The following is a 136,350-nucleotide window of genomic DNA, read 5'->3' as shown; positions in this document are numbered from 1 at the left end:
AGGGCTTTCTGTCTAGTTTTCATTTTAGCAACCTTTGTCAGCTTGTCACACCTGTACATTTTGAATTGAACTGCAAGATAGAGAGAGGAGTTTCTTCTCAAATCTTGGAGAGATAACTTGTGCATCAAGTATTTTAAGAGCTGATAAGGCAGCTACAGCATTCCTGGAAACTTTGGGATATTATAGTAAAATAAAAGTCAAGAGCTAGAATATGCATTTGGTGCATACACATACATGAAACAGTTTGCTGGCACCTACCAATCTGTACAGAGTAACCGCCTGCAGAAGGATAATCCAAGTTAGTCACTGATTTCTGAAATAAAACATGCATTTCTAGAGACAACTTTTCTCTATCTTCTTTTGCTTTAGTCAAACTTCCATTGAGGAATTCTGAACAATTTTAATCCTTTTGGAAATGGCCTCACAGCATCTGTGCTTTCTTGCACCTATCACATAGGCTGGAAGCTCAAACACCTGAAGCCGTTGCAACATACTCAAGGAATCACCTACAGCTGACTAGCTCCCATAACTGTAGAGAGGAGAGTGGGACTCTGTCTTTTGTTATATGTTGCTGTTCTTACAATCAGATTTCTGTCTAAGCAGTTTTCACTTGACTTAAAAAAAATAATAAATCCCACAAACAGTTTAAGTTTCAAGAGATCTGACAGATTCCTGGAATTCTACTGCTTAGCATTATTGTCTAGAGTTAAAGGAAACGCATGCTCAACCCATGTTCTAAATTTAAGCAATGTTACGTGTTCAGAGAAGTTAAAACTTGGCTCAACACTGTTTGCCTCTGTAAATGGCTTCACTAGAATTGCATGGAGCAGAAAAACAGTCATCTAAGACTGTTTTCTCCCCTGATCTTAGTTGCCTTCAAATTTCTACAGTGAGATGATAGAGTACAAGACAAAACAACATGCAAATATATAAATCTGTTCACCTATGTAGAGGTAAAAACAGTGGATTCTTAAAAAATTACAGATTGCAATAGAGAAATTAGCACACACAATTGATTCTCTATGTGTATTAAATAGGAGATGTTTCCATTGCTATCATTAGCATAACTGAATGTAATTTTTGCATGTTCAAGTCATCTTTAAACTATGTAGATCAGGTTTTGTAGCTCGTTCAACTAAGGCAATGCAAAGCATCAGGCAGGCTGCAAAACTTGATGGGGCAGCAGGGCCAATACTTCAACATACAGAAGACCACAATGAGTTCCAGACTACTGTTAAAATGGGACTGATAAATTTAATTTAGATGGTTATAGTTGAGACCAAATTTTCAGTTTGGTGATTTAAATCCTTATTCAGTAAAGAACTCATCAAAATGTCAAAAGCAATAACCCTAAACTTTAAGTACCAATTTAATTTTTCGATTCATTTTTCCTGAAATTATAGACAGTAACTATGTATCACATTTTTGACAGGTTTCCCCCATAGACCATTTCACCTTTCCACATATCCCTTCTTCAAGGGATCAGAAGAACTGTAGGGTTTATCCTTTGTCCATGTTGTTGCTCTTTATATGCTTTTGGCTCCAAAATCAATTGTTCTTCCTTCTTTAGTGTCTATAAAAGGTGGTGTGGTATTGGGTTTTTTCCCCACCTCTAGTGAAATTTATTGAAGTGTGTCTTGGGTCATGAACCACATCATGAAAAAAAGAGGAAACTTTACAACAGTGATCTATTTACAACAGACTACTATCTACGACAGTATTGCCAACACAGAATATCTTCCCAAGTGTACGTTAGATAACGTCTAACATTAGATGTCAGATAATTTGCCCTAAGGAAACAATACAAAAGCATATAAGAGCCCTCTGAAATTACATTATACACAGAATTTGCCCAACTGTTGAAAAGAAGGATGAAGAGGTGGCAGAATACAAGATGAACAGTTACAGATGACATTAACATGGAAAAGAATATGAAAATCTTTCCCTCAACTAATTTCCAGACTTTCAGGGAGTAACTTACTGCAGTCTTATTTGTCACAAAACAATTTTTTGAGTGTTTGCTCATGCTTCTTCCTCCCTGGATGTATCAGCAAAATCTAGGAAATCACTGGCAGTCCTAGAATTGGAATACATTTATTTTATACGTACTGGACAAACATAACAGCAAAGATTATACAGACAAACCAGCTCATGCAGACATCAAAAAGCTTTCTTACCTACTAAATATTCCACTAGCGGAAAAGGCAACTTGGTTTGTGACTAAAGCACTAGCCTGAAAATCAGACTTTGTTCCATCTCTGGTCTGCTCTGTGATCTAAAAGCAGGTTATTTCAATAACTCGTTTGTCTCAGTTTTTCCTCCTGAGGGAGATAACAAAAATCAAGTCTCCCTTGCAAATGTTTGTATTTAAAGGTGAAAAGTACCATGCAGGTGTTATTATTATAATAAACTGATGAACTAAGAATGGTCAAATGATTTTAAAAAGTCAATGAACATTCATAGTTACTATAATACATTCTTGTCATACACAAGAGTAGCATTTACAAACAGCTTATATCCAAGGAATCAACAAAAGAAAGAATTAAAGGAAAGAACATAGAATGGGTGGACTTTTCTTCACAGAAACTTGGAGGGCATAAAGCAACTAATAAATGCTTTTTCCATGCAGCAAGTATCATAGACACTATAACTACATTTTAACATTATAACATATTTTAAAATAAGTATAATTTATAACTCCTGTGCCATTTGCCATAAAGTTTTTATGAACCAGACACCTAGAGAAGTTATTTTTCCTAATGTAATTACAGATGAGATTCAAATAAAATATTAAAATAAATCCTTTACCTGATAGAAAATATATTTTAATAGTGAATTAAAAATAAAAAATTTGTCTCTTCCTACTGCCAGGAAATACATCAAGAAACAGTATCTTCTTTGAAGTTGTAAAACTTGCCTAAAAATCAATGAAAAAAGTAACTTACTAGAGAATAACAACACTTCCTTCAAAGCTTAGTTGTGACTGAAATGGAATATATTTTTTTATTCATTTCCTTGCACACATCTTACAACACCAGAGTAGCTGAATTGTTTATTTCAGAAGAACTCATACATATAAGCATGATTTTAGGAAGTTCACATGCAATAGATTGTGACAAAAGTTTGTATATTTTAGTATCACTTACACTTTCACCCAACTGCACACAAGAAATTATTCAAATTAGAAAAAAGCTTATTGGAATGTTGATTTTAGCAATTTTTTTCTAAATTCCACTTTGTAAAACTAACAATAAATCTTTAAAAATTTTAACCCAAAATACTGATTTTTAAAAGGTATATTTGTGGAAATTAAAAATAAAACATTATTATTTTCATAAAATACAAAATGCTTGAACATTTTTAAAATACTCAATGTTTCTAAAGTGTTATGGAGTTAATAAATTGCCATAAATTTAACACAGGTTCCCTCTAATTAAAAAAAGTGGTTCTCAAAATAAATCAACAATTCCCTAGTGCACTTATAAAGAGAAAAGATCAAAAGCAGTAACTGGTATCTTTCCTTCCAGTGTTAATTAGTAATTAAAAATCTTAGCTTCATTAGTGCCTACTCTGAAATAGTTTTTTTTTTTTTTTTTTGGTGGGGGAAGAGGATGTTGCACAGACAAATCCTGCAACAAAAGTAATGAAAATTAACCAGCTTTGAAACTGCTTGCCTTCATCACAGTTAAAAAAGGATATGAGACTCCATTATTTTCTTTTAAATAAGCATCTTCCTTGAAGACCTCAGCTTTCATTTGCTCTTGAGTTGCATGTAGTTGCATGTATTGCATAATTCTACTGGCCAAGTAACATCCTTTCTCTATGACAGTTCAAATATGTCTGATAATTTTAAGTAGAAACAAAAATATTATAATCGGTTCTTTGGCATAGTACAGAAGTTGACAGCTCCTACTATTTGGATTGACTGCAAGTCCTAAAGAAGAATTTCCTGTATGTGGAGTAAGGGGAACAGGACGGGACTTGTCACCATTTCAAAACCAAGTAGATTAAGTGAATGTCCCTTTATGGATTTCAAGTGTCTTCCATTTGTAATTTACTTGATGTCTTCAGTACTGATTCCGTTTGCACTTGCATTATCACAGCTGAATATTTCCTGCATACAAGGTAATCATCAGTATAGCAGTAAACCCCGTTAATAAACCAGCATTCTGAATAAGGAAGAATGTGAGGTCCATCTTTCTTCCTGTCACTTTCTCTCGCAGCATATCATTCATCTCTGGGAACTGAAAGAAGGGATATTTTTAGGTAAGTATTGCCATCTCGTGGTAGCGTGCATAACTTAAGGCATTAAGAACTGAACCATATTGCTACTTTGGACTGAATATTAGAACTAACAGAGGCTGAAGGCAGTCACAGGAACAAGTCAGCCTAATGACCCTGAAAAACCACTTCACCAAGGATGGTAAAATGCAATAATGTTTTGTTCCTTTCTACTCTGATTTCAGCTGGTGGTCTCTCATGCAAATTCCCTCTTTTTGATTCCAGCAGTCTCCTAGGGTCCAATTTTTGGTCCATATGTTGCTAGGAGCAGCTGCCCTTCAATTGCTAAATGTTGTGTTTCTTCCTTCACTGGTATAAACAGAGAAATCCTTGTTCAGGAAATGGAAGATTAGGATTCTCCTGCTTTATCTATAAGCAAATGAAGTGAAGCTGAAAACCCAGGCAACCCCTCACAAGTAAGAAACTTGTTACAAACAGGAGATCTGGTGGGCTGATGAGGTAGTGGTAAGCAAGGAAGAAAGAAGAAGAATGTTGTGAAACTGGTGGTAACACATGCAATATTACGTTACAGTGCAATGAAGGGATTCTTCATTCCGTAACACGTATCTTAATGGCAACATAATAGCAAAGGATGACTGATCTGCTGTTAACTGCAGAAACAAAGATATTTCCTTGGAGAGCCAATGGAGGTGATGGCAGATGAGCACTGGCGACAAAGTCCCCTGTACGGGATGATTCAGGGCACGTGTTTGCTGCAGATAAAGTCAACTGCAGTGGGTTTTGACAAACATACTCAAATAATCTTTAAACTCTTCTCTTGTTGTGCTGAGAGTAGTGTAGCCCGAATGCAATGAAGACTGTGTATTTCAGTGGTAGTTTAGAAACCTTCAGGCAGAGTGACTCAGAAGCTGTATCTTTCTTTGATCTCACAAGGCAAAGACAGCCATTGAAGGTAATGCAATTCTTGAAGAACAGAGTAAGGTTAGTGGGAAGTGGCCAAACCTTCCCAGAAATCATTCCAGAGCTCCGTAATCCTCTTGCACAAGAGGCAAAGACAACAAACCAGATCAGCTGCATGCCATACAGCAAGGCTCATTTGTGCACACACCTCAGTGTACACATTCTCACACACCCACAGCCTCACCACACAGTGATCTTACTGGCAGAGGCTGGACTATGCCAACACTGGAGGAAAAAAAAAAGAACAGCAAAAAGAAAAGGAGGAAGGAATGACATTGTAGTTAATCCTACCTGCTTCTGGACAAGCAAACCAGAAGTGTGTGAAAACTGTAACAGAAAGCGGAAAGCCAGATCTCTGTACAGAGCACTTGAATACCCTACTTCAGACTTTTCAGGGGGAAGAAAAATTCAGATAGGTAACAGATACAATCCAAAAACCTATAAAAAGAGAGAGAGATTAGGGGGAAGGGGGGCAGGAGAGAGACAGAAAGAGAGAAACAGAGAGAACAGAACAACAGATACAAAGAAAAGAATGTTACCTACTTTGATGGATTTAATAACAAATGTAAGTTGAGCCACTCTAAATTTATGCCATGAGTTTTACACATCATAGTTGAGTACGCTACTATTCATTATATAGGACTGAAACTAAATGAAAAGCATTAGCAATTAAGGTACTGCAAACTTGGAAAATAAACTATTTATATTGTTCATTTAACTCTTTCTTACTTAATAAATCCTATGTTATTACATAAACTATAATAGTATTTAATGAAATAGTCACTAGATATGACAGCTCTTAAACGCATATAGAACCAAACTGGGCTCTCAAATCTTTTCAAATTCAGGCCTCACTCTTCCGTTTCTACACTCAAATGGATTATCATGTGGCAGATGTAAACACCTTTGCAGATACATCTGTTCTTACAACACTGAATTAAACATAATAAAACTTAAAATTTTTGAAAGATCTCTCTCATTTTCAGATAAAACATCATCATAAGAGTAAATTATGGAATATTGCTGACTGCCTGTGAAGCCAGATTTTATTTCCCAGTGTCTAAATCCGATCTGGATCTTAGCACAACTTCTTTGGCTTATATCTTCTAGCACACTTTAAAAAATAAATGATAGACAGACTGTTTTGAATAGAGTTCAGCAAATTTTTTAGTCTGAACCAAGAAACTGGGGCTGGCACTGTTTAATTTAAACCAGAATAGAATTTAAGTCAGGTTTTTCACCTAAAAATCCCCCAAATTATCACTGTGGTTATACAACACCTTTCATTCAACTCAAAACTAAATATTTAGTTTCATTTTGTTTACCTTATTTTTTGCTTTTCTTTCAAAATATGGTTTAAATAGACAAATGAACCTTTTAAAAATAGTAAGGCAAAATACTTTGCCACTTTAAAATGCTGAAATAAAGTATTTATACACTTTTTACTCTTTGATGAAACCAGCCCAAATTCATGAAAAGCGTGTCTCTCTCTCAAACTCCTTTTCAGCAATCATCTGATCAGCTACATTTGTGAAGTGAAAGGCTTTCATGTTGCATGAATAAGCATAACTATTTGTGCACCTCCATTAAGGGTATAATTGATGATTTAACATCTAATAATAAGTAGATGAGACTAGCAGGAAAGGGACAAAATACTAAATTCTGCTGGAGAGACTTAGTGCAGTCTTTGTTTTCTTGCAGAAAAATAAATAACTGAAAACGAAATTGTATCTCACCATATCTGCCAGAGAGATGTACAGGAACATTCCACCAGCTACGGCAAAGATGATGTTAGGAGCAAAGTTGTTGCCTACTAATATACCAAAAGCCATCCCAATGTAACAGGAACACGCAGACAGAAAGTTGAAAAGCAGAGCCTGCCGAGTACTCATTCCTGCATTAAGCAAGATGACAAAATCCCCTAAAAGAAAAGAAAGAAAGAAAAAAAAAATCTTCAGAAAACGATACTGTGATTATTTTCTGATTTCAAAGAAAGCCTGAAGAAAAGACATGATTTGTACACAAATTATAACCCCCTGCTGTTTTTCTTCATTCAAGTAAATGATGAGGATTTCCCTTTAATACTAAAGTAACTGAAATATTCTAAAGCAAGTAGGTGACACACAATTGAGCTAAGAGCACAGGAACACAGAACTACCTTTAACGATTAAAAAAAAAAAAAAATTAGTATGCAGCATATATGAACAGGGTAATTAATATCTCTCCAATATACATTCCCAGCTTCCACCCACCTGCACTTGGGAACTTCCTGTGCTAGATGTGTATTTGGGTGCCTGGGAAGCTTTGGATGAATATTTTGTCCATTAATTTGTCTAAACTTTCTTTCAATCCATGCCAGCTTTTGGGCAGCACAACCTCCTACAACAGTGATTTCCACAGTAAACAACATGTTGAATGAAGTTCCTTACCCAGTTCATGAGGAAACTCTTCACACAAGATGGCAATGGAGGTACTAAGCCCTTGAAACAGAGACAAAGTGAAAGAAGCACCAATAGCCAAACCATCTATGAAATTATGTACGGCATCACTCAGTGTTACCATCCAAGCAATGGTTCCAATCTTTGACAGTGGACGCCCGTTAAGACACTTGCATAAGCTGCCTTGGGTGGCTTCTTCCTGGAAAAAAATAACACAATAAAGCAATTACATAAAATACCGAATAAAGCAGCCAACAAATCACACTTCTGGCTTTAAATGAATGCCAAGTATAAAATAAAGCACTACTGCATATGGAGACCAAAATGCTTGGTCCAAGAAGCAAAAGGCACAGGTAGCAGCAGCACATGTTTTCTGCTTCAACAAGTGAACATGCAGGGCCCAATCACCCTTCTGACTACACAGCTTTATCCGAATGCCCTTCAGCTGAGACAGAAAGCAGTTTGGACCATAGCGGTCTGAATGTCTCTCTGGAGTCTCTGTCAGGTTAAGGGAGTTGCCAAGGCTCCTCACAGCCTCCTCAGCCACCTCTATTAAGCATGTACAGCGAGAAGGATTTGATCACCGTGCCTGACAGCATCTGTATTTCCTACCTAAAACACATCTGGACCAGTTACATACTGCCAGTACATCATGCTCTCAGAGACACACTTAGCCACCACAGTAACAGCCACGTACATGTGAATATTGACACACATCCAGATACTCCATAAACTTTATTTCTAATTTGGGCAATGACAGTCAAGTCCAGCTATTCAAATTAGTTTCTACAAAGTGCATGTTTAATAAAAACAGCAGTGGGTAATTCTGACTGTGCAAGTTGAAGGCTCAGAGCATGAAAACAACAGGCTAATATAAAACTGCAATGCACATACGCACCAGGGATCTCAACAATTCCTCCCGGAAGTGGAAGTAATTTATACATGCGGTGCCATGAAATAATGAAAAACTTGAAGCAGATAAAAGGAACTGCCATTTTAGCTGGGAGCACAAACTAACCTCCCCTAAAAAATTCCTGATGATCCATTCTGATACATTTCTGTACCCGCATATATTGTAGTTACATAATATTTGCGAGCATTATAGTATTTCCCCCCTAAAAAAAAAAGGATTTGCATACAAGGCATTAACTAGTGCTTACTTACTGGAATACATAAGTGGTAATACATACATCCGTGTGCTTGTAGGCATATTTATGCACCTCTCCTTCTCTTGTAGGAGAAGGATGTAGAGGAACACCTCTTCCTCCTTATGAAAAGGTCACAGATTATTCCAAGAAATTTTCCTTAGTTATTAAAAAGAACACTGAAAATTGTTTTAGTTTTGCCATATCAAATGCAAACACCACCAGGTAACTGAATTTTGAACTTCACGGAAATCTAATGATTAATAAATTCTTACAAAATCTTTAATGGCAGAGCAGTAAGGTCTGTCTCATGATTTGCTCACCAGACTCTTATCTGACATAGTACATCCTTGTATGCAGGAGCTGCCTTGGGACAGGACAAAAGTTCAGGTCAGGGATTTCCGAGTCAGATGTCTACTGCGCTACTTGGAACTCCAAACCCTTGGTTGAGTAGTGCCACACTGCCATAAAGCACACTTACAGCTCCTACTCAGTGCATAGGAAGTCCTGAAATTACACTTTTGTCATGTGAAAATGAGCAATGGTATCCAAAAATTGGGAGTTTCCCTGCCGACTCAAACACATAGGTTTTGACTTGTACTACATGCTTACCTTCAGTTTTTGGAGGTTTTCCTCTCAACACTTCATCTAACACACAAGCAATGACAATCATATTTTTGGGAAGATTAATTTGTACCTGTACTAATTCTGTTTGAGATAGGATCACTCATGAGTAATAGACCTCTCTCTTAATCCATAGAGGCAACTTGAACTTCACTTTAAGAAAGAAGTATTACAAAGCAAGCCACATAAAATGCATATATTAGCTAACTGGAAGTAAAAATAAAATGAGTTTGAGAAAATCCAAACACACTTAGCGAAGCTCTTCCACCTATTCATCCAGCTCCTTGAGCTGAAGTTCTGTTCCCTTATGTTTTTTTCTGTTCCCTGGTGACCATCCTTCAAGATAGCTAAGAACTGATGGAGGCATTGTTTTGTACATCGTCCTGATTTCTGCCAAAAGCACATCCTCTTTCTTGGGCATGTTTCTAGCTTCTCTGAGGAAAGGGAGTTTGGAGACAATACACAGATTTTGAATAATTCCTTCATTTTTCTACTAAAAAAGAACATTGTTCTTTTGGAAGCCACACACACACAAAAACCCCAACAACAGCAGCAAGTATTTTCTGATAAAGCAACAATATTAATCTCAGGAGACTGTATTTTGAAAAGGTATATTAGCAATTTCTATTATAACATGAGAAAGAGAGATGGTGGTGGTTTTTGTTCCGTAAAAACTTTCTATTACCAAAAAATTCTCACACCAAACATCAAGCATCTCCATAAAATAAATGGTTTTATGAAAAGAGTTTATTAGGACGAAAATTCCTAAAAAAGCAATTAAAACAGTGACCAAATAATACAAATGTGCAAAAATGTCACTTGTACATACTTATGTATGTTTGTTCCCATGAAAACACATTTGTTTTTTTGTGGGAACCATGTGTGCATCTACAGTTTTCTGAGGGCTGTGGGGGCATAACTGGCTTAGCCATAGAACAAAGTAAAGGACCCATTTTCTAGTACCAGTTGCACAGCTGGGAATTCCAATGACAGTCCCAAGCATTGCACATGTATGACAAACCTAAAATTCTGAATTGACGGGCTTTTTTGTTGAAACAAATAATTTACAAATATACGTGCTGAACTTTCTATGTGTGTATGAAGAAAACGAACATTGAGTAAGAATTAGCTGTTGAACTCATCAAGAATGCAACTGACTCTGGAAGTGCGCTGAGGTTTGGGTTGTTTTATTTATGTACTTTTTTTTAAGTAATTGCAATTAATTTAGGAGAACAGTATTGATTTACTTCTAAAAATTACTTTCTTGATTCAATCTTTCAAAATGCAGAAACAATTGTAGTTTAAAAACTAGGAATCGGTTTCTGAGAGGCTTCTGTAATATATATACAGCTATCTGCCGTTTACTGTGTAGCTTTGAGGTATCATAATTCTTGCCTGTAATCTATTTTAGATAATGTCTTGACTTCTGTAAATTATATAAAGTACAATGACATCGCTTGAATGGGTTTACATTCTGAACTTTACTAGACTGTGTGTCTGATAGAAGTAGATGAATGACTAATACATATTCTTAATGCTTAAGATAAGGCAGACTATTGACAAGTTTACCCTACAAATATATAGGATTCCAAGGCAAAAACGAACAATGCCTGTCCCTGCTGGACTGTTCCCACTTTGTCATGGCAGTTTACCAGATGTCGCAGAAGAGATGCCAGCTAAGGAGCTCTGTAATAACCAGCTGGATTATCGGGTCTGACTTTTATTAATTATTAGTGCAGTTCTGTATTATTTGTATCTGCACAGTTTATGGGAAACCAAAGACATTCTTGGTATTTTTGCTCTTCTGAACACAGTTTTTTCTTTAAAAGTAATAGCCTCCCCTTTGTTCCCAAACTTAAGAAATTATACAGAGACTCTCTTATCCTACGATATCTCATCAGATTACTATTGCTATTTCTAATGCATGTCTGACTCCCTCAGACATGAACCAGACATGTCCTTTAGTGTCCTCTGAAAGTGCCCACAGGACCAAGAAGAAATCCTGACACTGCCTCCAGGGCATAAATAAAGGCCACAGTAAAGTTCTGTTATACAACTCCCATGTTGTGCACTCAAGGATATAGACATTTCAGCAATTTGAAACAACTTTTCTTCAAAAAGTTACTGTTGTCAAGTCATATAATTTTAATGCATAGTAGATACGAATTTTGTGTAAGCACAAAAGGGGTTTCCAAGGTTGCAATTACTGCTGCAAGTGAAATCTTTAAGTACATGACTAATTAAACATTTAGATTTACTCTGGCAGTCAGTCTGTTCTGGCATTAAGAGAGAGAATATGGCTGGATCCCCGTGGCCGAAAACAGCTACCACACTTTGGCACAACTGGACTTCAAACTCCCTCCTTAAAGCCTACATGATGATTTCTGGCTACGCTGTGTTTGCCCTCTCTAATAAGCTTTAGATTACAAGGACACATTAAAATTCTATTAGGTATGTGTTGGCTTATGTCAAATGGTTCCTTCATAAATACCAAATGCCTGTAAAGTTGAATGCATACCTACCCTGGTGGCACTACCCTAGCTTCCCCAAAACGCCTCAGACACATCGGCCCTCCCCTGCCCCCTAATGACTCTGAAAGCTACCTGGCCCCTTCGAACCTGCCTGGAGGAGGAAAAGAGTAATGATGGCTTTTTTGTTGCTACCTCCAGTATCAGCAGCGGCCTATCTGCCACTGGGATTTCCTTGCAGCCAGCCTTGGCTCCAGAGTGAATTTTATGCTGTTACTTTCAGGAGGTTTTAACACAACATATTCTCTTCCTGGCTTTGGAGAAATGGAGAGGAAGAAAGAATGGAAAGCATGATTTTTTTTTTTTTTTTTTTTTTTAAGAACAGTAGGTAGAGGACAAGAACCTTTGCGAAATTTTAAGTTCTTAAAGTCAAGACTGCATGTAAAAGCAGATGTATGCGTATTCCACAAAGGACCTTGGGGTGACCTACAATACTTTATGATCACAAGCACTGCAGCTAAACTAGTTGCTAGAAATAAATGCTATATAGTTACGTTTTATTATTATAACATATGATATGATTTTGTTATGTGTATGTTATGCGCAAGCAGATGGCTAGCCAAAATGTAATAATGGAATAGGTCCAGATAAAACTTCTGGTAAACAGGGCAGAAAAACAACACCCATACCACTGGAGATGACTGTCTCCACAGAGGGTGAAGGGTTCTTTTGTTTGTTTTATAAATCTACAAAATACAGTTTAGGGACACTCATAATACTAATTCCCTCTTGGTGCCCATGCAATTTTAATCATTACGCATGTTTCTCCTAGTTTTTAAAATGCCCAGTATCCACCACACGTCATGACATTTCTACAGTAAGGACAAGTACAATTTTGGTACTTTAAACTGTGTGCATCAAATGTCCTGTGAGCTTGCAGGGTCAATGCAGAACTCTCAGATTCTCTCCCGGCTGTTAGAGCCTGCCTCTGGCTTCCTCTCCTCCTCACTGCTCCCCACAAACAACTTACTGGCTAAAGAACATGGGTGGTAAAACAGAAATCTCTACTATGAAAATATCTGCCTTACCCATCAGAAAACAGTTTCTATGTGTTTTTATTTTTTTTAAGTAAGGGACAGTACCGCTCCTCCCTGTACGGGGAAAAGAGTAAAGAAGCACACCAACTTTCTCTTCCTGCTTCCATTTTCTTCTCAGACAGAAGGAAGTCGTATTTGTAGTATGAAAACAAACACAGAGAAATATAGAGAATAAATCTGAAAGAGAATAGTACTTAAACCAGGAGGAATGGCTTCTGTCTCAATATATTACCTCCATAAATCCTACAGTATCCAAATATACTGGACTAACACAACCAGTGCTCACAAGATACTGCACAAAAGTTACTCTATTAGTTTTCCTCATTAATCATTGATTCAGAGGAATCGGGTTCTCACGGCTTTACGTAGTCAGGAACACAATATGGATCAAGCAACACTAAAACACACTATCACTCTTTAAGCAAGACAATAACAACAACAACAAAATCAAAATTAACTGAATTATCTTATTAAATATATATCTCTGTCCTACCATCCCGACACTGATATCAATTAGCTCTTTTTGTTGGCTACAAATTGAATGCATCATTCAGCTTTTGTAAGCTTGCCCCAAACCCCCACATTTTCTTCATAGGGCTCAAGCAAGTTATAAGCTATCAGTTTACAAAAACTTGACAAAAGTAATAAAAATTTGTATTAACTCTCCCCTCAGATATGCTTACATAATTGGCAGGGATAAAATAAATAAATAGACACAATTTTCATACCTGTGCTGAGACCACACTGATGCTGTCAAAACCAAGATTTCCATTGCTCTCTATGACGGCTGAATTTGCATAACAAGTCCCCCCATTGCTGGATGGTAGTGGTTTGGGGGGGTAAGTCTTATCCTGAGAACGATTATGTTCGCCATTTTCAGAGTCATTATGGCCAGTCTAGGTGACAAATAAATAAGAAGGTAGCTAATTAAAACAAAAGCAAAATAACAAACATAAGAAAACAGAGACCAAAAAAGAAAAGGTGGGAGCATCATATTCCTGATGCCTTGCTTTCAACACCAAGTAAATGTTTAAATGGGCAGCAGTAAATATTTAAATGTTTAAATGAACTCCAAACGTATCTAAGTTCCTAACTTATCTCATACTTTTAGCTAATCAGAATACATGTGGGGATCTTTCATTTTTATAATTTTATATAGATCCTCCCAAGCTGAACACCTGACCATAAGTGATCAACATTTGCTAGTTATTCACGGCTGTTTGTCAAATAGAGCTTATTAGCCTTTGTCAACTCTTCCCAAAAATAAAGGGCAACAAATTCATTTTTGGGGTTTTTTTTTTGGTGCAGTTATTACAAACGAAGGACAGTTGATCTTCATAATCTTCAATATCAGCAACAGTTTGGGAGGGGGGACCTTAAGTGAGGTAAGAGTAGGAAGACAGGACAGATTCCTTCGCAAGACATGAACAGAGAGGACCACAAATTTTCAGAGGCCCTTGTCTGAGAGAAATTCAGCCTCACTCATGTGAATACACCGAAAACAAGTACTCTGACGTATGGATAGAAAGGTGAGCCCTGTGCAATACGGATAACTGCAGTGTCACTAAAGCAGGTCTGCATACCAGAGCATGGGGAAACACAGAGCTGAAGTTACTGAAGGTGAGATTCAGGCACTGTCAGCACAGTTAGACTTTACAGATGACTAAGAAGGTATGTGTGTCACATTGATTTCTCCTGCCCAAAGGGGAGCACCAGGGACAGACTCCATTCTCTCCAGCTCTTACATATTTCCACTTTTTTCTGATGTGTTTAGCTAGCACGGCAATGGCTTGGCTGTTGAAAGCAACTATGGCCTATGCCAGTGACAGCGGACCTCACTCACATCTGGATTCTATTCCCAGCTTTGCTTATAACTCCCTCAAAAAAATGAGATTGCTTCCCCTATCCATATGGATTTTAAACAGATATATCAGAACACGGGGTAAGGCTGAATTCCTCAGACAAAATGGAAAAAACCCCACATTTTATTAAACTATCAAGTATCTCATAAAATATAACAGATATTTTAAGGCAAGGCTTGTTCAGTCAGTTTCATTACCTCGTTATAGATCTTCAATATCACTTTAAGAATCCTTTCCACAAAGAAGAGAATATAGAATCCACCAAACACAGCAACTGCTTTCTCAACATAGTTATCTACTTTGGGGTCAAACCCAAATGCCTAACAGTGAAGAAAAAAGCAATGCAAATTAGTCTGTAATCTTAGCACATTTCCAGAAAAACAAACAAACAAACGCCCCTCACATACAGATACTCCTCTAAAATACAGACTGTCTCTCTACCGACCATGAGTTTCCATGAGGCTGAAATCATGAAAGATCCTAATCTTTTTAAATTTTTTTAAAGTTGGATTAAATGTTAACAGTGTTTTAATTCTGTAGAACTTTACATGCAGACTGTAGTAGTAAAGTGCAAGACGAGGAGAGTCTAAACTGTAGCCCATTAAAGTTCACTAGAATTTTATCCAATTAATTTCTCTTTCTGTCTAGAGGCAGAATAGCCCGTGGTCTTTCCCGTGGCACAACTAGACATAGATCTTGATGGCTCTGCCCACCCAGCCAGAAAGAGACGGTAGCTAATGGCACTGAAGCCCACCCGCAACTCTAGAGATTGCAACCCACATGCAGAGCCCCACTTCAGCATGCTTCTAAAATTAATACACTTTAGAAACTAGCATGCAAACGAAATAATTACTCCCCTTGCTTACCTCTGGAATGAGCTGGAAAATTGCATTAGAAAAGAGAGTACCAATGGCCAAGCCCACAAAGTAGGTTAAAACCTTGGGGAAATATGACTTCTTGAAGAGGGGAGTTAAAATCAATCCCAGAAGTGATGCCAAGTTAATGATAGTCACAGCCAGGAACCCAAATCCCCAAACTGTGGATAAACAAGCAGAAATATAAAATATTTTAGTATAACACCCACTTCAGGCTGTTTGTGATTTTTCTAACAGCTAAATTGGCATAGAATTGGTAAAAAGAATGGTTCCCTGGTTGAAATTATACTTCAGAAATATTAAAATCTTAAAATGCATAGATACTTAAGATGCATACCTGCAGGAAGGAAATCTCTGGAAACATTGTCTGGGACTACCATATTAAAAATGGAAACTGTGCAAGTATAAGATCTGGGATAGCCTATCTGCTGCTAGTATAAATCAGGTCTCTCTACAGTCAGTGAAGAGTAACAATTAAGGCTTAGGCCAACAGTCAAAGTAGCTATAGCATAGACAAAAGACAAAACTTATTACTAGTTCCAGAGCTAGAACCAATTGTCATTTACTCCTAAGGAACTCCAAGACAGAGTGTCTGCTGTTTTGGCTGTACTAGATCCAAAAATCCTTCCTGATAAAGGACGACTCCTTCAAATCATCCTGAGGTGGTAACTTTCTGTTCCTAACCTTCCTCCTCCTCCTCTAATTCAAAGTAGTTCTGCTGGCTGAAAACACTGCCCATCACTGCTTATCAAACAGGTGAGGTGGCAGATAGCCGATAGTAGAGATAATTATAATAGAGAAACAAAAGCATATAAAAAAAAGAGGTCCTAGGTTCAAAAAGATGGACATGTTATTTAGGTACGTAATGGGGAAAACCTTTCCTAAGAAGTGGCAAATGCACCAGGGTTCACCATAACTCAGCTTCCTTCACCATAAGCATAGTCTCAGATTTTTAGAGTTCAGACACCAGGCCTTGTACAAAGCCATACCATAATTATTCTGGAGTCTGAATTATAGGTTGGGGGCAGGGGTGTGTGGCTGCTGTTTTTTGATCATAAGCATCACAAAGCTGTGCCTCTCTGCATGACTACTGTTTTTCCCAGTGACATCTTAAGTCCCTGTGAGTACAGAGAAAAGCTTTAAAGGTTGCACTGAAGAGGTCTACAACGCTGCCTCAAGTGATGCCACAGAACCACGAAGTTATCCATATAGACAATGGGTTTGTCTATAAAAATTAACCACAAATAATAATCACAGCCAACGCAATGTTGGCTATCTGAGAACGGTTTGGTATAATCCAGAAATCACCACTATATCCAGAAATGCATCACAATAAGCTTTGCAATATGTATGCAGAGATGTTACCATAAATTCCTTTCTGCATAGCAGAAACTAAGAGAGCAGATTATGATCTGCAGCCTAACTTTCCTGCAACACAATCAGCAAAAAAACTAAGCTAGATTCCCCACCTGCAACTGGGATGGCGCTACTTTGTTTGCACAGTGTCACAATTTTTATATGTAATGAATTTTATATTATGTCAAGAACAGAAAGCATTAGAAACATTTAACGCATTTGCAGAAGGTAAATCAATGCCAATTAGAACATTCATTTGCCATTTTTGAGAGAGACAGAGAGAGGGAAAAACACACAACTAGATATGGGTAGATTCACTAAGCTATACAGGAGATTAATTTTCATTAAAATAAATGACAATTAAGCTTGTAAATGTCTTTTTGAAATCAAATCTATAATAAACAAATGGGCTTCCAATGCCATCATGAGTCACAAACCACTGTTTACAGTTTGGGATTACTATAGAAGCATAAGTCTCTTTCAGTTTAGTATACGGACAACTCCTACACATTATTCTGTGCAAAACATACATTTTAAACTGAGTTAACAAATTAAAAACCCCGTTTATCAGATATGAAGCATTTAGTGTACTTGCCCAAATTACTTCATCAGACACAGGAAATTAGAGCAAGTTTCAAAAATTACAATTAAAAAAGCCAGTACTAATTACTTTTTACAACAAAAGACAAAGAGGATAAATTTAAAAATTGTGTGTGCAGATCAGTGGATGACAAAAATGATAGGAGAATGGAGCTTAAAACCAAGCACAGAAAAAGAGGTTATTGCCAAATTGTGAGAGAAGTTCTCACGACACTATATGCTTCGCTAACAAATGGTCTAACTTTCATGCTGGTACTCTTTGTTCAGAACAGCAAAATAGGCAGGGACACTTAACTCGAAGTACATGTTATAAATGATAGAACTGTCACCATTTTGTATGCTTAATGCAATGGAAGATGTCTCATAATGTACTAAAGGACCTGTGCTCACAAGCAGGGACATATTCAGTAGGGTATGTAGTATTCCCTTTTGTCACAAAAAAAAATGTAAAAGGAAAAGCCTTTCTTCTTGCTGATTTACCAGAGATTAGGGGTGCCAGAAGATAGATGTGGTTTTACTTTTATAATTCTGTCCTAGATCTGGATGGCTCAAAGAACTTGGGATTTTATATATATTTTGTTTCTGATTTACTCACCCAAAGTAGAAGAATAAGGAAGAATTAAAATAAGCGATTAAATAACCTCAGACAATGAAAGAATAAATTAAGTATTATCCATCCCAGGCATTCCACAGATCCTGCAATGAGCTTCAGTAGTATGGGGACTAGTTTAAACTAATGAAATTGTTAAAGGAATACAATAAATCTAAGATCTTTCTTACACATTCTCCAGGAAGGTGCTCCTGGGCCTTGTGGCAAGCTTTTCTTTGAGTTCAGAAAGACCTGAAGTGTAACTGGAAAGGGCGGGGGGGTGGGTGGGTAGATTACCCCATAATTACACAATTACAGGAACTGGTACTTCAAGAAAAATACCACACTGGACAAACAAAAAAGTGAGAAATTTCCAAGACAACCTGTGCTGCCAAAGTTGGTGCATTATGAACTGTATTTCACAATATCATGTATGCACTGCTGTCTTAAAATTGGTTTTATTCACTAGGACTCCACCTACACTAAGCTTTTCAGGAGTTCATGCATCTCAGAAAGCTGGCTAGTCTGACCTTACGTGTCAGAGCAGAGCATTCTGCTTAGGACGCACACTCTCTCTTGCCCTGAGACTGGTGGCGTGGTCAGCTTTTGCCAACTACCGTTACTCTTTCTTTCTCTAGAACTCTGGCCCCAACAAAGAGGCAGCCAAGATACCCAAAGCCACAAGAAACCCAAAAAATAAAATGGTAGGAGTGCAAGTAAGATGCCCTCCTTAGAACACCATTGCTCAGCATTGATCCTTCTAAGAAGTGGGGATGACTGCTCTGGGCCTTCCGGAGGCAGGCTCAGGCTCTTCCTTAGTCCTGTCCTGGGATGAAGAGGAAATAAGGGTATGAATATCTTGGAAGAAGCCAAGCAGAGAGCATAGAACCTGTTCGCCTTGTACAGAAGAAATGGCACTGGGCATTTCCAGCTATTTCATGCAGCTCCATACACCTCCCTATTACCTTTCAGAGAAGCAAGAAAGGGAAAAACACGACTGTGACCCTAAGGTCAGCTAGGTTAGATATGAGATATACAAACCCCAAGGAAAAAGGACATGCTATATGCTGCCTTTTAACTTTTACTCTGCTTCAGCAGTGCTTTTTTTTTTTTTATTGCAAGTAGCTGTCCTGTAAAGCTCATTGTGCTAATTTCTTCTGTATGTCTTGTCTGCTTGTATTTTGGAAGACAGAATATTGTTAAGTGTGTGGTAGTCCCTAGGCAGAAAATTCACATAAGCACAGCTGGAAACATGCATAGAGGATTTTGCTTCATGGGCAGTAACTGAAATCAGCTGGTCTCAACGCTGCCACAATACAGATTCACTTTGTGACGGGGTGGGTGTGTGCATATATCAATACCTGCATTTGGCAGCAGGCCTTTCTGTGAATCTCCCTTCAAAACAGGTACCACTATGTGTCACAGCCTCCTACACTTGTCATTTTAAAATACCCTAACCACGGGCCTTGCAGATTTCCTGCGCTGTAGCCAAGGGAGGGGCAGGAAGAAGGCTGCCTTGCTTATCTGGCTACTGGACATTGCTTCTGAGCTGGCAGGATAAAAGAAAAACAAGAGGGATGGTCTAAATAGCTTAGGAGGTTAACTATGGGTCAGGCTTTCCCCCCACAACCTACTTAAACAGCCCCAAACAAAAAAAGAGAAAGACAGATCCTACCCTCCAGTACAGATATTATGGACTTCTTGACAATATGTGCCCTGATATGGTATCAGCAATCTAGAATAACCATGGTAAATTGATGCCATGGTTTCAGTGATTAATCAAATATAATTCTAATTATTCACTGACACAGCTAAGTTTTAGGAATGATCTATAATTCTTAATAAATATCATCACTTATATTAGTCAGAATGTATTAATACTAATATTTCAAACGTTATGAAAAACACTGCTGTATCTCTGCTCATAAATACTGCCATTAGGCACCTGCTCATCCAACATCCTAACTTTTCACTTTAATTCAGTTGACTCCCTTGGAACAATAAATTTATTTAGAATACTGAGTCAAATAAACAGGCCATTACGTATTTGATCCTTATCAGTGCAACAAGTGACTTCATTGACCAGCTGAATCTTCCTTGTCCTACTTTTTACTGCACAGTACAGTTCTGTGCACAATAAATACGGAAATAAAAGTGAGAAAAATAGGAGGAAGGAAGATTAAGGCTACTCAGCCATGTGATGATATTCCATGTGGAGGGGGCAGCACAGAAGACGACATGAAAGCAGGAGTCGGAGTTCGGAAAGAATGTGAGTGTTTTTCCTCAGTAAAACAGTCACTGGCTCCCCTGATGTCATCACTCCCACCTGCAATTAATTCCACTCAAATGCAGTCCCCTAATAATTTTACCTTGATACATGCACATCCCACTAAGTCTGATTTCCCACTGCAAATCACTTGCACAAACTTCCCTTCTGTAATCCCATCTTCTCTCCTATTAATCAGCTATTAGCGAGTCCTTATGCTTCAGGGCACAAACCATTATCCAAATAAAACAGGTCAGAAAGACTCTTCCTTTAATGGGTAAATTATTCCATAACTACTTACTCGGTTCTTTCACCTTTCTCTAAAACATTTTGAATAGACAACTGTTAAGAGATAGGATATTTGTTTAGATAGTGCACTGACCTGAAACAGCACTTTATGTTCCCATTTTACAACTATATCCTCCTAAACAAGGCACTCCTGTTATGTATAGATAAATGCTTACTATTCTGCTAAGAAAACCCCACTCCAGTCGCAGTATTAATGCAATTAATATTAACTAACCTTGTAAAGGATGTGGTTTAGACGTATCCACAAAGTTTTCCTGATGATCACACGGGTGAAAAATTAACTGTTGCAAAACAGCAGGACATATCGTAGAAAAGTTTGAATTTGATACGTGACTGTTGTTCGGTATCCCATGTAAAGAAAAAATTTCCTCACCAGTCAAGCACTGGAACAAAAAGGGATTTCGCCAACTTAATACATTAATGCAAAACCAAAAAATAAGTCATACACTGAGAAACCCAAGAATTACAACATGAAAATACTGTAATGCATTTTCAAGGAAGCGTACACAGCATTTGTACGCTGTGCACGAAAATACTGTGATTGCTTAATGTGAAGCAGAAGTGATTCAAAGTATTTTAAGTAAGATAAATCACAAATCAATGAAACATGTTTTAAATACACATTTGCAAATCTTATGCCCTATGAACCAGTACAGTTAAACCTTACAATATATTTGGAAAAATAGCTTCAAAGTAATCAAAATCTCATGTAATTACAAAATAATTGAATTCAAGAGCAGACCAGACACAGTTAAAAATCTCAGTGACAGAGTATGTCAGAAAATGACTGGTAATTCAGTGACTGCTTATTCATGTAAGTGACCACTTCTACATTCCAACAATGCTTCTTATTTACCTCCCCAAATTAGCTCTTTAAAAATGGTCTAAACGTTAGCAGCACTCAACACTTTTCATTCATTTTATAGCAGTAATTGTTAACAGCAAACGTTGTGTTGTAAAACCATCCTGTACTCCAATGAGATAAATTCTTACTTGGGATCTTCACTTTGCCTTTGGCTCAGGACATAGCGGTATCTAATGAGTCAAGGATAAATGTACTTAGCAGTGCTAAACCAGGCCAGGGGCAGGGCTGGTTGCTCTGTTCGTTAATTTTCAACCAAAAAGATAACAGACAAATCATGAAATGTCTTAAAATCTGTATCTACAGAAAAATTGTGTATTTTTGTATGAAGTTTTCTATACCGCCGAAGTCTTTCATCTAACACTTTCCATTTATTCACATTCATTATTTCCTACAACGATCAATAAGGAAAGAGTGTTCTTTTTTGGGTGTAAACAAAAGTGATTTGGCTTATTGCTGTACGACAAACATATACTAAGGTTGAGTCTGAAGACAAAAAAAAAAGTCAAACGATTTCCTTCTATATGAGATATCAAGTTAGAGCATAACTCTCCCTGTAGCAAATCTCAGAGTGGTTGCAAAAGTAGAGCACTGGAAGCGTTAGCAAAATAAAAACAAATGGTCACTCCCTGCTCTTTTCAGTTTTGCTAGCCTTCAGATTCCACAGCACTTCTCCAATAATTCAAGATTATTATTTAAAAAGCAAATTCCTTCTAGAGATAAGCCAAAGCAAATGCAAGTCGTTTAATTCAAGAGAGCTGCTTCCGCTTCCATTAATAAATATTTTTCTAATACTGTCCAAAAGGTGAAAGGCATGCACGCATCATTTGAATGTGACTATTTCTGGTTTAGCTTGGAGGAAGAGAACATGCAGGCCAATTCAAGTGACTTCAGCTAAATTACATCCAGGCTGTTTCTGTCCTTCCTCTTTAATGACCCGGTATAACAGAGCGCTCAAGTACGTGCTTGAACCTAAACATAAGTATAAATTTTTTTAAGGCCATGAGACCTTGAAGACTCAAATATATACAAGCAATGTGCATATACTTTCATCTTTCAATGTCAATGCTAATGTCAAAGTATCACATACAAAATAAATATAGCTTGATAACAGAATTTTTTTTTTTTGTTTTAAAGCATGTTGCTCCATTTAATCTCAATGGAAGTAGTGCACAGAGAAGTCATCGCTGAAGATAAGTTTTTAACAGCCCAATACATGAACCTCTGGAGCTTTCCAAACTGGTTATGTGCCTAATCATTTTACCATTAACTCTGCATTATGGAATAATGCAAATTACATGGCTAATAAGTCCAGTGTGAAACAAAGAGAGGATAGCTGTGGTCTATTAGGAATAGTTCCTATATGGTGCTTCTTGTATTAGTGGCTCATAGAGCCATTTCTGGAAGTCTACTGTGAAAAGCCCTTAGACAAACAAGCCAGTAGGAGCCGAGAAGTCAAAACATAACTATCTCGAAATCATCTTTAACTATCTCGTTCCTAGAAATACAGAATGGATTACTAGTATTTTAAAAAACAAATATCAGTATTAATATTTGTTCACAAAAATGCAAACCATGTTGTAGGCAGAACAGATTATGGAAAGAAAATAAATCAGACACAGCACGAATCAGTAAACTTGAGACCTGTAACTTTGGCTACATACAAACAAATAAGCAAGGAATACCATCGGACAAGAGCTCTTTTATGCAAGGATGAGAAACAGCATTTTATTTAATTACTATTATTATTTTGATGAGGGACAATCCCAGAGTATAATGATTCCTATAAATGATTAATTGTTATACGTCACCTCATCGTCTCAGTAAACTCCTACATGCATCCAAGAGCTAAAAAGCAAGCTTGCATGAGTTCACTGGCACAATTAACTATTAATTAAAAGATTAAATCTATTAGAAGCCTTGGATTGGAGCAACTCATGTTTGCACACTGCAAAACTCTGCATTTATCTTTGAAGGATAAATACATTAAGACAGCCACGCTGCTGTAAAAACATAAGCTATTTATTTTGTAAGACTGACGCATGATTTCAGCAGAAAGGAAATTCAGCCTCCTGGAACAGGGGACTGAGAATGACGTCCTGGCTCACCAAGTCTACTGCCATGTCTGTCCCCTGCTATTCAGTAAGCCTTGTCATAGCAATCAGGTGAGGGGACTGGCTGTAATGTGACTGTCACCCAGTGTTTAATAAACAATTGTAAAAAAGATATGACATAACCGATCATGTCCCTGAACTGTTAAAAAAATCATTTAAAAAAATGCTTTCATCAAAATTAGGGAGGACTTAAATCAGTAGAATTTACACCATTACAAAGTATTCAGACTTCCAAAAAATTAAACCATCAACTGGGTTATTCAAACAGATGTTTACTTTTCTGCTGGTAAGGCTCTCCCAAAAATGATTGACCAACGGGATTTTTTTTCAAGATGGTAAATGAAATAGAGTGATGCCCAACTACCCAGAATCTCTTTACACCAGTATCTTTATAAATGAAAACTGGATGCCAGCTCCCCACATCCTTTGAAGGAAAGGATGGGATAATTGCTCAGACAAAAATAATGCAGAGAGGACCTCTAACTGGAAAATTAACAAAAAATGCTACAGCACCAACCATCTTGTAAATGTTTCAGTCCCTTTTCTGATCTTCTTTGCTCTAGCTTTGTTTTATCTGTAGCATTCCACATGTGAAGTACTAAGATACCCAACAGCAACCTGGACTGCAGTTTCTAGATGCTTCCAGATTAAATACTAGCCTAGCCCACACCAGGGCTGAGCAGCAGGTCACACAGTAGCAACAGCAAAGAGAGAAGGCAGTGAATACCTATGTGACTAGCATTTGGTTTTTTTACTTAGCCTGAGCCTGGATAAGGCAAAATAGAGACACATGACTATGTCTTCCTCAACCTACTTGTAATAAATGAAAGCATCTAATGCTGATGCCGTGACACGTTTTTGTCACTCAGCACAGGTAAGAACTGGATGCTAGGAGACAACCATGCCTTCAATAAGGAGTACTCCACGAGAAAGAGTCAAACCAGATGAAGCTGCTTGAATGTGCTTGTGTGCTTTAGGGATTTCACACACACATCGACATGTCCAAGGCAGCTGTTGATGTTGGGAGCTGAAAACTGTCCGTGAATGCTGAAATTTGCTGAAGATATTGTAAAAATAAGACACTTAGAGGGTAGAACAAATAAGCCTATTTATCTTCTCACTGGCCAGGCAACATCAAATCATAGTGTTGGATCAAGCCCGTAAGCCACACTCTGTCAGGCCGTTCCCCCTTCTTTTAAAAAGCACAAGTTCTAACTAGTGAAACACCACAAAAAAACCCAAAATCAAAGTAGATACTAGCCTGGTTCTAGTCTATCTGAAACACCAAAGTTACTGGGTTTTGACTCCTCTTGAGGTGAAAATTAATTCTATCTTACTATGAATAGTAATAAAGATTTTAACTTCATTTTGTCCAAATGTTTTGTTTAAAAATTAAAATGCATTACATTAAGACACAGTATTCAGGCATAATATGCAGACTGGCATATATATAGATTTAGAAAAGTCAAAGAAGGAAATTGGAGCATGATTGATTACGGCAAAGCACAAACTAAAGGTAATGTTAACATGCCCATTCTTTCCAATGCCCATTTACCTTCCATGTATTTTTTGACCAAACTTTTGAGCATGTAATTTAATCCTCCAGCACACACATGTATGGCTACCATACTACAATGAACCCAATGACAGAAGATCAAGTATAGTTTCACGTTTTTACATCTTGCTAATAATGTAAAATACAGAGTGAGTAAACATGCCATCATCTATTATACTGAAATTGGTAATTTCATCCCTATCAGTAAGACTAAAATGTGTTGGAATTCCATAGTAAAATGTGAAAAACCAGCAGTGACCAGTATTTGAGTTTGCTCAGTTACTACTTATTTCTCTGACAGGAAGTCTTAGCTTATATATTAAGGAAAGGTGATAACAGAAAAATTGAAGACCAAAGAAAATATAAACACGAAATAAAGAGAATTATAAAAGTGCATGATGAAAGAAAAAAGAGACCAAAAGCATAAGGAAATGGAGACAGTTCAATCAAAAATTCTAAAACAATACTCAAAAAATCTGTTTTCTTTTTTGTGTTTTACAGGAAAAAAATTAGCATCTTCATGGACATCATAGGATGTAAGTTACCATAAATGCCTACATGACTATACATTCAAACACCATCAACAAATTAAATAATTTTTTCTTCTCCCTTATCTTTTCAAGTCAACCTGCTATCAAAGGAAAACAGGAATCGAGCATCTATCTTCTTCTGGCTTATACATCCAAACACTTTCATTCCTTAAGAAAATGGATCAGCTTCTGGTGGATCTTCTCTTGTGAGATTAATAGGCTTACCAAAATTGCTATGAATGAAACATTAAAACTAAATACTAATACTGGGATAAAACTAAGAGAGACTGTTCCGTCCTACCAGTTTTTGAAGTGCTGTATCACCTGTCCCTTACAGATCAGTTCTCCACTAAAAATTACTTCAGGCTTGGATGAGGGACACTCTGATAGAGCAGGGGTGTGTTCTCTTGATTGGACGAAAGGCCTGGGAGTCATCCCACTAGCCCTGGACACTGAAGTTAAGAACTGAAAGTCTAAGATAAACCTCGTTTCCTCCTACAGTCAGATATTTATGCAGCCTGAATGGATTCAGCCTATCTGAGAAAGACCTGAATCACTCTCCAGATGTATTTATCAGCAGAGCTTAGGCCTTTGATGCCTTCCAACACACAAAGTTAGATTAGGCCACTTTGTGTCTTCTGTCATAACCAGTAGATATTCTAAATTATCAACTTGTAAGCACAAAGAGTCACAGTGTTTGAAAATGATCACGTATGAGTTACTTGGTATGAGTACGCATTTGCATGCCCCACCTGCCCAAAGTCATTGATAGATCTAACATCTATGAGGGATGGTAAAAATGCACTAGCTGATGGAGCAGCCATAAGGCCAATTTTAAGAAAGAATACAAGTAACTCAGCAAAAAAAGTCTACGCATTTCAGTATGGTACTCTAGATACTATTCAAAATGGTCACAACTAGAATAAGCCTGTAAAAAAATTTGTTTCAGTTAAACTTCAAATGACTTACGAGGAACATGCATTTACAGTAATGAGAAAGAGCTTTACTTTTTTTTTTTCTTTTTCCCTCTGTAGCCTGTGCCAAAGCCTGTGTACGAGGGCTACGTGCTTTTGCAGAGGGAAAACCTGAAGGACTGAAGAATCTACTCATTTCTATTCCCTTTTAAAGAAAGCTCCTTTTCATAGCCATATTCAACACTGCAAACTTGTATTTAGCACATGTGGCTGGGAATGTTTATGTTTTTAATACACTGTGTTGGAACAGTGTTCAATTTGTAAGATTTGAAAGCAGTGACTCTGGCAAATATTGCCATGCTTACACTGAATACTACATTGATTTCAGTGGCATTAACTCCCCATTAAACCTTTGGTAAGGGTAAAGACATCAGAATTGCACTCTTTCTAAAACAAAGGGAGCTTATCCAAGGTTTGTCTCCTTCACAGAATGAGCGAAAGAGCTACTACTCCAAATGTAGAAAAAATTTCTCAAGGTCCCTAGAACCATGCCTCTTCTGTTTCTTAGGGAGATGAACCAAAGCAGAGCAACAGTCACCCTTGCTTTCCTTTCATTTTCATGACTGATTTGGTGTCCCTGATTCCTGAGCATAAGGAAATCTCCACCAGCTGCAAGATTCCCCTTCAAGGAAACAAGCTTAGTCTAGGACACTACAGAAATATGAAATTACATAAAAAGTAGCAATGAGGTCTGAGTTTTGTATGGATACATTAAACAGAGTAAAATATTTTCATGGTTCAAAGCTGCGCCACGGGAGGTTTAGACTGGACATTAGGAAGCATTTTACTGAGAGCATAGTCAAACACTGGAATGGGCTTCCTAGGGAGGGGGTCGATGCCCCAAGCCTGTCAGTGTTTGAGACATTTGACGATGCCCTTAACAAGATGCTTTAACTTTTGGTCAGCCCTGAGTTAGCCAGGCAGTTGGACTAGATGATCATTGTAGGTCCCTTCCAACTGAAAGAGTCTAGTGTCTTCTATTCTATGAAAAGTGGTATTCCAATGATATTTAGTCAGTAAATTAAACATAATTTTAAACAGTTTTTAGTAGATGAATTGATGAGTGTACATTTTGCACTCAACTTAGATGAAAGATGTGAAAATTTCTGAAAAAGTTTCTTTACACAAGTGGACGTGTCTATAACCAAGTTTGTGCTATCACATGAGAAGCATATTTTAACAAGTCCTGAAGATTTGCTTATACAGCTCTCGGAGGGAAACACTAGCTGATTCTCATACACTTTTTGCTGTTGTCCAGATGCTATTTACCCAGGAACAGCGCCAGTTTAAGCGCTGAGCAATGAGGAGGTAGAGCTAATCCCGCGGGCAGCCCCGCACGGCAGCACGCAGCAGCTCGCTGATGGATGGCAGTTTCTCCCCTGCCGCAAGCTGGCCTCACCAGCGGACCGGTACCTTTGCCCGAAACCCGGGACCAGAGCCGCAGGAGACCTTTGCTCCCTCCCTCCCTGCTTCAACGTAAGGAAACATGACGGCGACGAGGTTTAAGAAACTCCGGAGCTGCCCACCCGGCTCGGCGCCCTCGTCTCGGGACGTGCGTTTCCAGCCCAGCCCTCACCGCCGCCGCGGAGCCAAAGCGGCGCCCGGCCGAAGCCGGCTCCCGCCGCCACCGCGCCGGGGGCACCCCGCGGTACCTGGTTGTGGTGCAGGTGGGTGAGCGGCAGCACGGCGCCCAGGGCCGGCGCGGCGCCCAGCTGGTGCAGCAGCGCCGAGAGCTGCCCGGCCGACAGGCTGTGGTTGGCCCCGAAGACGCGCAGCACATCGTCGGCGAAGGTCACCGCCGCCGCCGCGCTTGGGAGCATCTCCAGCACCGCGGGACGCGACCGGTGTCGCCGAGCGCCCGGGGCTCTGCGGGGCGGGAGCGGCGCCCGCCCGGCTCGGCCCCTCCCCGGGGGGCGTAGTGGGGAGGGAGACGGGGCGGGCGGCAGCGCGGCGGTGCCCCCGCGGCTGCGGGCGGGGCCGGTGCCCTGCCCCTGCGGCAGCCCCGGCCGGGAGCCGTCCCGCTTTTCGGTCCGCGCCGCGGCGCCGGGCTGCTTACCGAGCGTCGGGCTGGCCCCGTCGGCCCGGGGCTGGGGGCAGCCGCAGGGCCTCCCCGGAACCCTGTGTCACGACAGAAGGGTGGCCCCACGCGCGGGCAGAGGCGGGGGGCTGCAAAATTCCTGGTTGCTGCCAGCCCTGGCCCAGGGGCCGAGGGCCACAAAACCACCAGACATCCGTGGAGGAACACGGTCTTTCCTGAACTGCCCCCGGTGCTGCTTCCAGACGCACGCCTGCCGAGCCCTCCGCCCGCCTTCCCCTGTCTGCCGTGCAGCCCCCTGCCCCGGCCTGCGCCCCACAGGCAGGCCCCGCACCCGCCTGCCGCGACCCACGAAACGCCAGGCAGGACAGCCGAGGCCAAGGTCCAGGCCCCGGCCCAGGCCAGATGCACAGGCAGGTACGGCCCCGCCGGACACACCTCGCCGACAGTATCTCCACAGTCGAGGCACCTGGACCTTGGAATGAGCCGTTTGGTTGGCAGCTAGTTAGGCAACTTTCTTTTCTCAGGTTGAGACACGGATTCGTGTCTAGCCTACCTTTTCAGGAAGGTTTAATGCACACAAAAAAGCATGTGATTTCATGCATCCTTTGTAACAAACAGAAAATTGTGACTGGTCACAGGTCTGCTCCTGGGGCCTGTCACTCAAGTGGTTTAGATAAAAATCCTCATGTTTCAGGACAGCAGCCATGTAGTAGCAGCTCCGGCTCAGGAGAGGTTTGTATTATAAACAAGTTCTCTAACTGCCTGTTACAAAATTTCTTATGTATCCCTGTAGTGGGCAGAGGTAGCATATTTTTTAAATTATGTATTTTTTAAACAGATTCTCATTTAGACCTCTGTGGAACTGTGCTGAATTAAATGAGCTCAGACACTGTCCCTGATTCCAAATTTTCTGGAACCAGAATTTTGCACCGTGTGTGCCAAGCAGTCTGGGTAACAGCACTACGGAGGAGTGATGGTTAAAGACACTTCACAAGCAGCGAAACTCATTTGGATAAATTCTTCATAAACAACTTCCATACCATAATGCACAAGGCATCTAGCAGAAAAAAAAAAAATGCCAGCACCATAACCCACTACAAGGGGGGAAAAAAAAATTCTAGAGCACGCTACAATCATATAAATTCTACTATTGGAAAACCTAAATGTTACTCTTTCTGAATTAGAGCCTGAATAGCTAAGATACTTTCATGCTTCCCTCATACTTGGCTGGTGGCAGTTAAAACAGCCCTGGCACAATTTAGTTGCAGGTTGTTCCAAATGACAGTCCCCATCTGCACTGTTCATACCAGCAGCCGAGGCTGAAGATGCTCCACCCTACCTACCTCTCCATTTACGTGTGCATTTTGGGTCTCTTCCACAGAAATCAACACAAGATTTCCTTTGCTGCTAAGAGAATCACAACATTCTGCTTTAGGCAGCAGCTATGTCAGTAGCAGGACTGGCACCTCTTATACTTTCTAAACACAGCTCTAGTAACAGTTGACTATTGAAGGCATTCTGAAATTTTAAAAAGTCTGTATCTGAAAAGTGCCTTATGACCAGTAGGTAAATTGGAAATGCCTGCAAACTGGTTAGAACAGGTAAATCAAAACAGGTTGCTGGTTGCATCAAAAAGATTTGTCAGTGCAGGGCCAAAGGGTTAATCTCAAAACTGATTATTTTAAGACTTCCTTTTTATCAGTAACAGAAATAGAAAGGATTATTTAAATTAGTGTAATTAAACAAACTCGTATTTGCATTAGTTCTTAGGCCCATATTTGCATAATGCTGAAAAGTTCAAGGAATTCCTGGATAATTGCATTAAGAATTATTGTCTGTTGCCAGTCCTCTGCAGAGTGAAAATCCTGCTCTATTTCTGAGAGACAGCCAAAATTTTTCCTCAAGGAGTGATGCATTCATACTGCTCTAGTTTAAAAGAAATAAAAAGTTTCTAAACTGAGTGTTACCGAAAAAGACCGCAAGAGCCAGAAGGGCATACTAAGAGTAAGACCAGAGGTCATGTACCTTTCAAACTGTATATATAGGACTTGAAGGACTACTCCAGATTTTGTGTATACTCTTGTGATGTACAGACCCAATCAGAAAGTCTGATCTTTGTTCATGTCAAGTCTGATAAAGCTTAGCCAAATACTAACAGAGCCAAATTCTCTTTCTCAAACTGAAAGAACAATCTGTTTGTACACCGTAAACCAAGTATTTCCCACCAGTACTTCACGGTCCTGATTCACTATTGTTTTTTCCCCAGCTTTTCTTACACCTGTGCAATGTTACTGTCACATTTAAACCACCACAAGGTGCCAGCGCACCAGATGGTGACTGGCAGTGGGCAAGACGACACATAATCAGCTTCTCCAATCTTCGAAAGGGCCAAATCCTCTCTGAAGTGGGTTTCCCTTAGGAAATTCACAGTGAAACTGTAGCTAATTACATCAAAGCTAGCATGATTTGTAATTGTGTGTGTTATTTACTTATCTCCTAGTCAGAAGAATGCTGTTTATTGTCATTCAAGCCAATTGAAATAAACCGATTTGAAAATAGCAGTCATAATTCTGTCATTTGGCAGGTAACATAGACACATATTAACATTTGCACCCTTTTTTTTCTCAACTTCTAGTGGCATTAACTACTTAAATAGGATTAAAAAATGATATCCTGTAACTAAACACCCTTGAATGAAATGACACATAGCAATGGATATTTCTAGGGGAAGTACCTAGGTAGATATGTAAAAACATTGGATTGACACCTTTTATCACGTATTTTCCGTAAGTAATTCTATTCACTGTGGTAAGTTAATTCCTAGCAGTGCTATTTGTTCATTTTTAACTTGGCCAGGTAGACTCAAACACTCACAGCCACTATATTTTAGACTTCCAGAGCCTCACAGTCAAATAAATTACAGATTAATAGCATGCTAAGATAGATACTCGGTTTTCAATATTGCCAGCTCAGGAATCTTGCAGTTCTCCTCAATTCTGTGCTCTTGCAAATACTGAAAGGGAATTCAGGGATTAGAGCTCTAGGAACACAGGCAAAGGGTACTGTGAAGACTGAAAACCACAGAAGCCAAATAAAAAGCATACTGTCTGCCTTAAAAATCTTAAGATAAAAAAGCCTGAATCTTATCCATCTGCAGATCTTGACTCATTTTCAAAAGCTTGGGTTCATAGAACAGCACTAGAAATATATCCTTATATATCATAGTAGAAAAGTTTCTGAAATTACAGAATTAAAAGGAATCTTTCCTTTAAGGCACATTGGTCCAGCAAAACATTCAAAAGGAAAAGTGGGATCTCAAGTTTTACAAAACAGTTTGACTCTATAAAGTGCTAGGGGCATGACATGGACCTCAAAGTAAGAGATGTATAATGGCATTGCTATGGTAAATCAATCATAACTTGCTTCTTTTCTGAGGCTGCATTACTGGTACCATTTGTGTGTTGTTTACTATCCTGAGGAGCTTGGCTCATGCAAAAGGTTAACATTATGCAATAGATTTCACCCAGCAAGAGGTATTACTTGTTCTACAACCCTCCACCAGCCAATTCATTAGCTCTCTCTCTCTGAAACTGTAAAATACCTTGTTTCTGATAAGAAATGTGATCCATTTGCTCCTTAGGACTAAATATTGTTTGAGCAAGTATCTTTAAAAACAAAATCTCTATAATAAAATAATCAGATTAAAATATTCACTGCTTACATTTTCAAGTACTAATATATAGAGATATTTAAGGATCTTCAACCACAACAAGAATAAGAGTTCTCTTTAATGGAGATAAGCAGATGAAATTATCTTCAGTTCATAGCCACTCATTAGAAAACTAAACTTAATAAAATTCCACTGACACTTTAGAAAGATTATCTGTCCCTACCTTGTTAGCGTAGGGTCAAGACTACTTAGGTCATGTTTCTAGTGTCAAAGCTTAAAGTTGTTTTGAATCTGAAGTTTTGGCCTAGGGGTATCTCTAATTTTCAGTTGGTAAACAGGCTTCTAACTTACAAATCCAGTAGCTGTTGGGCTACAGCTTTGGATGGTATGAAGTGAGCTAGTGCCTGGAGAGCTGAGCCAGGCTATAGCAGCTGTCGGTAATGACTCAAAGTACCCAAGAAAGGTGTGCAGAGAGATAGGAAGTAATAAACTTTCTTAAGAGAGAGCGGTATTCACCATGAAGACAAATACTGCCCACGTTGCCTCGCATTGCTCAAATAATCTTTACCAGAAGAGTCATCTTCTGGAAAACATGCAGGTCTTTTGCAATTTTGAAAAAAACTGGTTTTTAAAAAAAGCAAAAAGACACTACACGTTCTTGTCAGTAAAACTTCATTTTGTAAGAAAAGTGAAGTTCACAAGTTTGGAGTTCTTTTTCAAGGTAGCCTTATTTTGAACTGCATTATAAAAAAATAATTTTTACATTCACAAATTAAAAGTGAAACATTTCAGCTATTCTCCCCAAGTCTTGCAAACACACTTTGAAATTTAAACCTTCTATTGTTCTAAAATTAGATCAAAACCAACCTTAAAGTCTCAAAATCATTGATGAAACAATTAATGTTTTGTAGGAACATGCCTAGTAGTGACCTCTTACCTGGTGATGACCTTTAAATCCACCAGAGGATCCCAGGGGAGGGTCAGTACATGACTGAAAGCTACAAGCCCAGATTATATTGACATACATACAATTCAGTGCAGATATCTGAAGAACAAGGGTTACCACAGAATAAAGCAGCAGCAGTCATATGTCAATATTAGTATGATTAGATAAGCAGAGTAGTGTCAGCAGGATGTCTGAGACACATGCTGGTGCTCTACTTTACAGGCCGGGTTCTGCAGGGATCAAGACGAACCCTGTGACAGAGCAATGCTAAACCAGCTGCAGGAGTCATGTAGGGTTTTTTTCTCATAATCCAGTAGGGTGAAAAAGTAAGTAGAGTATCTGGGGAGGGACCAGAACAGCCTTACCAGCTCCCATTACAGGACCCAGGAAGAAAACAATTGTTCTGGACACTTTTCTAGATCAGTGGCCTTCAATACATCAGTCCCTTTGTTTCTTGGAAATACAGCTGCTAAACATGCTTGAATAAGCGAATTAATTTTGAAAACTCAGCTCAGAGTTTGCAAATCATGTCAGTCTGCTTAGCACATCTCCAAAATAGGTGCTGTACAGGCCACTGAGATTGGCAAATGTGCATTGAACCCAGCTTAATTTTTCAATGACTACTAATACGAAAGAGGAGAGAAAAGGTTCTATAAGATAGAAGATATCTTACTTCAGAGGAAAACCACAGCTGCAGCTAACAATTTCCTAGTTTGGGATGCAGTGAGTTACCGTACAAAATCAGGCCCTATCTGCCTTCAGTCACTTCTCTTCCACACGCTGGCTCACCACTTAAAATTTAAAAGTTATAATTAACAGACAGTACTCTAAGCCTGCATGAATTCTTAAGTACTGTCACCATGCTAAGTTTAAATTCAGGATATACTTAAAACTGTAGTACTTTAATCTATTAAAATAACATCCCCCAAATGACAAAGTTTTTAAATTTGAGACATGGCTCTCAGTCAAATATTAGTTCAGTCATTTGGGGGATATTACTCGAACACAGAAAGCATCTCAGTTTTTACTCCATCCTGAATGTATTTTCCTGTCTAACTGCAGATATCTGCAAGCCACAAAGTGTGTTAACATGATTTCAAAGATATTTTGTATCATTCTGTTGCAAGACCAGCAGCATTATCACAATGCAGCACCTGCATTGCCTGCAGATCATGACAGCTTTTGAACTCTTTGTGCTTTCATGAACTGGTTACAAATATTTATAGCCTAGATTAATATTCAAAATTTGCCTGGCATGAAAACAGGTTTTGTTTTGTTGAAAAGTATTAGAAAATAGGTTTTCTAAAACTATCACAACTCATAATTACACTGTAGAATACAGCCACAGGATGCCTTTGAGGCTAGATAAGAACTAAACAGGATTGAAATAGGATTGAATATTCATATTGATAATCAAAACATTCAGGTACATCAGGCAGGACTTGATAAAATAAAAGAGGAAAGGGTAGGAACCCTTACATATAGGTAAAACAGTTAGGTATGAGGTTGCCTACAGACAACCTTACCAAGTTTGGATTTCATACACGCCAAGGTGAAGCCTCTAATACCATACAGAGCAGCAGCACAGTAGATCAACCAAAGGCAATTCCTATTTCACCTTGAGGTTATTCGAACCAGAAGCATTCATGTATGAACTGTTACGGACTTAGTTCACACAACAGTGGAATCCATTTCCATGCTTATTTCACTAAATATGAGTGCGCATAAACACAAACAAGAGAGGGGTTCAGAGTATTCTACCACTAAATAATTTATACGAAAATCTTTAACATATGCAGCCAGAGGTACAAGGACACGCATAGGCTATGCACAGCACTTGAAACCTAGTGTCCAAAGTATCTAGTAAAGAAAGAAGAAAAGATTGTATTCAGTGTTATTGTAAATAGAATCTGCAAATTTTTTAAAAGTTATCTTAGGAATCTGAAAGCTATTAGTAACTTACATACTTGTCCCTTAAAGGAAAGAATGCTTGTCCCTTAAAGGAAAATATACACAATTCAGTGAAACAGAGAACTCTTACTGTTTTCGATGTTCTGTACATTTTCACAAAGGGCATGGATGCATCGGACTTCAGGGACTTAATTGAGCTGATGCTTGTGTGCTAAAAGTCAGTGGAGTGGAATAAGCACTGCCAAAGGGTAATGCTGACACTAGGTCTTCCTTCAGCAATTAGAACAGAAGCACCAAACAAATACCTGTTTCACTTACACATGTAAATCAGTAAATAGATTTCACTTATGCAACATCGTGGTCTAGAGCTCACTAGAATTTATGGGAAAAAAAGCCCCTCTGTGAGGGTTCCTCACATGCAGAAGGAAACGATACCTCCAGTAGCAAGCAGTTGTTCATCGGTGCTCATTCACTGGTTTCTCCTTTCTCTCCCCAACAAATTTTCTAGTCAAGCAGAATATTTCAGCATCCACCCTTCCCACAGTGCCCTCTTTTCCAAGATATGTCACTCCGCTGAGCAAAGTATGATAGGATATACAAAATTCATATATTCCCTTGGCATTCTCACTTATCACTAGAAGAAAGTTCTGTATACGCAGTGGCATTTCAGTATTATTTGACTAACATATCTGCAACAGCCTTTAGCAGTATGAAGTATAAGTTTGAACCTTCTCTCACTGGTACTCAATGTGCCAAAATGTTAATGGAACGGTTACTTCTGACAAGCAAGTATTTAATGTATATCTATCTAGGTGCTGGTGGCGATTTTCAGATTTGAATGCTTACTGTTTATTTAAGAATTTCTAATGCCATTTGTAACTTCACCATGGCACACCTGCTTTAAGAGTTTTATTTAGTGCTGGAGTTGGAAGTTACAACATGTATGTGTGTTTGGGTTGGGGGGCGGGGGGCACGAGGAAAACCATTTGTAAGTGACAGAAGATGCTTTTCATATTCAACGATTTTTGCTTTAAAATCTCGCACTCTCATTTACGCCTAACACCATTAAGCCTACTTACTGAGGTAGGAGTACTGCCAGCTCTGCTGAGTAGTCTTTATGCACAAAGGCTGAAGTCATGAATGTACCAGAGCATTAATTTTAAAGGAGTAATGAATTTACAGAACCAGAAAGGTTCTATGACTTAAAAAAAAAATTGCTTTTAAAAAAAAAAAAGGTTTTGGAAGCTGTATGTTATCATCAGGTCAGAATACTAAAAAACCTCCACAGAACCATTGCCTTTGTTTACTGTAACTCAAACATGGAATTGAGTGACTCAAACCTTAAAAAGTAAAAAAAAAAAAAAAAAAAAGTGAGAAAAAAAAAAAAACCACACCAAACAAAAACCACCACAACCTTCCAAAATATTTACTGTCAGTTGTGGAATAGAAAGGGTTAAAATGGCTAAAGGATAACACAGCAGAAACATTCGGCAGAGGATACTTTCTGAACAAGTTACAGGTTAAACAAAAAAAGGCTCAGGGATTTGCAACTGTGGGTCACATGAAAAAATTCACAAAAAAAAAAAAATCAGACAACTAGTTCAATATCACTAACTTAAGGAAGCTGGCTGCAGAAGGGTTCCATAATTTTACAGCTCAATTCACACATTGGTTTCTTACCATCCTAACCCTAAAATGCTGTAGAGGATTTATAGTCCATTAACACTTTTAAAGGTCTTTGAAGACTAAATACATTATGTTAAGTCCTTTGAGTCAATTTATGCTCTTCTGGTATAAATCAGAGTAGAATCTCTCTGGCAAAGCAGAACAGAGGATGAAGTAGAATCACGATTTACAAGTCAAAAACTAAGAGAGTCCCACAGTCTCTATTTGCTTGGCCTACAAAAGCTGTCCTCTCAAGCAAGCCTAGCAGGGAGAAAAGAAACGTAAGAGTTCAGGTCAGCTTGTTCCCCATTTTTGTGAGCTTGTGAGGCAAATGCGTGGACACAGCATGTTTCCAAGCTCTAGGCTGCAGAAGCAGATAATAAATTGCTATAGATGAGGAAATGGCCTCTCTATATCCACCTGCATAGCTGTCAAAGTATACCAACATGAACAGATTATAAAATTATTCAAAATTATTAAAAAATCATTTTTATTTTTAGCACACAAATATGGGAAGGGCTAAAAAACTTTGTGAGCAAATGCTAATAACTGTGAGAGAACCAATTAAAAAACACAAATGGCCTTAAGCAACTGCCCTAGAAATAGTTCATTTTGCGGGTGGGTATAGACCATCACACGACAGAAGAGCACAGCACAACCAGTGAGGAAGCTTCATAAGTAAACGATTATCAGTCTACTGTTCAACACCACATAGTTGTTGAGATTCCTAACATAGTAGCTAGTGGTTAATTATGATTCTTTAGGAAAGAAAGATTCACCATCTAATCCCTGTAAGTAAATACAGTTTCAGTCCTCACTAAAGGGCAACCAAAGCAATAGTTTAAGAGCAATAGGCACCTCAAGTGTGACCTTCATCTGAGAATCTCAAGAACACTGAGTTTAACGAGCTCATCCTCCTAAAACCTGCAGGTGAAGGAAACACTACATTAGCTTTTACAGATTGGGAAACTTAAAAATAGTAAAGTTCAATGATTTAAATGCAAACAAGTGCATGGAATCCACTTTTTTAACTCCTACTGCACACCACCCCCTCCTGCTCTATAGAGAAGGTCTTGCACAAACACTATTCAACAAGGGCAAGGCTGTGTATAGGATTAAATTTCTAAACAAGAGAAGCAGAAGGGGTGAGCTCAAAATTTGTGAGGCATGTTAAGTACTTTACCAAGACTTTTTTTTTTTTTAAATAAATGCACCTCAGGACACAGAAGACCCTGTTATTTAAGGACATGCTGTAATTTTGTTGCTTGTGAGCAAGGAAGCAAAGTTAAAACATTGGTTCACGATAACGTGGGAGAAGCACTAGTATCTCCTATTTCTAGCAACACATTACTTAACTGTGGTAAGAGATGACCCTCCCTAACTGTTCCAAACTTGTAGCTGATCTCTTTTGTAGGGAAGGCATTCATCACTGAGATAAATGAGAAGCAAAGGATTTCATGTGTGGCAAAGCTGCCACGTCACTGAAATGTCTGTCATCAGGTCAACTGGCAACTGCCCAGAGGCCAGACAAGTTCTCTTCCAAAGACCAGCTGAAGCGGAGCATTAAAACATGATGTTTGGATTTCACAGCACAGAAGGAATAGGAAGGGCAGGATTTGGAAAACATCAAATAATGATTTGCGGGGCAGGGAAGGGGGTGTTGAATCTGTAACTACATTGCAAGAGGAATCCAAAATTAAATAACGGATCTCAAATGTGGCCCTGCATTTTATTTTTTTCATGCTTTTGTAATTTCCAACATACTTATCACAGTAAGAAACATAATGACACCAAGTCCTGACTTAACCACTCAGATGATGTTTGAGAAATCTGAAATGATCTCACACAGACTGGTAACATCAGAAGCTGTCAGAAACAGAAGTGTTTAAGAGAGCAAAACCAGCCAGCTTATTCCTACAGTGCCCATTACAGATATCAGCTCAGGGCTAGTAAGCTCAGCATCATGTACTACCTTATTCTACCCAGATGTATAGAAAACATTATTAAGAACAGATCCATTTCTTTGTGTTGGTATATCTTTAGCACTTTCCTATTCTAAATTTTTAGAGACTTTGAACAGTATTACTAAAGTATCCCACATTACATCATGAAAGACCCAAGAGCACACACAAGTTTTGCATTGTAAAATTACCAATTTTGTGACATTTTAGGAATTTCCAAGGCCTAAACCCTTGAAGTGCCATGCAACATCATATATACATCACTTTTAGAGTATTTTATTGGCATTTTAGCATCCTAGGTTTTTTTCACTAAGAAGTGTTTAAAATTTTTGTTGTGATGAAAAATAATAGATCAGTTATTAAACGTACAACACATTCAAAATGGATTTGCTTATACCTATCTAGGTGACTGAAAGTAACATAAATAAAATTCAGATAATTTAGCGATGAGTATACATACCTTTGTTTATGGAGAAGAGATTCTGTCACAGTGTCAGCTAATAAATATTGTGGCTATGTACTTAAATACTTGCATCTCAGTACTTCCATCTTCTCAGACACACTATTTTCCTTACTGTTTATAAAGCAAACCTTTCCTCCCTCTCTGACTACTTGACTTGGTAGTAAGTAATATGAGAGTGTTTGAAATTCCAACAAAACCTCCTTGTCCTGAGAGTACAAGGGGCGGAGGAAGATGCAGCTAGAGCAATAGGTTGTTCTTAGTGCCTTACACCACCCCCTTTGGCAGAAGCCAAAGGACAGGACACTAAAGAGCCCATTCAAGGGCAGCTATTCCTGGGTCACTTGTGTCCAGCTCCTTCTCCATACTTTGTTATGGAGTTTTCTGGCAAGTGGACTGAAAATTGAAAGTTATTTACAAAAAATACAAACAATGAAATAAGATTAGACTTCTCTGAAACATTTTGATGGCTGTTACAAATATAGGAAAGAGGTGTTAGCCTTATGATGGAAAAATGCAATGATTAACACTTGCCCTAGTACTATTGACATGCAATGGTGACTTTAATGTTGCCAGGCAAAGGCTGTACAGATACACAACTTCTCTTTTGGTCTTTTTAATGAAGCGATAGGATTTGACTCCTTGATTATGAAATATCCAGCAAGGATATGGTCCTCATACACAAATTGGAAGCAGACAGGGGTTGATCATAATGCTAAATTGAAGGAGAAAATCTTCATCTCCTGCTGCAATGTTCAAGGAATAAATAACTTAATATTAACTGTGAAGTTATTCCCATATTCCAGTATGTGAAAACAACTGTCAACACTCAAGAAAGATTGTGTTAAACAACTTAAACACTTCCAAATGACTTTTCCAAAATAAACTCCCATCAGAAAACTACCAGAGACACTTACTCATCTTAGCTCTTAAAAATGAGCAATTGCTCTGGTTTTAAAGCCATTTCACATTCTTGAATTAAAACTTCAGATTTTACATTATTTTCATTTAATATCACTAACTACCGCTGTGTTTAATACTGAACTGACTAAGGCTTTGCCTCACTGAAACCAAAGAAAAACTCTGCCCACCTTAAGAATAGCCAGGATTTTGTAGCTTATCTTATAGGGAAAGGGCTGGACAAGGATGGGGCACTTTCTCTCTCCTCTTTAATTTGTAAGGAGAAATGAAATTGTTCAGAAAACAAAGCAACAGAGCTGCAGTGTCAGGCCTAAATCAGTTTCATCATTTCTAGGAGATGCACAGAGATTGCAGACAGGCATGGATATGGACAACAGAGCAGTCATAGATGGCTGTTAGAAGACAAAGGGACATAGAGGAAAGTCAGGGACGTACACCCACAAAAGATCTGATAAACAAGCGTGCTGCTGAGCAGGGAACTGGAATCACCCTGAGAAAGTCAATTTGGTGTTACCTTAAATAGTGTTCTCACTTGCTCCCTAGCAAGTTGTACAAAATCAAACACATTTCATGCAGTAACGGCTCATGACTATATTGCAATTTTTATTTTAATCTATATGACACTTACTTGCTTTTTTAGGGCATTACCTTTTAGTCCTGTTACAGCAAACCCACACTATCAGAGAATACACGGCACAGCTCCTGCCAAGAGGAGGATATTCACAGCTGTCCTCTTGGCCTGCCCCCACCCTTGAATCCCAGCACCCTGCTGATCAACAGCGAGGGTTGCGCCTGTGCAGTTTGTTCTGCTCTGACAGGTGCTGGCATTTGGCAGCATTCCCAGCAAGCAGACAGTTGCAGAGATACAAAGACTTGGCTGCAAGTCAGAAAGCCAAGCTCACGGAAAGCATGGAAGGATCCGGAGGATGCAAAGGTGTTAAACCCCTTCTGTCCTGGAACAGCCAAAGGCTGCTCTAAACTATGCCGGCTGCCAGCAGTTGCAGTCACTTTTACAGGAGGTAGAACACCAACAAGAAAAAATAATTTGAAATGAAGCATAGCCAAATATTTATCAGAAAACCTAGAGGATGCCCCTTAGCTCTTCATCATCTTCCAGTTCATGACACACGACATTATTCGAGCTCCACAAATAATGCTGTCTGGATTAGTTGCAGCTCCAGATGTGGCTTGAAGTAATACACCTACAGTCTTTCCTCTAAATAAGTCTAGCCTCTCCATCCTCCAACATCATACACCAGCCCTCCACTTTCTTCTGGAATTGCAAGGGTTGTTTTACTTCTAACATTTAACACCTGTGACCCTACAGCTTTAGTGCTACACCAACAGGTAGGACTCCCTTGAAGCTGCTGGCAACACTAAAGACAATCCACTTGCAAGACTGAGCTCTCTTTCAATTCATTGTGTTTAAATGCTGAGGATCCCACGTGTAAGCAGCACACAGAGAAGCAGAGCAAGTTATTTCTCCTTCTCTCTCCCTCTACCTGCTCACACATTTCCAGAATATCAGCATAAGAGCAGTCCTCAGTTAGTGGGTTTGGGCTAAACTTAAGCAAGAAAGGATAGTTATCAATTTAAATCTCTTTATACCTTAGCTTCCTAAACTAATGTTCTTGATTATACATAAGCAGTGATGCTCCAAGTGTGGTTACCATAATCAGGGAGAGAAGCTGTGAGAACTTACTTCATGTCTTTTCAGCCAACTTTATCTACTTCTAGCACATCACCTTCCCCTGGACTGATGCTATTCCTGCTTATTTACCTTATACTAAACAGAGAGTTATATTATCAGGAGACCTATGCATGTAGCCTACCAAACCATAGACAGATTGATTCTGCATAAAAATTTGTTTAAACTTCCATTTTAAAAAATCACGATGCTGTCATCCTACCCCAAGCTGCAGTTTTGTCTGTTTGGGCAGGGCTTTGCCGTAGAAAATGGGCATCATAGAGAAGCAGCACATTATTGTCAGGAAAAGCACTGTATGCTTCTTTGGTCAGAACAATACTAGATTATTTGCAGCGACTTGAATATTCCAAGAAGATTCATCAAAGCAGAAAGATTTTGCCCTTCTAACTAAGACATACAGATCAACATGGATACTTTTATTCCAAAATTGTACATGCAACTTGCACTAATGTAAAAACTACACGAGGTTTAGGGCAGTATAAACATGGGACTTGTTGACAAGGAAAACCTGAGACTCCATATGGAAGTTTTAAGTTATATTAGAGCCATAGAACTGCATGTGGGACAGAACTGTAAAAGAAATCAGGGTAAATATGGACAGACTAGTAGGATTTGTAATATTTATCCTTAGCTATGCAAAGTAAAGTCGCAACTTATAACAATCATGTAGGCCTTTTATCAATGGAGATAAAATTTGATGTATCTTCAAGTCAGAGTTTGTCAAACACTGATAGACTCATTCATAAAATTCAATATTTCTTATGGAAGTAAATGAAGAAAGTCTGTCACTACAGTGAAAAGATGAAGTACATCCTGGCAAAGCTGTTCTTTTTTATAGTCTAGACACCAAATGCTAGTTCACCTTTTTTTTTTTTTTTAATACACTAAAACCAGTTATTCAACACTTGCTGGGCAAAGGGCTAATATATCTCATTTACATTGGGGTTAGACATGGCACAGTTTCTAATCCACAGAAAGCTGCCCTCAATTAGAGAGTAACCATGCTGTAAAGTTAGGTTAGAATCCAGGTTTGAAAGCCTCCAAATGTGAGCGGAGTGTTGGTTTACTTTTAGCACAGTCTATAGGGCTAATTTTAAGAAGTTAATCCCAACCCAGACTCTAAAAGCGTATGTGCAGCACACAACTAGCTACTCACACCAGTGGGTTAGTGAGAAAATCTGTACTTCTAAAATCCCATGGGGAGGGACAGGTAGGGTAGACAAGGCCTTTGCATTACCATTTTATCCCCATGTTAGACACAGTTAACAATGCACACAAATACTAGCATTAAAGTAGAGGCACAGAGGCAACTACACTTGCTAAGGAACTAAGGACCTAATGAAAGAATTCAGCTATGAACCCAGATCTGAGTTTCTGCCACACCAACAATACGTCTTTCAGTCACCTACTGGGAACACCCAGTACGTCAGCCTTTCACCAAGTACTTATTAAGGAGCCATTAATTACCATGTATCCAAGTGCTAGAGTATTTCAGCTCCCTCTGCTCTGATACTAGTATTGTTGTTCTTGATAAACCAGAACTGTAGCTAATCCTCTGGCTTTATGCCTGACCGTATATTTGGTTTTAGTGATATAATCTGACTGCACTGGATGTTTTATAAGAAACATGCTGTTAAAAGGACAATTTGAAACTTTTTTATTTGTTTGGACAACTGTAAACTTGGCTGTCCCTGTTGTGGCCTTCTCTCTGCACAAACACAGCAACTCTGAGGGAGCAGAAAATTATTTTGACACTATAAAGCAGGCATTTTAGTTTTGTTGTGAAGATTTACTTGAGACATTAGGCAGTGTTCTGTGCTTCCTCTTGTCCAGTTCCCCAGCACCCTTTTCTTCAGCCTACCTCCTTTCCCTTTCTGACTCCTCTTCCACATCCTTTTCCAACCCAAACAGGGCTTCTGCTTCACACCATCACCATCTCCTCTCTTCTGCTGCTGTTTCAGTCCTCCAGCTCCAACTGTGAGCACTGAAACCAAACTGACAACCCAAGCTGACTCAGTCTACCGCTTCTCAGGTGTCCTTAAGCTATGCTCCTAGTTCCAGCAAAGGTATGCCAGGATTTGTGCACGTGGGCTCCAAGCCACAACTGCCTCACCTGTGACATGATTATGTCTCAATCGTTGGGAGGTATTTTACAGCTTGCATAAACATAACAACTTTCAGGCACATTGTATGGATGCCTAAGTTTAGAAAGCATTCCTCCCAGGTTAAGGTAAATAAACCTGACATTTTGCTTCTGGATTTTCAAGCAGAGATACCTACTGTGGTGTACAGCTTTGCTAGCTTAAGCAAGAATTCAGCAGTTCATACTTATGCTCTCATCAGCCATTCTGTCACTACAACTGCACTCAAACTAAACCTTGGCGAAAGTTTAGCTTCAGAGCAGTACCATTCTGAGGTGGTGGTGTTTTCAGGTTTTTTGTAAGTGATGATGATAATGCTAGATTTACATGTTATATACACTATCTCCAGGAAACAGTACTTTTCTGTATGTTATATTATTGGCAAAGTAGACAGCTACCTACAAAACACATGGGAGAGCAGGCAGCAGGGACCAAATGAGCAAGTTGGGTTTCAGATCTTTCTTCTTCTCTACATTGACAGCAAGAGAGAGAAATCCATACACTTCACACCTCAGCACTGTCTTCCTACACTGTGCTCCTGATTTTATACCACAGGGTCACAACGGACTTGTTTACAATAAAACTTTATTGTTTCCCCTCTTCCCTATATAGATATTGCAAACAATATTGTCCTTAACTACAGAATGGCTACTTAAAAATGATCAGATCAACTGCTAGACACCAGTAAAGGAAAGACTTAAGGGGACAGACAGAATGAAGCAGTTCATTTGTGCAGTCAACAGAACAGCTGCAATTACTGGTAAGAGGCTTTCCAAACAATTTCAATGCTTTACTTAAAAGAGTCTCCATTACCTGACAACTTAGAGACCTGGCTTCTCTTTCTTACCTACCTCCCCAAGTTCAAGGATTGAGCCTTAAATCATCGTGCTAAAGCCACTGCCCTAGATTTAGAATATTGGATCCCAATTTCTGATTTTCCTCCAGTCCTGCTATAAACGACCAGACAGCTTTCCAGTTTCATATTGCCTTTGCCCCAGGGAAGGAAAGATATGCATGTACTTAAACATAGAAAGCAGCATCACTGAAGTAGCAGCAGAAGGGAGAGAGGTCTTGACCTGTTTATCTCTTGTTCTGCTACCGCCAATGCTTTCCCTCAAGCCTTTTACTTCTTCACATTTCAGACACATCTAACTTGATCTAGTTTTGGAAATGAAGAGAGAATTCGGTGATGAAGCCATGTAATGTCCTGTGAGGCACACAGATGGCTCCTCTAACAGCTTTAATAGTGAACAGCAAAGTCGTTCCTCGAGGAAATGGACTAACCCTTTGTATGTTCCCAGGTGGGAAATACAGTCAAACAGTAATCAGATAGGGAAGTTCAGATTGAGAATCCGTAAGTATTTAGAGTTTGTTGATTGACAAACAAACATAAAAAATGCTTTTAGGACTTGACTCTCAAGAACAGTGAACCCTCACAACCCAATCAACTGGCAGAGACCAGAACACATGAAGTCATGGGGAAACATTTTGTGTTATTTTATCATACTATTTTTACCTAGACATATATTTGAATGACCAGTGTTCTATTAATTTCCTTTTTCTTCCTGAACACACCAAAAGGTACAAGTAGCACTAATTTATGCACGCTTGTGAGACTAATGGTTTGCCAAGGAAGATGTCGGAAAAACAGCTTCCTCCACTAGAATTCTTCAACCTGTTCAAATATGACTCTGTTCGATGACTGAAGTATGTGCCTTGTCCAATATGGCCTTCAACAGGACATATTATCAAAGGTTTTCTGATGTGTAAATTGGGGAGACGCTTTTTGGCAAGAAAAGATCTCTTGTTCACTTAGTTATGTGACTACCTTGATTACTTTGACCTTAAAATAAAGATCATAAGTGGATGCATAACATAAGTTACAAAAAAATGCAATAAGACTATTTTGATGTGCTTGTCATTTCAGCATAGCAAAACATGCGTTTTATAAGAACCACTGAAAACTGGATTATAAGAGCTTTGCTCTTAACAACAGGCACAAGCAAACTTCTATTTAGCAATTTCTGAAGTTTCATCAATGTTTACAAATGGAATTTGGAGCAAATCAGAGTCTCTGCGATATACTTTGAAAACACCTTTGCTATCAGCAATGCTATTTCTGTTATTGCTTATTCATCACACTTTTTTCATCCCTCTGCGAATTCCTGCAAGAATTCCAAGAGACAATGTATCTTTACTCCATTTTTTTTTTTACACTGCCAGTGTTACTTTCTGCTTCTTAGGAAGCACAGTGTAATCGAATCTAACCAAGCATGGATACTTAATTTCATCTCCTTTCTGTAAGTGAAATAGTTCAGTTTCTGTTCACAAAATAGTTTTCAAGAAACTATTATATCTAAAAGCATGGAAGGTCTTCACTTCAGCTAAGCCAGTCTCCACATTAGCAAATTTTTAAAATTCTTCCAGCTTCCTATCTTTCTAAACCAATTAAGCAGACGTATCTGCAGAACACATGCTCCGTCTAGGTACATATTTTGATTCTTTAATTCAGTCATGTTACAAAAAAACAAAACAAAACAAAAAAACCCCAAAAACAAACCCAAAACACAACTTTGACAGTCATTACTGCAGTTCAGAATTTGTTTCAGATTCTTGAATAGATATTGCAGAGAAAGTATTATCGAAGTAACTAAGTCACACTGAAAATTCAGTATCAAAAGTGCTGATTGTCCTCAAAATGAGATTTAATGTTTTAAAAACAACGTTAAGGATTAATGTTTTAATTTTGGTAACATCATGTGTTCTGAGAGGTTTTAGGTGTTAAACAGACCACTCAAAAGTATGCTTACCACTACCTTATGTCAACCCTGTTCTTCAGGGTACCTAGCATATCCTCAAGTGCTCTTACTGAGTTGGGGATCTTAGCAAACTTCAGGGGAAAGAAACTTCCAGATACCTTCCAGAAACAAGGAACATACTTAGGAGATGGGAAATACTTTAGATAAATATCCTTTCTGCTGAGAGAGCTCTTAGCTTATCTTGGTTTTACCACTGTTTCACTGACTTGAAGTGCTTTACCTTCCTACATCTCATACCAGCATGCGTCACATTTTTTTCCTTTTACCAGTTATAAGAAATTAAATAATTCTGAAAGGTACCGTGCAACTGCAAAGGATGGTATAAACATAACGTGCACTTTAGCACTGCCAACTCTGCTTGCTCTTTCTAATCAGCTTTCCATATGCAATAACCAATACAATTATTAATATGCATCTTGAAGTGCTGTACAGGGCCAAATAATTATATAACCCATTGGCACAAATAATTTGCAGCATGTGAAACAGTATTTGGACATGCATAATGCTCAGAAAATATTTTTTGTAGAGCTAGGAGGAGGCAGAAGGGGTACCTGGTGCCTCTGCTGGCATCACCGCTGACTTCCTCTAACACTTGCCAGAGACATCTTTGCACTCTCTATGGGGGCCTACAGTTTTATTACTTGTTGTCATCAATTTTTGTTCAAATTAGGGCTCAGTTATAGTGCCTGAATGGCAGTTTTACATCAGGAAGCCTTCTAACTCAAGCAGCGGTAAGTTCCTCTGAATTACTCCCGAAAGTTAGAGCTGGTAAAGAGCTGAGGCAATCATCCTTGGACAAGGACTTGCTAAGCATGTGAGATGTCCAACAGAGTAATTAGATTTGCATTAAAACAATAGCATGCATTTCCCTGACACAAACTTCCTATAAAATTTTCATGTCAGCATGGAAAAAGTTTGCTAAAAACAATTAGGTTAGCTAAAGATACCAAGGTGGTGTTCCTTACAGTTCTGTTGCTCTTAACACGTTAGGTTTTTTCCATAGTTATATGTTCAACACAGGTATGGCTGCACCAGGCTTGAAATGCAAGAATAACAGAAGTCACAGTAAGTGCAGTGATATTAAATGTACAGTATATAACCAAGATAGGGAGCACTGACCAGCATTGTGGCTGCATCACAACAGTTCAATGAGTCACTTCACCCCTAAAAATGCCCTGTTTTCAACATTGCTAATGATTCATATTCTATTTTTTACTTTGTGACTGGATTTGTCTTACCTAGGACATTGTTGTACCAGACTGTCCTCTAATAGTAATATGTAAACCCCAGACTAGGATCCCATTGTACTAGAAGCTGGACAGAGCAAGGCCAGTTCCTCCCCCCAAAAAATCACATCGGAGTCATGGATGGTAGCTGCACTTGCCATATTAATATGAGACAAACACACAGAAACCCACTAAGATCAGCACACACTTGCCTAAGTCATCCCATACAAACTCCAGACTCTGGTCTTCCCGGTATTTAGAAGGACTGGCAACAGTCGTGACCAGGCACGGAGTGCTCTGACTGATACGAAGGCACGATGAGATAACTGCAGCAGTACCCTGCCCCAGCTCTTTATCTTGCCACCAAGCAGCCAACCACAATGTAGGGAGCCAAGCTGCTCATTAAGTAGCAACGTGAGCTACTGCAGTTTACAGACAGCCTGTGAAAATAAATCAACACCAGTTTCAGTTTACTTCATTTGTGTCTAACTTCCAACAACTTCCACTGCATCAGTCTAAAGTGCCACAGAACCCTTACAATATGTCTTTTTTGTATGTCAAAGACACAATCCTAAGAAATGCAAGGACTTGCAGTCATTCAGTTAGGATACATTCAGATGACTTAAGTTCAGAGAGAAGCCCTATTCCTAAGCATTGTGCTAACAGTCTTTTGCCAATAGATAAGGCCAGCAACAACATAGCACCACTACTTCTTCACTTTCCAGTATTCAGCTTGGAATTGTAACATTACTGAAGTGTTTTCAGATAACACATACTACTGTGAAAACTTGCAAGCAGTGAGTGAGTGCCTCAAGTGTTTGGCTTTACCCCTACCCAGGAAATAAAATACAAGATACAAGCTGATGTCCCGGTGTAATTTTTTTTTACTTTTGGCATATGTTTGACTTACCTTTTTTTTTTTTTTTAATTAAAAAAAAAATTCTCTTAAATTGGAGAGACATGGATTTGACAGATGGACCACTCAGCGGATAAGGAATTGGCTGGATGCTCGCACTCAAAGAGTTGCAGTCAATGCAGTCCAAGTGCAGACCAGTGACGAGGGGCATTCCTCAGGGGTTGGTACTGGGACCGGCGCTGTTTAACATCTTTGTTGGCGACATGGACAGTGGGATTGAGTGCACTCTCAGCAAGTTTGCTGACGACACCAAGCTGTGTGGTGCAGTCGACACGCTGGAGGGAAGGGATGCCATCCAGAGAGACCTGGACAGGCTGGAGAGATGGGCCCATGCAAACGTCAAAGTTCAACAAGGCCAAGTGCAAGGTCTTGCACCTGGGTCGGGGCAATCCCAAGCACAAATACAGGCTGGGTGGAGAACGGATTGAGAGCAGCCCTGAGGAGGAGGACTTGGGGGTGTTGGTTGATGAGAAGCTCAACATGAGCCAGCAATGTGCTCTTGCAGCCCAGAAAGCCAACTGTATCCTGGGCTGCATCAAAAGAAGCGTGACCAGCAGTTCGAGGGAGGTGATTCTGCCCCTCTGCTCTGCTCTGGTGAGACCCCACCTGGAGTACTACATCCAGCTCTGGGGTCCTCAGCACAGGAAGGACATGGATCTGTGGGAGCAAGTCCAGAGGAGGGCCATGAAGATGATCAGAGGGCTGGAGCACCTCTGCTATGAGGAAAGGCTGAGAGAGCTGGGCTTGTTCAGCCTGGAGAAGAGAAGGCTCCAGGGAGACCTTATAGCAGCCTTCCAGTACCTGAAGGGGGCCTACAAGAAAGCTGGAGAGGGACTTTTTACAAGTGCATGTAGTGACAGGACAAGGGGTAATGGCTTTAACCTGAAGGAGGGTAGATTTAGATTGGATACAAGGAAGAAATCCTTCACTCTGAGGGTGGTGAGGCCCCAGCACAGGTTGCCCAGAGAAGCTGTAGCTGCCCCCTCCCTGGAAGTGTTCAAGGCCAGGTTGGATGGGGCTTTGAGCAACCTGGTCTAGTGGAAGGTGTCCCTGCCTGTGGCAGGGGGGTTGGAACCAGATGATCTTTAAGGTCCCTTCCAACCCAGACTGTTCTAAATCACCCTCCCCAGATGGAAAGACTTCTATCACATGTTTTCTGAACATACAAGAAAATTTCCCACAAAGAAAAGCCTGTGGACTACCATGAATCTCCTACATGAAAACAAGGTCACTTCTGGAAGATCCCTATACCCAGTAAAATTTGATCCAACATTTCTAGAGTTTCTTAAAAAGTACAAAGCTCTTGATCCATCTTACAGTAGTCGTATTCTGCCATTTACCTCCTAAAACTAGACATGAAGAAAATCCAGGAATCCCTCAATGTAAGCTTGCAGCCCGGCACTGGTTTAAGTATTCTAGCCATTTTTTGCATGAGTTATTCATCAAGAATCATGCATTAGCTCAGTTGTCAGCATAAAACTTTGCCATAGAGAGAAGATTCTTGACCACTTCCCCAGTTGATCTAAGTCAATGTAACTAATCATGGTAAAGCTATAACAAGTTGCACTGCTATAGATTAAATGTAGTTTTGGAGGCATACCTGAAGAGGGAAAGTATCTTATACTTTCTTCCCTAAGTAGCTCACCTGGGCTGAAGGAGTAAGACTGAATCCTCTTTATGATGTTGATCTGGGGAGGGGGTTACTGTATACTGTTCTGTTCTGCAAAATGTTACTAGCCTCTAACATATTACAATACATTAAAATTAGACACAACGGAGTCTGAGCATGAGATGTTTGCTGTGTCAGTAACAGGGAAGCTGCGGTAGGTGCCATTTCCAGGTGTTTTATAGAACTACCTGAAACACATATCCCTTCCTTCCTTCTTAAGGGGTTCAGAAGCGCAGCACACCACGTTCCCAAGCAACAGCTCCAGCAGGCCAGGTTCAGAACTCGGCTCAGCAAAACTCACCATGCACTGGCTCTCATTCACAGGTTTACGGCAAGGCTAAGTTCCAAATCCAAACAAAACCAGGCAGTTAATTTTCTTAGTTTGCTTTCAATACCCTTTAGAGAAAGCAGCTAAGATCAGAGTGCCATTAAGATGACCAGTATATACTAGGATGCTTGTCCCTTTAAACCATGTAATCGGTGTAGACCAGACAAACAGTGGAATGACTCAATGGTTTCTACTCAGTTGCTGCCAAACTGGAAGGCTCGGAGCATGCTTTTTGCTTACACATCTGAGGAAAAATAACCTTCACGAGCTGGTACAGTAGGCTGCTGCTGCCTCACACATGCTAACTGGTGGTCATTGAATAAAGGTTCCATTTCCAGCTGAGCCTCTGAAGCCTTTGTTTTTAAAAATAAAACACTTCCTGGAGAGAAGTGAAGAAACCACTAAATTGCTACAGAGTAATTACATGAGAGGCCAGATGAAGATACCTCTTACGATGAACTTCTCCAATCAGATAAAAAAAAAATCACATTTAAAAATAATCACTTTAATACTGGTCAAACTGTGGCTTAGTTACCTAATTACCAAAATTAAATCCTGAAGAATGCTATGGTTGATGTAAGCAGTTTCACATTAATTTAATCATGCATTTCCCTCAGTCTTTAGTAGATGCTTACTGAAATATTTGAGAAGTGTCAGAAAGTGGATGTAAGCAAAGTAATGTACTCGTCTTCGCTCACTGTCTAGTTAAGTAGATATTACATTTGAAAAATTTTCTAACATTTTGGATGTATTTTTTCTAGCTTTGTTTTTACTTTCCTGGACACCACATTTGAATGCTGAGCTTTCTTCCCTTTAGTGTGCATCTTTCTGATATCATACAAAGGGCAGAAAGAACATGCCTTAAATTCACAAATGCATCTCATATGAAAGCAGAACTCAACCAATAGAACAAATGTGTTTTTTAGTTTGCATCCATTTACAGTGTATGCCTAATGAAAAATATAAAATGCAGTGATATGAGAATTCTCACTATTTGACTCTTCTTCTGGAATGTTAAAATATGAGGTCATTAAATTATATTTTAGTTGTCAATTTTGGCAGGAACCACTGACACTCAAAGGACACCCTATGGATCTAAAGAGGAATGTAAGCAATGTGGCATTGTCAGATACAGATCCCTGTGACGCAGGGTCTATGGGATTGCTACAGGAACCGGTCACACTCTCTGCCCTGCCACCGATCTCAGAAGTTTTCCATCACTGAAGATACCATTAAAAACAAGCAGTATTTAAATGAAGGTTTTTCCAACAAATGATACTTAACTGAGATTTAAGCTTTCTGTGGGACCTATTCTCTTCAACTTTTCACTCAGCAAAAAATAAAGTGTTATAATAAGGGCAGGACATCCCATCATGATTTTTTAGATAGAACTGATGCAGTAAAATGTCCTGAGTGACTTATTTACAGTACAAAACACTAAAATCCAAACTCCTGAAATTATTTTCCTTTCATTTGGAGTCATAAGAATTCAAAAAGCATTCCCAGTTTCATTGTCTTCCACAAATCATTTACCATTTGATAGAGATGCAAGAGAACTTAGACACTTAAGACACCATCAAAAGCTACAACAGGTTTGTAACAAGAAGCCCTTGCTTTCTGGGAAAAGCATGTCAGTCTAGTTTCCCCTCCACTCCTTGTCAGTGAAATAAATATGTTTCAAGCACAGCACAGAAAGCTCTTAACTCTCTTCTGTGGCTGGGTGTGGTTATTATCAATACTCCTACAGATTGTTGTGAATTATCTTACTGTCCACTGAGACTAGGATACTACTGGTCTCTCCACATATTGGTGAAAAACAGCCCTTAATGAAGAGCTTACACAAGTAAAAGAGGCAAAACTGCAGCAGAGAGAAATACCATCCTTATTTCAGATTAAATAATTGGACACAAGCAGATTATGGGACAAATCTGCAATGAAATTCAAGTGTCTAATACTCATTAAACTCCAACAGGAGCTATGTGCCTAAGCTGTTTTATTGGCCTTGGCCTGCATACTCCAGGTCACACAGACTATCGCAGAGTTAGGAGCTGAACCCATGCTGTCCAAATCCTTCTGCAGCACATTAACCACACAGAATCATCCTTGTGTTTGTATATACAACCTCAACAATTATTTCATTGCCATAAAAGGAGGATATAGGATGTGGGTTGAATCCATTCCTGAAGCACCCTAATTTCCCAACTAATATTACATTTTCCAAGTTCATAACTTCCTATCAAATCCAGAGCTCTAAGATACTTCAGTGCCATAGATGCCTCTCCTATCAATGCCAGAATTGCTCATGGCTGGAATTTCTTCCATCTACAGTCAGTCACAAACCTGCAGCATGCGTTCCTAGATGATGACAACAGTGGCTGCTGCCAGGAGAGTGTATGCACTGTCCTGTTGGCTTACCTTTGATTTCCAGTTTGTATGCTCCGATTATGTGTGAGGCCTTCATTTTGCAAAGAACACAGGTATACAAGTAATCATTGTCCAAACCCAGTGACAAATTCAAGCCTAAATGACTAATTAGGACCATGTGAGTTGGACTTGATAGATTACTATTTTTAAAACACTGAAAAGAAGCTACAGTCTGACAATAAACTTTTAGAACAGCTGAAGCTAGAGCTCCTATAATTAATAGAAAATTAGCCCATACTTTCTATATATCGCCATCAAGTGGAGTTAAACATATTATTACTGTAGCCTAAAGCCTAAAAAAAACAGGCTGATAAATACATGTTTAATAAAAAGGCTTTACAAAAAGTTAAGTTCAGTGTCAGATTACCAATGAAACAGGTCCAAGTGCCTGTGTTACTTCCAGAACAGAATGATACAAACACCACCGCTGAACACAACTTCACCACATTGGATGTTTAAAGAGGAGGGTGAGGGGGGGGAAATAGATCATGCAGCTGGTCTGAGTGGTTTTCAGTATCTTCTTCTCCCTAAAGGTGAGTGACAGTTTCTCAAAAGACATGCTATTTCCTGACTTTCTGAGATTAAATCCTTTGAAAACTGGCTGACATCCACTAGAAAATAATGGGGCAGAGGCAGAAAAAAACCCCAAAAACAACCCCCCAAACTTGCTCTTTACTGGCAATAACAAGGCACTTGACAAGGAGTACAGCTTTAAATTCCCACCCTTTGCAGTTTTTATTTGCATGATCTGTTAGGACTTTACTTCTGGTTCATCTCTTGTTTCAACTTTTTGCTTCCCCAGCGTCAGGAAGACCAGAGACTGCTACTGTAGAGCTGACCATGATCCCTTTGCAAGCATTTTGGAACCCCCCCACTTCTTGGGATGCACCTCACCTCTGCTCAGCTGGTGCAACAGCATTCATCACTGTGGAATCCGCAGTAACTTATTCCTCTTTAAATCTGGTGTCTATTAAAGTGTTTCACTGTATAATGTGGGGAAAAGAAAGTGAGAATTTTTTAGGGTGTCAATCATCAGTATTTGCAAGAAAAATCAACTATCACATAATGAAGGCTAGGCAAATAGGACCTGATTAAGATCTCCTTCAGAAAGGCATTTCAGGATCCTTAGGTGAATCCTAAATGTACTTGAAATTATTTGCATTATATTGTAGTGTTGTCTGGGGGGACATGTAAGACTCAGTTATTACTACGTTTGTATTTTTCCCGAAGCTGGCATTTTTTTCAGCAAGACTGTAGGTGGCAGTAGCTCTACAGTTATTTATTCTTCCTGGTTCCTTTCTGCAAACACTTTTAGCTATTTAAAAAAAAAAAGGAACAAAACAGAAAACAGGCAAAAAATAATCTTTCTTCCTTTCTTGTGAAATAGGTGGTGGGAAGACAGTCAGAATCAAGAGAAAAAAAGCAGCATTCCCCCCGGGTTGTCAAAATTCCAGGATGCAAAATGTTCTCATTTTGCAAAATGTTTTCATTTCCAAAGATTCCCCCCTCCCCAGGAATTAGATCAGGTTCTGGGTCTAAGAGAGTAGAGTTTATGCTCTTCAGGGCATGCTGGAGGGATGGGAGGGAGATGTGTTGTAATTTCTTCAGAACATAATTTATGGTTGGGTTTTTAATAGTTACATAGGCTTATTTTGATGTCTAAAAGCAATACTGTACAGTTTTCCTTTAAAAGTATAGCATTCTACTTTGTAATTTTTTTAATATTGGACAAGTGGCAAGAGCTAAAATAGGCATTTAAAAAAAAAATCACTTAAAAACGTAAAATTTAGTTTTATGGATTGTGATTCAATATTCAGGGTGAAGACAGTGAGAAACCCAGATTAGTGGTAAAACCTGGACAGTATGTAGTGGTGAGGACATGAGAAATAGCAGTTGATTCTTTGCTGAGTTGCCCAGGTTCAGCCTGGTTGCCACAGGGTTGGAGCTAGTAAGACCAAACTAAACTTAAATGAAATCCTTTCTAAGTTACTTAATGAGTTTAATACAGTTAAGGTGCAATTTTTGTACATGTAGTTATATAAAGAACATCACGGTTGTGGTACCAGAGACTCAGCCACAAGAATGTCAGCATTCAGGTAGGCTGTATATCCTTATTTCACACACCAACACCTGTACCTTATCCAAATACACCATGACTGCCTTTATCCACATGATACCATCTTTTATTCCTCCCCTTCCAAGTCACAGTTCACCAAATGAGCAGTGATATATTGTTCTGTTTTCCTTGCTCTACAAACACGCATTCTTGTACCCGGTTCAGTGAAACCTATTAGAATTTGGGCTGGAGGAAGTGTCGATTTGCCCATGGCTTTCCCCCCCCGCCTTATGTTACTCATCCCTACAATAAATAAAAACCCAAATACTAACATTATTAGATATAACCTCACAATCCCCTTTTGAGTTGGCCCTCCCCTGCCAAACAGAGGATACAAAGCACCGCAAGGTTCAAAGTTGCAGCCTAGCTATATGTAGCTCTAATACTACAGCAGCAACCACTTCCCTCTCTCCCACACATACACACTATAGTCTAATATAGACTAAATATTTGTTGTTGCTTTTTAAGTATCAGTTAGGCTTAGTACCAATGTCTTTTATGAAGACATCATTGATTTATCCTGTTAAGAATTGGAACTAATCTTGAGAGCTGGGTTTTAGGGACAGTTTTGCTGCTAAAACTAGTTTTATATTAAAACACAAGGAAAAACAATGCAGCAAACAAAATAACCTGACCTTACCACAAATAAAACAACAGCTGCCAGTGCTGGACACTTGTATCTGTACTGGCAAAAGTGATGATTAGTTTGCATTAAATTGTAATGAACCCACTGCTGCATTCAGCACTGAAGCTAGCTCTCATACCTGTAGACAAGACTGCAGCATATGCAATAAAGAAAGGAATCTCTGATTCTCTTTACCCTTAGCACCAATTTTATCTATATGTATTATTGCCTCCTGTATGAGTTATACAATGAATTATACAATGAATCCAACTGGTGGATTGCAAACCCCATAAACCTATTGCATTTCATGTTCTATAAGTAGTAAGTAATGTTACAGAGTAATTTTAGGTCTCTTAACAGCGTTATGTTGATTTGACAATAAATATCCATTTCAGATCAATGAAAAGAGGTGAACTTACTTGAAAGAGCTATAAAGGAACAACTCTGTGGCCTTCATTTTCTTAAACTAAGAGTTTAGGAGTGTCTCTTTATAAGCTTATGAAGGAAACACAATGGTACAACTCTGGCTACAGACCAATTTGTGGATGGTGGATCACATCCTATCGCATCCTGACCCCACAGCAAAGGAAAGATCAAAATCTGTCAGCTTCTGGTATATTGGTTTCTGTGGTGAAGATGACTTTGGGCAGGTCCTCAGTTGAAGCAATTGGAGGACCGGGATCCTTAGGTATGGTGTGGCATACACTTGCTATAACCTCTCACATTTTACATGGCCGCTTCCCGATAACTTTCAAACTTTCCTTCTGATGTCATTTTCTCAGCTGGATATTGAAGCTAGCTCTGCAAATCTGACTAGCACTGCATGTATTATTAAGCACATTTCAGAAAATGATGCACTGAGGTTCTGCTTTCTGGTTTTCTACATCACAGCCTAAATTTGACTGCAGAACCTCCCTGTGTCACTGTTACCCGTTTTACCACAAGAGCCAGTTCCTCTCTAGCATTTCTCAAAAGCCTGTCCATATAGCTGGAAACAAGACCCCCCGTCTTTGCGCCCTACAGACAACTCATAATATAGTCTTTTCCTGACTCTCAAAGTCAGTTATCTGTTTGCCCTGACAAGCAGACTATCACATCAGTCTGCATCACATTGCTCCTGCTATCACCAAATATCCTGTAGGCTCACTTAGTTCAATTGCTCTACTTATTTTCTAGGCTGAGGCTTTCCCAGGACACAAGCTTGCTGTGCTTGTTGTCAGTGCTTCACTTTTGGTTAATCCTGTTGAGACACAGCCTAGAAACACTCACAGGTTACAGACGATCTCTTCTAGGAGCCAGGCTCACAATTTAACATTCTAGCCACAAAGCCTAACCCTAAATACCTCAGGAGCTTAAATACATTCCTTCCCTCAGAATCATTAAGTACATGAGTTCTTCAGAAACAGAAAGGCTTTGCAAAAGATTTCTCATCACATCACACTTTTTCTCTGAAAAAAAGGCATTTACAGCTCTTGAGGAAGAAAGAAAAAAAGGGGGAGAAAAAAAGAAACACAGCACCTAAAAACAATCACCTTTACTCAGACTCACCCTGTTGTTAAGTGCCTCAGAAATTCCACACATAGTGAAAAAAAACGGTATTTTCTGTTATTACTGTCTTCCTGATAAACCATACACTGAAGCAGCTAGAGAAAACTAATTTTTCAACTCGTGTTAGGGCTCTTCAGGATCTCTGTCATATGACTGAAGTAGCCTCCTATCAGGTGATGAGATCTTCATCAGGTGACCTGAGTGCCAATATGCCTTTACAGGTATCCCCAAGCATACTGTTTTTTCTCTATGGTAATCTATTTAATGTTTAGAAAGCTGTTATTTTAAAAGTAATTTCTTTAGCTCTGTGACCTTCTGTTTGTACTACAATTCTTTGGCAGTTAGTTCTGCTGTGGAAAACCTTCACGCAGTGGCAAGCAGACTACTGTACCCAGTTGTCTGTGTGGGTTAGTGTTTAATGGGATGGACTAGATGGAAATCCACTGGGGCTTTTTTTGTTTGTTCTGTGTCAAGTTTGTCTCCTTTCTTGTGTGGCCAAGACAGACACTGATAAATACTGACTCCATTTACTCAGAATTTCCTCTTTATTTCTTCCCTCTGGTCCTCGTTAAACAAGTTTAGATTCATGTAGGAAGTCTGACATGCTGCCTAGGTTTTTTTTTTTAGATCTATTTCAGCAAGTCTGGAGATTCCAGCTCAGAAGTACTTGCCTAACATATCTAACATGTGAATACTACCAAATCTGGAAATCTTGGAGATTGTTCAAATTATCAAATTCCTTTTAAGCTAGATGTTAAAAACAGAATACATCCATTTCTTCTATGGATTTCAGGGCAGGACTAAGTTTTGGGTTGTCTCCATTAATTAGATGTGACTTTTCTGTATGTGCCACTCATTTTATTTCCATTGTCTTTAATGCATCTTTCAAGTCTTTCCACGCAAGCCAAAGTGGAAAAGATTCAGAACTCAAAATCAATGGGAGCTTTCCTTTCTAGAAATGGACAGTGAGATTTGGCAGAGTATTCTGTTGATTGCACATTTTCTAAACAGAGTCTAGTCTTGGCACAGATGCACATGCAGGAGTTAAAAGGAGTCAGAACTGATTTTTTTTTTTTTTTCATGATGATACGGCTTTGATATATGCATGGAAAAAGAGGCACTTTGCATGGCTATTAAGAGAACTTAATAACAAACGTAATAAATCTCAATAGCTGTTTTTTCTGTTAAGGGGTAAGGTGACGAAACAGAAACACTTGTGGTTGGTTTTGGCCCCTGAGTAAAGAACTGTAACAGGTCTGGGCATGCACTGCATGTGATTAGGCTTCTCTACCAAAATCTCTGACCTGTTCTGTTAAAGACATGAATCACAATCCGAGAAACACTGCTGGAATCCTCAGAAAACCACAAGGCTCCCGATAGTTTTAGATGGCAGCATCCTCATTTGTGATGCTACTTGATTATCATTTCATGACTTTACAGTATTTTATGACAAGTAAGGAGTCATGCATGTACTTCATATTGCGGGGAGAGACCAACGACGACTCCGGAAATATTTTTCTTCTGAAAAGGGTGAGGATGAGGAGAATCCTTCAGTTTCAGTAACATCAAAGAACTAATAAATGCCCGAGATGCAATGGTGCCTGACAGTTTCAGGTCATATTAGATGAAAGTTAGTGGGGGTAGACTTTTTATGTAGGTCATGGTGATAAAAGATGGCAAGAGTTTTATAGCTCAGTAGTCCAGTTTTCAGGTTTACCTTCCTGCTCAGCATTTCTGTTTCAACTTGTGCTGTTCATAAGGGGAGCATCTTCTAGAGAGGGAATCACTAGCTCCATTTTCAGGGAGCCAGTATTTTTCAGCTAGAGATGCTGCTTATGTGACTTTGTCACACAAAGTATTGATAAAGAGTGGAAGATGAGTCATACATACTTTGATTAAATCTGGCCCTGTCTCTTCCAGTTTCAAGTTTATTCAAGACTCTTTCAAGGTTTTAAAGCCGCTCTTCTAAAAGGCACAGCTTAGTGAAACTATTGGCAGATCAGGAGACTGACTTGTGGTAGCTATTCAGTTTTAATGCTTCACACCACAGGTGTTTCATGCAACCAGAAAAGTCACACTACTGCATGTCAGTGGAGGACTGAAATAAGTGTTTTGCTATCCAAGTCAGCAAAACCAGGATTTGGAGGCTTGTTTGCTTGACATGCTGCTCATTTGTTTGCAAAGTGGAAAATAATTAAAGGTTTACATACAATACTAAACAAGAATTGGTCAGTGGCTATTACCTTTATTTTAGTTCTTCCCATTCTTTCTCCAGCCTTTAACATAAATGGTCACAGTTTCTCTTCTCTGAAGTTACGCTGAAAGTCGACATAGAGAACCCAGATTCTGAGACTTTTGCTCTAACCACAAGCTTGTCTTTATATAATGAATAGGGCTGATTATATTACTAGCACTAATAATCTATTGGTAAGAACTTCTTATTAAGAGGAGATTATTTTCAGCTTATAACTTTAGCAAAATGTCTTTGCTTTGTATGAAATGTACCACTCCAGGGCATCTGTATCAAGCTGAGTTGTCAGGATGGAGCTGCTCTAGAGAAGAACTGCATGTTAAAGAGACTGCTTTCCATAGGGCCTCCGTGAATTTCCTGGCAAAAGCTGGGAGGATTATAACAAACAAGCAAGCAACTGCTGGAAGACACAGGATTACATCCTTAATCCTGAACAAGTGAGCTGTAATGTCTCCTCTTCTGTGCCAGAGTTCCTGTCTGATGCTAGTCACATCACTTAAACCAAACTTTTCACAGGTAGTCAGTGTTCCTCATTTTCTAGGTGCTTTCACTCGGGCACTGAAGTCTCATTGTAGAAGTACTGAAAACACTCGCATCTGCAACTGAAGCCAACAGGAGCAAATGTTTTGAAAATAGCAAGTACTATACCAGTGTGTCCAACTTTTCTAGTCAGGCAGGTCCTGTAGTATCATCCAATGACAGATGAGTTTCTTCTAATGGCACAATCACCTCCAAGTATTCTCATGGGATGGAGCAAGATGCAGTGGGCTCCAGGGCCATATGAATTGTCCGAGTGCGGCACATACAGATAGTAAGTGACAGTGTGGGCATATTCATCTATCTAGTGATAAGAACTGTGGGGAAAACGAGATTCTCAGTGTTTCAGATTCATCCTAACATTCATATTTTCAATCTTAATTTCTTTGGGCTTCTGTTCTGTATCCTTAGAATAAGAATAGCATTTTTGTCACAAGAACATCATTCTAACCTGTCTAGACCACTGTCAGAACTCCAGCAGACTCAGCTGGATCTACAGAGAAGCATTCATAAAATCACCATGACACCCCCCTTACCAATATACAGCTTGCAAAGCTAAGTCTTGCTTCAAGAAAATACTTGAACGGTTTTGCAAATGCTGCCCAGACTTACTATTTACAACCACAAGCCCACTGTCGGAACACTTTCCAAGTCTGTAGAGAAGGCAGAGATCCTCCCTCAGCTGCCAGCCCTACACCCAGGTAGGTCAACAAGAGTTTGCTGTTGATCTGAATACAAGCAGCACTGAGTTCTCACTATGCTATCTAAGGGAGTGTCTTTGGGTGCAGCCAATTGTTGGCAGCACAATGCTTAAAGCTGGGAAGAGCTATTGTAAATACACCCAAGGGCTTAAACAGTAGTCTCATATTGTTATTTGGATGTCTAGGTAAACAGCAAGATTTGAAGACTTTGCAATTCCATTTCCCTACCCTCAGGTGAGAAAAGTCACATGCACTTTCAGTTCAGGTCTCAGCAGCGCAGAGACCCTGAGCCTGTACAAGTACACGTACCTGATGTGTTACAGCACTGTGTGGGGACCATTGGCCTCGAAAGCAAGGCAGGCCATGTAAGCATGACCGTGTCCAAGACAATGTGCTTGGGAACAGCAACAGAATTGCATGGTCATACCAGTTCTGGCTTTGGTGCTGGGATGCTTATTTACAGCTTAAAGGCCTCTGCACCATGCTCTTATGCAGGGCAGAGAAAGACTAAAAGACTCTGTCCCATTATCACCCAGGCTTCAGCTTCCAATCAGTAAATCAAGAGGGGAACTGAGAAAGAAACTAGAATAAGGAAAACACTCTGCTCCCTCCACTACTATCACTCATTGCTTTTCTTGTGTAGAGTAGAAAACAGACTGAGGTCCCTCTCTTTTCCTGAAACCGTGCTCTGTCACAGGGCTCTTTTTCTTGTTACGGCATACTCTCTTGCTTTTAATCAGCCTGTTGCATCTTATCACAATCTTAGACACCACCTGTACTGTTTCTGATGTTGCAGCTTTAAGTACAGAACACTTTCCTAAAAGAAGTTTCTAGCCCTCACAGCTCTGGAGCAAAGGTAGAGAACACGAGCTTTTATGAAACCAAATCCATCAGACAACTTGCCTTTCCCACTGCCCTCCAAATATTCTTTCATAATCTTGTATTTTTAGAAGGCCTGATCCATTACATTAGTGATTTGTCTTCACTCACCACTCACTGTTGTTAATCCCCCATCATTACAAAGTTATAAATAAAGTCCCCTAAACCGACAGGGTTTGCCTAAAGAGAATCACATCAATTTAAAAGATACCTTTTGAATGTTGATATTTTTGGGTTCTTAAACATAAGTTTTAAGTTTCCATCAAAACCTGAGAGAAACTAGCCACATATCCAGAGATTCCAGGACTGGAATTTTAAGGAGAATATCACAAATTATGGTAAAGGCTTAAAACTTGCAACAGAAACAGTTCAGGAAATCAGTACTTCTACCAACAGTTGACCAGAAGACTTGAATGAATCACTGCATGAGCTCAAACAGGAATGAGAGTGACACTTTGCTTCCATAATCTGTTTTCCATTATATATTTAGATGTTGAAAGTTCTGCGGCAGAAGAAATCCTTTCCCTATATGTTTGTACAATGCTTAGCTGCCTGGAACTTCTTTCCTCTAATGGTGCCTTAAAGAGCTGCTACAGCATAAAATAGCAGTAATACAAAGTCAAGTTAGCTAAATTCTGCATTCTCTACAGAGCTAACATGGGTTCCATTCAGTACACCTGACCCAAAATTACCTCATAAATTGAACTGAGCATATATTTAATGAAAGTTACTATTATCAAAACAAAATGACAAAGACAAGAAGAATCAAACAGCTGTTCTTGTTTGCACTAGCTAACTGGGTGAAACATTGCTGAGGCTCTAAAGCTGCAGTCATGTAATGGGAAGAATTCCTGTCTCTTGGGAAAACAACTGAGCCCCTGAACTGGGTTCTGATGGGTGTAATCAGATAAAAGTTAGAAGTACATATCATTCAGATATGCAAAAGACCATGAAGAGAAACTGATCTACTCATGTGAGAAATACCAAACGTAGTGCAGTATTAATCATAACACAGGGAGGGCAGGTGGGAAGAGAAGGGAGTGAATGCAGTGGACTGGTAAGAGCCTGCTGTCACTGAACTCAAATGGCAAAAGCCCAACCCTCTGCCTTCAGTGGCTGGCCAAGGTGTTAGATAGCTGAGCAACACAAGAGTGAATGACTCACAATCTATACTAGGTCCAGATTCTGAAGAACTGACTCGTAGATTATTAGATTTATTACCAGAAAGCACAACTCTTAACTGTGACTCTACTTGCTGTAGTAATCTGCTTTTGGCTCTAACGTGTATGTCCTTAACATTGTTACACTGCTACATACCACTAATGGTCCTATAGTTTCTATAAAAATAACCATTTATAAATTTATATTTATAAATTTATTTATATTTTTTTTATAAATATAAAATAGCCTTCTCTGCTTGATTCTTTCCATGTCTTCAAGTAAGTGATACCCTATACTGTATGACAGCTATAAGAGTAAGTGTTGAGCAGTCATACATTAAAACAAAGCAGATTATGTCAGAGCTAAAGTTGTTATTGTAACACCTAATGTGAGTGTTTACTCCTAGATTTATTTTCTAAATTAATTGGCAGGCTTACTTTGTGGAAGAAGAGATAAAAGTAGACTCATAACGGTATCTATCAGCTATTAATGCAAGAAAACTATAGGACTCTGGAAGAGAAAATACAGAACAGGCAATCTGATAAACTCCCTACCATCCATTCAGATCTTCTCTCCACTTGGAGCATAGGACCGAGCTAACCTGTTGTTTACCTCTATCTGTATCTCCTGCACAAAAGTCAGCTATCACATAGTAATACAGGTTCACTCACACTCCTATTCAGATTGTTCAGATTAGTGCTTACCCTTAGTAACACCCTACTCAAGGTTTCATGATCACTTCTGTATTTTTTTTTTTTTTAATAATTATTTGATCTTCCTTTTCTTGTTTACTTCTAGCTCTCTCCAAAGGTTCCCCTTTCTCTATTAATTATACACATCAGCCGTGTCTACAACCTCATGGTTCTCTTATTTAAGTCTACTAAATCTATTCCCCCCCGCCCCGGCAACAGCTATTCACTACTGAAATCTTCTCCTGCTTCACCACAGGCACTTTTACCCAATCCACTAGAAACATAGTCTTTTAGCACAGTTACAAGTCTGAACCACTTTGGAGGTAATAGGACATCCCCTATCTGATTTGCAGTTCTGTAGGAAGCAAGTGAAAGGTATGTTTGGGATGTGACCAGTGTAACTACAGGAGACACCACGCTGTTCTGAATTTTGCAGGGTGTTGCTGTGTCCATCTAAGTGCTGATGAAATACATGATGAATTGAGGCCAGGTCATCATCCACCAGAAAATGGTGATGACAAAGTACTTCTCGTGGATGTTGCAACATGGGGATTCAGCAGCATCATTGAACTCTAGACCCTGCTCTATCTGCAGTTCAAATTGGTTGGCTTTGCATATGTACTTTGGCTATTTAGAGATTTATTTTTTTTTTAATACAGTTTCTGTTGTCTACTTCATTAGAGCTCAACCTATATTCTGTCTCAGAATGATGGCACCATCTTAAAAATACATTTTTTTATTTTTTAAACATATTATCTTCTTATGTCCCTAGTGGATTCAAGTTACAGAAGACAATGGCAACACCAAAAGCAAATGTTGGCTATACATTGATAACCTCTATGAGGACTGGGATGTGTGCAAGACAATCACTGGCTACTATCCAAGGCAAATCAGTTTTTAAGTTAGAGCTTCTGGATGATAAAGAAATAATGGATTAACCAGAAAGGGATTTGGATAGTATGGCCTAGTAGGCCAATGAAGACAGGCAGCTCAAAGTTTTAAAAGGAAGTATCTCTCAGTAGCTATTTTAGACTTTCCCTCACCTCTTCCTGTTTTAGTATCAAAGCTACTAGGTCAAAGGGAATGAAAAGATCCTGTACTGATTCCAATAAATACCTCAGAAACAGGGAAAAAATAAAGTAGGAAACGTCAATGATTTTTTTTCAATTTGGACATACCCATTAAAGTGAAGTACTATTATTTTAAAAGTATCTGTCAGTCTTACATGTGTATCTGTTTTCAGACATCCCTGGAGAAATAAAGCTGAATTCTCAGAAATAACACTTTGTTCTCCAGAAGAAATAGTATTAGTTACAAAATTAAAAAGTACCGAGGCCAAAGACTTCTTACCTTGGAAAGGGATCTGTACTCCCAGAGCAAACCTAGCAGAGAAAAAGACACAGCTCCTAGATTGCATTTATGTATCAGGAAACTTAAACATACACAACCTTACTAAGGTGAGACAACCTGGGTAAGCATACAGCTTTACCACCAAAACACCTCCCCAGCTACCAGAGACAGTAACCTGGCTAGAAACGTTTTATATCACCTCCCTCAGCTCAGTGACATGAGCATTTGCTCCTTTGGGTTCAACTTTAATCACCTGCTCTTCATTTGTGGGCTAATATTGTCCAGGTACTGAAGTATCTTGATGGTAATAGTGCATACCTGTGTTATCCAGGAAAGAGGCACCACCTTATCACTGCAAACCACTCACACCTGAGTCTATATTATTTACCTAACTTCCCTAGTGGTTGGAAACAGAATTAGAGAAATAATTGCTCATTTGGCTCTTCAGGGGAGAATCCTGTGCTTTAAAGCAGTTCATTTATCTAGAGTGTCCTGTGAAGATAATTTAGCAAACTGTGGGCTTACAGCGTGGCACTATTGTGGGTTTCAGTAGCAATAACATTTTTGTTACGGTGTTAAGTTACAAGAAAGACAAATTTATGTTTAAAATATAATTGAGAAGAGGATTTTCTTTTAAAATGTAGATGTTTGTGGAGGCTGATCAGGATTTCACAGGGAAAGCTGAGCCTGAGTACTTGATAATGTGTCCTTTTAAAATAAATCCACTAAGTAAGTCTCCTTGAGTTTTGGAACTTTTCCATGTTGTCTGACTTCCTGGTACTTGTTCGTACAGGTTTTGCCCTGTGAGCACACCTTTGACTAGCTGTGACATGGCACCGTTCCTTTCAAATGAATCTTATTTTGAAACACTTCTTGTGTTTTAAATCCATCCAGACTTCCTTCTTAAAGGTCCTTGGGGCCCGATTCTCTCCTCACTTGCTCTGCTTACTTCAGTGCACTTGCTTCCACTGAAAAGATTAATGTTGGATCTGGAGTGTCCAGAAGGTACCCCATTTAATAAGGAAAAACAGGTTTTACTCACAAATGTTGAGTCATTCTCAATTCCCAATTTGGATTGGGAAGAGAATGGGGTAACGCATTTTTAGAACTGCATCACAGAGCATGAGTGGTAATCCAAACAAAGGAAATGACTGTCTCTTCATGCATATGTATGCGTAACCTGTATGAGATTTCGGTTCTCTTATCAAGAGACAGAAAAAGTCCTTTGCATTTCCAAGCTCCCTTTCACAGTCTCAGCACTAATTTTAAATGAGTATGCCTCTGTTCCAACCCAGGGATGAGGTACAAAGCATAACATCTGAATCTACTCCCTTTCCAGGAATGAAATCAGCTACCATCTGGATAGACTGGAAGTGTTCAGCAGCATAATCTCCCTCTATGACATGACTGGACTATCTATACAGTGTTAAAGACAAGGCTGTAACAGCTCTCTGGTAAGAATACCCCTTTCTTCTTGTCCCAGTCAACAGGTGGCTTATGATTTGACCCTGTTTCTTTTGACTCCATTTTTGCTGTGGATTACAATTCCTTGCTTCAATACAAGAAGCAAAAGTCGCATCATTTCATTTATTTACAGGTTTTTTTTTTTAAATCCTTCTTATAAATTATGATTTTTGTTAGCCTCATTCAACTCTGAGATAAATAATTGGTGAAGTTCCACCTCATGTGGCCTTAGCATAACAAAATCCCCCACAGGTGCTTTTCAGGTGCACTGCTGAATCTCTGGGCTAATACACAACAGGTGAGCTATGCTGGCTGCTGATTCGAGATGCTTTTGACCCTTAGCAAACTAGACATTTAAGACTCAACGTAAAGATGTTTGAACTTAAATGTTTCACATAATATTTGTGCCGATTAAACCTGGCACTAGCTGACTTTCTTAAGCCTCGGTTAGATGCGTCTGGGAGACTTGTTTGCTGTACTACAAACTTGGATTTCAGGATTAAGAAGGCCAGTGTATTATTGATGTTGGCACTATTTAACAGAAGTTAACCAACCTGGAAGTCTGCTCTGCCAGCAGCTGTATAAATCCACAGAAAAATGGTGTTGTGTAGCCTGTACTCTCTGCTCCGCGCTGTTTCCAGACTTCAGGTGGTAGTCAGTCAGCAAACCTCCTCCTATGATGTGCCCACGAGAGGCAGCCAACAGCCAGGCACTAAGCAAGTGGGTTTAAGTTCACTCTATGCATAGTCTCTCATCCCTTCAAACCTTTTTAGAGGTCAACCAACAAGAAAACGTTGGCAGCCACCAGGTCGGGCCTGAGGCCACAAAAGCGTTGAGGACGTCGCTGTGGGCCAAGCAACGTGGACAATGACAGGATTATTCTTGCGGCAGTGCTAATTCCCCCGGGAGGTAAAGGCTCACGTATTCCCGCGGCTTCCTCCAGGCCGGAGGCCTGGCCCTGGGAGAGGGATTCCGTCGCCAGCGGGCGGGCGGCAGCCGCTCCCTCGGCTCCGCGCTGCCCCGCTCGCTTCGCCGCGGTCTCTCCTCGCCCGCCCGGGGTGGGCTTCTCCCCAGCCGTGAGGTGGCGGGCGGCCAGAGCGGGCTGGCGGCGCCCGCAGCCCCCCCGGCGCCCCTCTTCCCGCCCCCCCCAAGGTGCTGGCGCCCAACGGCCGCCCGCCCCCTCTCTGCCCCCCAACGGCCGCCCGCTCCCGCCCCGCCCTCCCCCCCCGCGCGGGGCCGTTTGCGCTGCCGGAGCGTCAGCGGGAATTTCCAGCCAGGAAGTGCGGCGGCCCGGGGGGCAGGGGCGGGCGGGCGGCCGCGGGGGCGGAGGCTACGCAGGCAGCGGCCGCGCAGGCCGGTGCCGCTCGGCTGCCCTCGCCAGCGGGCCCGCGGTGGGGCGGGCGGACGGACGGGAGGGAGGGGGAAAGTCCGCGCGGAGCCAGGGCGCGGGCGGCGCCGGCGGCGTCACGCCGGTTACATGGCGCGGCGCTGAGGGACGCGCGGCCGGGACCCGCCAGCGGCAGACGACGACGACGAGGAGGAGGAGGAGGAGGAGAAGCCCTGCCCTGCCCCGGGTGAGCCTCAGGCGGCTCCTGACCCGCCGCTCGCCGCCTTCTTTCTCCCCTGCCCTCACCTCGGCGCCCGTTCGCCGCTGGCTGCGCTTCCGCCGGCCCGCGGGGAGCGCGGCGGAGCCGCTGCGGCCCGATGCGGAGCGAGAGCGGGGTGGGAGCGGGCAGCTGCGCCCTGCTCGGGCTGGGCTGGGAGCCGGGGAAACGCCGCGGAGAGTGTGGCCCCCCGGGGGGGGAGGTTTGCTGTCCCCCGGGCCAGCCCCACGCGTGGCGCCGGGGAGCCGCTCGCCTGCGGCCTCGGCCCGGGCGGGGACCTCCCGCTGAAGGGCCCGGAGCGGTTGCCGCGGGGTTTGCCAGCGCTCGCCGGGGCGGCTGCAGCGAGCGAGAGGGGAAGGCGGGCAGCCGGCGGCAGCGGCCGGCGCCGTGCGGCGCGGCTGGGGGGACTGCGGGGGCTGTGGTCGGGCCGGTGCCGGCCCTGCCGGCGGGGGCGACCCGGGGAGGCGGACACCCCCTTCTTCCCGCTGTGGGCTTTCTGAAAAGGGCGATCGCCACCTCGCTTTCCCTTCCTTTGCGGATTTGAAAAATGGCACTCTGTTAGCGCGCGAACCGCCGCGCGCCTCTCCTGTGATGCATGTTTTTTTGAAGTACACGGCAGGCTTTTTCTGCTGATGTATTACAGGGGTCTTCCTAGCTAGGAAGGGCTGCCTGTGAAGAACTGTCAAGTAAAAAAAGTTTGAAAGCCCAACTTGCGCCGGCCGTGTGGCGGGGTGCTTGCCGGCAGAGGCGGCGCTGCGTTCCGCGCTGCTGGCGCGGAAGGGGACATCGGCGCTTGGCCCGCGGCGCGGCCCGCGGCGCCGGCTGGCCTTGAAGAAGCAGGCGCTTGCCACGCAAACGTGGGTTTGCCACTGGCAACTTCTTCTGTCCTGGTCTTGGGACTCGCGAAGTGTCACGAGTAGTATAAATAAAGGCTACTTTCAAAGGTAGTAAATAGTGAGCTTTTTAAAGGCAGTTTAGTAGTAAGTGATGAAACGGAAAAGTTCTTACCGTGACAAGCAATATTATCAGACTGATCGTGCTGTTACATTGGACCTTAAAACCAAGAATATTCAACTTTTCATCATCATAGTTTTTTTATTTTTACCTATTGATGCTTTCTGCTTCGATGGTAGCTTCGATAAAGAAGCACTATTGACTTGTTTTATGTGAATGTAAAATGGAGTATTATTTCTGAACTGTAGTACAGGTGAGCTATGTGTTATTTGGCCATTACCATAATGCAGTGTACTGCTATGTAATGTCATTCAAATAAGTAAATACAAGTGCCTGTAAGCATTTACAGAATAAGGCTTTGTAGGCAAGGGATCATCATAACTTCGGTGCTGCATTTCAACTTTCTGTTTTAAAATGCTCAAAACCTTTGCCAAAGAATATAATTTTAAAAGAAATACAGATTTTTTTTTTTTTTTTTTAATTTTTAAAGTGCTGATCATATCTGACATGTTTTGTACTTCGGAAGTCCTCTTTTCATTTAGTCCGTTGGCAGAGGAAATTAGTACTAAGTGGATGAATTCTCTGCCGTGTCGCCTTGTGCCTTACATGCTGTAAGGTGCTACAGTACCACTGGCAAGCTCACAGAACAGAGTTGAAAATACAGCTCTTTGTTTTTATTGCCATCCAGAGTCTCTGTGCTACGTACTGTGAAGTGTCAGCTTTTGAAATAATATTTCAGTCAAAGCATTTTGATTCTTTCAAAAGAGAATGTAGCTTCCTATTCTAGGAAAGCATTAACCAAGACGTCATTCTGAGATGTCATCCTCTCTGCAGTGTTTTGCAATCTACAGAAATGACTACAGTTAATTGAGAAAACGAAAGAGGAAAAAGCAGCCTGTAACTATCCAGAGGCAGATCCTCTGTTCTGTAAACTTTCCTGTCTCAATAATTTAACTGACATTTATGCTGAAATATTATTGTCAGGTTCTGCCACAGAGTGGGGAGATTTCAAGGAAACACAGTGCTGAAATATGTGCAAGATCTGTTAAATAATTTAATCTGAAATATTAAATGGAAGGCAAAAAGCCTTTTTCTTTCCACCCTTTGTCCCTTTTTTTAAAGAAAAAAGTGTCAATCAGTAGTAGAGTCATCAAAAAATGAAATTATTTTCTCATGCAAGTAATGAATACACTTTGAGTAGAGTTAAGGTTGTAAAACTGAGAACGGCTTTGTATCACTTTGTGTCATGTTGTGTGTTTTTAAAAAATAATGTTATAGCAGATAAACTTCATACCTGTAGACGCTTAGTTCAGTTAGCACCTTGGTAATGTTTTTGTAGGATATATTTTGAAATCAGAAAAGTTTACTGGGGGAAAAAAAAGTGAAAAAAGTGTGCTGAGAGAGAGAACAAGGGAATTTTGGGAGAGGGTGGAAAGCAGACAGTGATACTTCATTTATATGCACGTTCTAAAAGTTCCTACTTCATTTATTGAAAAACAGCAGTTTAATTGTTTCTCTGTTACTATGTATTTGACTTTTAAAATCAATTTTAATGATAAATTTAAATTTACTTTTTTCATTGAGCTGGCATTATGTGACTTCAGTGGTGGATACCTACAAATAAGTATCACTGATGCAAATTTGCTAATTAATAGATTTTTGAGTTTTCATGTAAACAATACTTCTCCTTTTCATCATTGCCTTTTCCCAAAATCTTCCCATGCCACTGTCTCATGAATAGATGCAAACTCCAGAAATAAGGGCAGTTAGCAATTCATGTTATCGTGCTGATCGTTGCTGAGTCTGGAAGGACAGGAACCAAGTTTGAAGGGCTATGAGTCTTCAGTATCAAGGATGCTCTGTGCTGACTAGAAAGTTCAAATCTCCCTCAATAGTTACGTGCATACAAAGTAAACGTTGTTTTGAAGTTGCAAAGATATAGTGAAGGACAGTATATTTTTACTAACTTACAGTTGGCTTTCTGATGTAGCTAGTGATGAGAAAATTCCATGATCTTCAGAGATTCTGGTTAATTACTCTGCATTTTCATAGATTGCCTCAAAATGTACTTGCTAAAATCTTCTCACCTTTTGGTGCTGTAAATGTTTGCCAACTCTAAATTCAGAAGTATTAGTCTTAAAGAAAATTGTTACTCATTTTCCTAAGCAACTAATGAAAACGCTAAAGTTAGTTTAAAATTTTTTTCCAACGTGTTGATAGCTTTTCTTTGGTTCTCAGACACAAAATAACACAGCTCTTATAAAACAAAGAGGAGAGAATGTTTTAGGCAAATAATGAAAAGGAAATTCCTGGTCTTGGTCACTTTTAGCTCTGACACAGATATTTTAGAAGTGGAAGTTGTAATTTGATGTCCTTTAAATAAGCTGTGCTGTGAACCTTTTATGAAGTTCTACATTGATAAGATGATAATTACAGTTGTCATTGACTGTGCCCTTAGGTCAGTCAGGCACTAAGTTTGCATCTAATTTTGAGCATAGAAATAATTCAGTGAGTCTTCTTCAAGTGCTTTCATTTAAACAATTATATTTTGCTGAAGCACTGTTGATGGTTTCAGAAGTAAGGCCTTAAAAGATGTTTCAAATTATTCTAGTCTCAAGGTAAAATCCTTTGTTTAGGATTTAGGTGGAGCTGACAGACCATGTGTGGGGAGGAAGCTACTGTTGCTATTACTAGCACTTTTCCCCCCTTTCAACTTTTATGTTCTTTTGAAAAGCAGTGCCAGATATTTTTTTTTTTTCCCTTCATTTAAAATGCAGAATTAGCTAAACTACAATACCTCTGTATTTCATTGCATCCTCCAAGCAAACTGTACTGGTATCAACAGATCAAGAGCAAAGTAGGTCTGAGTTGTGTGGTGTTGCTTTTTTTGTTTGATTTTTTTAGTTTTGTTTCTTTTAAAGATCACATTTCTATCAGTTTAAACACTTACGGTCAGATTTTACCACAGAAATGAAGTAAAACCAAAGCGAGCAGATGGTTTTTTGGGTCTTGGTTTAGTCTTAAGTGGTTTTTGTTATATCATAGGCTACTGTAGAAAATTGAGGCTGCAGGAGTTTTACTATTTCTTTGTAAAAACAAAAAAAATAAGCCTTAGTAACTACTTTGCACCTGTAGATTTGAAACCTAGGGTATAACTGTAATCGTGCCGGGCTCAGTTCTACCTGTTTGCTTCCACTTACTGGTGTTATTTCACCTGACCGTTTCTGTCATGTTACATTTTCAGTGGCTGTTCAAAACCAAAAGGACACTGAGAATCCCTTAGCTCACTTTTGTGATTGCAGCGGTAACAGCCCTTGCTGTTTTCTGAGCCCACTTCTGCCGCCGTTGTCCATGAAATGAGGGGCTGTGTCTTCAGTAAGACCGTAGAACCTGTGTGAAAGTACCTGGCAATACAGCAAGTCTTATGTGAACTGGACTTCTGAAATCTTGAGTTTGCTTCTCAGAAATGCTGTTCTCCTCCTCCCCCCGCCCTGAAAAGGAAAAGTTTTGCTGTTTAATATTGATGATTCATTACACTTAAGGCTTATGAAACGGGCATGTATGGCTTTTTAAGTTAAAATTTGACTTTGATGAACAACTTTGTATGAACTAGAACTACTTCTAAAGAATATTCAGTGATTCTTTTTAATCTGTAGGAAAAAGTAACAGCATTTTAACGTGACATTCAGGTTAGTTCAAGTAGCATTACCACCCCACGTGGCTAAAATACAGTGTAGTTACTAGGGTTGTTTTGCTGTGTTGAACCTCAGTATTTTTACATATACTGAGAATTATACATATACCAGAGTGTGTTTGCCATATATTTGAATGCTGTTTATTCCTTTGGTTTAAATTGCTTTGAGTGTGTTTTAACAAAAACATTCTAATTTTATTCTAACAATATCCCGGAAAAACAGTTTATATGTTTTTGGCATCTTCGTGTTTCCTCTTGTCATATTAGTTCACTACTTTGACATTTGAGAAAGGAATAAAACACGCAAAAATTCTCTTTGTAAAGATACTTATTAAAGCTACCATCCAGGTAGTCCTGTTGCTCTTTGCCAAGTGAATTTCCTCATGCTATGAATTTTTCTTCAAATTTAGTAGTTATCTAGTGTAATAAACTTGAGTCTAGGTTTCCTACAATAATTCTGCACCCAACAATTCTGATTCAGAGATCACACTTCTGAAATCTCTTTAATGCTCATGATTGATTTAATTTCCTAAATGTTTTACAGTTTTTATACTGTTGTCCCATAATGTATCTGCTCATGACTGAAAGTATTTGAAAATTTTAGCTTCAACAGTTTTTTAATTTTAAAAACACACAGACAGAACTCCCAGGTCCCACCCAACAGGAAATAATAAGCAGGTTTAATTAATAACAAGAGAAGGCAATTCGTCTTGTTATAGTAGAAAAACAAACAGTGTTATTTAGGGTTATGTAGTGTTATTGCAGCCACAACAGCCTGTGGATGAGAAAAAGTCTGCAGAGGAAAGCAGTATCTTTGATAAAAATGCCTCTCTGCACAAACCTTTTCTCACTTGTATGCTGAGAAATTATACTCAGATCTTTATTCAGAGATTACACATCTTTTTAGCAGCTGAAGGAAAGTAAAAAATACAACTTCCGTATGCTGCTTTTGCAGAAATTGAGCGTTGTTGAGTTTTATACTGAGAATACAGTTTCCTTAAAATGCCCCCTAAACCCCCAAGTGTTGAAGTCATAGATAGGAGACGAAATATTAGTAAACTTTTAACATTTAAAGGCAAACTTCAAATTTCAAGTCTGTTTCATTACTGAGTTAAAATCCCTCCAAAAAAACATAGTTGGTGGGGCTCCTTGTCAACTTGAGCAAGTTGGCAGTCACTTCTCATGGTTTTTAAAATGTTTTTACTTTCTTGTTTGTGCTTAAGAGAGCTATGCCAATAATGTGAGTGAAAGTATGCATGATGTTCCCTTAATATTTTGGTTCTATTTACTTTGTATATATCAGAGCACTATAGCTGTTTATCACCTCTTATTTTCAATAATCCAGGAATTCGCTGTCTCTAGCACATTTTTTTTCTTTTCCTTTTACTTTGGCAAGAAAAATGTGTGTGTATAGCTTGCATTTTCCCAGTTTTTCCAGACTCTGCATCAGGACAGCATTCATCTAAATGATAAATATTTGGTCCAGTCTTAACCTTTGCTTGGGGACTTCAGAAACAGTATAATTTATTAAAGGGGATGGAATCAAAATGAGTAATTGAGAGCGATGTAAATAAAATAACTATTGGTAAAACTTTTTCTGTGTTAAGATTTTGCTTGATTAGTATTTGGGAAGGGGATGTCTCTCTTTCCCTACTCTCCCTCTCCAGAAAATCTTCTTGTGCAGCAGCTTCATTAATGGCAACAGTAATGGAAGTACAAGATGCTGGGAGCTAACAGCTGTTGGAGTTCAGTTGTGTCGACCTGCTTTAAGCAGGTTTGGACAACATGTGTTCAAAATGCCAGCAGCTGTTTGGAATCCTGCCTTTACAATATTCCTACTGTTGTTACATTGCTTTTAACAAAAATGGGATTTATTTTTTCTTAAGAAAAGCATCTTGTATTCTGCCTTAAAAAATTGAAGTGGTTAGAAGGACATGCGCAGCTTAAACTAAGGGTCGTCCATGTAACTGCTGTAGGTTCATGACCCAACGTGTGTGTCCTCTGAAGTGTCAGAAGACCTAAACGTGTGTATATGTATGGCCTGCTATTTTGTGCAGGGGTAGAAAATAGCAGTTCTCAAACTTGCTTTTTTCCCCTCCCTGTACTTCTCTAAGAATATATTCTGCACCAAAGGTTTTTGCTCTGGAGCTGTGCTCCCAGTATTTTGGAAAAAATAACTGGGTTACAAGGGAAATGAAGTGCTGGATGAAGCTGAGAGGAGGTGTCCAGAGCTAAGGTGAAAAGGCCAGGCATTGAAAGGGATGGGGCTGCATCCTGACTTTGAAGGCACTGCAGTGATGAAGGCTTGAGACTAAATGTCTTGGATCAGTATCTCTGTTCTGTCAGAGCAGCCTGCTCTGTCCTCTAGCCAAAATCATCCCAGCAGCTCTTGTCCTGCTTCCAGCCCTGACCCAGCAACTTGCAGCGTCTATTGCACAATACATTTCCCAGCATCTCCAGTTGGGAAATGATGATCTCTCAAACAATTGTCTCTGTACAGATTATGTTTTGCAAAGGATAGAAAAGTGAGGTTCAAGGATGGATAGTTGCCACTAAAAGTAGTAAACAGTACCAGGTAAAACGTCGTAGAGACTGTACAGTACAACAGTTACTCTTCCTACCTCAGTATGTCATAGCTGCTACAGGATTTCAGAGAACTTGATGCTGTTCCTAAAACCATAGTTCTCTGCAATCAGATAGTCTGCCATGTTTTTATAGCCCTGATATAGCAAAAATATACTTAAAATATAATATATAAAGCACACATGTCTTTTCTTCTCTTTCATCCTTATTCCTCTCTATTTTTAATAAGCAAAATGAAGAGGCTAAGAGCATGACCACAGTAAATTTAATGACTTTCATTCAGCGTCCAGTTAAAGAAGTTTATTTTTGAGAGGTAAATTCCACTGAAAGGCAAGTTGAAGATTAAAAACACTCTGCTAGAAAACTTGCAGAAAGAACTGTGCTTTCAATATATCGAGTCAGCTGGAGTGTAGTAGTGGAGTTTCTCGTCTTGAGGCTTGCTTTCTGAATCACAGTCTTGACAGGTGAGAAGAGGTTGATATAAAATGTCTCATAAAGCAAGAGACGGATGTTCGTCAACATAGAAATTTATTTAACCATCAGACTAATTCCAGTTCACAAGTACAATGAATTCTGGGTAATAAAGATCATGATTCACTAACATACATATCTTCAGTGTACCTTTTACAGAATATGCCTTGATTTCCAGCCTATTAAACTGATCTGTGCTATAACCAAACCTTCTTCCATAAAATATTAAGAAGTCTGGAATGCAGTCTTTATACTGAAGTAATTAAAAATGAATGGACAAGTTTTAGAAAGGCTGAGTTGATTCTTTATATTTTAAAACACAACAGTAGGCAGATACCCTGATGCTAGTCTTTTGCATTCATTTTCTGAGGATATAATGGGCATCCTGTCACATCAGGTTTTATGCTTTTATTTTGTTTGGTTGGCTCGAAGAACAGAAAGTTTAAGAGAGATGAGTAGCTGGTAAGAGTTTCCACCAGGCATCACCTTTTATGATGAGGCAGGTCTTTGTTGGGTAGAGAAGTTGATGATACCTCGTCTCTTCAAATTGATTTTAAAAATACATTTATATTCAAAGAACATAGATTAAAAGTAGAGACCTGCTCACCATGTCTCTCTTTGAAGCTCTGGGAAAGGAAGGATGTGTCATGTTTTGTTTTGTTTTTTTCTGGTCCTATGTGAAATGTTAGCTTCATCAGTAAGCGCACTGGTGCACTTTGAAACATGGATAGATTTGGGGTACTAAAGCTCAAATTTATTTTTTGGGAGGGAGGGGAGGTTGTTCAACTATTTAGGGTGATATTCAAATGAATCATTTCCTGCTTGGAGGAATAAGAAGTCTCCCTAATTTGTTAGTGTATATATATTGTTCAGGTTTTTAGCCAGGCCAGTATGAGAACAAAGCTAGAAGGAAAAAGAATGATATTTAAAGTCTTCGTTTTTTAAAAGGCATGCAGTTGCTGGGTGAGATGTCTGTAAATGTTTTCAGAAATAACTGGACTATTAGTATCTGAATCAAACATTTAAGTTTGATTCCTCGTAGATGATGAAATTTGCATGGGGTTATGCTTGTCTGTAGAAAACGAATAGAAAGAAGTCCCGTTCTCTGTTTGTAGGTATTGGATTGGATACTGGTATCAAAGAGGAAAATGGTTTACCGCTTTTTTAAAATTCAGGACAGAAAGTTGAAGAGGAACAGTAGAGGGAAGGATCTGGACTCCGAAAAATCAGGTGGCTAACAAAAATCAGTTAGAGAAACCTATTTTTTTTTTTTAAAAGGTAGTTAGATACAGATGTGGGAGAACAGCAGGAGATCTGAAATGAAATGATCGAGATAAACAGAAATGAGAATTCTTGCCCCTGGATGAGAGCATTCCTACATTAATTATGTTGTTTCCATTTTAAATGCCTGATTCTTTTGAAGCTTTAAAACAAATATTCAGAATACAATAAATGAACTCGTGTTCTTCCAGCTGTGCCTACTTGTACCTGGTATTATTTGGTTATTAAGGAGGAGTAGTGATGCAAAGCAACTGCCATTGTGTTTCCGTGGTTGGTTGGTGCAACCCCATCATCTTCCATGTATATGTGTGTATATGTATATCTTCCTAGGTTTTTTCTTTTTCTCTTTTTTTTTAACCTTTTTGACAAGGGCAACTGACCTGCTGTGGGGAGAAAGAAATACTACACATGTATGCATATACACATGTATACACACTTACAGTCCCTCAGTAGGCACAACTATGTGATTTTGGACAAGTTTAGCTGAATTTTATGTTTTCTCATTGTACTAGGAGCTAAATGACGTTCCTTTACCCACCTTTGAATTTTCACACTAAAATATACTGTGAGTTGAAATGTTTGGTTTCCTGTGCCCCATTATCTGAAAGACTTCAGATGATCTCCAGGGTGGAGACTATTGTGGTCTGCAGGTGGAGGGGTATTTTTTTCGTGGTAGGTGCAAGTTTGCAGTACCGTTTGTGGGAATCAGAGATTATGTGGGAAGGAGGCATATATGGTAACACGAACTTCCAGAAAGCAATTTTAATCCCAGTCATCTTCAAATGAGAGAGAAGTGGTTTTGACCTCACTTCTCTAAGATGCATATAGCAGCAAGTACAGCTTGGATAAAAACAATCTCTGCCCCAAAATACAACTCATGTAAAGAGAGAATGAACAAAGCTACTCGTGGTAGATGCTAATCTTACCACTTAATGTGTGTAGGAAAGGCGCTTAGAAACTCAAGCAATAAAGGAAGAGGCCAATTAAAAGTCATACAATTAATGCTAGGGTCTGTTTTTCTGCAAGTGCCTTTTTGCTTTTTAATAGTGCTGTTGACTCCCTGGATTTGCCCTCGTTTTCTTGTAAGAAGAGCATGCTTAGGGATTTGTTAACCAAATAAATCCTAAGCAAACAAATTATATTTTGGAGGTAGGGCTCCTGGAACGTTTGCGTCATTTCTTTGAGTTTGAAAGAGGACAAAACATATAGTGAAACTGAGAGTGTTTTCAGTCATTTAGAGGGGTCATTTTAAACTGCTGGGTTAATTTTTGTCTAGGCCCTGAAAAGGCAATCGAGTGTCAGTTTACCTACACAAAGGCATATGTTTGCACATGTAAGTCATTGTGTGTTTATAATAAACTGGCTTAGCATTCAAGCCAGAGACAATGTCTTTAACCTCTCCGCCAAACACTGCAGCTGACTTCTTGAACACAAAGATCTCAAGTAAGAGACACCTGTGCTTTTGGTGGGAGAGAGAGTGTGTTTAATACCTGGTTAGAAATTCATGAGTGCATACCTACAACAAGTGGGTAGTATGTGGGTAATTACCTTGCTGCTTCTGAGCGTAACATTCATCTTTAATGACTGCTGTTTTGCTCTCATGATGTCGTTCATTGCATCGGCCAAAAAGCCAGAAACGACCGTTTTGATCAGGTGAAGTTGAAGGACTGATTCAGATAGATGTAGGTTTTATTTCTGTATGGATTCTAATTTTTACATCAAAGTACTTTAAATGAAAATTTTTCAGAACTACTGCCTCTGCGGTGTTTTTCCACTTTGTTGAAGTCATGTATTGTAGAATTGTAAATGTGAGCAGGAAGCGTAGCAGGTGTGAGAACTGCCCTTCTCCCACAGAGTTCTGCTGGAGTGAGAGTGGTGCAGTCTGAGAAACTACAATAGGGCAAAGACGATGGAATATGCTGTTTAAATTTGTCCTATTGGGCTTACAGAAAAAGTTGTGTGATGCTTTGAAAGTTTTGCAAAGAAGTATACATTTAGCAAACAGGCAAGTGGGCAGATGCTATTCATATTATTAGCTCCTCAGAATCTTTTTTTTTTTCCTGAACAAGCATATTTACCATATTATCTGGGTGCTTTAGGTATTTTGGAACACAATTTTGCATATGTGGCTCACGAAATAGTAAGTGATTAAATATGACAGATCACAAAACAAGACTTTTAGGATCAGTTTTTATTCTGTTTATGCAGAAGAAATCTGGCATTTGGACTCTCAGTTACCTAATCAGTGTGTATCAGCAGGGTGGGTATTTTCTGACACTTCCTGAAAAATGTTGGCTGTTGAGGTCTTCAGATTGTTTTCTGTAATATCTACACCTTTAACTGGATGTGTGTTTGCCAAAAACTAAATTACAGTTATTTCAGTAACTTGTCGATTGGTGATGAGGCTTATATTCTTTCTATGGATTGGAATGTCAAATAAAAACGTCTTAGTAAAGTTTGTTGTATGCTGAAGGGTTTGTTATGCCTTGTATGTTGACTTTTTTCCATAAAGACTGATATTGATAATAACAATAGCAAATTATTGATGAAAATAATGCTTTGCAGAATGTGCCTGTGAGATAATGTGATTGACTGGTATTTTTCATATTGCTGAAATCCTGATGCGTTAGGTGATGAAGTACAGCATGGGTGACTGTGGCTGCTGGTTATATCTGTTATTCATTTTTGGCTGAAATCTTATGACCAGCTATTTGATATTTGTTCAAATACTACAAGTAAATATTACCCAGTAAATATTTCTCTCTAAAACTGAATTACAAACAGGCCAGTACTTCTATTTTCTAGCTTAAAAAATGATTTTATCCTCATGGACCTCTTTTTCCTGTAAGTCATGTGGGTGTTAAGTGTCTCTATTTCTCCATTTAAAATTCTCTTTCATTTTCTGCTTGTGTGGGATGGGTGGCTATATGTTGTCTTTGGAGCTTGTTAACAAGCTGAGTTGAGCCTCCATCAAAGTGAAGTACTCGAGTATTCCAGTTTTCTTTTTGATATTTGCCTTTCCAGTTCCTGTAGAAGGTATACAGTGACTCAGTTTTTCTATACTGGTTTACTGATCACTTGTCACTCTTTCATAGGGCAGTAGGTTTTCACAGTTCACTTTGCTTTGCTGGAAAACATGGCTCATGTTCATTGTGGTGGAATATGAGGGCCAGTGACATGTTTCTATCTTCTGTTAGTTATTAACCTTATTTAAAGTGGCTGCTTGCAGGCAGACATGAGTCTCTTGAAATAGTCACTACAGTTATTTTCAGATGTTCCCTTGGAGAGCCTTTTTTAGTAAGATCAACATAAGTGAAATTGTAAGTCTTTCAATAACATCTACATGAAAGGAAGTAACACTAATCTTTTATAATAGACCTAATAAATTCCTAAGAAAATTTCCAGGCTCTGCTACTGGCTTGCTACTGGCCCCAGGAAAACTAAGCCAGGCGAAACTTTCCCAGTGTCCAGCATTTACATGTAGACCTGTGAGAGAGGGTTAGGTATGTGCTACATCCATAATTGTCATTGTCAGCACTGAGCTGTGGGTGCCAAGCATTTGTGGACCTCTGGAAATAAGTATCCAAAATTAGTCAAGGTTTGACTCCAGTTTTTATTTAAATAGAAAATATTGGATGTTCTTTCTCGGGCATCTTTATCTTGCTTTTAGCAATGCTGCACAAGAAAACCATGAGGGTTCATTCATGAATGCTCAGAAGTCTTTTTATTGTATAAAAATGCAGAGTCCTGCTTTTGCTAAACTATGATAATGATTTTGCCTAAAGTCTAATGGCAGAATGTTAGAGCAAAGACACAAACAAATTAATTCCTGATTTTAATAAATTTTGACTTCAGGACTTCGTAATTTTTAGTTGCTTGGGAGTAGGCAATGGGAAATCCTAGCTGTAGCCTATCCTGTCCTTAGCCTGCCCCTTGCAAATACTGAGGAATTTTAAGAGTATTTTAGAAATCATTAACATTATGAGTAAAATAAGAAGGGTCAGAGATGGGGCTTTTAACTAACGTTTTTCAAGTTTCTCTATTGCTGTACATTGAAAAAAATGAGACTTCTGATCATGTTTTTGTGTTTCAGGACTTAAAATGGCAGGAGAAGATTCCTATATTATGGGAGTGTCTGATCTCCAAGTAAGTGGATTTGTGTATTTTCAGTATCCCTGTATTCTCTCCTAGCTCTCTCTTTTGGCTTCCTCTCACATTGTCCTGTCATTTCCTAGGCTTAACTGCATGGAGATATAAAAGCATTCTAGCTCCTAGGAGAAATCAGGTTTGGGGAAGTCTAGAGGGTTTTTTTCTTGAAGGTGTTTTTTATGTGACGTGTAAAGTGCCTTACCACTAGTGAAATGGCTGAAATGAAAAGCAAAGCTAGGCCTGCTGAAAGAAGCAATTGGAAAAATGCTCATTTTTATGTCCTGTCTGCCTGTGACACTTGCTCTGAAACGTCTTCTGTGGTGGACATTGCGCTTTATCTGAAAATAAAGCCCCTTATGCCCTAAAAGGCCCCTTTGTATCATTTTTTGTGAAATTTGCATTGACATTGATGACTAAAATGTTCCTTCACTCACACAGATCAGTAGGCCTAGCTCTTCACAAGCTCTTCCTGATCTCATTAGGTCATTTCATGATTCATTTGAATTGTGAGCATGGTGCTTGAGTGAAAAGCTTGAGTGAAGAACGGATCATTTCTACTCATCTTAATTTTCAATAAGAAACTATTTTCTCCTTTATGCTTGCTCCACTTTGGAAGAAGATAGATTTATACCTGACAAAAATTACAGTGAGTTAAGACATGTCAGTGTTAAAAAAAAAAATTAAACTTTAACCTGGGTATACTGTTTTCTTGCTTTAGAGCTTGTAAATATATTTACATAAGGAATGTAGTCTGGTGGGATTTAATCACAGAAGTGGAAATGAAAACTCAGAAGTTCTTAGTAAGGCCTTGGGCAAGACATCTAGGGTCAGATTTTCAGAATTTACCATATAAGCTCTTTTGAATATATAGTTGTTAGTGCATGTAAGCAAAATGCATGCTTAGAAACTGTGCTGAGCTCAGTGCAGTCTCATGATACTGGTGAAACTTGGTCAGTACTATCGCCTTTGCTTGCACTGCTGTTGCCAGCGAAATTAAGATAGATATAAAACGTTTATGTACTGCACCAGGGTATTTGCAGTCTTAGTATTCGCAGAGAACTTGGAAATTCTTTGCTGATAGATGCTTTATGAAATTATGTATATATGTAGTAATGAAGAGTATATTTTCTTTCAATATAGATGTTTGCAATGGATCCGTTAATGGGAATGAATCCGTTATTTAATAATACAAATTGCATCCCTTCAGACTTACCACTACGAACAGGTAGGAACCGTTGCTATTTGATTGTGCTATTGTGCTGCTGTTTCTTCCAGTTTGTTTTTTTGTAAAGTTCTTTTCAGAGGCTTTTTTGTTTACACTCTTGTATTTCATAATACTAGATCTCAAAGTTGTCAACTAGACTTTTTATTACACCCTCATGCATCTCTTTCTTACCCTCATGAACGCTTCAACAGTGAGGCAAATCTGATTTTCTTTTGGCTTGTACAGAAACTGGAAGTTTCAATTAGTTAAATGGTGACCTGTGACCAAAGAGCTGAGAGTGACCTGTTTTTATAAATAATTTTGTATTTTTTTCTAAATTTGCATCTTCAGTGACGTACATGTTTGTATTGCCGGTTTGCAGAGTGCAACGTGTACTTTTTTTCCTTTTGAATGATGTTTCATTTGTTGTAATAATTCTTAAGGTGCTTGTTTTTCACTAATAAAATGTAGAGTATATTCAACTTCCTGTATCATTTGAATCTGTTTTTCCTTCTCGATGACTTCTCTGTTTCCTGTAAAGTGGCAGTCTGGTATTAAAAGTACTTGACAATTTCCTGAATAATAACACTAGTTTGAAAGTTCAGAGTCAAATTTTGCAAGCAATCACTGAAAATAAGCAAATAGTATTCTGCAAAGGTCTGATATGCAGTTATTCCAGTATGGTTCCAGAACAGGAATATCATATAGAAGTGTGTGATATCTCAGCCAGTATTAGCTGCTTGATCAACCTTGGTCTGGTTTTGCTTATTAAGTTTCTTTATAAATGTTGCTTCTTGCTTGAATTTAGAAAACTGTTTCTCCTGCTTAGTTTATTAGAATAGCTGATATGAAAGGAGGAAGGAAATAAAAATTTATTTAAGCATATGAGGTTTTTCTTTATATCTCCAATATAGCTATTAATGTCTTTTAACAGGACAACTTTCTGTTGATCTGTTTGACTCTGTTGTATCAGGATGTAGCTGGTATCTTCTGCATTGCAGATTGCTTTCTTTTGTTGAAAATGCAAATCACTTTTGTTTGCAATATTTGATACACTTGAAAGCAGTGAAGGTGTGAAGGGTAAAATGAAATAAGCAATTAGCTTTTTATTTCATAGGTAAAATTCCACCCTAAAGTAACAATAAATGCTGATTTAAAAATGAAAATTAACGCATGCTTACTGTTTGACTGTTTGCTGGTTTAAACCATACTTCAGTTTTCTTGACTGAATAGTAGCGAGGAAGGACCAAGAAACACATATGGTACAGATAATTTTGTTTCAAGATAAAACGTTCTGATGAGCAAAGCTCTTGACAAATATGGACAAGCATCCAACAAATTAATGTTGCAATCATTTGTTTGCAGTGTGTTTTTATTAAGGCAGATAAAATTGTTCAGTAAGATTCATCTGTGTAGGATTAAAGCGCTTGTGCACTGTATACCAAGGGTTTTTTTTTACTGTTCTCACAGCGTTTCTGTGGAACAAATAAGGTTATTGGAATTTTGATTTCCCCATAATGATCTCTTACACGTACCTTTTAAGCTTACTCTGTACTGCTCATGCCAGACTCATTCCATACAAATTATTCACATATATAAAACTGATTTTCAGATATCTATGTCCTGTCTAAACTAGAAAACAGCTGTTTTTAAAACCATGTGGGGGAGTCAGGAATTCACTGAGTTCTGGAGTCACAGAAAACTCTTACTGGGCTAAGTCTAGCTCTATCCTTAATTTGCAAAATTGCTTAGAAAAGGCGGTGTTTTTTTGTTTGTTTGTTTTTTTTAATGGCTCCGCTCTTGTCTACTGCTGCGCTATAGGTGGCAAGTTCCCTGCATACAAAATGGGATTCAATAAAGGATCATGGATTTCAGGTTATTGCAAGCAAAAAGTTAATAATAAGTTTTAGAAGTTGATTATTTCAATGCCATCTGATGATGTCATAGTGATTTTGTTTCTTGAGTAGTATTGCTATAATGCTTACTTCCTCCCCTGCTTGAAACTATGGTGTGTCGTTACTGTGGGCTAGCTCTTCCGTTATAAGTTAATATAATAATTTATATATCATACTTTAGTTGTTTCCAAGCAGGAACTAATGATTTCTTTCTACACAGCAAGGCCAGTTAAAAATTCAAAAGTTCTTCCAGCTTGAGATATCGAGAGGATAAAATAAGTGCTCTAAAAAGGGTTTTTCTCTAGGACAGTTGGATGATTTAAACAGACAGAACCAAAGACATTAATTGTTGCTTGTGATCTGGTGTGGTGCCTACCTCTTTTAGTTTGTGCATTCATAAACACACAGTGTCAGACTTACTACGTTGGCAGGCAGGTTTATTATCTAATTGTGGATTGCCGTATCATGCCAGCGTAGCTGAATCAACAAACAGGTGGGGAATTTGGGGACTTTCTGATGATAGGTGTTCTGCCGTTATGTTAATGTTTACAGTAATAGTAGAAAACCTTTGAGATGCCGGGACAAGGATTTTCTCAGTGAGGTTGTCTGTGCTGAAGTGTCTTTGCTCACTTCTTTTTCTATCTCGCATATGTCAGTTTTAAGTAAAAATTAGGCTTGGTTATTTTGGCTCTAAAGCTGTAGTAGATAGTTACATGGTTCAAGTTCTACATTTACATCTAAATCTAGAAGGAGAAGTAATCTCTGTGTGCCTTTACTGACAAAAAGACGTACCTATAACAAGTGCCGTAACAGTGCATACTGCAGGACTGAGCTGTCTGTTTAAAACACCTCCAGCAGCAAGGGCGTTATGTCATGAAGTATGTTCTTTGGCTCGTTGGGAAGTATCCTGCCTTTGAGAGTCAGGTACTCATCCTCAGTGGCATCAGGGATGGAGGGAACGTTATCCATGGCACATATTTAGGCGGTGTAAAAGCAGATGCGCATCAGTATGATGTCCACTGTGTAGTGGAGGGACAAAGCGATGCCTTAAATTGGAGAGGAAATGGGCAGAGCTCTGAGCAAAGCATTTTATAATTTTGGGTGTTTCTTACTTCCTCCTGATTATACAAGGCCATCTACAACCACATAACGTAGCAATCTGTGTGCCGGTTGGGGATGGTTTTGGGAACTGGTTAATTGTTTTGGTTTTTAGGGGCTCTGGTCTAACTAGCTGTTGGCATTGAGGTGTTGTGCGCTTTTTTATTGCAGTCAGACTAAGCCTGTGAAGTTGAAGCAGGGCCATCAGAAACTGAAGAGTATTGCATGGAGGCTGCTAAAATTACAGTTTTCTGATATTTCTTTAACCTCCTCTGCCCAGCCTTCTGTGATGCTTGCTGTTGAGAAATGAGAAGGGCATAGAGGGGAAAAAGAAGGCACTTACGAAAAACTTTTTATATTTTTTCAGAGAGAGATAATGTTAGGAAGACATTCAAGGAAGCCTGACCATCACCAAAAATTAGATAATTGTTCATTTTCCCTGTCACATAGCAGTGGCCCTAATCCTCAGAAGCATGAGCAGACTTGCGTGCTGCTTCTGGTGTTTTTTTCTAGATCTTCTGTGCTTGTATTTTGAAGAGTGAACTGAGGGAAGAGAGAGGTTAAGCAAAGCCCATGTGCTGCTTGCTATAAACATCATGCTTTGAACACTGCAGAGCTGAGATGCAAGAGGGTGTTCCTGGGCGGGTGAATCCCTGAGGGGGGGACATACAAATGCTACGATAGGCCTTGAGGAAGGATAAGACGCTAGATCTAGAGCCTGAGCTTTTAGCAGCGAGGTAATGCTGCCAGGATGGACACAAGAGGGTTGGTGTTGGATTTAACAATCACAACCTGGAGGCTGTGAGCATTTTCATCCGTGTCCACAGAGCAGAAGAGCACCCAATTACAAGGGTGAGAAGCCTGTTCTGGGGGACCCACTAACAGAGAGGAGGTGAGGGGGGGACTTGACTACAGCTGGTTGCAGGTTAAATTGAATGGCTTCAGGTACTAGGTAGCTGTTAGATAAAGGACCCTACTAGTCCTACAGTGCTGCCAAGCTTGCAGGGATACCCCACCAACCTCACAGACCCTTTTTTTCTTAACTTTGCTGGGATGGGAAGAAGGAACCAAGAGGGAACCTAAGATGGGTGCTCTCCTCTGGGAAGTGTGTGTGCAGGGTGAGGCCTGTCAAGAGGAAGAAAGAATGTAAGCGGTGGGAGTGTCAAGATGCAGGAGGGCCTCTGACTCAGGCAGGAAGGAAAATGAAGAAATATAGCAGTTGAAGAAGACGTGGGGAAGTGGGACTGTGACTCAGGCTGGAGGAGAGGCGGTGGGATGCGAGTCGGTCTGTGGCAACTGAGGCGAGAAGACAGAAAAGGAAGCACTGAAGCATACCCAGGATGTGGCAGTCTGCATCAAACCCCTTCCAGGCCGGAGGACTGCATGTTTTAGTTGCACTTTTTAGCCCTCCTGACTGCAGCAGTGCCAGGCAAATCGTGAGGAGTGCTCATGTCAAAACTTGGCTCTTGGCAACCGCGAGAGTCATCCCTGTGTAGAGGCCAGCTCCATGACTCTATGCCGCTTCAGCCTCTCTGTAGGGCAAAAGTAGAACTGAAGCTATGCATTAGGTAGCGTTCTTTCTTGTGGTTGTTTAACACTTAAAAGAGGGTTGCTCGTTAAACAAGAACTTGAAGCAAGCCTGGAACAGAGGTGCAAAAGATCATCACAAATCTCGTCATTATTAGTTCCTCTTACAAGGTGTACATCTTCAGGTTCCTGCTGTCTGCTTGGACCAGACATGCCTACTAATAGAAACGAAATATTAAAACCTTCCCTGTGCAAAATACTAAACATCTTTTCCTCATGGGAAGGGATGAGAGAGTGAAAGAAGGAACCACAGATAGCCAGTGTTAGGCTGTCTGTCTAATGTACTTCTGGAAGGTATTCAGAGTTTAGTGAAGACGGCTGTATGAGAGCTTTCACTAAGTAAAATCCTTTTTATAGTCAAGATAACATGCCGTATATGCTTGGAAGTTACCTTGAATATTGCTGCTTTATTTTTAAATAGCATTGCAAGTGTAATTAAGTGCCCTGCATTAGAGTGCCTTCTCTGTGCTGTTATTTTGATCTGGTTCAGATGCTATACAAGAGGATTACTTAGTCATTGTAAAAAAAAAAAAGTTTAGTCATAAAACCCAAAGGTTAAAATAAGACCTCAGAAAAATTTATTTTAAATACATTGGTATATGATTTGTATAATCTAGATTAATGAAAACAGGCATCTGATTTGCCTTTGTACTTTTACGCTGCACCTTTTTTGCACTTTCCTAGTATTAGTATGTAAGCTATTTTCATTTTTTTTGTATCAGTGTATTTGTATGCTTTTTATAGGCTTTTTTCTAAGGGGCATAAGAACCACAGTCCTAAGTTTTCCATTTTCCGGAGTTTTCATAAGTGCCATGCAAGGTGAAACCATTTCAGTGGTACAAAGAGTTCCCCTTGAGCTTGCCAATATGTCAATATAGTGTATATCCCTCTCTTAGGAGTTTGAATTTCCTTATGCCGAGGAAAAGTTGGAACCTGGGTCTGCTGCATCGTGGGGGACTGCTGCAGCCACTTAGCTGTTGGATAAAGGAGCGCTTCCTTTTCTGGCTAATGTTTAAGAGAAAGCAGTAGTATTTTGTGCTGATACTATCCCAATGTATATGCCTTGAAACTGAATTCCTATGGGGAGAACAGCCAAAGAACAATTACTTGGCAGATCCTGCCCTGGAGGTTTGGTTGAAAGTTGAACTACATGGTTGTATTTTAGGTGCATTATTTCTGCCAGTGCCCAGAAGATACAAGACCTCTGGATTGTTAAAGTATAAAATTTTAGATGCCTAAAGCATGAGGAGGGTTAGACGTCTGTGAGCAGAGGCCTTAAATTTAAGTGCTGATAATAATGCTTAAACCCGACTCTACTCATCTTGACTCCATGTTACAGACAAAAACTGAAACATAAAACCACACCAAAACCAAATATTACTCTGCGTCTTTTAAAGTTTCTGAAGTCCAAACTGTTTTTCATGCTTTCTAATGTAAGATGATGTGTGTATGGTCTTGAGGCAATTGTTTTGCATGACTTCAGGATTTTAATTGTAGCACTGTGTACTTTTTCACAGGAAGAGTATTGGACTTGGGAAATAAATGATCTTTACATGTGAAATTGTTGTGACTGACATTAGCAATATAACTTTGGCATGAAGCTAATTCAGTTGCTGAGTCAGCTAACGTCAACAGCAAAATACTAATTCCATCTATTAGCATATTTATCAAAACTTTAGTTTTGAGAGAAGCCTGTTAAGACTTGTGTTGACTAAGGACATGAAGGTCTGTTTTATTAAAGTGAAGTTGTATTGAGGAGCTGAGAAGGATGCATGTAGTCATACTACAAACTATAAATTAATGAATTCTTGGCCATTTTTACTTAGGCCTATTGGCAAATTAAAGTTGATGCAAGGATGTAGTTCTGTGCTGAAGCCAAGTACTATCTAGTTGAGGTACCTGGGCGGTGTGGTACTTGCGGACGGTGCAGTTGTTCGGAGGCAGATTTTGGCAGGGCATGGTATGCTTTATATGCTTGCAGGCTCTGCCACGTAGCTGTGGCTTGTCTGCTTTGGAGGTTTCACATGTCCCGGTGAGCTTGCTTGCTTCCTTAGCATTAATACCTTTAATAGAGTATAAGTGATGATACATAATTCCAACAGGAATATAGCTGGCAAAATATGGTGTAGGTATTCACAGTGAAACTGTCGTTTGGGATCTGCTTCGATAACAACTGACTTTTTAGCATTGAAATCCAATTCTTCTTCTCTGCTTAGCAAGAGACAGGGAAGAAATCATACCTCTCGGAACTGTCGTTTTCAGACTCAGGAGGGGCTTGCATTTTAAGAGGTATTTCACAGCCATCCACTGAGAGAGATTTCCTTCTCGATGAAAATAATCTAAACGATAAGAGTTGGAGCTAAACTTTGGTCAGGTGCTGAATTGTTAACTCTGGTGGCACCGAGTTCTCATTGGATTTAGGGCCTGCTCAAAAGCTATTTAAACTGGTGAATTTTGAGTGAAGTTTATGATATGAAGTTAGCCACTGTTCAGGGAGTGGTGCAAGATTGAAAGTTGTTTAAGGAAGCCTTCTTTGAAAGCCACAAATAGAATTTTAGTAGAACATAATCCTATGTATTGGCATCATGCTCAAAGATGGGTCTCATTGTAGAGTCTGCATCTGTAGTCAAATAGACTGTGTTCAGTGTTTTTAGAGGCACAGCAGAACAATATATTTAAAAGTGTATCTGACATTATTAAAAGAATGTAAATTGTTTAGTCTCCTCAATTCCAGGGTGTTTTTAAAGCAGTTCTGACTGTTAGGGCATGTTGAGACAGTTTAAATTCCTCCTATATGCCCATACCTCAGAGCTTCCCATTGGCTGTCTCTAGACTTTCAAAAGCACCTATTCAGTAGGAAGCCCTGGGGCCAAAAGCTTGTGAGTATAGTATTTAGAGCCCAGGGGGGTTAAATACAAAAGTTAACCTTAGCTCAGCAAGGCCAGGCTGCTTGTCAGTGGCAAGGGGAGGATCCTGCTCTTACTCACCCTTGCTAGTCTTAACTGAGTGATCAGAGTTGCCCATTTAGGCCCTCTGAGCTAAAATTAACTTTTTTGAGTTAATCCTTCCTTTCTTACTTCACTGGTCTTACAGAATGTTGGAAATGACAGACTGCCAAGTGATTAAATTATTTATTAAAATTTAAGTTCTGAAGATGCTTGGGTGCTTTCAAAAATTTTATCTTAAGACATTCAAGGACATCATTTTTAGTCCTGCATTTTATATGTCATAGTAATAGAAATATGATTTTTATTATGACTTTTCTTTCTTTTATGTTAGCAGATGGACCATATCTTCAAATCATAGAACAGCCAAAACAGGTAAGAACAACACTATATTTTGAAAATCTTTAAGGTGGCTATGTCACTATATTCAGCTTTGAATAACATTATGACTGAAGATGAGAAAAAAAGAATATTGAAGAGCTTGAACTCTCATAACAAATGTGGCACTTAACCATGAGCAGTTTTTCCTCTCACTTTTGTAGTTAAATCGTTTCCTGTTTTGTTCTGTTTTCATCTTTGTGTCTCTCTGGAAGTGTCATAAGGCAAAAAAACACTGAGGGTTTTAGAAAAATGTCTCGCTCAGTATAGACTCTTCATCTTAAAAGTGACTCTTACAGTACCCCAGTATTTTGAAATGTAAACGATTAGACCAAAGACGGAAGATTTTTAGAATTTTTTTCATGTTTCTTGAAACAGAAAAAATAAAAATATTTCATTCTGTTCCCAAGTTACAGGAGCTTTTGACTTGTGCTTTGTCATTGTAAAGAAATTCTATTGTCCTTTGAGATGGCTTTCATCACAGTTGGCTGTTTTAAATAATCCAAGAAAAATGAAGATAAATGCTTGAATATAACTTTTTTTGTGACTGTGTAGGAAACACTCACTAAGGCTCCTCTGACAGTATGAAAGTCATACCAACGCGCTGGTTAGTTTTCACGCAACTGGTGTACGAAGTAATTGCTGGGTGAAGATAGCCCCGGAGTATGCCAGGGTATTGTTCCCCTTTAGCTGGTGGCATCAACAATTACAAGTATTCTTCCTTAAGCTATTACAGTATGAAGACCCCCTTCCTGTCTCTCCCAGTCAGTTGCATAAAATCTTACCTTATGGAGCTGTTAAGCAGACAGGGGAAGAGGGTGACTAAAAGCTGTCCCATCCTCTGCTTGGTCTTCTGCAGAAGCGTGCCACAATCCAGTCTTCCTCGTAGGCGGCGGCAGAGAGCATTTGTTTCAGCCACACACCAAAGGCATTTTTGTGCTCAAGCATCCCTCCAGGAGTAGGGACACTTCATGGCCATAAGTGAAACAGCAGTGTACTGTGAACTCTTGGAAAAATACGCTGCCTCTTCCTTGTTGTTTTAGTTCATCCCATGTCTTTGCATGGCGGAGCCTATGGTGTGCAGTGCCTAAGGGGAAACCATCATTTCCATGCATGACTTCTCAGCAAGCAGCTCCTCTAGTGGAGTACCCACGTGGCAAGCTGGCCAGTGGTTTATAACAGGGTGATGAGGGTGATCCATCAGCAGGGTGCTGTGCTTGTGATCATTTTTGGAGCAAAGAGACAGCTGGGGGGAGTAAGCCTGTGTGTGTGAAAACATAGCTATGACAGCAAGGGCAATAGCTGGGGGAGTGCCACACAGATGACTGCTGGATCTGTTGGACCAAAGGTATAGAGGTCAAGAGAGACTGAGTCATCTCGCGCATCATGACTGCAGAGGTTGCTTTGCCTTTTGGACAACTTTAGTTCAAGCTCATCATGGCTGGGTATTGCATATCACTTGCAATACTCCATCACTCAGTTCAGGCAGGCAAGGCAAATACGTGCTTAGGGATGAACTACATTGTCTGGTCAGTATCTGAATAAAAGTCAGATCTTTGCCTTTGCCTGGGAAACAAGTCTTTAAACTAAAAAGGCTTTAGTGGGGTATTGAAGCTAATGATTAGAGTGATTTTTGAACCATGTTGTTTACTGTCAGCTAATACAGACTTTGAATTCAGAGTTGTCTACTATTGGAAAGAAGCTGAATGATTCTCGACGAAGGATACAACACTGACTGGTGCTGTTTGGACAGACACTGTCCCTATATGAGACAGGGATTTTGCCAGAAATTGCAGGACTGGGGAGTAGATCTGAAAGTATTCAAAGTTGGGGGTCACATGAAGTAACATAGTTAAGTAGAGATAGAGTGACCAAATACACTTGCTTAAGAGTTGCATCTTTTGTGCCTTACAGACTACCCTGTAAAGGGGATGTTATTTCCTACAAATAAAAATGGAATAAATGGACAGCTGTACTCTGTTGCTAATATCCTGCCGTTCCCTGAAGTATATTCAGACAGCTATTTATGTAGCTGAGATGAAAACCCAGCCATTCAAAGTCCCCTGAAGCTTTTGTGCTGTTTCTGGACTCCACTCGTAGATACAGCTTTCACATGCACTTCCCAGAAGGAAGAAGCATTTCTGTTTCATCCCTATTCTTTTCTTTATGATGCTTTGGACTTCCTTGATTATTATTGGCTTCAATTCTCTTTACCTAGTAGCAATCACGGGAGAAAGAGTATCTGCTCTTGCATTCTCTATCTTTTAATTTTCATCTTGTTTTGAGAGTATAAAGAGATCTCTGCTTCAAAATATCTTCACTTACTGAAAGAAAAATTTCAGGTTGTTGCTGTGTGTAAGAGTGAGAATTTGGGTTGCTGCTCTGTGTAAGAGTGAGAATAGAACGGTTTCTCCAGGCTACAGTTCAGTGGTGCTTTGTCAGCCAGCACTCATAGCATTTCAGAGATGAACAGTTGTAACTTTTCTGTTTGTGGGCTGTTTGGGCAAGTCTTGTTTGTGTGTGTGTGTGTGCACAGGCGCATGCGTGTACTTTTTTTTTTTTAACATTTGTTTCTAAACAGCGTTCAAGTTTCTTTTCCTTTATTTCCACAGAGGGGGTTTCGTTTCCGATACGTATGCGAAGGGCCTTCACATGGTGGACTTCCTGGTGCTTCTAGTGAAAAGAACAAAAAGTCATACCCTCAGGTCAAAGTAAGTTCATTAATCATTAATTTTGCAAACTGAATGCAAGTACCATATGTATGTGTATAGGACCTTTATGCATATCGACATAAATTTCTATGAAATCACTCAAGACTGACTGCATTTCAATCCCAACTTTCAAAATGTAATTGATTTTGAAAAGGAAGTTGTCTTCAGATTTGCAGAGTTATTTTGGCACTGTATTTATCTGCCAGCAGTTGAGCAGTAAGATTTCCTGCAGCTACTACATCACTGCCCTCGTGCAGACTAATGGAGCTCTTCCTTAAGGTGCAATTTTAGCATAAATCAAGGCCTGAGCTGCTCAATTACTCCACTTCTAGCATACTGCAAAGCATGAGTCTGGTCAGTTATTCCACTTCACTCTAAGATGCTATTTACCAAATTTTCCTTCTTTTTCTGTTCATGTTACTCGTTACTCAATACTTCTAGGATACTCTGTTCTTAAGGGCTTAATTCCTTTAAAGTCAACAGAAAAGTCTGATTTTAATAGAAACAGCATTATGTTCAGGTGTTCACTGGATGGTTTTGGGGGCTTTTTTCCCTGGAAAAAAATTCAAGGATGTTAATCAAAGAAACATTCTGTGCTAGCGCAATATGAAGATGATAACAGTGGTGATTAATCATTCTAGGATTAGAGAAGAACTGTCTTTGCCTATGGTTCCGCAAGTTCTTTTTCCATGGAAGTGAGGAAAAGATACACTGTGTCTTTTCAGTATTTGTTGAATGTAATGAAAATCTTGGTCTTGGTATTGCATTTCCTCTTTGAACTATTGCACTAGAGATTGTCTCATGAGGAGCAGGGTTAATGTATTTTAATTACCGTGTTACCTTTTACTCTCTCCTTTATGGGAGGGAAGAGTGGCAAGCAGTCAGCCTCTGTCTTGCTGTGTGCCACTCCGCAGTATGCGTGTAGTTCTTCGGCAGTTCTTGAGAAAGGCTGGAGTTTGGAACAGTTACATCTCCATAATGAATCAGTATGAGCATGACTCAATGGAAAATAATCAGCATTGGCTGAGATAGCCTAGGGTGTTAGTCTTGTGAACTGAGAAGAGGCTGGGAAAGCTGATTTCATGTAGCCTTGCAAAACTCCAATGAAAAATTACTAGCCCAGGCAAAGGATCTACTTGCTTTTCCCTTTCCTATTGTGATGGTAATGATGAACCAATGAATGAGATTTCACTGGTATGTTCAGATATAAAATAATTTACCTCAGTTGAGCTAGATCTTTGGATTTCAGTCCAATCTGTATTGATAATAATACAAATGATACTTTATAAAGGTGTGATGGTTCGCACAATAGCATGACAAGGAGATGTGCAATGAGGAGTGATACAGGAAATGGAATTTCACCGTGAGTAAACTAGAAAGCAAGTTCTTTGGCTTTCCATCAAACCCTCTGTTTTTATTGATCATCAGATTTTAATTTCACCTAAAGCTTCCCCACACACACACGTGTCCCTTCCCCTCCCTCCCTCTCGTCCTACTGTGTGCATTTGGGTTTTTTCTAGTACAAATCCCCATATGGCAACACCTGCTGGGAGAGGCTGGCAAGGGAACACAACAAGTAAATTCCTCAAGGCCATTGCTTGTTCGTGCCTGTTCTTGATTCAAGTGGTGCCAGTAAAGTCAGAAGTGTTTCGCACCTTTTCCTGTAAGTCTCTCCTGTGTTTTGTCAAAGGGTGCTCACGTTGTCGTAACTGAGGTGAGCACAACTGAAGATCACCGTTTTTTGTTGTGTTGGGGTTTTGTTTTATTTTGGGTTTTTGGTTTGGTTGTTTTTTTTTTTTTACTCTTGTGCAAGGCTTTCGCCATAAAACCTCTATTAGTTGATCACATTGCTGTGAAAAGACAGTAGCATGAGCTTTGGCTGTACTGTAAAAGGGAGGTTTTGTGACAGATCTTTAAACCTTGATCATGGTGTGGTCAGTGCAGCTCACATTGGGATCTCTCTTCTGCTTGGCCAACTCTGCACAGAAAGCTGATGTAATTTACCAGTAGCTACCATGAGATGTCCTGAAAATAGACGTTCTCAGTGCACAGAAAAGCATTGCAGTCTCCCTACTTCCTTTTTGTAGGATTATGGATTGAAGGCCAAAAGAAAACACATTTATCTGATATGACCTCTTGCATAATGTGGACTGTTCAACTTCACCCCTTTTTTTTTTTTTTTCCTCCACCTAGTCCCTAACTTGTAGCTGAGCTGGAACACATCAAGATGTATCTTTCAGCTAAAGGCTGGAGTGCTGAAGACTTTGCTGTGTCTCTAAGCAAGATGATTTGGTAGTTAATTACACATTTAAGCACTTCCTGTATAGTGTATTAGGAGATGGTCATGGTATATTAGGTCAGGAGTTAGTGTAGCAGTTCTGCAATGCCGGTCTTTACACTTAGGACAAATCTGCACTGGCCAGCAAGGTGGAATTGATTTAAAATCTCTTGTTTTAACAGCAGAGTCATGACAAATAGAGTCTAGATAACCGTAGTATTTTTCTATAATATCAAAAATGGGATTATTTAATATTTATGGTTTATGGAATTATATTCCTCTGTTTAACACTGTCTTTGCTAACAGTAATCCTAATATGTACAAAATATCTTACATTTTCAGAGGATTTTGTATAACTGCCTATAGTTAAGAAGAGCAGAGAAGTTGTAGATACTGGACATGTTACAATGAAGTTACGTTTCATGATTACAGTAGAAATCTACCCAAAATCTTGATTTAAATTTCATTTTCGTTTGCTTAGCGTAAGTAACACAACGCTGGAAAATTTTACTATCTAGAACAGTTGAAATCAAAGCTCCTGAGCTGCTTATTCATCGTTAGCTTTTTGTCCAGGGGAAAAAAAACGGTCGATAGTAAAAGAAGAAAGAATAAAACTCAATTGTCTAATATTATCACCAGCTTACTTAACTATCTAATTTTTTTCTTCATAATTTGCTTGGTTTTATGTATTTGAAAAGCTGTGAGAAAACTTATGCAGAAGATTTCCACTGGCCTTCTTACACGTTTACCATGTGTGTCCTGATCTTGCATACTGATGTTAGTGTAGGCATCTTCATGTTTTACACTGAAGTACTTGATCCAGTTTTGGGTGTGAAAAGAATTTGCTGAAAATAGCGGTGTGAAGGAAATGTCCTGAATTTTCATCTCCTTTGGGGCAAATCTACGTGGGTGGCTGCAAACTCAAGTTGCCTCTTCTCTGTGAGCTGGATGTAAATCAGCTCCAGCCCAGAGGCTGAGTTAACCGATTGCTCAGAGGTGTACCCGAGCTACTGAGCACCATCTCCCTGCCGATGAGTTTGGACATTGTGCAGTTCAGCTTGGGAACTGAAGCTGCATACCAGTTAGGCAGCCCTGAACCCAGGCACCTGAACAGGAGAGCTGCCCATCCAGTCACGTCCTGGGGCTATCCTAAATTATACCTCAGTTTGGAGGTAAGCATTCTTACTGAAATTGGGGATTTCAGCACATACTTCAAGTTCAGGAAGGAAATTTAAGGAAAATTAGGCAAGTTACTTTGTTGATGAGCCTTCTTGGTGAAGAAAGGAGCAGCATGTTTGCTCCCTCCCCCCCCCGCCCCCCCGCACAAGAATTAAACTGTGGAGTGATAGATCACTGATTACAGGTTAAAAATTCATTTAACAGCTGAATTAAGGAATAAACATGTGACAAGAATGAGCAGACCTTTTGTTATAAATTTTTACGCCTCTTAAAACCTGTACTGAACCAAATTCAGCCAAAGCTAAATTCAGTGAGATTTGTGCTTTTTACTGTAATGGTTAATTTGGCTGAATACAGGGCACTCGAGTCTCATTAGTTGGGCTTCTAGAGCAGAGCACCTAACTCTGTATTTTTGGTATGAGAGTGACCTTGAAGTCAGAGGATCAGAAAAGCTTCAGCTCCCATTAGTTTAAGTTACTTTACATTGCTTATTCTTAGACCTCTAAGTAAGTATTCACTTGCCTAAACGATTCATTACCGCATCTGAAATATCTTGTCTTAAACTAGCAACTGGGAAAAAAAAAAAAAAAAGATGCTGCTCTGTGAAAACATACTGTTTATAAAGGATGAGCAATGCCTCACCTGTGGAACGCTGTTTGTACGCGCGTACTGAGGAGAGCACTAGTCACACTCTGAAGGTTAGGCAGGACGGGGGTTATAGTTGCTATAACAAAGTGATTAGAAAGAGAAATAGGTATTTTTGTACTTGCTGGCTCTGTAGGTTTGACATAGTCTTTTCCATCATTTGCTTTCTGTCGTTGACCAGTTGGTTTCACTTCTTGCTTGTAAGAGTAACTGGAAAAAACATCTTTGAAGTAGGAAAACGTTCTTATAAAGTTTTTGTAAAGTTTCAGAAACTATAAAAAACTGGCTGGAGTCTGGATCGCAGGAGGATGTGAAATAACTGAAAAAACTTTCAACTCTTGTTTTGAAGCTGACTCAATTTCAAGTTCACAGGGTCCTTTTAATCTCTCAGACAAATCTCTCAAACAGAAACAGCAGATAAATGTGAGCCTGCAGCATTTTAACTTTATCAGATTAGATCAATTGAATGCTGCTTCAGTACAGGATGTAATCAAGTATTACAGCTATGCTCTTCCCAGGAACTCCTTATTTTCTTTTTTCTCCACTATCTTTAACTTGAAGTTCAGTAGCTATTTTTTCAGATCACAGCTCTGATTTTGAGCAGTACAGCACCCACATGCTATCCCCGTCTCAGATTGAGCGTATGTTTTTGTGTCAAGACCATAATACTTAGGTTTCTATAGATATTCAGCATTGTAATACACTGTCTACCTTTTAATGCTTTTGACGATGTTTTCTAAGTTCTTACATAAAAGGTGATAGTTATTTGTCTGTCTTAGTGCCAGAATAAATTTTAAGTTATTCTGAAATTGTGGTGTCAGTGATTCAAAGACACCGAAAAATTATTTCAGGTTTAATTTATGGTACATAAGGGTATTTCACCACTGCGGCTATTTTGCTGGGCACCAAGATAACCTGGATACCTCAAAATCAAGTAGGAAAGTCTGTCTGTAAGAAATATAGGTAGGAAACAGTTCAGGGACATTCTGTAGCTTTTGCAGCATAGGACATCAGACTGGATGACGAAAATAGTCCTTTCTTGCCTTATGACCTACATAAGGCGTTACGTTTTAAAAACTCTCTTGTTTTTCCCCGGAGAGAGACTACAAAGATCATGCTGAGCTGAGTAACAGGGGGAGATTGCAATCTGGTTACCGCTGCAGTTATATGTTCTGCTTTCAGAGGCTGGAAAGTCCTTGACGTGCAGCAGTCCTACCTACAGTTTCACTGTGGTTTCTACAGCTGATGAAGGATTTTCTTGAACTTTTCTGGTGTGATACTAGAACATGCATGTTACTCATAATGAATATAACGCTATAGATGTGCTGGGAACTATATAGCAGGGAAAGGCTTGTTTAGTGAGGGATAAAACAAAAATAATTTTTAAAAAGCCCCCCTCTTGAGAAGTTAATTGTAGTAGTGGTGGTGACATGTAGCACCAAACACAATCATCTTCGTTCCCAGATGACTTTGTGAAAGTTACATAGGGATCCCTGCATTTTCTCACTGCTGGTAAATGATGGAAATGGTGAAGCAGTGATTATTCTGCATCTCTGTATTGTTTCGGTCCAGGAGGGATTACGGTTTGGAAACAGGAAGAAGCATAAGTGCCCCATGTATTGTCTTTTAGAAACCGCCACTTCTAAAATGCACATTAATACAGTATTATACAGTTAACTAGCAGGCAGTGAGTAGTGAGAGGACTTTTGCACACCTGTTCCTCCTGGAACAACTTTTTCATAGTTGGGATTTTTTTTTGCTTTTAGCAGTGAACAGGAAGACAGGGAGGGCACGCGTTGTACGTATGCAGAGTGTTTCAGCTGTGATGGAATGGGTTCAAGAGAGGGGTTAACTGGAGTGAAGGAAGCTAGCAGGACTTAGTAATGTGGTGAAATCGTGGCAATCCCTGGTTATCAGCATTTTATCAACAATATAACCTTAAGTATTCAGTTCATCACTGATTCATCACTTTAATGTTTATCGTGATCCTTTAATACCTTGGTTGATTAGATCTATAAGCTGCTGTAATACAAAGAACTTTGCCCAAGGCAAATTAGAAGAAAAATTAGAGGAGGAGGAAAAAAACCCGACCTTGATAAAAGGGTTAATTAAGTGAATTGGAAGGGAAGGTAATGTTTGCTTTTTTAAAAGTGGGGTAATTTTATATTCAGCATAATTTGAAAGTGGTGCGTAACCGATAACTGACTTGAGGAGTATTACTTGTGAGGAAAGAAAATAAAGTTCCAAATAATATATGTAAAGCAAATAACTTACCAATATGGTATGTCATTAGTAATTTTAGGTTTGTTTTTGAGGCATTACTTGACATCACAATTTTAAAAGCTATTAAAAAATGTATGGTGATTAGAAACTATAACAGGGAAAAAAAGCTTGGTAGTCCTCCAGAGCTGGCAATACTAAGGCACCCCGTTTATCATGGTTCCGGTCCTGCAAAATCTTTGGGGATTTAGCATATATCCTCATGTACACTTAAGGGAAATACTTACTGGAGTGGGTAATGTGTGTTGATGTACCTTATTGAACTAACAAAATACCTATGAATATAGAATTAATTCACTTTAAAATCTCTACCTGAAGAGTCATTGTAATGAGGCCAAAATGTTTTAAAACAATCATAATACCTAAAAATAATTTAAGTGTTTTCAAATTGGGCAAAATAATGCAGTTTTTTTGTTAAATACTTACGTTTTCTGTATGCTTCTTAACAAGTAACAATGTTTATTGTGAATTCAATGTACTAATTGAAATTTAAGGAGAACAATGTGGAGTAACTGGCCAGAATGTAAAACTGAGATTCATGATGTGGGAAACAGAAGGTTGCTTTCCTTTAGCTTTGTTTTATTTCTTAACTTTTTTGGCCGCTACTGCTGCCATTTGTATGTCAAGTTTAATTACAAAAAAAGTGTTGGCTTTTCTTTGTGATGATCTGGTCCAGTTAGTCACTTGTATTTCATGGGAAAATGCATCCACATTTCTCTTATGTAAGCTTGGTTGTACTTAGCTGACAGAAAATACTCCACTGGAATCATTACTTGTTCCATTAAAACAAACCTAACCAACCAACCCCTTATTTTTTTATATTTACTTACAGATCTGCAATTATGTTGGACCTGCAAAAGTAATCGTCCAGTTAGTTACTAATGGGAAATACGTCCACTTACACGCTCACAGCTTGGTGGGTAAATTTTGTGAAGACGGAGTATGCACAGTTAATGCAGGACCTAAAGATATGGTTGTAGGGTAAGTCTGTCAACTCATTTGTAAAGCTGGGCTAAGGGAGAGAGGATCAAGTATAAACACTGTAAGAAGCAATGCAAAAATATTACTAAGAGGCAGCTAAGTGGAGCAGTAGTCTTCACGCTCTGATCTGTTTTGTTTGTATCTTAAACAGAAAAATAAATGGGGTTTCTGTTTATCCTTGTAGTATTTGCCCTAAGCAAGCTAAATAGGTTTAAGCACATAATTTTCACTTAGAATTTGTAGAGTTTCAATCTCTTGGTGTGCAGTCCAAATTTGTATTGTAAGCCCATTCTTTAAAATGTAAGTAGTTTCGATCAAAGAGAAGGGACTGGAAAATCACTGAAGAAAAGCTTTTGTTACCATTTTGATCAATATTTTACTTTTGCTGAAATCTGCCGATAGGAATATAGTGAAAAGCGTTAAGAAAATAGGATTAGTAAATTTGAAATTAATGCAAGACATGTATAAACATGAAAATACTAAATGAGTCAAACTTTTAAAGTTTAAAGCAGTGAGATTATAGTGAAATTGTAGTTGGTCTGTTCTTGTTTAATTTAAAGGAATAATTGTTTATATCAGTAAATGGAGCTGAGGCTCCTGTCTACGTTTTCAGGCTTAGATCAGGTTTCATGCTGGCTGTGAGTTTTAGTTCTGTGATCTCAAGAATGTCTTTGTTGGTGAAGAAGATGCAGTTTAAAAAGCTGAGAAGGCTGGGAGAGAGAGATTCTTTTAAACTGTAACTTTTGATGTCCAAGCCCAGTGCACTAACTTTACCAAGCACAACAATTTAAATAGCTTTATTTGAAATGCTCCTTTTCATCTTGAAAAGTTTGGCTCATTTCCTAACCTGCCTTGTTTTTCATCAGATGTTTAGAAGCAGCTTTCCTATCCTCAATTGACCCACATGAAAATTGAGTTATTGTCTTGTTTTCATACTTGCAGATCTAATTGATTTTTAAATTTGCCAGGAGATTTTTACAAAAGCAGATCTTGTATTACGGAAGTTTTCATTCAAATAGATACCTGAAGCGTCTTGCTGAATGTCCAGAGCCTTGCTTAAAACATTTCTTTTGGGAAAATGTTGCACTGTTTTTAGCTGCTTAGCTTGCTTTCCAAATCATTTTGAACGGATGGAGCTTGTTCCGAGCAGTTGCGCTGCGTAACAGCCATATAGAATGACATATTAATGTCATTGCCAAGACAGAGCAAACAAAATGTGACAACCAGATTTTCAAATGTTTTGTGAGTTGCTTCCACAGTGTAAGTCTGAAACCTAATAGATTACTACTTGTGCTGTGGGAAAGTCCCATGCATTCTTATGATCGCTGCCATATAATGGTGCAAATTTTACCTGTTTTGTAAGCTTGGCTCAATTTTTCTTGCTGGAAAATTTGCCCTCAAGAATTCATAGTGCCTAAGTAAGCCTATAGGGTCCTTACGCTGACTTCAGTTATGTAGCTGCCTCTGGTAAGCGAGAGTCTGCCTGCTGCAGGTTTGGCGTGAACCATTAAGAAAATATTTCTCGATCAAATTTTGGCAGGTTTGCAAATCTTGGAATACTTCATGTCACTAAGAAGAAGGTGTTTGAAACTCTGGAAACACGCATGATAGATGCTTGCAAAAAAGGCTACAACCCGGGACTCCTGGTGCATCCTGAACTTGGCTATCTGCAGGCAGAAGGATGTGGAGACAGACAGCTAACCGGTATGTAGAAATGATGGCCTGGTTTTAATAGGTCTTTTACTAAAAACAGGTTTAGTGTCTGAAAACACTGATTCTTAGGCAGAAAAAGGCCTTGTGTAGGAAAACAGCCTGTGGCTATGTGCTTTAAGAGGTGGTGTGTTGTTGCAGTGTTTTAGGGAATCTGAAAGAAAGAGTCTTTGCTGTCAACAGGCAGGTGAGAATGGAGCAACTTCTGTCCATAGCTGCCTGTACCCACCTCTGCGCCTATATTTCATTGCTTTTATCCTGTTTAATAAGTTGATAAATAGAGTCATTTTGCATTATTGCTGCAAGACATTATATTCTTAAGTAACTTGGGGACCTTCTTTTGAGAATACCTGTTTCATTCAGCTACATTTCACCTATATCCCTGTAAAACCTGTGGTCTACGTTGCTTTTAGGCACTCTATAGAGGCATTCAAATGTCCTTAGTGGTGGCCTCTGTCCTTTTCGCAACCTTTATAAGTTGAGAGCAGAAAATAGTCATTTTCTGTATGTCTCTTAGTTATATACCTTATCTTAAATAGCATCTGATGCACAAACTGCAAGATGAATGCAGTATATTGTGAATAGCTGCTCCTCTCTGCTTAAAAAGAGAGAAGCCGATGGATGCTAAATGGAAAGGAAAACATTTCCTCGTTATTGTCGCCTTTTGATAGCAATGTTTGGAAAGTGCTCTCTGTTTTGTTATGGGTCCCCTACCCCTTGTGTTAATTCACCTGTCTACTTATCGGTTCCAGAACGAGAACGAGAAATTATTCGTCAGGCAGCAGTACAGCAGACTAAAGAAATGGATCTCAGTGTGGTGCGTCTTATGTTTACAGCCTTTCTCCCTGACAGTAATGGTAGTTTCACACGGAAGCTTGATCCTGTTATATCAGATGCAATATATGACAGCAGTAAGTATATTTGGCTTTCATTACTTTTTTAATAAGGGGCAAGCTTTTGTACATACAAAAATGATATGTAGATATTGCTATACGCAGACTCATCTAGCCCTGCTGCTTGCCTATTATTTGATCAATAACAAGTAGCCCATGGATACTTGGCCCTGTATCTGTCCAAGTACACATGGTATCATTCTGGTTTTTAATAGATGGTGATATAAGTCATAAAGGAAGATTTTATTTTGCTGTTAGCGTGTTTAATCCTGCCACTTTTATTATGAGGATTTTGTAAATTCATGTTATATTCATAAGAAGTGCTTGAATTTTGCAGAGTTTTCAGTTGCTTTCTACGACAAAGCCTTGTCACCCAAGATGTGAGGAAAAAATTACTTTGCTTCAATCCTGTTGAGAATTTGACACCTTTCAGTTTTGCTGGCCAAATGCTTGTCCTTGTTTTGTGAGACTAACACAGCCAGAGTTCTCAATCCTTTCCCTTTAGACCTTGTCGGTATTTTTTATACTTCTGTTACATCCCTCTATTTGTCTTTTTTCTAAGTGAATCCTTTCACTTAGTGTTTTCCCTCGTGCTTTTTGATTATACTTACTCATCTTACCTGAACCCTTTCTGCTGCCTGAGTTTTTCTCCCCATAGCTGTGGGTTACCATCTTCCTGATAGTCATTCTGTAATGACTCAGACCATTCTTTGTGCAAGTCGTGTCTGTATCCTCACTTTTTAAGGACAAAGTCTAGATGAAAAGGTATTAAATGCAACTATTCTAATATAGTCTGGTGCTTGCTATTAATTGGGGAATGTAGTGATGTAGCACAGCCATTCTGCATATATTCACTGAAAAAACATGATGTCTGCTGTTCTTACGGCACACATGGCCTGCATTTTCTGGATGACAAAACACAATCTTTTCATCTGGAGGCTGACGTGATTTACCAAGCAGTCTCTTTGAAGAATCTTGATTTTCATTAGAAACAATTACAGATTCCATTTGTTTTCATTACTCTCTCACCTGCATAACGATAGAGAGTATTTGTAAAGCAAAGAGGAGGAGGACAAAGCATCAACAGAGGTAGAGCATGTATCAAGCCATACATATAAAAACAATTGAAGTTATCCTATCCTTCTGAATCTGACCATCAAAATTTTGACTCCAGCTAAGGAGACGAATAGAGGGGAAATTTGGTATGCATGTTTCTGCTGTTGTAAGTTGCTACCTAGATGTCAGTTACTAGTTCCTGAGCTCCCAAGATGAATTCTTGGTTTGTTAGTTCCAACAGATCTTTCTCGGGTTTTGTTTTTTTCTAATACTCTTTGTTGGCACCATTCAGGCCTCTTCCCCCGAAAAGACACAGCTTGTGGTAGCATAACTGTCTATCACAGTGGCTTTTACTTACCAGATGATAGTTCTGTCCTGAGGACCGATAGGTATCCATTGATGCCTCTACTAAGATCCGTGGAGGTGGGCTTTTTGATCACAGTCCAGGATGTTGTGCGAGGACTGACAACGCATTCCAGTAAGCCACTGTGTAAAGCAAAGCATTGCACATTGCATTCAAATAGTGAGATACAGGGAACAGCTGTCGAGAGTGTCATGCTATCAAGAAAGCAGGGAAGAAAAAATTATGTTCTCTCATAATGCACTCTTGTCATAAAGTTAGTCCTAGTGCAGAGTGCTGGATGCAGTTCACTGCTGTGCTACGTCACTAGTGCAGTAATTGTGCTGGAATGGCCAGGGCCTTATTTTATAGTTCACAGTTCAGTCAAAGCTTACAGGGTACAAGATTATGCCTTTCAGATGGAAAAACTGTTGATTTCATGTTTAAAAAAGCATAGACAAATTTAGGTAGGTTCTATTGGAGGCTTGTCTTTCTACTGCATTTCTGTGTGTTGTGCTTGGGGTTTTTTTTAAATCTAAAACTGTTATGAAGGTAAGCGGTTTTTTTTAATCTTTCCTTTTAATAGAAGCTCCCAATGCCTCCAACTTAAAAATCGTAAGAATGGACAGAACAGCAGGGTGCGTAACAGGAGGGGAAGAGATTTACCTTCTCTGTGACAAGGTTCAAAAAGGTAAGAGTCCCTGAGCATTGTAAGGCACACCAGGGCGTTCATCTGAAGTACGCATGAAGGCTGCTGTGCTGGCTTAGTATTCTGCCGCTCTGATAGTGCAGCAGGATTGGTAAGCACTCAGCCTTTCTGGAAGTCAGGCCAGCAGTCCAGAAAATGAATAAATCACAATAGTCTGTTGCAAAGCAAATTCGGCTTGTGTTAACCTCCACAGAGAACACGTGGTCATCTTTTTTGTTCTTAAATTTCTGCCCTTGCCCATGTTCTGGGTTTTTTGTGGGTGGTGGGTCCTGGGTGATGTTTGACTCCATGAACTAACACCTGCTCTGAATTATTCTGAAGTCTCTGATTTATTATTAAGTTCCTGATTATAAAGAGTAAGTATGAGCATTCTCTGTTAACCGCCGATGGGAACTGAATGTGTTCAGCTCTGCTCCTAGTAACTTCATTTTTATGTATATGCTAATAGTAGAGATTACTTGGTGTAAACAGCTACTTCTCATATACTCATTTTGGTAGTCTCTGCTCATGGCCATGAATGTGTCAGGATTGGGCAGTGTGGATTTGTATGCTTTGTATGTTTTGGATAGGAGGATAATGGTTAATGTGGTTGGTTGTAGTATTTGGGCTGAACTCAAAAGAAAAAAATGGGAGTGAGGGAAATCCTTTGCATTTTTCAGCTATAGGTAATACCTGAGACTCCCTGGTGTAGATTGCATGGTGGAGCGGGTGCCCCGTTCTCACCTGTTTGAAATCAGTCCCTGCACATGGCATTAAAACCACACTGACGTTTTCAGTTAATACAGGCTGTCCTTTTCCACCTCTCTCTCGCAAATATTCTTCTACCACTTAGGAAAGAAAGAGGGCTTTGGGGGCTTTGAAAAACCTGTTTTTCTTCAGTAGTGTGTATACCTCTGCTATCAGAAGGACTGAGATGAAACATAACTCCTGTGCACAAAATAAATAAATAAAAGTCTGACTCAGTGGAAGCCCTGAGGTGGGGTTTCCCCTCAGCCGGATCGGGGTTTCCCCTGACCTCATTGCTCTCAGAAGCCTCCTGCCTGAAGGAACTTGAGCATGCAGGACAGCAGCACTGGAAGTGGTGGTTCACAGTCTTGAGACTAGCAGGTGGTGGATCAGAGGAAGCAGTCTGTCTGCTCCACAAGCCTGTCCTGCATCAGTCACCCTAGGAAAGAATAGGCTTTTTCTAGTTTTTTTCTCACCAGGAGTGCTGGCGAAGGAATATGCTAATGTGATACTTCCCAGCTTCTCCTAAAGATATAAATAAATAAATACAAAGAGAATGAAAGAAAAATTGTTTAGAGGAGCAGAAGCCAAATCTTCTGTTTCTGGCCCGTGCTGTGTTTTGGGGGTGAGGGATCGCTGCTGACATGCTGCTCGCTCACACCCTTGCCGTCTCTCTGAGCTGCAGCTCCAAAGTGGCACTCTGCCAGCAGCAAGCGGAACTTGAACTGTGGCACTTCAGGTTTTGCTACAGTTTTTTGAACTGAAACTGTTGGAGGAGAGAGGGTGGTTTCTACGTTTCACACTTCAAGTTCTCCCCTCCCTACATGTTTGTTCCAAATAAAGCTCCTCTGGAATGTTTTATAGCCCTAGAATAGGAAGAGGTAGTGAACCTAGTTCTCCTTTTACTGCTCAGTAAATAGAGAGCAACTCCAGTGAAGTCATTAGAATTAGGCTGATCTAAAATTGATGTAAAAAATGGGTTATTTATGAAGTTTTCATAAAATGGGCAAAGATAATTCATGTATTATTCATGTAATACTATCGTCCAGCCAAAACACAACCGTGTTGATTTTTATGTGAAATAAACTTAGCCAAAGGTTCAACAAATGCACAAACATCCCAAAGAGTGTTTCTTTCACTCTTCGCAGATGACATACAGATACGTTTCTATGAAGAGGATGAGAATGGAGGTATGTGGGAAGGCTTTGGAGACTTTTCTCCTACAGATGTACATAGACAGGTAAGTAACAGAGCATTTGTCATTTGTTAATGATTTTCTCATCTCCATAAACTAGGATTCTATTATAATTAGTAAATTAGGTGAAAGCATCTGTATCCCATGCTAACCTCTTCTTTTGTTGTTTACTTCCTAAACTGTTCTTTAAAGACAGACATTAGGTAGCCAGGCAGGTTAGGAATACAGTGCAAGGAAACTGGGAGATAGACTCATTGCTTTAACATGTGCCAGTGTAAATTGGGAGAGGATATATAAAAAGCTCTCAAAACTCCTGTGAACACACTGAGAAAGCCACAGAACAGATGCTAAACGATGAGGGGACAAACAGTGCGGTTTGCACACTAACATACGTGTTGTGGTGATACTTTGCATGTCTTTCTCAAAAGGCTTTAGAACTCGAACTCAAAAGTGCAACTGAAAACTAAAATGGAAGTTTATTGTTGTAGCAGCCTTTTGCTAAGAACTTTTGCCTCCCAAGCCGTGAACCAACTCCTACAAAATAACACAAACGTAAAAGCAAAGTTGTCAAAACCCGTGCTCCATGATAGATGTGCTTATCATTGTTTCCTTCACAGTTTGCTATTGTGTTCAAAACACCCAAGTATCGAGATGTCAATATCACAAAGCCAGCATCTGTATTTGTACAACTGCGTCGGAAATCTGATCTAGAAACAAGCGAACCAAAGCCTTTTCTCTACTATCCGGAAATCAAAGGTATTTAATTAAACCTGTTTTATATATTGGAAACAGAAACCGCAGGGTCCCTGGGAATGTTTTTAATAAGATAAGACTTGCTGGATGAGGTGGGTTTTTTGTAGTTGTTATTTTTAGAAAATGGGGTATTTGCCTCCTTGTTTTGTACACGGCTAATATGAAAAGTGGTAGCTCTGTAATGGGTTTGTAGGTTTTTTTGTTGGACTGGTAGGCAGTAAATCTGTGAGTATTTGCCTACTGAGGCTTACTCCCTGCAAGTTTCCTATAGGCATGCATGCCTGTCTATACAGTAGATGGCACTCTCTTCCTCTCGGTTTCTGCAAAATAATATCTGAGGACATTTTACCGTCAATACTTTCAGATGAAACCTTAAACCAAAGACTGGTTGGTATCTGGTGGAAAAAGTACGTGTTTTGCAGTTCTCTCCTTTTACCATCATGCCTCACAATTTCACTGATGTTTTTGAATTTTCCAGTTGCCTGTACTAGTTAAGTAAGCCCAAGACACGTTTTGTAAGAGCAGGGAAAGTGCTGTTTCAGTCTCTTGGGTTAAAATGTTAGTTGCTTAGTAGAAGTAGAATAGTTGGCATCAGACCTGCTTCCTAAGCTGTTAGTGAAAAGAAGTTTAACTAGCAGATCTGTGCCCTTTGAAGTCTACATTTGAAATGCTTGATGTGAATGGCAGCAGCAATCATGGTTTTAAATATCAATAATGTTAATGATATGGAAATGCCTTGAGGCCCAAGTCAGAATTGGTGTTTCGTTGTACTAAGACAATAATCTTTCTGCTTAACAGTTTGCCTGCCTACAGGTTACATGATTAAGTCCTAATCTTGCACGTTTTCGGTGCCTAGCTTAGATCCGTGTTGAAATCAATGCCCTGTCAAACTCTCTAAAATATATGTGCATCAGTGGTAATGGCCTAAGGACAGCTGAGGAGGGAGGGGTGGTGGTTGATGTCCAAGGGAATCTACTTTACACCTATTGTAATAAAATAGCAGAAAGCATGCATCCATGAAAACTTCCAGACTTGCTAGAAGGTTTTGTATCAGTAATGATTTTGGGAATCTCTTGCACAAGTTGTATGGAAAGTGACGTGTACAACTGCAGAGCAAAGTTGCCAGATTTGACGCAAACCTCTTTTATGTGTCTCTTAATGGAGTAAAATTAATTTGACGTTGTTATGTGCAATTTCGGATCCCCTACACAACCCAATAATGAAATTACCATTTAGGGACTGTTTTATTCCCTTGTTGCAAGTGTTCACACAAACTTAGACATGTGTATGTGGATTTTTTTGTTTGTTTCTCTGACTAGATTGCTCTATAGAGTTTTCTCTCCTCATCAGTGTGAGTATGCCTGGTGCATGCATGCATACATACTTACAGATCATGTATGCCTGGAAATAACGCACTTTTCAGTGTACTGTTTCATGTATTCAGCTATCTCATTTGATGCACTGACTGATGTGCCTGTGCATGAAATTTCCTTTTGTCTGGCTGTTGAAAACTACCAGATCGTTTAATGAAGGAAGGATATTTTGTTCTTTCCTCAACAGTTCTACTGGATTTTAACTCCTGTAATGTGTGTATCCCTATTTTTGTAGCTCTTGTCATGACATTTTCACATTCCCCAGTCACTGGGATACTTTGTTTAAATCTTTGTGTTTTGCTTTCCAGGGGGGCAAAGTATTGTTTTGTACTTACACTGTAAAATATTTAAGCTTTTTTCTACTGCTGCTCAGCATGGTTTGACAGTATTATGTCCTGCCTGAAAGTGTGCTATCTTTATTCTGGTGGCTTTTCTGGTATTTTAAGTAAATCATTTCAAGCAAACATTGTTTTCACCATTTTTTTGCCATCCTTACCATTAAACAAAAGTTCAAAGGGCACTGCAGGTACTCTGCAGTGTTGGAAATCAAAGTGCCATGTGACTTGCTGACCCGTTGATAAGGGTCCATTTCTGAAGTAGATTTGCTTAGTAAAAGAGCCTGTGCTTATATTCCCCAAAGGCAAATTTTCTTAAACAAGTTTGGGGTTCGGTGCGCTTGTGCTGGTTTATGACTTGGCATAGACATAGAAGAATTTTGGGACCGCTGATTTCCAGGGCTTTAAGTACATGAGACACTTCTGAAGGAAACTGTGAGTCCCCTAAGACGTCTCTGCACGTTTCCCTCCTGGTCTGATCACAAGGCACCTGACATACGTGAAGAGACCACGTGGGCCCGAGTGATGCTGTTGGTCTGGTTCGGGACTTGGCACTAGCTTGTTTCTCACAGGAATTCTCACTGCTCCATTACATACGACGTTGTTCTCTTATTTGGAGCCAGAAGAGAGTTGACTCTTCTACAGCACTCTGCATTTTCCTTTATAAACTAGTAAAATTTAGTAATGCTTTCTGTGTGCACATCCTGTTCTGTGCACGGCTACCAGTAGGAGTGACGCCTTATCCCATCTATTCCTTCTAACCCAGATAAAGAAGAAGTGCAAAGGAAACGACAGAAGCTCATGCCAAACTTCTCTGATGGCTACGGTGGAGGCAGTGGCGCCGGAGGTGGTGGCATGTATGGAGGGGGAGGTGGCGGTGCTGGCTCTGGTAAGGCAGCAGTTTTGGGTGAAGAGGGGAAGGGGTTCTACTTTGAGAGCAGGACAGATATTTTTTTCTGATTTTCAAAATGTGATGAGGATTTTGTCTCCTTCTAGGTAGATAAGACCTCATTCTCCCGTCTTTGTATCAGTGTTACTCATTTCAGTCAAACATCTCTTTGTTTTCTAAATATTTCTTCAGATCCTTTGCCTTCCTACTTGGATATAAGGCTTGTGGTGACTTTTTTTTTCTCTTCCTTGAAGCTTTAAGTCACAGATAACACCTTTCTAGTTGAGGGAGTCTGAGTCAGGAATCCATCATACCTTAGCTTTGTTGCTTCCTAGGGCCTCAAAGCACTGAAATTCATGAGACAGCTAAGTACCATCTTGGATGCTTAAAATTAAACAAGTTCTTAATTATTTCTGAGACCAGGAGTGGAATTTGGCAAATTAACCCTGTTAGTGCAAAGAACTGTTAAAAAAAATGAGATACTATTTAGTAAATTTTCTACTGTGCTCTGTCCTTTGAAGCCAGAACATATCCGAGATGCAGGATCTTAAGAGCATTGCTTTGATTCTTGCAGCAGAGCATTAAAAACCTGTAGATCAGCAAATGTCATCTGAACCACAATACCTTTGCAACTTTTTTTTAAAGCAGGGGACAGAGCAGCAGTTTTCAAATTGTTATATGCATTGCTAGCAGCACATCTATAACATAACACCAGACTATAAACCTGTTGTAATCGCAAAGATTCGAAAGCATATAAGCAGCTTGTGAAGTCTCAGTTGAGTTTTAGGTGAAGCATACTAGTGATAATATATTTGTGTGGCTTTATGGATGTTGGGATAGAGAGTGTCTCTAGCCAACCATCTAGAATTTCTTTGGATTTTTGAAGGGGGGGGGAAGAGTTCACCTTCAGTCTGGACAATTTATTTTAATCAGATGGAATAAAGCAGAAGGTATGTAGAAAACAAAATTTCAGTTCTTTAGGTTCAGCGTTCTTCCAGATGGTGTTTTCATTGCTTTAGGGTGTAATTCTATTAATTCTTCATCTTTTTCCTTTCTTTAGGCTTTAGTTATCCTTCATATGGATACTCTGCTTTTGGAGGGATGCATTTCCACCCTGGCACAACAAAGTCCAATGCTGGAATGAAACATGGTAACAGTAAGAATGTTGTTCTTGCAACAGTTGAATTGAGTTTCACCATCTTTATTTTCTTCTACAGTACGAGCTGAAGTGTCGTGCAGGTCTAGCTAAGCGTGCTGGGGAGGGCTATTTTTTTTTTTCCCTAGAATCAGTCTCTTTTCTAGAACCTCCAGCAGCAGAGGGGTTTGTGTAGATGATACTGGTTATACTGCCCTGCTTCTCTTTAATTCTCTCCAAGTCTACCTGTGTGTGTGTTCCTTTTTCCTGCTAACTCCTAAGAAGCAGTCACTGAAACCCCTCTAGGTGCTTCTATATTCAGCGTATGTTTCGAGCAACAGCCCTTTCGCTTCCTTGAACACGCTGGTTACAGGTGACCCAAGGACTAGACCAGAGAAAAGGTATCTTCCTTTGTTGCCGCAGTCTGGCACTATGCAGTAGCCCAGAGAAATAACATGAAAGTCAATGGAAAAGATTAAGTTAATAATAAGGGCCTTCTTGGCTTCCTAAAATACGGCAGTCATTTCAGATCTACATGTTGAATACTCTTTTGTTACTTCCAAAGTCTCAGGGATGAATTTGCTGTCAGAAAAACAAAAGTAGTTCTCAGTAATTCTGCTAGATTTCCTGGGAATACTTCAGACTTGCATTCTTGTACCATAAAGAGAGAGGTATATCTGTTGTTATATATAAAAGTTTATCTTTAAAGCAGAGGCTGTCAAAAACATAACATCACTTCAGAGCAAGTTACATCGCTACGTCTGTCCGTGTGCGTTGGCACCTGGAGTATTACGGTTCATGAGTGTTTAATGATAACACCTATGCCAAAGTAAATTTTTGTATTGAGTTCTTTAGGGTTTGCTTATGGCTAGTTGAGCTTTATCACTTGCATAAAAAAAGCAACAGTATTGGACACTAATGATTCTAATTTTCGTTTGAAGGACTATCAAATAGCACAGTTGAACAAGATGGGAAGAGCTCTGATGAGCAAAGTGACAAATGGGACATGAAACATGACGTGAAAGTGGAAACTGTGGAGAGGAATGAGTGCAGAACCTCTGGTGATAACGAGAAGAAGGAGGAGGATGCTTCTTCCTGTAAAACTGAAGTAAATGAAGCAGATTGCAGGTGGCAGGGTAAGTGAACAAGTAAATGTATTTAGAGTAGATCAAACTGCAGCATGGGCAAAGCTGGTGTTGAAGGACTGGAAACTCCATAAACAGCTGCTTGCTGTTTTCAAAATATGATAATGCCTCCTGGAGGAAACAGGAGGGATTCCATCCCCCCAAATCTAAGGTCCCTCCCCATACATAGTTCTGTAGATAATCTTCCACCTTTGTACTGCCACTGGGCAGCAGAACTTCTGCTTGTCACCCAAGGAGAAGGGGTAGCTTAGCCTGCTGGGCACGTTTAACACTGCTTTATAATAAACCTGTATGAGGAGCACTGAAAGCAGTGAGGGTACGTGGAATACAACTCAGCAGTTGACTTGGCTTTTGATATTTGATAGGCTTTAATGGATGAGTAAATGGATGTTGGCAATGGATGGTGATTGTTGCAGTAGTTCTTCCCTGCAATTCTACTGTTAAATTGCGTGCAAAGTAGTGTTAAAGGTTTGAATTTAAAATGTAAAGGCATCTGTTCCCATGTGACAAATACACAGTAAAATAACACTGTTGGGTAGCAAAATCTTATACATCAAACCGGTGAACAAAAGGGGAGGAAGGCAAGAGTAGTCAGTAGAAATGGTTTAGCAGTCGAGTTGTAAAGTACATGAAGACTACAGATGACCCTTTCCCAGACAGTAAGACTTCCTTTTCCTGGATTGTTTTTTAAAATAGTTGATGGTCACTTTTTTCAAGGATTTAAGTAACCATGCTTCTCATAAAATTAAAAAAACCAACAGTTGGAGTAGAGAGATGTGGTAATGGTAGGAATTGAGCAGGAGGGAGTTTTTTGTTCTTGGCTTTTACCAAGTGCAGCGTGATCTCGACCACTTTTGTTCCCTCGTTGGTCAGGGAGAGGGCATGTTATCTTGTGCGTATCAGCCCTGTGTGATGCTTGCTATTAACAGCACTAGGAACTGTGGCTGGGGAAACCAAAGTCGCGTAGTAGATGGGTTGTAGTTGTAAAAACCTCCAAGGTGTAGCTTCTAGTGATCTGAGAAACAGGTGGTGCTCCTGAGAAAAGCTGAAGAACTTGCCGTTTGCAGTTCTGGTTGTGATAAATCCCGTGACTGATTCAGAGAGCAAAATCTTTTGCTGATATGTAAAGAAATAATAACGTCCATTTAGCAGTCGCCAATGAGCAGCCTGAGTTGTTGACCTGGCTTCCGAGTAACGAACACTGTAGGCAGGAAGTTGACTGTTTCTTTTCTTTATCTATTATAATGGCATGAAAAGAGCCAATTTCAAGCTCCAGATTGTATGAAGAATAGATGCAGAAGAACAGGCTCCATGAAATGGCTACTGCAGGGTAGAGCATTTAGATATTAGACTAAAAGATGCTATCTTGTAGTATTTTGAAGGATATCTCTTCTGTGTGCTTGATACGGGAAACCAAGGAGGTTCAGCATCCAGTTTTTTGGAAATGTCTACAATGAGAAAAGACTGAAATGCTTAACACCCTTTCCCCTGGGTATATATCCTGAACATAACACCCACTTAATGTTATTCTTTAGTGTTAAGAGGTAAATAGCAAACATAAATGTATCAGCCTGGGCATATAGTATAGGAACCACAGTGATGTATTGGCTAGAACAATAAGCTCTGTGGAGAGCTGAGTAAGTCATTGGCTTACAGAAATGATGTGTTCCTGTTCATCAGGGATATGCTTCTAAATCGGTCTAAATGCCTGGTTTTGTGTAGCTGGAAATCCTGGGTACTCTCTCCCTATGTTCGCTTTAAATGACAGAGTCTGTTTTACTTGTTTGCTGCTAGTAATTTCTAACCTTACAAGGTTTTACAGAAACACGAAACTGTTCAAAATACAGGCTTGTTTCAGATGATACTGCTTCCCAGAATGACAACTGTGGTTTGAAAGTTCATCTGTTTCATTTTCGCTGGTTTCTTGCTGATACAGAACCACAAAGGTATTGACAGAGCAGCTAGAGTGACTTTTTTCCACAAATTAGTTTCTTTCCTCCCCTTTCTCCCTTTTGCCTCCCCACCATGACAAATTCTGCTTTTTGAAATCTCAGTGGTTGTACCTTTTAGAAATCTAAAATCAGAGTACTACAAATACTAAGCGTTGTAAACACTGGAATGTTTTAAACAGATGAACAGACTCTGTGCTGCTGCTGTAAAGCAGGAGAGACTGCATGGTTCGAGTCGGAGAGGGGGCAGAAAGCCCTGCATTTATTCCATAGCTTTTCTGTGGGTTTCTGTGCAATAATTGACAGGTCACTTACGCTTCTTGTGCCTCAGTTTCCTCAAGTCTAAACTACTCAGAACTGCAAGGGAGGTTCTTTTTAAGTGTTTTATGGACAAGAGTCCTTAGATGTCGCTTGTATCTGAGTTCCTGCTCCTTTTGTCTCATTACACACAAGAGCGCATCAATGCAATTAATTTGGTGCCACTCAAACTAAAGGTAGCTTCCAGAGTTGGACTGTTCTCAGGATTCCTGCTGCCTGAACGCTCAGCATGCACCTAGTTGTGCTTCCAAGGGACTCATTCCCTCTCTCCTTACCTCTCAGGAGTAATTAGCAACCTGTCTTAGTGAATCAGTAAATAATGCTTGGTGGTCTGCACTCCGTATTTCTTTGGCAGCACCAATGCCTGTCAAAAGAAGGTGGTGTTGCAAGGAAGACAACCGAACTGATGAAGACAGAACTTTATCTTGCAGATGATCTGTTCCTGGAGAAGGCCATGCAGCTTGCCAAGCGTCACTGCAACGCGCTCTTTGATTACGCTGTAACTGGAGATGTGAAGATGCTGTTGGCTGTTCAGCGCCAGCTCACTGTTGTCCAGGATGATAATGGAGACAAGTAAGTTGGCCCGTACTTACTGGGTTGAAAGTCATGTTTTTGATGGCAGAATGGTGTGGTCAATTTGTTCTGTCCCCTGCGGGTGCCGATCATCGATTGCACTGCTCTAATCAAATAAATACCAATCTCCTTTGTGCTGTTGGGGAGAGGTGCAGCTGCGATTTAGACATTTTTGTTGCATTTGCAGAAAAGTCACTCACACCACAAAGTTCATTGATCCAGCACCTGTCAGAAAGTAATGTGGTCAGTGAGGGCATGTTGAGCATGTTGTGAGTTTGTTTGCCTTTTTTTACTTAAAATCTTGACTGAGCATGAAGGGCTATGCTTGCATCATGATACACAGTTGATGGGGATACTCAGCTTTGTGCTGAAGGAGAGTGCCCTGCTTTTTATTCCATGCGAGTCCTTAAGTTTTCATAGGAAGCTTTAAGTTACAGATGCAGAGGGAGGTGTAGAAATAATAGCTGCAGGGTCCATGCTGCTTTTCTCCCGCTGACACCAAGTTCTTCCCAGAGGGTGGTATTTTGCTCTTGCTCACATCTGTCCTGTACTGTTGTCTTCCAAGAGATTGCAGGGATGTTTGTGGCAGACTTGGCCACTAACATTTGCTTATCAGTCCTTCAATAATGTGAGCTGGAGTAGAAATCCATTTTGTTCCTCTACAGCTATGCAGATTCTGTGGGACTCGGAGAGTGAAATACAGTGAGGAACTAATGATTAGTAGTTACTTAAAAGCAAGTTCAGCGGAAGTGGCTCTGAACACATGCAAAGATAACCTCTTAAATAAGCAAGTGACATTATCACATCCTCAGCTTTTAGCTGGCAGGCTTTGGGCAGGCCCTGTGCAATCACTGATGTTTCCTTAAATTGCGGTATTTTGTATAGTAGAAGCCGTGTAAGCCTTCAGGTGGCCAGCTAGATGGAAAATTACAAGTGATTGAGACATGCTGTCCCACTGTTCGATTACTCTGTGAGAGGCTACTACTTTCACTCCACTTTCAGTGAAAATAGGTCTCAGATTACTGATAAAGGACTGCAGAATCAGAGATAGCTACTTTACTTGCTTTGCTTTCCGATTGGCAATCTAATGTCTGTGTTGAGGAAAGCAGGAATATGAACAAGGCAGGAGCTAGTTAGCTAGTAACAAAATCTGCTAGCACGTTGGACAATACAGCTTCTGTGTTTTAAAAAAAAAAAAAAAAGGCAGGGGTAGAGGAGTATTGAGCAAGTAGGAACCACATTTAAATATCAATAAGGCGCCCCTCAGATTTGAACTTGCAAGGCATTTCAACAAAGTCAAAATACTTTTCAGAATGATGGTAAATAGTTGTTTCCTTCCTGGATCAAGAAGTACCTGCAAGTATGTGAGGCTCAAGCTCATGTTGCCTTTCTCCTGGGATGGATTTTAGACTGTGAGCATGTGATACATGTAAATTGCTCTGTAGCTTTTTAACAAAGCAAAGCTTTGGTGACTGTCTTCCAGCTCTCTCCCAGGAGCTGTTTTTATTAAAAAAAAAAAAAAAAAGTCAAAATTCATAAATCGATTTCCCTAATTTTCACTTCAATCATTAAAATTATATGGCAAAAACTATAAAATTTTTGCTAAAGCCTTTAAAGAAATGTTCCTGTCAACAATTTTGCTCACCTTTCTTTCGTTAAAGTAGTACGTAGGGAATGAAAATACCTTTAATGGGACCTGTGTTGTGTTTTATGGCTTTGAGACAAAACACTTTAATCTGTGATTAGTGTATATTTATGGTGGGCACTCAGTAACAGTTACTGCATTTATACCAGTACCACTGCTCTCCGCAAGCCTGACAGTATTACGGCATTCTGCCTTCACAGCGGTGCTGAAACGCATTGTTTGCTGTAGGACTGTTTAAGAAATGGAATTGACTGCCTTTTCGTGGTCTAGTCAGCATATCTTTACAGCACCACATGTAATGACAGGGTAAAATTAAAATGCTTGCTACAGGAAAGAGAACTAAAGGCAGTAGAAGAGGAAATTTGTTTCTGAGGTGATATTTGGAAATAAAATGTCAGTATGATAGAGCATAATAAGAAGCATCTGCCAGAGAGCAGAGGAACAGCTCTTTTGTGGTAGCGGTGGGACTGCTTGAACTACACAGGAGCGCTGAAGGAGGGAAAGTGCCATGGTACTGCCTGTGGTAGCATCCAGAACCAATAAAACAGGCCCTTCGAGGATGAGTTTGGTTTAGAGATCATATTTTTTTCCCTTTTTAAAATATCTTCTGGTTTTGAGTGCTCTCAGTCTCAATTTCAAGATGACTCTCTGCCCCGAATGGCAAGGAACTTCTTTCTAAAATTTTTCTGATGAAAGTGTAGATCTGAGTATATTCAGGTATTTCTGGGGCAGCATAACAAACACACCGCATGCCCTGTGTTGATACTGTGTGTGTCAGCAGCGATATGCTAAAAAGATGAGTCTAGAAGTTGGCCGGCATCTGTTCAGGGAGAGCTTGGCAAGATACGTTGCAAAACAAAGGGCATGACTTTGAAATGAAGTCTCAAGGGAAGAAGACGAATGGAGCTCTGTTGGAGAGGGGTGATGGGATTCACAACCACCTTTTTTCCTGGTGTCATTTTGCACGTACAGCTGCTCGGGCTGGTGGTGAAGCACCTGGCTCTGGAGAAGAGCGCGGGAAAGGCCGTTGCATTAACCCGGGAGAAGTGCTGAAGTGTCTTGCTGTGCAGAGTCACTCATGTCCCCAAACAGGTTTTTCCTTTGGCATGACGTCTCTGGCCACTGCTGCAAATCCTGTGGCTGTTAGTCACCGGGCTGAGTCCTCAGTCATCTTTCTGTTTGAAAACGAAGAAAAGAAAAACCCACAGACCTGGGGAAACCCCCAAGGGAAAATCTGCTTTGGTGGCAGAGAGGCCTGTGGAAATTATGAAGGAAGGTTTTGACAGTAAGAGGGGTTCATGTGCTGCATAATTCAAAACATGAAAAAACCAAAACAATTCAGAATCTGGGGATTTCAAACAAATTGTGAAATAGTTCTTTTGTGCTACAAAGTTTGTATTTATTAGACTATTAGTTAAGTTATGCTCAGGACCAGCAAAAGCCATGCCGAGTCTGTTTTTTATGATTGAAGGGTTAAACACAGTTATCTTATGACTAGTTTTTTTAATATTGGTATTCATTTCAACTGCTGTTTAGTGCTGAAATCATGACCTCTAATAGTCAAGTGTTTATATCAGTTAGAATTCAATCAGATCTACAGCAAAACCTTAAAATTTTTATAATAAATTTGAAAACAATGTGAACTTGTTAATCTGTTCTTTGTTTGTTTCAGTGTTCTTCATTTAGCAATTATCCACCTGCATACTGAGCTGGTGAAAAACTTCTTGGAAGTGATGCCCGATTTGAATTATAATGACATCATTAACATGAGAAACGACCTTTATCAGGTACGCTGTTGTGGTGCTCTAAGTGCTGTTGATTTTTCAGCCAGCAAAAAAGAAATTGCACAATTTAATTGTCTGTCTTATTTTTCTTCTATTTGTTGGAATGAGCCCAGATCAGACTGTAATGCAAAGAAGTTGAGAAACACAATGACACATTGTAAGGTGGTGGAGGAGCAAGAGAATGTTTTCACTGTTTTAGTTCATAACTCCTTGATGCTAACAGAAACGTCTCTGTGGGTTTATCATACATCAGGCCAAAAATACGAAATTCTTCATTTTGTGTCTTCATGATTTGGCTTCTCTGTTATTAAGCCAGTGGTATGGATTACAGTGTGCCAACTCTGGGCTCTTTTGCCCTTCCTAACCTAGGATAGCTCGGGATCGTGAGTCAGTTGCTGCGTCATCAGTTATCTGTAGGCACGTGGAAGCTGTAACCAACTATGCCCTTCCTGTAGCCCAGATGGTATTTATGCCCGTCACATGAGCACCAAAATTTCTCTTTCATTTCTAGATTCACATTATAGCAAAACAAAACCAAAAAAACCATCCCCATGTCTTTTACCTAGTAGGAAAAGAACTCTTAACTGCCAGGCTCAATTCTGTCTCCTCAGCTTCATCTATGACAGAGTCTGAGGTTTTTGTATTGTAACTCAGACAGGCTTTAAAACAAGCTGTGGAAACCTGCCTGGAAAAGAATCTCTTTTCAACTCTGCCTGCCATTTGGTTGTCCCAGAGGTAACCAGCTGGACGTTACACGGCAGCGCTCTGACATTTGTATCGTTTCTTTTGCTGTGAAGAGTAAAGGCAGGATTTTATTCTACACAGGTAGTCCCGGAGGGTTTATTTTGAGTTTTTCTTGTTCTCTTCCGCATTTCATTTTTATGCTCATATAAGGCAAGTTTGAAATGTGGAGGCTGATGAAAGCAAGCAGAAGATTGTGAATTGAATTCTGTGCCCTCTGTTTAACGGAGGCAGGAAGCAAAGCTGTGCTGCATACAAGAAATAAATCTCTGCTCCCAGGACCTCTACAGCTGTTCCTGCCTTCTGCTTAAACCTTAAGCCAGTGGGGGGGGAACGTAGGCTTGGCCTAGAATTTTCCTTCTCTACAGGCATTCTGAAAGCTGAATCCTACATGTACCCTATAGATTAATTAATTGCAAATATGTTGAGAAATGTATTGACAAACACAAGCTTATTGTACAGAGCTGGAATTGGTCTTTTTTTAATAGTCCTCTGTTAATATAAGGATAATGATATGGAGATGGAATCCTGTGCAATTTTTAGATTATTTTAGTGTCGGAAGTAGGATTTCCCAAACCTTACTGGAATGCTTTACTGTTTAAATACATACATTTCTGAGTATGTCCTACACGATGCTGTTCACTGGGCGAGGCTGTCAGGCGTGCAGTATACAACTGACCGTTGGAAATACTGGAGACCTCTTGACCTGAGAGCCTCGCGGTGCTGCAGGTGTCTTTGCACAAAAATGGAGAAGGTGCAGATAGGATCAGCTAGCTGGACACACGCTGCGTAAATGCACGGTTGTTCTGCACTTTGACAAATGCACGGAACAGCAAGATTTTCTTCTTTTCTGTGCAGAGTCATTTTGGGGGATAAGGAAATCCTAAGCCCGTGGCTGCAAACCAAACCCCCTCTTCAGGAGCAAAATTAGAGCATAGTTCAGTGCCAGAGGCAGATTTGAGCAGGCCCGGGAAAGTGCGGGTGCTCCCTCTGCGGCATGAGCTTGGCTATGGGGCAGCTGGAAGCAGGGTTACGGTGTCTGGGGGCACAGGGATTATCTCATTTCCCAAGTCCCTTGCACCGCAACGCTCAAATAGCCCGGTCAGTGCCCTGGCTTACACGAATAGGCAGCATCTTTGTTCCTCCTAAAGTCCGACTGCTGACGCTGGCAAGGCAGCTTTTATTTCCAGTAAGTAGAAACCCTGTTTGTAGTACGCAGTAGAAAAAAATGTACACATATTGCAAGCTTTTCATTTCTGTTAGCTTTGAAGCGGAGTAACATCTTCTCACACCAGGAGCTTTTACGGGTTTAAGAGATTTCTGTAGAAGTGATGTAGCTGTTGCTTATCTCCTCATGGCTTGCTTCTGTCACTTCTAGACCCCCTTGCACCTGGCAGTCATCACAAAGCAGGCAGAGGTGGTAGAAGACTTGCTGAAGGCTGGAGCAGATGTCAGCCTTCTGGATCGCCATGGTAATTCTGTCTTACATTTAGCTGCTACTGAAGGAGACGACAAGATTTTGAGTCTACTCCTCAAGCATGAGAAGATCTCTCCGATGGTCGACCTTTCCAATGGGGAAGGTAGGGAAAGATAACGGCTGTATTTTACACTTACCTGCTGGACAAGCACACCCTAATTCCTGCCAACACAATGCCTTTACACAGGTAGATACAGGCCTTGGAAACAGCATCTTTCCCCATTGTGCACATCTGTCCTTGGCTTTTATATGCCTGCAGTCACGGATGAGAGAACACCGATGTGTAGTAGGTTTTCTGGTTATACAGAACATAAAGATGGGTAATGGCCACATGACACAATATGGATTTGAAATTTTATTACTGTCTATTCTTTTTAATATCACAAAACTTCAATCAGTGTGTTCCTCCTGAGATACCTTATGCAACCACTGTTTTTTTTAAAAAAAAAAAATCCCCTCAGAAGAAAATATTTCCTCCTCTTTAGCAAATGAAATCCCCTCAAAAATAATTTCTGTGCCAGTGACAAGTTTCATATCTGGTACTTTGTGACTGTACAGAATTAGAGCCTATAAAATAACCACATCACCACAATTCCCCCATTTTTCAGTGGCACAGGTCATTTCAATGTAGTACTCCTGCTCGTGTAGATTGTAAAATGCCTGACCTAAAAATGTCATTATGAGAATCAAAAAACTGCATTAAGTAAGTTCCTCAGAGAGAGGGTTTTTTTGGTTGGTTGGTTTGGGGTTGTTGTTTGTTAAATAAAAGGCTTTATTATTCTCCTTTTGAGCTGGTGCAGGTAGTCTTGAGGTGATAGGGCAGTGTGACCTTACAGGAGGATGATACTAAAAATAACAGTTATTGCCCAGAATGTTTCTAGAAGAGATAGATGTTCGGTGGCAGATGGGGCCGGTGCAGGGTACCTATTTGTTTAGTACCAAGATGCAGATTTTCTCGTTAAGGCTACTCTCCTTTGAGGCAGAGAGATGCTCTAGGTGAGCTCTTTAGTTCCTGCCGCCTTTTCCGCCTTGTAATTTGCTGATTTTTAAAATTTTTTTTTCATGCATGGCTTTGACTTGCCATCAGTAACACAACTAGTTCCAATTTATGCACAAAGAACGTTTTTATTAACATCATTTCTTAGTGTATAAGCAGGCAAAATAAGTCACTTGTGCTCAGGTAACTACAGGAGCTCTCACTCATTTTACAATTCTCACAGATGCAGCCACTTCAAAACTCATTACTCTGGCATTTCCGTATCTTTCAAATATTAACACACGTGATGGATGGGTTTTGTTTTGTGTAGGTCTCACTGCAATTCACATGGTGGTGATGGCAAATAGCATGTCCTGCCTCAAACAGCTGATTGCTGCTGGAGTTAACGTCAATGCTCAGGAACAAAAATCTGGACGAACTGCATTGCATTTAGCTGTCGAACATGAGAACATCCCTTTGGCAGCCTGCCTTTTGCTTGAGGTAAGGGCAGAATTTTCTTTCTCCCAGGTCTTTTCACTTACATATTAAAAAACTCCTGACAATCCGTAAGTGCTTCAAGGGTTTTTCCGTGTTTATTGACTTGATTACTTAATGGCAAAATTATTGCTGATGTTATTCATTATTACTTGTTCAGCACTGCTGGTGAACCTTTTGCCCAAGTTGAGGAATTTACAGTTTGTGACCCTGACCTGACTGCATGTGCCGTGTTTAATTTGCACTGAGTAATCCCGGCAGCCAATGAAACTACTCAGGAACAAGTTAATCGCTTCATCTTTGTCAAGTGGAATGTGTATACAGATGTGCAGAGAGAGATAGCTGTGTGTATCTATAAATATTTGTCTCACCTCTTTTAACGCCTTGATCCTCGGGTGCTTACTTCTGTGCACCCACAGCTGGCTGCGGCAGCCCACCTCGGTGTCTGATTCCGCACGTGCCACCAGCCTGCCTGCTCTCCTGAAGAGCAGCAGGCAGGCAGACGTCTGCGCACCAGTTCAGACTCCAAGCGCCGCGGGTAATCAGATGGCAGAACTACCACATGGGACGCAAAGCAGCTTTTATCTACCTGACCCGTTTAGGTTTATACGCTGTGCCTCCTGCTCTAACGCTGGAGCGCGCGACCACCATCTGCTCCTGCAGGCGGACAGTTGGAGTAACTTTCTAGTTCCTTCTTTTCAGACAATGGCTAGAGTTTTTATGCAAACAAACAGGCGTGGAATGGTGCTTATTTGCACAGCAGCGATGTTTATGCAGACATGACTCCCCGCAGCAGTATTGTATAGATGAGCAGCACTTTTTGTCGTTCAATAAAAACTTAGGGTGATGCAGATGTGGACAGCACTACATACGATGGGACAACTCCTCTTCACATAGCAGCTGGAAGGGGCTCTACAAAATTGGCAGCAGTTCTCAAAGCATCAGGTATGAAAATAGATGTTATTTGCTGGAGAGTTTTCTTTCACAGCGGCAATTCAGGTTAGAAGGCTGCAAGCAGAAAAGAACGTGCCAGTGAAGTTGTTTAATGAGCAGAAGAAATCAAATGTTAAAAGCATGAAGGTTTGTTTTTCCTTAGGAAAGGCCTACTTCCAGGTGCTGTGCTACTCTTTAGCACCATCTAATGGCTAAAAAAGGCAAATTGTGTTAGTCAAGGAAAAAAATCTCTTGAGCACTCTTAGGTTTTTGAGTATTATTCCTCTTGTAGCTTTTTCTAGCTGAAGAAGCAGAGAAGAGACCTCATTACATAATTGGGATAAGCGTTGGACTGCTTTAAAAGCAAAAATAGGTCACTGAAGCATCGGGCTTGTTAGTGTTTCCTATTTCATATCATTGTGGAAGAGTTAGTTTTGAATATTTATTGGAACGTTTTTTCAATTCTATTTAGACCCTTAATACCTGATTTGTCTCCTTCAAAACAGAAATCCAAGCCTCCCAGTGCTCTGGCTGTGTGCTTGGTGTTTTAATAATACCCACACTTTCTCTGACACTATAAAAAGCAGCACCACACCGTCGCTTCCTCACATACATGCTGCACTCTGAGCCAAGAATGGGCCTGGCAGTCAGGTTGTATAATCACGGCCCTTTCTTTGGGCCCTAACATTCTGCTTGTCACTTTTCCCCCCTTTCTTTATAATGGAGAGTAGCATTATACAGGGATGTATGTGACAGCATTTAACTTTAGTTGATGAACTTATTTGGTGACTTAAAATAAAATATAATTCAGCTTGAGTAGCTAAATTAGCAGCTCTGCCATTCAGAACTTAGAATACATATTTTAAATATAGTTGAAAAGCAACTCGAAGCCTTTTCTTAGGAATTTTTTTGCACACTTGTTTGCCAGGTGCAAATCCTCACGTTGAGAACTTTGAGCCATTGTTTGATCTAGACGACGTGAAAGATGATGAAGATGACGATGAAGGAATTGTGCCTGGAACAACACCACTGGATATGGCGGCCAACTGTGAGGTACGTGGTCTGGTTTTTCAATAATAAATGATGGTTCAGCCAACTCCTTTCATTGCATCCACAGTTATTTCAGTCGTGACAAGCTATTAGTTTGCCATCAAAAAATAAACTCATTCAGCCACAAAAACACCCCCATGAAATAGCACAGGAAGAAAGCTCTGCTTAACAGACTACTTCTACTGAACAGGCACGACCAGGCACTTCTTGAAATAGTTGTGCTGCACTCCTCTTCAATATGGAAAGGTATTTAGCTGGTTGGGCAGCTTGTGTTTGAAGGGCCACATTCAGAGCGAGACACTCTCTAACGGGTTTCTTTGCTGCCTGTTCTTCAGAATTGCAGACTTTGTGCGTAGGGAAAATAATACACTTGTGTGTCCTACCCAAACAGTGACTAGGCCATAGCTGAGTACGTGCAGTTGGTTTGGTGTGAGTGTAAGGTACAAGCAGTCAGCATCTCTACTCACACAGAGCTGGGCAGTGGTATTAGTCTTAGGTGAAAATCTAACCCAGGCTTTGTTTTAAATTACTAGTTGCAGACAGGCAATAACTCCTTACTTAGCCACTGCTACTGCCACTTATTTACTGCAAAGACTTCCTCTGTATCTTGAAAACAGTTGCCAAATGCCATAGCTAAAGGGCAAGGGAGATTAACTTCAAGATTTCTCCCTCAAGCTTTGCACAGGTCTTCTACAGTCTCTTTGGTCATACTGATCCTGGGACAGAATAACACTGTGCATTTACAGGTGGAATGAGGGCTTTATGCAATACTACTGAGACTTGTCAACATAAGGGATACTAACCAGGTTTCTGCTAAATATTGACTTTAATGTATTCTTTTAGGTGTATGACATACTAAATGGCAAACCCTATGAGTCAGCAGTGGCTTCGGAGGACTTACTGACACAAGGTAACTTATAAAGACGACTTGACAATATCCCTCTAGCAACTGAGTACTGAAAGTGTACTTGCAGAAGACGTTGCCCTGCAATAGCTTGTAACTGAAATGGGGAGGGAGAAGAGGTACCCTCCCACCCACTCATTCTCAGAATGAGCATGATTCTGTTCAGAGGTGGGTCACAAGGACAGAAAGGAGCACATTTTCAGTATTATAGCAAAACATGAGTAAATGCTGCGATTGATGGACACTAAAATATTCTTTAATTTGGCTTTGTTTCTGCTTAGAAATGAACTGGTGCGTGATTTGTATAAATAATAAACTAACATATTGCTCTGTTCCCCAGGACATTTGAGAGACCTGAATGAAAGTTCCAAGATGCAGCTTTACAAACTATTGGAAGCGCCCGATGCAAACAAAAACTGGTCCACTCTAGCACAAAAGCTGGGTCTTGGCATGCTTAATAATGCCTTCAGGTTGAGCCCTTCCCCATCGAAAACTCTGCTAGATAACTATGAGGTAACGTGGTTGTAACAAGTTATAAAAGAACAGACAGAGGTGTAGAGAACATTGTCCTGCTGCACGGTGAGACAGTGCAGCCCCTCACTGTTAGCTAGCCTAGATGATGGTGAGCATGCGGTGTCTTCTCTCTTAGGTTTCTGGTGGTACAGTTCAAGAGTTGATCGCTACTTTGAGACAGATGGATCACACAGAAGCCATTGAAATCATTCAGGAAGCACTATCCACCTCACCAAGCCCATCTCACCAGGAGGATGATACAGCAAAAGCTCTTCCATCATCATCACCACCCACATTTGCAAATGGAGAGACAGGTAAAATTGACAGTAAAACATTAAGAGCTGTATTTAAAATATTGTTTCAATTCTCCTCCCCACCCCCCTCCCACCCCTTGGACTGCCAATAGATTGCATAGTTTCTTACATGCAACGCCCAAGCTGCTTACCTGTTTCAGAAATACTTCACTGCAGCAGGACTTCCTTGTCGTAGGCATTTGCTAGGCCTAGAAGAGAGGGGAAAAAATGGACCATCTGAATCAGTAGCCCTACATTACAGTATTGGCTGTATATACAGCCAGTATACTGGCTCCCTTTTCTAAAACCAGACAGCTGCCATTTACTGCTGGTAAATCCTTGGATGTACTAGGGAGAAGTTTCAAAAGATAAACTAGGGAGTGATCTCCCAGGCCGGTACAAGTACCATTACCTTTTGACACCCCCCAACCCCATCTAGATAAATGAAGATGTAACAAAAACCTTTGTTTTTTCTTGATGCTCTGTTCAAACACGGGTAGTGCTGCCAGCATCCTAATGTGGAAACATACAGCCTGTGTGAAAATAATGTAGATATTTCTGGAAAGGAAAAAGAAACACCACAGTAACTCCATCCTTGTCTAACATTGCCGGTTTACTCTCTATAGAAAACGGTTTGTTCGGTCCTGGAAGGAACCTTCACAGCTACCCAAAAATGTGCTTGTACACATATTGCCTCTTTAGATTAATCTTGAAGGGTAAGAGGGGTTCTGCTGCTTTGCAAGATGAATGGACTGTATCACATCATTTATTTTAGATAGTTGTTTAGAAAAATAAAATTGAATTCTAATATGCTGACCACTGTTGTAGTCACACTGAGCCCACATCATACCTTCAACAACTCGGATACAGGTCTCTTGCAGTCAGGCACTCCTTTTTGTGGATATTGCACAGACAACAGCTGCTGCCGACTTCTTCGTATTTCAGGCTCACTTACTAGGTGAAAATTGTTCAAGTATTTGTCTCAAAAAGAACTCTGTAAGTGAAATAAATAACATGAGCAAGTTTTAGGAGCGTCACCCCAGAGCTGTATACTTGCACAGAGTCTAGGAATCTGAGAACCAGAGAACCTTTTGCCCTGCTACTGCCGCACCCGGGCGGAGTCCTGACTAGTGCGGGGACAGCATCAGTGTCAGCAGAGCACCAGGCTTCTCATCCCATCCAAGCTCCAGCTGCAGTTGATCGCTGCCAGCAGTGCATCAGATCACCTGCACTGGTCAACTGAAAATATTCAGTACAGCTTTTCTTCTTATGATATCTGAAGTTAGAGTTAATTTTCCTATAGAAGAGCTTTAAACCTATTCGTTTGCATTCCTTAGGCTTTTCTGAAAGCAACGTTACTGAATCACACAAACAGTAATATATTTCCCTTTTCTCTCTCCCTCAGGCGAGCTTTATAATAGCAAATTTCAAGACAACGAAAGCATGTGTGACAGTGGTGTGGAGACCTCCTTCCGCAAACTGAGCTTTACTTATTCAGACTCTCTGAACAGCAAGTCATCAGTAACACTTAGCAAAATGACTCTGGGCTACGGACATGAAAGTTCAGTGCAAAGCAATTATATAGCCAACTAGTAATATTCAATTAGCAATACGCAGTTACAGGAACAAACGCGACATTTAAAATTACATCAGTGTCATCCTGGCCAGAGGGAAGTGAATTCAGAACCAAAAGCGCACTGGAGGAACCACACACGAACCTGAACCATTGGTGACTTCAGCATGCGACGCCTAGCTGTTGCTTCCTTCCTCAAGTACATTTAATTTTATTCATTTACCAGCCATATCCAATAACCAGGGCTCTACTGCTGCATTAATACACAGGACTGGAGACTGAACGACTGACTGAGCTTTTCTGGTTTGCAAGGATTTTCTTTTATAGACGAAAGTCACTCCTTGTTAACGCATAATACCAACTCACTTAACAAAAAGAGGTAAGGCACGCAGAGCAATCAAAGGATACAGTTTCTAGCTGCTCTCTTCCTAATTTTTGCAGCACAGTTGCATGAAAAAAGCTGATAAAATAGCTGGCAAAGAAATATCATCACTTTAATCACAGCAATGACAACTCAGAGAGAAAAGAGAATCCTAAAAAAAGAATCTTGTATATTTCAAATAATGTATTTAAACTTAACTTTGGTGCCTCTTATTCAAAAAAATTGTTCAAGTTTAGCATTTTCCTATTTGTACATAGTCTTTTTTATATCTGTTCCTTTTAAAAAAAAAGTGTGCTTTTTAAATGCTTATTTTTATTTTACTTTTATAATAAAAACCCAAAATGAAATCTCTTGTCTACACTTGCTGTAATTCTTGCATATCTTCCAAGCAGAGTTTTTGAAGATGTATCGTTTTAGGAATTGATACCAAATTGTGCTGATTTCCAAGTACTAAAATAAGCTTTAAGACAGGTGGCTTGCAACCCTCTGTTTAAGTGTCTTTTACAGTGGGAGACCAGGCGCATCAGCTACTGCTGAGCAGCTGTGCTTTGGAACTAAAGCCTCTGACTCATGGGCTCTTTCAGTTCTGTTCTCATAATTACGGCAGCAGAGAACCATTTACACTGAAACCAACTATTTAGCATCTCAGCGAAACTCTGATGAGACTGTTCTTCTTTGGGCTGTCTAGAAACTCCTCTAACAACTCTGTTCCTGAGCAGTATTCCTTCTTGTTGCATGTTAATTCTGAGGTGGTGAGCGTACCTGTCACAGATGTTGGCCCTGCTAAGCATACAGAGAGCAGATTTCATGATGAAAGAGCAATGAGCAGCACCATACCATTGTCACTCAGTTTAGCCCGTTTTCTTGGCACAAAGGGGGAGACTGACAGTGTTGTTCTTGGCTCAGCTCAGTCTTCAGTAACCTGCGTGTCACTGCTGAGAAAACAAATCGAGATAAACCTTGAGAATTGTTACATTTAGAGCAGTATTTGCTGTAATGAATTAAACTATGAGTAATGAAAAAAAAAAAACTTGTGAAATAATTTTATGTCCAGCTGAATTACTGACTGCGCTAATTACTTCCAGAGAAACAAGATGCACACCAGTAAAAAAATGCCATTCTTTCTTTCTTTCAGTTATTGTATGTATAACCTACATATGCAGCATCAAAGGTGTATGGATTTTTGTTCAGTTAATGTACTTGTCCAGTGTTCTCTTTACATTCCAGCCGTAACAGAAATGGACAAAGGTTGTCATATTCTGGGGGTGGAGGAGCTTTTGGAGCCCTAGCAGAGCTGCTCTCCAAGTCAAATGTACCTTCTGCGGCCACAGAACTTCCATTCCAGCACAGCTCAGGGGGCTGGCAGAGACTTTCATTGAGGTTTCTACAATCCTGCAGGTCACCAGGGCATCCTGGCTGTTGCTTCGCACCTTTTAGCCTTATTTCCGACCAGCTCTGCTTTTAAACCAGAAGACACCTGGGTCTGTATTTCCTTAAGCGCTTTATGACCAAATGCTGCATAATAGCTATTCATCAAGTTAGTGATCACGCAAGGAACAGTGGGACATCTCCCCCAGGCCCTGTGTATTCAAGTGCTTTAAATGGCAGCCTGGCAGCTTCTTTCCTTGCAGCATCTCAGTTTCAGTCTATTTAACAAAAGAGGCTTTGCCCCCTTTTTTTTTCCCACTAATTTTTTTTTTGCCTTTTTTCCTCACTAATTCAAACAGGAACACTAGATTTTTACAGTCGAGTCACGTAATAGGACAACTTTTCCCAACTGCATTAACCCTTAGCATCTTAAGTCTGTGTTGCAGACATGCCACAGAGTTTGTCATAACTAGGCAAGAGTAGGAGGTAGGACACGCCAGCTAGCGTAGGACACGCTACAGAAAGTGGCACGACACCTAGTAGGAGACGTTTGTGTCTTCTCACATAGTTCTCATTTGGCAGAGCAAACCTACTGGAGAGCCTAGCGTTCACCTCAAGCAGCTCAAGGAAAAGAAAATGCTAACACGCACAGCTTTACTCTTTCTGCTTTACCTTTTTTCTTAGTAGTAGGTGGTCATCCTGTACAGGGCATGCTGATTCTTGTACTGATGGCACCTGGGAGAAGGTCAGGCTCCTTGCAGGTATGAGGATGAAGGCAGCATACAGCGGAACCAGGCTTAGCAAGAGAAAGTGTAAGCAATGCAGACAAGTCTTAACAGAAATATTTAAAGCACATGTGTTCTTCCTAACGGGTAACTGTCAAGATATATTTATGTATGTGCCTCATCATCATATCTGCTCACTTCAGACACAGATTTATCTTGCCCAGAAAGGAAGTGCCATTCCTATTTCACAAGTGTCATGGAATAAACAAAAAAACAGGCCTGCAGGAACCCAGGAAGTCACTGCCTGAGAGCTCCTGTCTACACCTGGCTTACAGAGAGAAACCTCTCTCACTTAACTGCTAAAAAGAGGGTAGTAATGGTGTAACTCAGCCTTATGTTCTCATTCAGCACAGTAAGTCAGCGTGTGGACCTCACTACACCTTGTGGCACAGGGTATTGTCCCCATTCTATTTCGTATTACCACTGAGGAAACAAAACTGAGAAGGGTTCTTATTCACTAAGTAAGTTCTCAAAAGTCAGGAATAAGTTGGGGATTTTTTTAAGATACAGCAAGAACGGAGTTTCTGGAGTTAAATTTTTTCCATTAGAAGTTTTAGGCAAACTTCCCCAGCAAGCTGTCAAGCTCTTTCTTACTCAGAGCAGGGCATCTCTGCACTGTGGCGGGATGAGCAGAAGTACTGATGAGGCCCACGCCACAGTGGGCTCTTCTGATGCACCGCATCATAGTGCGGGAAGCCTGGCGTGTATTTGCATTAGCAATTAAAGCACTGAGGCTGGAGGTATGGTCAAAAAGCATCAACCAACAACCCCAAACTGATCCTTAAAAGCTGATTTCATGGGTTTGTCCTTCTGAGTGCTAGTCACGCTTCCTGCCGCTTTGACAGCGAGACTGCACAGATTTATCTGGAAACACCTGCAATATTCAAATGGGTCCATATTAAAATAAGAAAGGTTATCTAATTAAGCTTTTTTTTCCTGGAATGTAGAGAAGTGTAACCTTTGGGCATCCTCAGTCAAGCTTAGAATTAAATTTTAGATTAATTACAGTGAAGATCAAAATCTGAAGTAATTCTAAACTTAATCTGCACCTGCAGTAATTGGAACTTGCAACATTATTTTACTACTGTACTGCAGTAATAAACACCAGAAACTTGCGGAACGCAGCAAAAGTAAGTTGTGACAACAGAACACTACAGATCTTTTTTGCATTTGATGTAAAAAGGATTATTCAGAAAGTTAAGCTGCCCTTGATTCTAGATTGGCTGCCACAGGTCTAAGTTTCTGGTGTCACATTGGGATGTATTTACAAACTTGGAAATCAATGTGATAGTGGGAAGTTCTAGGCAGCATTCTGAGATTTTGTGGACTGCAGGAAGGATAAGAATCCTACCTGCATGGGGTGGCGTATGAAGTGTCTTTTCTCCCTTTTCTGGGAAAGTGAAATGCTGTTTACCTATGTTTAAGGAAAAAGAGCAGCTCTCCTCTCTCCCTCCAACTAAGTGACAGAAATGGTGGTGTGCATTCGTTAGCTCAGGGTGCAATGGTCAATACTCACCCACCACAGCTTTTGGCTCTTCTGGAGCACGCGATCATCTCTTACAGTAGAGCAGTTCCAGAGTAACTGCCAAAGGCATGGTCCGAACTTCGGCTGGCTTCAAAAGATTCCTGCAGCTACAAGCAAAAGACAGCTTAAGTTAATTACTTAGGAGTTGCTTTTCTGTATTCAGGGTTATGAAGCAGCTGATGCCCTGCTTAGAGCTAGGCTGTAGTATGTACATTATTCAAAGCCTGTAGAGGTTTCCCCACGGACTCATTTAAAAGCAACTGCTATAGAAATTTTTCAGCCATCCATTTACCCTTACTATTTTCACAATACAGAAGAGCACTAGCAGATCAGTGGACTTCATTACAGACTGCAAAGGAAAACACTTGAGAGCGACTTAACATCGGTTAACCTGTGGCCCGTAGCGGCACTTGCCAACATTCCATTTGAGTCAGCACACACACGCACACGTGCACACGCACAGAGTAGTATCGTGCCCTCTGGGCTAGCTAATACAACAATGCTTGCCAGAAAGACAGGAGCATAACTAATGCCTCGCTTCTCTTTCAGATGTGCGATCACCTCAGTATCTTCTTGTCCTCAGGATCCCAGGCAAGAAACTCTACATTTAGCTACAGTACAACCCAAAGTCTGTGGCCAGAGCACTTCCAGATGGGTGGCAGATGGCTAGATACACAAACCACACCACTGTCCTAAACACTGGGCCTGCTTCTTCATGGAAGCTCCTCTGCTATCCTCAGCTCCTCACCAGTGATCAGGCTGGGCAACCCAACCACAGCTTCCTACCATCCTACCAGTACCATGGAACAACTCTTCACAAGAAATCAAGCTTTCCGCTCTTTTTCACAGGAAACCACCTGAGGCCTGGCTCATACCATCGCCCTTTTACAGTTTTAAACCTTTTAAGGTTTTGATTTTTCACGACCATGAAAAAGGATTGAAACTTTCAGCTCCTGCATCTGACAACAGCATGCTTCCCCACCAGGCCAGCAGCTCGACAGACCGCGCTCATTCTTACTTAGAGCTCCTGTTCTGGATTACCCAGCTCCCTACCAGGTCACAGAGCCTGGCTCAATCCACAGGCCAGTGGTTCTAACACACAAGGGTAACGTCCCGTCTACCACAGCCATTCCCCTCAACAGAGTCAACCAGGTCCCCAGCCAGCCACAAAGTGAAAAAGCTACACAAAGGAAGAGCAATACTGAACCATGTATGGTCACTGAAGTTTTGTTTTTCCACCCTAATTAAACTAAATTGGGGCTTTCATTTCGCTATCTTGTAACATCTGACTGGAAAGCAAAGTTATATAAACGTGATTCTGTGACTGGAACATGTCCTTAAACATTCAAACCACAAGTTCCTGGATGACTCAACTTACCCCTCAGAGGGTAAGAAAGAAAACTGCAATTCTGACAACATAAAGGCTGGCTTGTAAGCTACAAAACTGAACTGTCCTTTACTGAGAATAAGAAACTCACTGGCCTGTTGTTCCTCTGCACCTGACACTGCTACAGGTCACTGAAGTGGTCTCTGCTACACATCTTCAAAAACAAAAGGCAACTAATAGATGTAAAAGTACTGAAGACAGACATGGCTCTAAGGCAGAAAAATTGTCCAGGCCCCAAGGTATGCAAACAGCAGGTAACAACAAAGACTGACAAAGAGCTATGAACACTTACTTGGAGAGGAACTTCAGATACATTCACATGCTTCTTTCCTGGAAAAGATGCAGAAGAACTTGGACAAGCTTCCAAGGAAGTGCTCCAGTAAACTGGAGCGAAATAAGTAGTCGTCTTCTGTGGCAGAAAGTACCAACAAAGAGGTGTCCTCTAAAGCTCAAAATGGTCTCTGCAGGTCCTGAATGGGTTCAGAGCTAAATCTCTGCCGGAGACCAGTTTCAGGACAATGAATTAGCCAATGCCATACAGCTTTCTTCCAAAACCTGCTCTCAAGTTCTGTTCTGGAAGGGTATTTGTCATGGCTCCTGCTGAGGGGAACTCTGACTGCTGCTTTTGCCATCTGTGGACAACAGCCCAGAGGGAGCCCAGAAGCAAACTAAGGCCATCAGCACAAGCAAATCCAGTGATTCCTTGAATAAAACATTGCGAGGCTGCACCCTGAAAGAATACTGATGAGGCTGTTCCCCTCTACCCTTGCCACCGATCATTTAATGACACCGAGGACAAGCACCATGACACTTACCAAATGCTCTTCCTGATGCTCCTGCTGCTGATCCCCAGCCCATCAGGTACAACTGGCAATACAGGTGCTGCCCAGTAGCTGCAACAACACTCAGATGGCTACAGATGGATGTGTCCATAAGAGCAATGGATACACTGAAGATCTCTTCACTGCTGCAGTCCTGCCTTTGCCCTGATCTGAGACAAAGGCAGAACAATGTAACCAAGTATAGCACAGCATGCAATGGTACCAAGGGGAAACAGTTAACCAAGATACATGTTACAGCCACTGCTGCACAGGTGAGAGAAAAAAATAGCATCTATAAATACATACCTACTACAACACCAGGAAACCAAAAGAACATATTAAGGATATTAAGACAATAATGGAAGTGAACCTCCCCCATTAAATTCTGTTTTGAGCTCAAGCATTTGGCTTAAGCAATTGCTAATCTTTCATAACAGCATCTAGTGCTGAATTAAAGCTTTCCAGTGAGAAAGAATGGACCCACTCTTTAGGGAGCTTCTGACCTTCAGAAGTAACAATAATTTAAAAATTTTCCTGAACCTTTTTATGCTAATCTGGTAACTGCAGAAAGCAACAGCAAAAAAACCCCATTTTATAAAAGAATCCTCTTCTGCATAACAGTATTGATAAGCATTAGTTGCATAGCCACTTCATCAATTATTGAGCATGTACCACATCATTTCTTTCATTATTTTGCCTAAAATTCGTGACAGGGTAAATGAGGTCACAGTTATCCAAATTCATGGTTTATGGCTTCTAGCAATCCAAAAGCTCTTTTCTACATCTCTGAAGCTTCACTCATATTCTGAGATGCACTAAAACCAAATATCATCGACCTTTCAGATAGTCCTCTTTATTGTCTTTGAAGCAAGTAATTCTGTCAAAGTTCTATTTATCTAACACTATTAAGTGCCATTTTGAAATTCTGTCTAGATGTTGCTGGAAGAGACATTTCTACATCAATGTAAGAGAAAGACATCACCCAACCTGCCCTTTTCCTAATACACTGCAGCAATATTTATTAATCACGTTTATTCCATATTTTCTCCACATTTTTTCATCCTTACCTTATAGTGACTCTATTGCTGCTTTGATTCCACTTTGATTCCAGGACACTGAAAAAACTGAAGGATTTTTCTTGTATTGTTGGCCCAGGACACATCTCGGATAACTTTTAAATACCTTTATCAATATCTGCATTTTCTAACTGTTAAGTTTAATTCATGACTATCATTTTCCCTATTTATGTTAAATAACTTATAAACATTGGCACATACACATACATATTTTGATTGCTTTCATGTTTTCTTTCAACTAGGATGGGCTTTTCTGGTTCAAAACTTTTCTGTGCAACTGCAGTTAGTTGTTTTGGTGACCTAATAAAGCATTTGTAAGCAACTTCCATTTATCATTTCCCTTCTATCTTTAAGTTTTTCCTCTTGCTCAGGAGTATGTCAGTTTTGGTTAACGCCCAATTCAAAAAGCACCAGAGATCGCCGAGCATCAGTCAACATGCTCATCTCTTTGCCCATTAAAACTGTGATCGCTGCAAGAAAACACCCCCCTGTTCCAAGTTCTCTAACTGACCAACGGAACACACAGCCACTCTCCCCACACGTGCTCCAGACCCTCAGCACCACCAGCAAGCATCACCCACGCGGTGCTTTTACTGCGACGGTGGACATCACC

The 136,350-nt window shown here is 39.9% G+C and overlaps 2 protein-coding genes across 5 annotated transcripts; one reads left to right on the top strand and one right to left on the bottom strand.

Annotated features, from left to right (window-relative positions):
• Positions 1-4,097: 4,097 nt before the first annotated feature.
• On the bottom strand, positions 4,098-28,686 carry SLC39A8 (solute carrier family 39 member 8; the record flags this gene model as incomplete). Its single annotated transcript, XM_082315051.1, has 8 exons — positions 4,098-4,244; positions 6,939-7,123; positions 7,632-7,839; positions 13,703-13,870; positions 15,034-15,156; positions 15,703-15,872; positions 21,046-21,214; positions 28,519-28,686. The coding sequence occupies 8 exons, from the start codon at positions 28,684-28,686 to the stop codon at positions 4,098-4,100; spliced, it is 1,338 nt and encodes a 445-aa protein (XP_082171177.1).
• A 39,693-nt stretch (positions 28,687-68,379) lies between these two features.
• Positions 68,380-128,422, top strand: NFKB1 (nuclear factor kappa B subunit 1). Of its 4 annotated transcripts, none has more exons than XM_082315950.1 (24): positions 68,380-68,567; positions 81,674-81,726; positions 82,870-82,954; positions 90,796-90,833; positions 93,449-93,547; positions 100,762-100,910; positions 102,451-102,614; positions 103,373-103,531; positions 105,496-105,600; positions 107,493-107,584; positions 108,157-108,295; positions 110,767-110,889; positions 111,950-112,039; positions 112,966-113,160; positions 115,868-116,009; positions 119,327-119,441; positions 121,558-121,759; positions 122,964-123,133; positions 123,970-124,072; positions 124,989-125,113; positions 125,954-126,020; positions 126,355-126,527; positions 126,664-126,841; positions 128,226-128,422. In XM_082315950.1, the coding sequence occupies exons 2-24, from the start codon at positions 81,682-81,684 to the stop codon at positions 128,411-128,413; spliced, it is 2,946 nt and encodes a 981-aa protein (XP_082172076.1). In that variant the 5' UTR covers positions 68,380-68,567; positions 81,674-81,681; the 3' UTR covers positions 128,414-128,422. The 4 variants fall into 4 exon arrangements, with proteins under 4 accessions (XP_082172076.1, XP_082172074.1, XP_082172073.1 ...); XM_082315948.1 differs by having other exon boundaries at positions 111,950-112,045; XM_082315947.1 differs by having other exon boundaries at positions 90,793-90,833; positions 111,950-112,045.
• The last annotated feature ends 7,928 nt before the right edge of the window (positions 128,423-136,350 follow it).

The sequence above is a fragment of the Platalea leucorodia genome (assembly GCF_965183815.1).
Source record: "Platalea leucorodia genome assembly, chromosome: 6".
NCBI lineage: Eukaryota > Metazoa > Chordata > Aves > Pelecaniformes > Threskiornithidae > Platalea > Platalea leucorodia.
This window is presented reverse-complemented; position numbering and strand designations above follow the sequence as displayed.

What these genes read in the sequence shown, in the direction of transcription:
- NFKB1 (XM_082315947.1), top strand. Translation starts at nt 81,682, where the DNA reads ATGGCAGGAGAAGATTCCTATATTATGGGAGTGTCTGATCTCCAA. An exon ending in CTACAGATGTACATAGACAG is followed by an intron (nt 107,585 to 108,156) that starts GTAAGTAACAGA and finishes TTTCCTTCACAG; the next exon opens with TTTGCTATTGTGTTCAAAAC. An exon ending in AGGTGGCGGTGCTGGCTCTG is followed by an intron (nt 110,890 to 111,949) that starts GTAAGGCAGCAG and finishes TCCTTTCTTTAG; the next exon opens with GCTTTAGTTATCCTTCATAT.